Here is a 144179-nt window from a genome sequence, read left to right as displayed (position 1 = left end):
GACACTGGATACCATTGACCAGAGTCGCAGGGCCAGGCTGAATGGCAGAGCTGAGCTGTTCAGGGAGCTGAGGCGTAAAACTGTACGTGCACTGAGGGTGGACAAGGGGCCTATGTGCGAGGAATCTGTGAGGGGGTAGAGCATCACCTGTGGACAGGTGATTCTCGTCCCGCTTACAGGGGAATTCGCGCATTACGTTCATCCAAGCCCATCCCTCGGAGCACTGCAGTTCGAGCAGAGAGTGGTAGGCTCTTGACAGAGGAGTCTGAAGTGAAGGCCCGCTGGGCCGGTTACTTTGAGCGGTTGTACCAGGCTGATCCCCCAGCTGTCGAGTTGGACGTCAAGGGTGTTACAATCCCTGTTGCCGACCCTCGAATCAACTGTGGTCCACCATCGCTTGTGGAAACACGGGCTGCGGTGAACCAGTTGAAACGGGGCAAAGCTCCAGGGATCTGTGGCATCCATGCTGAACTTCTCAAGGCTGGTGGAAATGCTGCACTGGTGTCGTTGCATGCAGTTTTGTGCTCTGCCTGGAACACAGGCATCATCCCAACTGACTGGAAGAGGGGCCTTGTTGTCCCTCTCTGGAAAGGGAAGGGTGATCGTCAAGACTGCAACAACTACCGAGGGGTGACGCTGCTCTCAGTGCCGGGCAAGGTCTTTGCTCGGATAATTCTTGATAGGGTTCGCCACCATCTGCTTGAGCACCAGCGTCCAGAGCAGTCAGGCTTTACACCAAAGAGGTCAACGATTGACCGTATCCTTGCACTTCGTGTCCTCACCGAACGCAGACGAGAGTTTCGGCAGGGGCTGCTTGCAGCCTATGTTGATCTCTGTAAAGCGTTCGATTCAGTGAATCGGGATGTCCTCTGGAGGATTCTTGGTCTTCGTGGGGTGCCACCGAAACTGATCGATCTGATGTCTGAACTCTAGTCTGGTACTGAGAGTGCTGTGAAGTGTGGTGGTACCATCTCTGACTTATTTCCAGTCGTTACTGGAGTTCGTCAGGGATGTGTACTTGCCCCCACACTTTTCAGCACTTGTATGGACTAGATTTTTGGGAGGATGTCGGAGAGATCAAGTTGCGGTGCATTGTTTGGCAATGTCAAGATCTCGGACCTTGATTTTGCAGATGATGCAGTCATCTTTGCGGAGACTTTAGACATCCTCTTGGGGGCCCTCGAGGTGCTGAATGAGGAGTCGGAGCCGTTGGGATTACGGATTTCTTGGGTCAAAACTAAGATCCAGGCTTTCGGTGACATCTTGGATGCTGCTGTCCTGTCTGTGTCTGTTTGTGGTGAGGATGTTGAGGTCGTGGATAGATTCACTTACCTTGGCAGTGATATTCATGTCTCCGCAGGTTGTGAGCCGGAGGTCAATAGACATCTGGGTCGGGCCTGGGGAGTCATGGATTCACTGGATCATGGGGTGTGGCGCTGCCGGTACCTTTGCGGGAGGACGAAAGTCCGAGTCTTCAGGTCCTTGGTACTTCCAGTCTTGCTCTATGGATGCGAGACCTGGACTCTGACCAAGGATCTGAGACGGAGACTTAATTCCTTTGGTACCAGGTCTCTTCGGAGAATCCTTGGCTATCGCTGGTCGGATTTTGTGTCCAACGAGCGGTTGCTGAGAGAGACTCGGATGAGATTTGTTACCTGCATAGTCCGTGAGCGTCAGCTGCGGCTGTATGGACATGTGGCTCGTTTTCCTGACGCTGATCCTGCTCACCAGATTCTCTCAGCGAGGGAGTCTCATGAGTGGAGGAGGCCAGTGGGCCGACCACGTGCCTGATGGTTGCAGCAGGTTGACCATCATCTCAAGGAGATGGGGATGGGCCTGGCATCTGCCTGGGGGATGGCCAGACGGAGGCCCCTGGAGTACCGGCGGAAAGTGGAAGCAGCGATGCGCTGTTCTGGCACATGCTCCCATACCTGACCTGACCTGAGCGCATGTAAGTGGTTACCACCCCTATTTTAGGGCATACCCTGACTTGAGTGGCATTTTTGAAAGTCACAAAGACTACTACTGGTCATGAAATTTGGTTCATTGCACAGACAGTGTTCCATCGGACCTTAAAATATATAGGTTCATGGGTCTATGATGTATATACTAAAACAGAAAAAGTTATAATGAAACAAATCAAGACGTGAGGTAACCAAAATCTACTTTTGAGGCGCCTCCACACAGACTTAAATACAGACAAGGGGCACAGAATAAATCAAAGAAAAACAATCCCTCCTTTATTTTGTCACTTAGCTTTGGGTCCAGGAGTGAGTTTCAGGAGCTGGAAAGTCACCAAACTGCGTCATAACTGCACGGGAAGACGCGCCACAAAATGGCGTCGAGCCGCTCCCCGGGCGGGAAACATACGTGAGGTAATTCATGAGACGGTGTTCAACACCAGGGCTCACCAACCGCCATGCTGCTTCCCTCTTCGATCGTGCTTGCCAATGCCGCAGTTCTCTGCAGAATGGTGCCACTCCCTTCAGTGATATACATGAGGCTTGAAGGTCAGTCTCTCATGACCCAACCAAGAGTCAATGGTCAGCGTCTTGCTCCACCACGCAAGCCAATTCGCCTCAGCACGAATACGAGAATCACGCAGCCATTTCGTCGTGCCGAGAGGAGAGCAAAGCGGATCCTCCATCACAGCCACGTTCTTCTCACAACTACAATCTCCTCCTTGTACCTCACCCTTCTTCCATCCGCTCTCCAACGTCTCACCCATCAATCATCTACCTCCGGGCGTGGCTTGTTGGCACAAAAAAACCGGAAAGGCGGGGCTTCTGCCTGCTTCGACTTTTGGCTCGCTTGTTGTTATATAAACAAAATTCTTTCATTGTTGGTTTGTAATACAAAAACATAGGGAGAGGTCACATGGGGCAATTACATAATGGGGGAAATTGGTGTTCATCCCCATCTAATTAACACAGCACCACCCCCCATGTGGTGACAAGAAACACTGAAGTTTCCCTACTTAGTTTACATCAAGATCTCTCCTACACGTCCACGGACCAAGCAATTCTATACAATCCTTACTTTCCTATGAAATTCCTCCATCTACCCCCACAACCATAATAATACTTATGCAACTGAGAATCTTCTGATTTTCTCTGTTAATCTAGCTTATTCACAGTTTGTCTGCATTTTTTAGCTTTATCACTTTGGAGTGGTTTGTAAAGAAAATATATATATATATATATATATATACATATATGTAGTTTGATTTGAAAGGATCATGAAATAAGCTCAGGTGGCATCAAAATGTGAAAAATTTGGAGGGGGTGAATACTTATGCAGGCCACTGTAGATTGTGCTACATTAGCACAAGTGATTTCGCAATGTCGATACATCACTAGATTGTTGATACTTGGAGGGACGATAATTGATGAGCGAAAAAAAATAATAATAATAATAATAATAATAATAATAATAATCATCAATATCGTTTAGTCCTCCGACCAAGTGTGGTGAATTTCTGCATGACCGTTTAGGCCGAAGTCACATTTGCTCTACGGCGAGGATACGGCGGCCGTACGCCCTCTGAATTGACAGAAACATGCGGCAGCCGCAGAGTTTCTGCGGTGGCCTCAGGGTGGTCCTACGCCGTTTGGCTATATTTTACAGGTTGTAAGGTCGCCGTGGAAATATAACTTTTTCATTTCTACGTTCGCCGTAGCAATTTGACAAGCCGAAACAAAAAAAACTGGTTAAAAAAAAGAAAAACCCACTCGTTACCATCCGTCTGGCCGCACGTTCGTCTTAGGGCCCCCCTGCGGTCGCCTTGCGGTCGCCTTGTGGGCAACTTGCTTCTGCCTTGAAAATTCTATGGCCGCCGCAGGAACGCCCTAAGGTCACCGTGCGACATCAAATCAAAGACCGTACGGCACCCCCACGTTTTCGGTCTCCACAATTTATAAATATGCCGTGCGGCTACCCGAAAAATAAAAACATATGTGACTGCTACATTGTGTGACCGTGGAAATACTGCGACCGCCGTATAATTGCGAGTGGCCATAGATTTTGGAGACCCCACGGCCACCGTGGCAAATGTGACTTAGGCCTAAATACGCCGTGCGGCTCCCCGAAAAATAAAAACATGTGACTGCTACATTGTGTGACTGTGGAAATACTGCGGCCGCCGTATAATTGCTAGTGGCCGTAGCTTTTGAAGACCCCACGGCCACCGTGGCAAATGTGACTTAGGCCTTAAGAGGAGGTCACGTAATGGACAGACAGACAGACACGGAGCCGATTGCAACATCTGTTTTTGTTTTTGTTTTTAAACCATGGGAATAACCAGAAAGCATTTTAAATGATAAGCCCATTTTCATCCACTTTATACTCAACCCAAACTTGAGATCAAACTAAACACTGTTATCGTTGAAGGTGACACAGCAGATTGCTGATGGTTCCCAGTATAGCCAACTCACAATTTTAGCCAAATGGTAGCACTTTAAATTCTGCCTCACCATACAAATGTCTTCTTTTTTTTTTTTCTTCCTAAAAGTGGGACACCATGGTCACCAATACTAAACATGCACTTAACGCCTCCTTCTGGGAACAATAATAAATACAAATAATTAAATACAGTATTTGAAAATTTAAAATTACTTGGAAATTTAATTTTAAAAATAATAATAAATTTGAAAACAATTAAAAATAAAAATATAATCAAATAAATTAAAAAAATATGAAAAATTAACCAATTGGAAATTGAAAATAAATTAAATATAAAATTGGGGGGAAAATAATAAAAATTAAATAATTAAATAAATGAAAAATTCTTCATGAAGCAGGACACCACCGACACCAAGACAAAACGCTTAATGCCTCCCTCAAGGAATCATAACTACAGTGAAGTCCCACCAAAAGCAAAGTTGAAAGAGAGCAGAAAGTTCTACCAAGAATGACCCAAAATAAATCTTGAGTTAAATTCCCCACCCCCCCCTCCTTTTGACCCATGTGACCTGAAGTCCCCAACCCCTGGGGCATGAACCCAGCAGTCAAGTCCAAAAAATTGTTACATATTTCAAGCAACCCCCAATGTTGACTGCAAACACAAAATTTCATTTTAAAAAGTTTTACAATGTGACTGATTGCATTTTTCGGTATTTCACCTTTTGACCCTGCCCCAGGGGGCAGGGGCAAAAGTGACACTGCTCTTGCAACTTCTTGCCATGTGATGATGATCACAACTACCAAGTTTGGTGAATTTCTGCACAACCGTTTAGGAGGAGATAGCGAGACAGACAGACAGACAGACAGACAGACAGACAGACAGACAGACCAGATTGCAATATCCTCCCTGTACGTTTTTCAAAAAGCCTGGGGATAAAAAAAATTGTATTTTGTCCTCTTCTTTTCATTCGCAATTGCTCACTAAATTTGACACCGATACAATTTTTTACTACAGACCCGAGGCATCGAAAAGCTACAGATATCGAACAGCTTCAAATGGAGCACCTCACCACCATTAGAGCATTTCAATTGCATCAGATGTGGCAATAAATGTGAAATGTTGCTCCCAATTTACTGGCTCGATGACAGAAGACGCCATTTGCATTTTTGCCGCCTCCACCCCTACCACGTTTAGCATCCCATGTGGACACGGGCAACTCGCTCGTTTTATTCATTAGTATTCTCGGTCCTCACATAAGAAAGGTTTGCTCAAAATTTGATGACAAAAGCTGAAATGGTAGAAAGTTATGCCCTGAACAGACACACTGAAGTTCAGATGTAATAAATAAACACGGAAGTGATTAAAATAAAAATAAAAAACCCCCGCCGTCTCACACAGTGCAGCAGATGACGGGCTGATAAGGCCTATTTCGACTCATGGTGACTTTGCCATTGACATTTTGACCAATTTTTTTTTTGACTTTGCCCTTGACAGTCTTCTCCATATTCTCATAATAAATGTTTGTTGAAAATTTGGTGACAAAAGATTTTAAAAAAAGGTTTTGTGACAGACAGACGGACAGACAAAAGTGATTACAGACCGCAGTCTCCCACTGTCCAGGGAATGGTCTAAATATTCAAAGGAATAAACTACTACTACGACTTCAGCTGTTGCTCAAACTATTCCCACATTATTGTGAGGTCGGCCAGGAAACATATTTGGCCCAAATCTTTCACAAAATGGCCAGCCAGGCCTAACATTCGACTCAAGGCGACTCAGGAAGAAAATTCTAACTGGTTCAGGGTACAGATGATAGCTTGCAAACTCTTCACGAAAGACACCCACGATCTTCAACATCCATCAATGACCAGCACTGACAGAGGGGAAGGCTTAATGTCCTTCTGATGGACAGCACACACACACATTGTTGCATCACCCTGCACGTGAAAAGCCAGAGTGATGTTTTATATCTGGGTCGACATTTAAAAACCCAGACCAGACGGCTCAAAAGGGAGCGTGCATACCTCTAGGCAATCCTCCCAGCCCAAGAGGGATAGACAACCACAATGTACAAATTACTTGAAGTGAAAGCAACTATGTGAAGGAGAAGAAGCACAGTTTAAGTAAATTGGAAGTGGATAAAACAGACTGCACTGGAACACTTGAATACATTATTGAGGAATGCACTTCTAAAGGAGTGAGACCAATTTCATGCAAAAGAACCAAAGGCAAACGAAAACAAATAAGCAAACAGCCACAGTTTGCTGCCAATAAACCAACACTTTGAGCAACTTCGAAAACAAATGAGCACAAATACTTTCCGACTGGCACTGTAAACCACCACCAAAGTGGCACAACCGCTCTACGAAATTGCAATCGAAATCACACCGCTGTGGCACAAAGCCGAATGCCAGACAAAATTTCAACTGATGTCCATTGGACCATTTGGAAATCCCACAGTTCCTATCTTATTCGGATTTACCCCCAAAATAAGATCTGTTATAACAAGGAGTCGAAGTTCACCGGGACAAACCTGCCACGATAACAGAGTCGTTCCTGAGGGGTGGAAACTTGAGCGTCATCTCATGCTTGTGCCGATGAACTGCCAGGTGATCCGCACTGACGAAACACTGGGGGATGTGCATGGGGAGGACAGGACGGCGAAGGTGATTCCACAGCAGGCAGGTAAACGACAAAACAGAACACGCACACACATTTTCACTGTGACTAAACCTAATGATGATCTGGCTCAAGTGCTGAATTATGGGGGAAAAAAATAAAATAAAATAAATAAAAATAAAATAAAAATCGAGCAATGCTGGGAGGAAAAATGTGGGAAGGAAAGAGGCAGCGAGCGTTATAAACTGCTCCGAACGACTTTGGAATGGACCACATGGAGTTTACACCACAATCACAAACAAACAACAATCAGAAATTAACGGAACAAACAGTTCATTTGCTATTATAACGATCAACGGCCATGAACGCGTCTGCTGCATCCGTCAGGACGTGCATGCACAATGTCGTGAACAGAGGTTCTCTTGCAATTTTGTAAAGACGCTTTGGAAAAATAATCACAAATTGAAAACGTCTGCCGTGTAAACTACGCAAGGGCAACATGGGTTACGTCGTCACGCACACCTTCAATGAGAAACAAGTCCAAGCAAAATGTGCATGAACAGACAGACAGACCACGTTTACAACCAAGAGATCCGATTCATCTGTGCACGTAAAGGGCAAAGATTTGAGTCATTGGAAACACGAGTTCAAAAAAGGCTCCAGAAGGTTCCAAAAGGCTCGATTTATTCACATGTTCAGATTACAAATGTGTTCGGATTGCAGTTTCGAGATATGTCAAACACACAAGCAATACCTGTCCACAACCCGCAGCGCTGCACGTGTACGACTTATCATCGTTCATGATCGGCACGCTGGATGGTCTTGGAATTCAAAGCTCTTCTTCGGCACCGGTGAATCTCCCTGCGTGCATACAAACAAAATTTAGCATTGATGTGTTAGTCAACATGCGGAGAGAAAATCGGAACCGAGTGAACTGGGTCACGCGTCTAGAGAAAGAACAGGAGCGAGCGAACCAGGTGGCACATGTGGAGAAAGAACCGGGACAGAGCGATCCAGGCCACACTGCCCTGCCTTCTTAACTCCATCCAGGACGGATTTAGTCCCATCCATGTAACTTTAGCTCAAGCTTGAGGTTTCGGAGTGAGTAGCCCGAATCAGTGCCCTGCGCAGAGGACACTTCAAACAACTCTACAACCCCAGAACCATCATCTCAAAAGCACTTGCTCACAAGGATCTCGGCCCATGAATCGCATCTGAGTCGCACACAAGCTCAGAGACAAACACGCCACGTTTGAACTGTCCAGACATTCCATTATAAAAAGGCCATGAGCATGAGCACAAGCAATCTCCAACCGAGCAAAAGAGAGTAAGATGGTAAACTCTCCCAGCCTCAACCACCCCAAACAGCAAGTGGAAACTCTCAACATCTCATCACTAACACGCCATCACCACCTACCCATCACGACCTCCCAATCATCAGCTCCATACCAGGCATAAACTCTCCCCACAAGCACCAACTATCCCAAAAAACCACCACTATGGTGCCGATTCTGCCACCCCCCCACCCCCCACCTCAAAAGGGCTTACCCCCACTCTCCCCACCCACTGCCTCACTCCAAAAGCAGCGCCTCCACACACAACCTCCCAAAAAGGGGCCTGTGGTGTGTGTAGAGCCACACTCACTCGACGCACACACCAACTGCCTGAAAAAGTGCCAACTCTCCCCCACCCTCCAACCCCCCAAAAAAATCTGACTGTGCTCACCCCCTCACCGCCACAAACTCCAACTCTCTCCAACCCATCACTCCCATCCTGAATCACCAACCCAACAGCCCCAAGCGCTGACTCTCGCCGAACCACATCCCCGACTCTCCCCACCCAGGATGACTCTCCCAGTGTCACCCAAAGTGGTGACATCTTCCACTCCATCCCCCCATGTGCCAACTCATCCAACCCAGATTCTTCACCAGCCAAAAGCACTAATTTACCACACCACAAACCCCACACCACCTCTCCCCAAAGTACCATCATGCCAGGAAGTCCCAAGCCGTCAAAGACTGACACTCGCAAACACCCCAAGCACTGACTGTCACCACCACACATCCCGCCCCCCCCCCATGCACAAGTGGAGTGCAGCGCAACACGCACACAAACAAACACAAAACACCCCACACCCCCTCTCCCCAAAGTACCATCACTCCAGGCAGCCCCAAACCCTCAAACACCAACACTCCCAAACAACCCCAAGCGCTGACTGTCACCACCACACATCCCCCACCCCACAAGTGGAGTGCAGCGCAATATGCACACAAACACACACCCCACCCTCCACATGCACACACACACTCCAACTCCAACCCCCTCCCCCACACACACACACACACTCCAACCCCCCACACACACACACACACACACACACACACACACACACACACACACACACACACACACACACACACACACACACACACACACACACTCCAACCCTCCAACCCCCCACACACACACACACACACACACACACACACACACACACACACACACACAATCCAACCCCCCCACACACACACACACACACACTCCAACCCCCCCACACACACACACACACACACACACTCCAACCCCCACACACACACACACACTCCAACCCCCCCCACACACACACAAAACACTCCAACCCCCCCCCACACACACACACACACACTCCAACCCCCACACACACACACACACTCCAACCCCCACACACACACACACACACACACTCCAACCCCCCCCCCACACACACACTCCAACCCCCCCCCACACACACACACACTCCAACCCCCATACACACACACACACTCCAACCCCCCCACACACACACACACTCCAACCCCCACACACACACACACACACTCCAACACACACACACACACACACACACACACACACACACACTCCAACCCCCACACACACACACACACACACACACTCCAACCCCCCACACACACACACACACACACACACACACACACACACACTCCAACCCCCCCACACACACACACACACACACTCCAACCCCCCCCCCACACACACACACACACACACACACTCCAACCCCCCCCACACACACACACACACACACACTCCAACCCCCACACACACACACACACACACACACACACACACACACACACACACACACTCCAACCCCCCCCCACACACACACACACACTCAAACCCCTACACACACACACACCAGGTACCCCTACACACACACACACCAGGTACCCCTACACACACACACACACCAGGTACCCCTACACACACACACACCCACACACTCCAACCCCTACACACACTCCAACCCCCTACACACACACTCCAACCCCCCTACACACACACACACTCACTCCAACCCCCCCACACACACACACTCACTCCAACCCCCCCACACACACACTCCAACCCCCACACACACACACACCAACCCCCCCCCACACACACACCAACCCCCCCCACACACACACACCAACCCCCCCCCACACACACACACTCCAACCCCCCTCCCACACACACACACACTCCAACCCCCCCTCACACACACACACACTCCAACCCCCTCACACACACACACACTCCAACCCCCTCACACACACACACACTCCAACCCCCTCACACACACACACTCCAACCCCCCCCACACACACACACACCCCCAACCGCCCCCCCCCCACACACACACGCTTCAACCGCCCCCCCCACACACACGCTTCAACCCCCCCCCCCACACACACACACACACACTCCAACCCCCCCCCCACACACACACACACGCTCCAACCCCCCCACACACACACACGCTCCAACCCCCCCCCCCCACACACACACGCTCCAACCCCCCCACACACACACACGCTCCAACCCCCCCACACACACACACACCAACCCCCCCCCCACACACACACACTCCAACCCCCCCCACACACACACACTCCAACCCCCCCACACACACACACACTCCAACCCCCCCCCACACACACACTCCAACCCCCCCCCACACACACACTCCAACCCCCCCCCCACACACACTCCAACCCCCCACACACCCACACACACACTCCAACCCCCCCCCCCACACACACTCCAACCCCCCACCCCACACACACACTCCAACCCCCCCACCCCACACACACACTCCAACCCCCCACACCCCACACACACACTCCAACCCCCCACCCCACACACACACTCCAACCCCCCCCCCCCACCCCACACACACACTCCAACCCCCACCCCACACACACACTCCAACCCCCACCCCACACACACACTCCAACCCCCCACCCCACACACACACTCCAACCCCCCACCCCACACACACACTCCAACCCCCACCCCACACACACACTCCAACCCCCACCCCACACACACACTCCAACCCCCACCCCACACACACACTCCAACCCCCCACCCCACACACACACTCCAACCCCCACCCCACACACACACTCCAACCCCCCACCCCACACACACACTCCAACCCCCCACCCCACACACACACTCCAACCCCCACCCCACACACACACTCTCCAACCCCCCACCCCACACACACACTCTCCAACCCCCCCCCCACACACACACTCTCCAACCCCCCCCCCCACACACACACACTCTCCAACCCCCACCCCACACACACTCTCTCCAACCCCCCACCCCACACACACACTCTCCAACCCCCACCCCACACACACACTCTCCAACCCCCCACCCCACACACACACTCTCCAACCCCCACCCCACACACACACTCTCCAACCCCCACCCCACACACACACTCTCCAACCCCCACCCCACACACACACTCTCCAACCCCCCCCCCACACACACACTCTCCAACCCCCCCCCACACACACACACTCCAAACCCCCCACACACACACTCTCCAACCCCCCCCACACACACACTCCAACCCCCCCCCACACACACACTCCAACCCCCCCACACACACACACTCCAACCCCCCCACACACACACTCCAACCCCCCCACACACACACACTCCAACCCCCCCCACACACACACACTCCAACCCCCCACACACACACACACTCCAACCCCCCACACACACACACACACTCCAACCCCCCACACACACACACACACTCCAACCCCCCACACACACACACACACTCCAACCCCCCACACACACACACACTTCAAAACCCCCCCCCACACACACACTTCAAAACCCCCCCCACACACACACACTTCAAACCCCCCCACACACACACACACTTCAAACCCCCCCACACACACACACTTCAAACCCCCCCCACACACACACACACTTCAACCCCCCCACACACACACTTCAACCCCCCCCCCACACACACACTTCAACCCCCCCCCACACACACACACTTCAACCCCCCCACACACACACTTCAACCCCCCCCCCCCACACACACACACTTCAACCCCCCCCCCACACACACACTCCAACCCCCCCACACACACACACTCCAACCCCCCCACACACACACACACTCAACCCCCCCACACACACACACACTCCAACCCCCCACACACACACACTCCAACCCCCCCACACACACACACTCCAACCCCACACACACACACACTCCAACCCCCCCACACACACACACTCCAACCCCCCCCACACACACTCCAACCCCCCCCCCCCCCACACACACTCCAACCCCCCCCACACACACTCCAACCCCCCCACACACACTCCAACCCCCCCCCCACACACACACTCCAACCCCCCCCACACACACACCCAACCCCCCCCCACACACACACTCCAACCCCCCCCCACACACACACTCCAACCCCCCCCACACACACACTCCAACCCCCACACACACACTCCAACCCCCCACACACACACACACTCCAACCCCCCCCCAACACACACACACTCCAACCCCCCCCCACACACACACACACCCCCCCCCCCCCACACACACACACACCCCCCCCCCCACACACACACACCCCCACACCCCCACACCCACACACACACACACTCCAACCCCCCCACACACACACACTCCAACCCCCCCACACACACACTCCAACCCCCCCCCCCACACACACACACACACTCCAACCCCCCCACACACACACACACTCCAACCCCCCCCACACACACACACTCCAACCCCCCCACACACACACACACTCCAACCCCCACACACACACACACTCCAACCCCCCCACACACACACACTCCCAACCCCCCCCCCACACACACACTCCAACCCCCACACACACACACACTCCAACCCCCCCCCACACACACACTCCAACCCCCCCCCCCACACACACACTCCAACCCCCCCCCCCCACACACACTCCAACCCCCCCCACACACACACTCCAACCCCCCCCCACACACACACACTCCAACCCCCCCCCCCACACACACACACTCCAACCCCCCCCACACACACACTCCAACCCCCCACACACACACACTCCAACCCCCCCCCCACACACACTCCAACCCCCCCACACACACTCCAACCCCCACCCCACACACACACTCCAACCCCCCCCCACACACACACTCCAACCCCCCCCCACACACACACTCCAACCCCCCCCCACACACACACTCCAACCCCCCCCCCCACACACACACTCCAACCCCCCCCCCACACACACACTCCAACCCCCCCCCCACACACACACTCCAACCCCCCCCCCACACACACACTCCAACCCCCCCCCCCCACACACACACTCCAACCCCCCCCCCACACACACACTCCAACCCCCCACACACACACACTCCAACCCCCCCCCCACACACACACACTCCAACCCCCCCCCACACACACACTCCAACCCCCCCCACACACACTCCAACCCCCCCCCCACACACACACTCCAACCCACCCCCCACACACACTCCAACCCCCCCCCCCACACACACTCCAACCCCCCCACACACACACACTCCAACCCCCCCCCACACACACACTCCAACCCCCCCCCACACACACTCCAACACTCACCACACACACACACTCCAACCCCCCCCACACACACACTCCAACCCCCCCACACACACACACTCCAACCCCCCCCCACACACACTCCAACCCCCCCCCCACACACACTCCAACCCCCCCCCACACACACACACTCCAACCCCCCCCCCACACACACACACTCCAACCCCCCCCCACTCCAACCCCCCCCCACACACACACACACTCCAACCCCCCCCACACACACTCCAACCCCCCCCCCCCCACACACACACTCCAACCCCCCCCCCCACACACACACTCCAACCCCCCCCCCACACACACACTCCAACCCCCCCACACACACTCCCCCCCCCCCACACACACACACTCCAACACTCACCACACACACACACTCCAACCCCCCCACACACACACACACTCCAACCCCCCCACACACACACTCCAACCCCCCCCACACACACACATATACACACACACACACACACACACACACACACACACACACACACAAACACACACACACTCCAACCGCCCCCCCTCTCCCCCACAAACCTGAGTGAATTAGCGGAATGGAGAGAGTACAGTGACAGTACAATAAACTTCTTTCACGGACCCCAAACCCAGGATCCTCGTGGTACGGTGTTGGTTCGGTCCCGGGTCCAGACCCCGGGTCACGTTTGGTCCCCTCGGTTGGTCAGAGGGAATCAGACCCCGCAGGAAACTGAGATTGTCCGTTTCCCCGAGGTGGGGTCGCCGGAACTTGAGGAGACTCACTCGGGCCGCGTGGCGAGCGAGAACACAGCGGTGAGAGAGGGGGGGATGGGAGGGTGGGAGGAGGGGAGGGTGGGGTGTGGAGGAGAAAAGAACTATGAGTGTGTGTGTGGTGATAAAAAGTGAGTGTGTGTGTGGTGATAAAAAGTGAGTGTGGGTTCGGAGTTGAGAAGACAGCACAGCATGAACCCCTCCCCTAACGTACTTATCGCACGCTCAAACCACCTCCTGGAATGTACACGCGCTCAACTATCGCGATAATTTCGCCTCGGGGGGGGGTGGAGGGGGAGGGAGTGGGGAGGGGATGGACGAAGCCACTCGATCGCTGGATGGTCATCCTTTGCTTATCCCTGCGAGCTCTGATTGGTCGCTATGGTGACACGTGACACGTGTTTTTACAGCCATTTTTGATCCAAATCCGAAAAATATTTTGAAGTTTCTGGAATAATTTTTCCACAACAAGGTATTCCGCTGGGAAGAGTGATAGTTGGGCGGTTGTCGCGTCATAAGGGAGCCGGACAAGGTTAAAGTCTTATACAAAGTATAATTGGGAATTAATTAGTCAAAAGAGAGCGAATCAATCGAGAAAATAAGGATTAAAGGAGCCGACAGTAATGGACGTGATGCGTTTGATGTGGGAAAATATCACATTGGAGGTTAATGGAACGGACGGACATGTTCTCGTGAAGAGATGTTTGGGAGGATGAACAATTTATATTAATCATTGGGATTCGTTTATCAACGGCTGTGGAGAATACACAATGGAAGTAGTCGTGGGGAGCGAGAGGGTGGGGGGGAGCATCAGGGAAGGGGTGGGGGTGGGGGGGGCATCAGGGGAGGGGAGGGGGTGGGGGAGCATCAGGGAAGGGGTGGGGGTGGGGGAGCATCAGGGAAGGGGTGGGGGTGGGGGAGCATCAGGGAAGGGGTGGGGGTGGGGGAGCATCAGGGAAGGGGTGGGGGTGGGGGAGCATCAGGGAAGGGGTGGGGGTGGGGGGAGCATCAGGGAAGGGCGAGGGGTGGGGATGTGGGGGAGGATTGGGAGTTGGGGTGGGGGCGAGTCGCGGTCCGTGGGTGGGATGGACGTCGGTTTTGTTTGGAACGAATTGAGAAAACACAAAAGGACAAAATACATCAATGGAATCTTCATTTTGCCGAAAGGATGGTCGAGACGTGCACAGTTGTTTTTAAGGAACGGGAGGGAGTTCGAGATATTGAAGGTTCTCCGGCACGTGTGGAGTTACGGGCAGGTGTGGAGGCGTCGGCTGTGGTTGGACGTTGAAGTAAAGGTGTAAAGGAGTAAAGGTATAAAGGAGTAAAGGTGTCAAGGAGTAAAGGTGTCAAGGAGTAAAGGTATAAAGGAGTAAAGGTGTCAAGGAGTAAAGATGTAAAGTAGTAAAGGTATAAAGGAGTAAAGGTGTAAAAGTCTAAAGGAGTAAAGGTGGAAAGGTGTAAAGTAGTAAAGGTGTAAAGGTGTAAAGGAGTAAAGGTGTAAAGGAGAAAAGGTGGAAAGGTGTAAAGTAGTAAAGGTGTAAAGGTGTAAAGGAGTAAAGGAGTAAAGGAGTAAAGGAGTAAAGGTGTAAAGTAGTAAAGGTGTAAAGGAGTAAAGGTGTAAGAAAACGTTCCTGGAGAGATTTTAAAACATGTCTCGGTTCGTTGGGGACAAACAAAGGTTTCGGTCATGGGTGGCAGTTTTATCTTCCTCAAAGAATGGGAAAAGTAAATATAATTTATGAGGAAAACGAGGTGTCAATAGATATCAACTTCTGGTTGGAAGAATGGTTTGTACAGCGAATTTTTGTTTAGAAAGCAATGTCAATCATGTCGGGGGTAAAGGGATCAGTGTTTTCAGAATGATAGCCAGATGCTGTGTCGGAATGGGAACCAGTGTCGGATTGTGGTCCCCCCCCATTCCCCCCACTAACCTTGTACCCCAAACGGTGTGAGGTTCATGTCCCTCAGTATCCTGAAGTAAGGGACATGATTTGATGAGAGACATTGGAGCAGAAGACGACAAGCCGACAAGATGAGTCTCTCCAGGACCAGATAACACACATATCCGAGGAATGAAGGCAGCAAAGCACACACGTGGGTGTCATCGATATGTTTAACAAGCCGTGGAGTCAGCAGGACACACCGAGAGGGATGCACACTCGCCTCCAAGCTCTCTGGTCTGACCCAGCTACAAACTGCCATCCCGGTGATTCATCAACGTGCGTGCCATCCCTCTGATGGGCGTTAAACGGATATCCTGGTCTACCAGCGTTCCTTGGTGGATCTTAAAGATCCCACGTTGTCCTTCAACAAGAGCAGGTCGGGGCGAGCATCAGGTGGCGGCGACTGGTAGATGAGCAGTGGGTGCGGGCGATCTTAGCGAAGGATTGGCAGTGGGTTAGAGCGGTGGGCGGTGGAGACTGGTACTGAAAGGAATGAAATGAATAGAGCTATCGCTGGCATCCATGAACAAAATACAAAGTCCTGCTTAGATTGACAAAGGGAATTGTTTCCATCAGTGGTACCAGTGTACCACCCCCATCCTCAGCCATTGATGCTACCCTGCATCTTTGTGGAAGAAGAAGAAGAAGAAGAAGAAAAAAGAAGGAAGAAGAAAAAAGAAGGAAGAAGGAAAAAGAAGGAAGACGGAAGAAGAAGGAAGAAGAAGAAGAAGAAGGAGAAGGAGAAGAAGGAGAAGAAGGAGAAGAAGGAGAAGAAGGAGAAGAAGGAGAAGAAGAAGAAGAAGAAGAAGACAGCCACAATTTACCCAAAATATTGATCATCTCCAGGAATAACAAAAATGTGATATTAAATGATGTGCAGCTTTTATAAGTGCATATGTACAACTGGAAAAAGTTTTTTTTGTTAAATCTACTGCACGACACTTTCATTATGACAATTACAATTAGATGAATGTAAGTAATTTAAGCAAGTTTATTTTTAACTGAGACGTGTGGTTGACAAGAGCTCCACGTGGTTGTTGTTGTGGTGGTTCTTGTTTGGTTCGATTTTTGAAATGGGCACCCATTGGTCAGACAGCTGCCACACTCCACCCACATATTTTTTGCTTCACTCCACCCACCGTGGAACCCGCACGAAATATGGCCGCCATCTTGGTTTCCTGGTGGGCCCAAGACGTGAGGCCAATAGGCCTCTGCTGATTATACACTGCCCAGGTTTGTTTCGTCAGATTTCCATTGGCTTTGTTTGGGTCGAGTGTTATTGATGATGTGGGACCCCAAAAAATCTAATCATATTGTTACGAATCTGGCAGCCATTTGCACACAACCAGAGTCCCTGCAGTTCAGTTATTTCAATAAGTATGTGTTTATAGTTAGGGCCCCGTCCCTATGTTTAATGGATGATTAAGTGTATGTGTGCTGCGAGTTATTGTTTAGTTACAATTAATATCCAACAACAACATCATATTTCGCTAGTGCCATCGGCCTTCCTCACGTGCATGTGTGCCAAGCACAGACGTGGGCGGGGCTTCCATCGCCTCAGATCGGAGCCCCGCTCCAAAAAAAGGGCATGGAGTGTTTCCTCTGCCCAATGAGCGAAGGGCGAGCATGCACGCGCGCCCCAGCCAATGGGAAGCCAGAACTCCCAGGGAAAGAAGAATGTCTCGACGAAGCGACAAAGAAGAGAAAAGCGCCAAAACAGCCACAGACACTCCGCCCAGAAGGGGCGTGTTTTTCCCTGCCTACCGTGACCCTCCTCCAATTATGGCTGGCCACCACGAGACCCGAAACACCCCGTCCAATCCGGAGGCGAGTCTCCAGAGAGAGGATTCCCCCCCCCACCCCACACAGGGGAGGGGAGGAGAGAATCGAGTGGTGCGCAAAAAAAAGGTTGTTGGTCAGACACCCCCCGATGTTCTGGCCTGCTGGGCACTCGTTGTCGTGGTCGTCGGTCTTCTCCTCAGCGCTTGGTGTGAAGCTCACCATGCGGGTTCGAGTCCCACCATTGTGGTTTGTGTTGGAGCGTGCGGGCTGGTGGTCAGAGCGTCCGACTTCCCTGCCAAGAATCCCTGGCTCCACAGGGGCAGGTCGACAAGCCACACGACGCCTCCAGGTACACCAGGGAACTCTGTCCCCCCAGCTGAACTATTGTCCTCAGCTGGAGGACCGAATAAAGACCCGGTGGGGTCCATTTCTTTTTGGATGTGTGTGTGTGTCTGTGGGCCCAGTCTTTAAGTAGAACCGGTATAAGTACCTTGCATCATTGTACATTTGATTATATTTGGTGTAACTCTGCTCTTTGTCTCCCTCTCCCCATTATAAATTAATCCCATGTTAAATGTACCAGCTCGTTGCCTGTCGTTTCTATCATTGACCCAGCACGGTGCGGGCTTGAGAACGAGGGAGGCCGTTTGTGCCGTAAATTGTTCATTTGGTCCGGCAGGCTTTGGTAATCCCTGCTCGGTTACGCCGGATCAGAGTCGGTAACAGCAACTCGGTTCGGACAAAGTCGGCCGAGGGTGTGGCTTCCCCGGTAGTTAGACGACGTGGGTACTTAGGTAAATTGGAATTAGACAATTAACCCTACCCCACGCCGTCAAAATATTGGCGTCCACGGTCCACGAAGGGACCCGTGACCTTTGGAGTTATCCGAAGGTTACGACCTTAAATTCTGGTGTTTGGTCGGAGACGGTGTTTCCGGTGTTTGGCCCAACTGCTCCATCCAGAGGTCGTCCTCGCCACCAAACCCGGCACCACAACATGTTGATTTAAAATCTGTAAGGTTTAATCAAGCCCGGAAGCATGTACACCCTAAAAAAAATAACGTTACGTAATTTTTGAACGGCTCCATCGTGGGGTTAAACAATCCGTGACCATGTGACGAATCGGCTCGTTCTGATATAATCGTGGCGGAGGCTGACATGGATGAGAGGTGTAGAGTTAATATTTTAAGCGTGCATTAAGTGTATGTATATCCCAATCGGCCTGTTTCCGGATTTTGTCGCAGGTTGTGACCACAATGTGGTCATTCTTCTTCTTATATGTACAATTATTAATAATAATAATAATATCATGGGCGTAAGCCTGGAACTTCGAACACACTTTTCTCCGAACATATTCTGTTTATACTTCCGAAATCTTCACATTACGTGTTCCATGTATTTATGCAGGTGATAGTGGATTCAAAAAATCGAATATCATAATCATAATATTAATATAATCATGATCATATTATAATGAGCATAAGCCTGGAACTTCGAACACACTTTTCTCCAAACATATTCTGTTCATACTTCCGAAATCTTCACATTATGTGTTCCATGTATTTACGCAGGTGATAGCGGATTCAAAAAATTTAATACAGATAGAATTTTCAAAGAGAGAATCGATGACGTCACAATCAGCAACGTTTGGCGGCAAACCGACAGCCAGGTCCCAGACGATGTGCTTTACTTCACTAAGTCCATGAGATCAGGACATTTGTTCAACTCAGCATTTACGACTTTATTCTGCCATGTTGTTAATCTGTTGATGGAGGTAATATAGAAACGATGAAGATGTCAAATCGTTCGTGTTACTCGTCCGGCACTATGTGTCAAGGCCAACAATCTAAAGCAACCGGTCTCAAACGCTACCATGGGCACAGAGACACGCCACCAATATGAACTGAGCTGTTGAATGTGGCGCAAAACATCCAAAGAAACAAGCGTAACCGTGTATTGTGTTCTGTCCTGTCCCCCATACCCGTCATAGATGGGTATCTGCTAGTCATAGTAATAACCAGAACGACACTCGTGAGAGAGCATATACCTCCGCCAGGCTGAACAGTTTACGTTTTGTATCCCAATGATAGGTCGGATCTGAATCCAGACTTGAACCAAAATCGAATCGGATTGTTCTTGTCACCTGTTAGGTGACAACTCATCCACCTGGTTTTGCAATAACTTGTCCACAACGTTTTGAAATATCATGCCATACATCGTTTGTGGCTCCATCTCTCAATGATGAATAATCAGTTCAATAAAAAAAATTTTCTCCGATCCAGATCATGACGAGAATTGAATCAGTTCATCCTTGTCACACACACACACACACACACACACACACACACACACACACACACACACACACACACACACACACACACACACACACACACCAAACCTGTCCAGAAAGTTTCGTCCGAATCGGTCCACAACTTTTTGAGATGTCCTGCTCATAAACAGACAAGGTAATGACAACATCGACCACCACATGGATCATGCACATCATTTTACGAGTGCAACGGATCATGTTGAGCAAGGGGTGGGGAGTGTTGTGGTGCTGGACTCGTATCGGTTGTAACTGGTTACAGTTGTTCATCAACTTTCGACAAACCCCATAGTATGGGGTCAAGTTTGATGCCACATATATCGTTTGCGCCTCACCACAGAGGAATTGGAAATGCACACATAGCAAACGATGACGTCAAACTCGCTCTTTGCAGAAGTGATTCTCTTCATAGCACAACGTATATACAGATGGAGTTGTAAAGTATCCACCATACAAAGCCACCAGTATTTTGGACTCAGCATCAATCCAGCTGTTTATTACTAACAATCCCACGTGATCCAAACAAGGATGCATAGGGGTGTATGTGTGCGTGTGTGCGATAAATTTGCAACCTTTTTCACCAGTTTCTACTTGCATAGATTTAATGTCATTTTATTTTTCACTGTCAGCCTCCATTGCAGGTTGCATCCAAATATTTTTTCTAAGCATGGGATATCAGTCAGATTGGGATAATCAGTGTCATCAGCAACTGGAGTTCGTAGAACGCCTTATCCCGTGCTGTCGTGAGAAACAAGGACGTGTACAGGGTCTGCGAGTGGCAAATTTGATTGGTCCTGATGATGTAAAATGCCGCAATATTTTGTCCAAGTACTGATAAATGCAACGGTTAAGCAAAAAGGAGATTTGTGTTTTACATTGTTCAAGTCTAGAATTCAATTGAAAAAAAAAATAAAGATTCAAAGGTTGTTTCAATGAATTGATTCTGAACGTTTTCCGTTGATCCATCCATCAGGACCATACTCCTTGCAGAGCGTTGGTGTTATCTAAGCAGTCTCCTTGGCTATTGGATACAATCCTAGACAGGTCGCCACTCCGACACAGGATACCAGTAAGCTGGTACTCATTTTGCCGACCACGGAAGGATGACAGACAGAATTAACCGCACCTGGCATTAATTAAGCAGCCGAATGGGATTTGAACTCAGGATCCTCGGATGCCAAGCCCACCACCCTAATCATTAAGCCAACACCAGGCATACCATTGATGCAGTCTTTTACACCACCTTATCGAACATATTTCATTCGTTCTTCATGCCTGTTGTTTGTGTCCTTTATGACATCCTTAAAAACAGGAAGTTTCCTGTTGAGAATGTTTTTCAATTTTGTTTTGACGGCCCGACAGGCAGATATAGTAAATATATCGTTACGAATTCACCTCCGGTGGGGGTCGTGAGGGGAGTCATTGGACTCACTTTCCGGCCAACGACTGAAGCCAACGAACCGTGGATAATTCCACGGCACGACGGGTTTCTAAGCAACCACAGACGGTTAATTTAGGTAGGGTCCAGCGTCCAAATCCCGCTTTACCTTCCAAGCAAATCAATCACCCCAGATAAGGACTGTGCTTCCAAACACCCCACTGCTATTAATCGAAATGGCCGGTACCATAATTGGAACATTGGCTATGGCTGACCACAACAAAACAGTGGTGCTGAACTCCCTGTCACAACCAAACGAAGAAGACACTCAGGGAGTTTGAGAAACGGTTTATAATGCTAACAAAAGCACGTAGTTACAACCAGTGTCACACAAGAAAGCTTTTACCCCAAGCACAGAAGCCCAGTCATAGTCAATCACTTTGTCGCAGGTTCGACAACACAGGTGCCTCAGTCGTTCCAGGGATATTAAGTAAGGAAGAGGTAGAGAGAAGGGGAGATTAGTTTGAGGCATAGGGTTGGTCTCAACGAAAGAGAGGGGAGGGGGAAAAAGAAGAGGTGGGTAGAAAATGTGGTGTAAAGTGCAAGATGTGCAAATGGTGAATGTTGTGTTTAGAGAAAGCATCAAGTGCACATCTGTGAGACTGTCCTAAAAAGGAAGAGGGCTTTTTGTTGATGCTCTGTGCATTCAAAGGCAACAAATTAGATTTGGATATAGCAAGAGACAGATAGCATAAATCAGTGTGTTGTGGCCAGCACGTCCAGGAAATCTCCGCTGCTCAATCCATTCACAAACTCTCTGCTGTACTGTGATCACCAGCTCAATCATCCAAGCAGGTTCAGTAGGTTCTCAGGAATTTCCCAGATGCGCCAACTCCACGCTGTTGGAGCTTTCTCAGATGTCAGTCTGGGTTTTTACAAGCCCCGTTTCGACTCGGGCAGATACCCCCATGATGCGGTCACTCCTCCATTGGTTCGCTCCGTGATCTGCCTTGGGCCATTGAACGCTTGGGCCTTGGTCAATGGGGAGGCATGGCATCGAGCCTTGCGAGACACCCTCCCCCCGTTGGCCTTTCCTCTCCGATCCGGTGTGGCTGGTGTGAACGGTGTCTCAACAGCGTGATGGGGTTGGTTTTGAGGTGTGGAGAAGCTTCATGTCTGCTCGCACAGTGGCTATCCAGTCCTTCCGCTGCTGACAGGTTTTGTTTTTTTCTCCATGGATCACTGGCTCATAACCTTGGTTTTGTAACACTGAGTGTTGTAAAGCATGTATGGATGTGCTGCAGAGGTGTGGAAGGAGAGAGAGAGAGAAAGACAGAGACAGAGACAGAGACAGAGACAGAGACACACAGAAAATTTAGATGGAAAAAGAGGAGAGTTATGAAGTGGTTCAAATCTTCTACACAGACAATGCATGTTCCCTTTGGAATGATACGAGGTGAGAGGTAATGTAGCGACACAATATACTACAGAGGTAACTACATGAGGGCTCCCTTATATGTTGGTATTTTCCTCCCCGGGGTCTCCTAAAACAGTCACAATATTACCTTACAACTCTGCACATGCGCGATCGGGACAGATTCAATGCCATGCTAAACCGCAGGTTCATTTTTCGATTCATGTTCAAAATATACATTCCATTGAAAACAAATGGTTGCTCGATCATAAACTGACATTTGTAGACACATGGACAGACAGAAGTGAAACAATTGCTTAACCACCACTTTTCGCTTCGTATGTGCAGGGTAACTAGAGATGCAGTTTCTATGCTATAAAACAAGCCATGCGTGCATCCGTCTGTGCGTGTGAGTTCTACCCATTGGTTGGACAGTTCACCTGACTCCACCCACAATTTCTACTACAGCCACCATATTCTATACTCCGTCTCGGTCTGAGGTTCCATAGGCCTCTCTTGTAAGGTTGTGCGTGTGTGTATAACTCCAAAACCATAAAACCTAGCAGCCTGAAACTTTGCATGCATACGGAGGGAACTCCAACGAAGTGCATGAGTGAAAACTGTTGGGTTAATTTTTAAAAAACCCTTGTGAAGATAATTAATGGCCTTATTTAATTATATCCCTTATCAGATGCATCCTTGGCCACCTCGCTCTTGATGGGGTGTGACGGCGCATCCTGCGTTACCTCGCCGGGGTGTTCGCTGCTTTTTGTCCTGTTTAACCATGCCTTGACTTGGAGTTAAGACATTGTTGCGGCCTGTTCCAAAGGTTTTTTTTTTCCACTTTCCTCACTCATATTATTGAATGCCCTGATAATCATACCTACGAATCACTGGATACATCACATTGCTTATAAACACCGAGACGCCAGCGTTCGTGGCTTTATTTCATTTACACACCTGTCATAACCTTTGAATCTCCTAAAGCCAAATTACAAAAATTAAGCTCCAGAATTGAACTTGGTAGCAGTCTGACTGCTAAAAGAAAGAAATGTTTGTTTGTCCAATTCGGACATATTTGACATTTTGGGCATCTCCGGGAGATGTGCATTTAATACGATGGTTCAGGGATTGCTATTCGCTTGCCAAGCCAACCATTCCAATGCTTGCTTGAATGATCAAACCACTTGCCGAGCACCCGAAAGACAATAGTCCAGGCCCCACTGTGTCAAGTACAGTGCCTCACCAAATAAAAATGTGCAAATGTTTTTTAATGCACCTCGTTTCACCTTTTTGTGCCATCTGCTTTCATTCTACCACCTCTCACTTCACCATAGATATAGTAACTGAGTGCAACAAAAATAATTAAGGAGACAAAGGCTACCAGAGCCTGAGCAGTTGGTGTGGCGAATACAGATCCAGTTCTCTTTGAGGACATCCCGAGTTCGGAAGGAAAAAAAAAATTAAAAAAAGAAGAGGATTATAACGAGTCGAGCAACAGGGCAAGTAAACTACAAGTCCAAGACAGAATTGAACCAGTGATATCAAAGCCACTCAATGCTCACCCGTTTATACATTTAGTTTTTAAAAGACGAGTCCAATAATATTTTTTATAAAGCATTGCAGTGAAGTCTGATCCAAATAATTTTAAAGCAATATATGTATTTGTATATTGTAATCAGTAAATAATAGTGTGGTACATAAAAACATTAGAAAGGAAATAACTTGCACCAAAAACTTTAACATTTTCACACTCACGCTGACGCTCACGCCAGGGGTATCGCTGTAGCTCTCTGTTCTTCGAAAAGGCGAGCTAAAAATGTGTGCCTCCAAAGAAAATCAATCCCCACACCACAGCATGATGACAAAGAGTTTGGCACACTCACTCCAAGCTGTGTAGCCTGGATTTGAATTGTTTCACCTTTTTGGGTGATCTGCTTTCATTTAGTAAGTTATGTCATTTCACTAGGAGCTTGGAGCAATGTTATGTTACCTTCTAAATAGCAGCAAAAGCAAACGAGATGTCGTTTGTTTATTTATTTGTGATGCTAATCACCACAAAACTTTATAGGATTACTTTTTTTTTTTAACCATGATACACCTTAACAGGGGTTTTCAAGTCATTTCCCACAATTCACCACTTCTAAACACACAAGCCACCACCTGTTGCGGGGAAAGTGGTGGGAGTCTGGAGGGGGGGTGGGAGCGACCCAGTCTTGCTGGGTAACACCAGGTACCTTTGAAAATAAATAAGTTATGTATATGGACTTTTGTCATGTCTGGAGAAGAATCCTGCAAAGTCATTCCCAAAACACCATATTAACCTCAAGTTTGAAAAACTATTTTGCTCTTGTATAAAATTATCAGGGAGGGGTACTGGTGCTGTTTTGAATAAATCAAACTTTGCCTATTTTTTTTTTTGTAAGGCCTAAAACCACTAAGGAATTGCATCAGGGATCATTTAATATTACCTTTCACAGAGGAACAACGGCTTCAGCACTATAGGGAGATTTAAAAAAAATTAAAGCAAAGAAAATCCAACTTCCTTTCAAAAAGTTTTTAATTTTTTAAGGCCTAAAACAACCAGAATTCACTGATGAACCTCAGAAAGTTTTATGAAGATTTGTTCAGCCATCTCCAAGAAAAAAGGCAACAGAGACAGCCAAACATCTCTCATCGTATAGATTAGCCCAAGACAGTCTCCCTCTTTTGCTTCATCTTCAACAAAGAGTTTACGTCTGAAAACTCAGTGACCTGCCTCCCACGGTAGTTAGTGTACTTCAACCAAATGGTTTTGTCGATTCCATCCACCATGTCCACCACCGCAGATTGACAGCTACTAGCTCTTCACGTGCAAGACTAGTTCTGCACCCTTTAAAAAATTTGGACGAGTTCTCTCAATTGCCACTGAACAGTTATCCTTTCAAAGTTGGATGTTATTTGAACACAATGAACAATCTAAGCTCGGGGAAATAAGAGTCCATGATTTTAAATATCTATATATATATATATATATATATATATATATATATATATATATATATATATATATATATATATATATATATATATATATATATATATATATATATATATATATATATATATCAAAACAGCACAGCAAATGATCAGGAGAAATTAAACATTTATTGGTGACAGATCGAGAAATGAGCAAACATTTCACTGTTCAGGGTGATCAGCTGTACAACAAAAAGGAAGGCATAACGAAGTTGGCAGCGAGTTGAGATTTCACTTCACATGGCAAACAGAATGAGGAATGCCACCATGAGGCAGAACAACCCCATGGCTTCAGAAAGTGCAAAGCCAAGGATGGCATAAGAAAACAATTGTTGTTTTAACGATGGGTTCCTGGAAAGACAGCGATCAAACAAGGTTGCTTTGAAGTGAAAATAACAAACAATCAAAAAAAAAAAAAAAACACCAAAATGACAATTTGTCATAACAGAGAATCTTCAGAGAGAGATGTTGTGACATCACAAAACAGAGAAACTTAACAGGGAAGAAAATTTCTGTTCCTGGTATGCAACAAATGGAAATAGAAACTTATAGTTTTGTGCAAATTAAAATAATAATAATAATAATAATAATAATAAACAATTTCGTTTTTTTAAAGATGCAAATTACGGTCAAATTGCAGAAAGATCACATTTGCAACAAATCAGACAATTCAAAATTGATTAACGAACAAGGGCTTAATGGTGTGCAGGTCAGGGAGATGTTTACAACTTTGAAGATGTGACTATTCCACCGAGTTTCATTCACAGCTTAATGGTTTTTGAAAGCAAAATGAGGAGTAAAATCCAGATCAGATGTAGAGAAATTCCAAGGCTTTAAATCTGACTCGTTTCACTTTTATTTTAATGAAATGAGTGCAATGGCTGAACAAAAGAATATCAACATACATTAGCAAAACAGTAGAGGAATAGAAGGCACTCAGTAGAGCACATATACCTCCTCTGCCAGGCTGAACAGTTTATGTTTTGTTTTTCCACTGATCTGGATCCAGACCTGAAACAAAATCTAATCAATTTGTTCTCGTCACGCACCCAAACTGTCTACGAGGTTTCATCCAAATCATTTCATCATCCAAGCCAAATAAATAAATAAATCCTCCAGCGCATGACATTGCTGGGGCACCTTCAGCGCCAGGCGATGCCGTCGTGCAACACATGGAGATGGGATTGGGAGGGAGTGCAATGATTGTAGATCGAGGTTTTGAAATAATTTTGTGATAGCGACGATTACAACCAAAATATCTCAAATACGTCTTGCCTTCGTGTCATTCCACATCGGACGATGATTACATGTCAAATTTGAGTGCCTCTGGCCTCAGGTTTATATAAAATTTATAACGCCAATCGGGTGGAATCGACAGACAATTTCAGTTTGAACTCTGATGGTCAACTTAAGGGCCATTTGCTAATGTTCAGTCACCGTTTCGACTTTCCAGAGATGGCGAGATGACAGAGCACGAAAACTAATGATAATGACAAGCGTAACGTACCGTGCATAACCGATGATGAGACTCCCAAAAACGGTGCCAATTCCAGCGCCAGAACCAGCAACCCCCACGGTTGCGGCACCAGCACCAATGAACTTTGCAGCAGTGTCGATGTCGCGCGTGCACACACTGGTCTGGATACAGCGGGCGGGCTGAAAATATTGACCGCCAGCTACCGGTAACAAACACGATTCACTCTGCAGTCAGGGCCAAAAGATAAACAAAGAGATCAAGAGGAAGCAACAAAACAGATGTATTAAAATTAACAAACAGCATGATTTAAATAAAGAAATCTGCTTATAATCCCAAATTCAACATCAGAATTATCAGTCATAATGATTCCATCAACGTGAGGACACATTACAGTACAACGAACAACAAGAAATGCTTTTGTTCAGCATCAGTCGTTTTCTTAGGACTAGTGCTTGCTGAATCGAAGGGGACTCCTTATGCATGCAAAGAATGGCAATGACATTGAAATAAATAAATAAATAAATAAAGACATCCGCGACCACAAAGCAATTGCCAAAGGTAAGTCTCCCCCCAACTGAGGGAGACTTACCCTTGGTCCACCATCCAATGACTTTTTTTTTTTTTCCAGTCCACCAAAAGACCTTGACCTTCAACATTCACGGCTAGTGAAAATAAAGAAAATGTGTCCCCATCTCCAATCTCGCCATAAAACTCAACATCGTGAAATTTGGAGGAAAATTATCAAAAAGGTGTTTTTTTTAATAATTAGTTGACAACCCCAAAAAAGTAGGTCAAGTGCACAAATCAAATATCAGGTGCACAACTTCAGTGCTGGTACACCACTGAGATGCAAGAACATCTTCGAAGGCCAAGCAGTCAGATTCTGCAATGGTAAAATTGAGCATTGACAAAAAAGTTTTGTTTTGCTTTTTGAATTAGCTCAAGGTCAAAAAAGTCAACCCTACATAATTTTTATTCCCAGTGATACATTTCATTCCAAAAGTCCCAGCTTGATTTGAGATGCAGCTCTGACGGACAATGGCAGGAAAAAAATTTTAAAGGGTGGAGAAAAACCAAAATGGTTGTGTCGTACTCCGAGAAGTGAAAGACCTTGACATTTAACAAGGAGGGTATGATGTAAATCAAGCTTGAATGCAGCTTGCTCTGATCGGACAGACCGAAGTCAAGTTACGGTGAATCAGCAGAGGCCTTGAAATAAAAAAGTGAAACTGGCCAATTGTCAGCTCCTGAAAAGTTAGGTCAACATTGAAAATTTAGGCTAACCCACATACTTTATATTCACATTCCATCCACCCATTCGGACCATACTCTGTGCAGAGCATTGGTGCTGCCTAAGCAGTCTCCTGGGCTTTTGGGCACAATCCTGAAAGGTTCACCACTCCAACACAGGATACCAGCAAGCTGATACTCATTTTGCCGACCTCAGAAGGATGACAGACAGAGTTAACCCCACCTAGCATTAATTAAGCAGCCGAATAGGATTTGAACTCAGGATTCTATGATCCCAAGCCCACCACCCTAACCATCAGGCCAACACCAGGCATATACTTTATATTCGCACTATCGCTGCAAAATTGCATTCCAAAAGACCCAGCCGGCTCCGAGCTACAGCTCGTCAATTGATAGTTTGGAAATAAATATATATATATATATATATATATATATATATATATATATATATATATATATATATATATATATATATATATAAATAAATAAAGAAACCCACCCACATCTCTCACCTGTGAAAGGAGGGAAGAGCTAATTTCTTTATTTATATATTGACTGCTTTTGACGTTTGCATGTGGTACATGCTTGAGAGCCTCATTGGTACACATTGCTGTCTCCGCTATCGCTGACGATTTGCCAATAAGTGATGAAACCGGTCCAGTAGCTGAGGGGAGTGTATAGCATTTAGATTGTCATGTGTGTGCTATGTGTGAACGTCTTTATAGTTGAGGAACTCTGGGAAGGGTTCAAAACAGCATTTAGCACTTATCTTGCACAAGTCTTCTTGGGTTGCTTTATGCAGCTACTTTGGCGAGACGAGCATGGGAGGGGTCGATCATATATATATAATCAAAAAACAAGGAAAAATTTCTAAATGATAGTTTAGGGGTTTAAGAAACTGGTATCACTAAAAATAGGGGCAGTGCCTCTGGGCGCTCACCTGGAAGAATAATGATACTGAGGAAGAAGTCAATGTGTGATGGAATCAGCAAATTTTTTAATGTTGTGAACAAACTTTGGTACGTACCGGGTGATGAAGGTTGTGGTCAAGTTTCAGAGAAATTGCAAGTATTTGCGGATGGACTGACAGGCCATCCCTAAGCTCACCGCAAAAATGTTCCCAGGTGAGCTAAAAATTGGGGGGCGCCAATTGTGGAAACACTCTACAACAGCAATAAGCATTACCCTGTCCTATAGGGGGAGGCTTAAATAAAACAGTAAAAGTGGATTTGGAAGAATTTTAAATGATTACTGGCATCTGTCTGTTTTCCCACTGATGAACGAATAAGCACCGAGTAGTATTCAAGTCTGAACACATGGACATGGGTAAACTGCACCATTGGAGACAGAGCAGAAAACGATGACAACAAGGTGAGCAGTCATCTTTATACAGTACTTGCTCATCGAGACAAATCTACTTTCTTTGTTGAACGTTTCCCTCAATGAAAATTCATCCATCAATAAAATTATTGCCAAAGTGTGAAACCCCACCAGATCACAAACATGCCAAATAGCAATCAAGAGGGTAAACCCGACATGTACATTTGACAAATGAATATAAACAGCCCTCCACCAATTCAGCCAAAACAGTTGGAATTTTTGAATAGCCTTCGGAGCAACTCACCTGCTTGCTTTCGACCACGCCTTGACCAAAGGTTGTGGTCGAAACGGGTCGCAGGAGTGCTCGGGACGCAGAGCGCACCTAAGCGAAAAAGTAATGTTCGTTTCAAACCAACATACATTTTAATATGAACATCATTGGTGAACCATTTATTTATATTTTAAATAACAGTCCCACGACTGATCCATGGGGTACTCCACTACTTAAAACCTCCCACTCACAGCCACCCTTTCCTTCCATTCACGAATCCAGTTTCCAATCCAGTTAGTACCTGATCAGCCACTCCACAAGCCATCACCTTGGCCAGCAACCTCCTATGCGGTACCTCATCAAATGCCTTCTGAAAGTCGAGATGTTCTCCATCAACCACACAATCAAACTGCTTCAAAGAACTCCAATAATTTGGTAAAACATGTACTGACTGCCTTCAATGAAGTTTAAATTTACTTAAATGGTACCCCATCTGATCCCAGTTGAGCATCTCCAATATCTCTACAACTGAAGTCCAACTGACTAGTCTGTAGTTCAGATTCCTCTCTGGATTATTTCTTGAACAACAGTTACGTTTGCTTATCTGGGCTACAAACTGGATTGCAAAGAAATCCCACAAAAATGTTGAGGAAAGTCAAATTAATTCCATGGAAATTAGGAACTGTAGAAGAACAAGAACTGAGGGTGTGGTCGATCAGAACAGGAAGCAAATTATGGTTCATGGAAGGCTGGTTCTTGCAGATCATCACCACTATCAGGAGTTCCAGATGTTCTCATACTGTGAAACTAAGACAAGCCACAGCACAAACGAAGCCGGCCACTCTGACCAGATTTGCTCAAAGAGCAAGAAAATAAATATTAATTGGTGGTCTGTATTGTGCGAGTTTAGAGCAAGTAGAAATTAAGTGATGTACAGTTGTTGCGGGCCGGGTACCGGCTGCGAGCACGACTGCGAGCTGGAGCAGTAGGGTCGACTCAACCGAACACCCAGAATCTAGATAGTCACCCTCGGATAACTCCGAGGGTACGGGTCCCTTATAGGACCGTGAATCGTCAATAAATCAACCACGTGGCAAACTACCGAGTATTCACACCCTCGACAGACCTCAAACGGGACGAGTCGTCACCGTGCTCGACCCGTGCGTAACCCGAGGTCCAATCGGTCCAAATGCACACAAGTACGGCAAAAACGGCCTTTTTAATTCCCCAACACGCACCGTGTTAAACCAATGAAGAAAACACAGAAACGAGCCAATACATTTAACGGGATTTATTTGCAATAGGTGGGGAAGGGAACACACAAGAGCAGAGTTAAACCGACGATAAAGAAATGAAATCATGGACAGCACTTATAAGCACTTAACAGTTCCTACTTAAAGACGGGCCTACAGACAGATGCACACCCAAAAGAAATGAAATGAAAGGGACCTTCCCGCCTCGTGCGGTCTTCGAAGAGACGAGCGAACCAGACCGGCGTCGAGATGCGACCAGCGTCGAAGAGATGCGACCCGCACTCCAGCAGACTAGAGCAGCGTCGAGAGATGCGTTTCCATGCTCAAGCAGACCAGACGCGCTCGAGCTGACGGAGAACCAGACTCCAGCGACAGGACAAGATGAGAGCAGACGCTGGCGACAGGATGAGATGAATCTCCCCCGTTCGTCGAAAAATCACCAACCTTTCTCTCTTGGAGGGACGGGCCTCTTTTCCTGACCACTCGCCTCTTGATTGGCCAGAACCATCGCGCGATTCCCTGGCCGCCCTCCATTGGACAGACACACGGTAGGCGGGGTAACTACCCCTCCCCTTCGGCGGAGGCCCGAGCGGAGGCGTTTGTGGCTCCGCCCACCTCCTCGCCTCTGGCCGCGTGCTTAATGGCGATAGTGTTGAGTCGGAAACGGGGAGAGCGAGATGCCCGCTCCTTGCCGATTGGCTAAGGAGGGACGCCATGCCTACATTAGACTCCGCCCACGCACGCTTGCTGGTGAGCGCACGAAGAATGCCAGGAGCAGTGTGTTGTTGCTGTGAGAGCGAAGATGGTGTGGATGTAAAAATAAAAGAAAACCCTATCAAAATAACTCTGCAGCGCATGAACATTGAATTCCCATAAGACTAGGGACGGGACCCTAACGAGAAACACACACTTACCGATATAACTGAGCTATAGGGGGTGGCTGTCTGTCTGTGTGCATAAGGATTCCAACTTCGTAACAGTGTCAAATTCAAGGTGACAATGCAGGCAGAAGAGGCCTGGAGTTGGATCACATTTTTGTTGATAAGTTTTAAGGATGGGGTGGTAACCAGAAAGAAGTCCAAAAAAAAAAGTTACTCTGGAGGAGGACAAGAGGGTTTGTCTCGCTCAGCGTTTCTTAAACCCTGGATCACGACCCAAAATTGGGCTACCGAGCTGTTTTGAGTGGGTCACCAGGTGGTTCCGGGGAACGTGTTCAGACTTTGGATCGGAACACATACACTTGCATTACCCTTCTGACGTCAGGTGGCTTTCGTGGAGGAAAGCTACTTCAGTGGTTTGAGGCCTTGCAGACCGAGCTCAAGAAGAAACATGGTTTGGCTGCAAGGTTCTCAGAGACGAAGTGGTTGCCCCAAGTTGCCCACCTTGAAGACATCTTCAATGAAGTCAACCAGTTGAACACTTTCATGCAAGGCCATGACAGAATAGCAATCTCCCCTTACCCTTATCCTTCCACACCCCTCTCTCATTTCAAATCGCACCACAGCTGACTCCGCTCGTGAGAAGGCTAAATGTCTCAATTCTGTGTTTGCTTCAAAATCTTGTGCCCCCAACCCCTCACTCTATGCCTGGTGTTGGCTTCATGGTAAGGATGGCAAGCTTTGGATCCTCGGGTCCTGAATTCAAATCTCGCTCAGCTGTTGAATTAATACCAGGTGGGGTTAACTCGGCCTGTCATCCTTCCGAGGTCGGAAAAATAAGTGCCAGCTTGCTCGTATACTGTGTTGGAGTGGCGACCCGTCCAGGATTGTGCCCAATCGCAAGAGAGACTGCTTCAGCAGCACCAACGCTCTGCACAGAGTATGGTCCCAATCTCCTCCTCCTCCTCCACACTCACTCTCAGGACTAATCCTTCCCCATCATACCTAATTGCTCCTGGACTCTGTCTTTTGTATGCGAGGTGGCACTCTCCTCCTCACCCCCCCCTCCGCCCACGTCCCCCCCTCCTCCTCACCCCCTCCGCCCACGTCCCCCTCCTCCTCCTCCTCACCCCCTCCGCCCACGTCCCCCTCCTCCTCCTCCTCACCCCCTCCGCCCACGTCCCCTCCTCCTCCTCCTCACCCCCTCCGCCCACGTCCCCCTCCTCCTCCTCCTCACCCCTCCGCCCACGTCCCCCTCCTCCTCCTCCTCCTCACCCCCTCCGCCCACGTCCCCCTCCTCCTCCTCCCCTCCTCACCCCCTCCGCCCACGTCCCCCTCCTCCTCCTCCTCCTCACCCCTCCGCCCACGTCCCCCTCCTCCTCCTCCTCCTCACCCCCTCCGCCCACGTCCCCCTCCTCCTCCTCCTCCTCACCCCCTCCGCCCACGTCCCCCTCCTCCTCCTCCTCCTCACCCCTCCGCCCACGTCCCCTCCTCCCTCCTCCTCCTCACCCCCTCCGCCCACGTCCCCCCTCCTCCTCCTCCTCCTCACCCCTCCGCCCACGTCCCCCTCCTCCTCCTCCTCCTCACCCCCTCCGCCCACGTCCCCCTCCTCCTCCTCCTCCCTCACCCCCCTCCGCCCACGTCCCCCTCCTCCTCCTCCTCCTCACCCCCTCCGCCCACGTCCCCCTCCTCCTCCTCCTCCTCCTCACCCCCTCCGCCCACGTCCCCCTCCTCCTCCTCCTCCTCACCCCTCCGCCCACGTCCCCCTCCTCCTCCTCCTCCTCACCCCCTCCGCCCACGTCCCCCTCCTCCTCCTCCTCCTCACCCCCTCCGCCCACGTCCCCCTCCTCCTCCTCCTCCTCACCCCTCCGCCCACGTCCCCCTCCTCCTCCTCCTCCTCACCCCCTCCGCCCACGTCCCCCTCCTCCTCCTCCTCCTCACCCCCTCCGCCCACGTCCCCTCCCTCCTCCTCCTCCTCACCCCCTCCGCCCACGTCCCCTCCTCCTCCTCCTCCTCACCCCCTCCGCCCACGTCCCCTCCTCCTCCTCCTCCTCACCCCTCCGCCCACGTCCCCCTTCCTCCCTCCTCCTCCTCACCCCCTCCGCCCACGTCCCCCTCCTCCTCCTCCTCCTCACCCCCTCCGCCCACGTCCCCTCCTCCTCCTCCTCCTCCTCACCCCTCCGCCCGTCCCCCTCCTCCTCCTCCTCCTCACCCCTCCGCCCACGTCCCCTCCTCCTCCTCCTCCTCCTCACCCCCTCCGCCCACGTCCCCCTCCTCCTCCTCCTCCTCACCCCCTCCGCCCACGTCCCCTCCTCCTCCTCCTCCTCCTCACCCCTCCGCCCACGTCCCCCTCCTCCTCCTCCTCCTCACCCCCTCCGCCCACGTCCCCCCTCCTCCTCCTCCTCCTCACCCTCCGCCCACGTCCCCTCCTCCTCCTCCTCACCCCCTCCGCCCACGTCCCCTCCTCCTCCTCCTCCTCACCCCCTCCGCCCACGTCCCCCTCCTCCTCCTCCTCCTCACCCCCTCCGCCCACGTCCCCCTCCTCCTCCTCCTCCTCACCCCCCTCCGCCCACGTCCCCCTCCTCCTCCTCCTCCTCACCCCCTCCGCCCACGTCCCCCTCCTCCTCCTCCTCCTCACCCCTCCGCCCACGTCCCCCTCCTCCTCCTCCTCCTCCTCACCCCCTCCGCCCACGTCCCCCTCCTCCTCCTCCTCCTCACCCCTCCGCCCACGTCCCCCTCCTCCTCCTCCTCCTCCTCACCCCCTCCGCCCACGTCCCCCTCCTCCTCCTCCTCCTCCTCACCCTCCGCCCACGTCCCCCTCCTCCTCCTCCTCCTCCTCACCCCCTCCGCCCACGTCCCCCTCCTCCTCCTCCTCCTCCTCACCCCCTCCGCCCACGTCCCCCTCCTCCTCCTCCTCCTCACCCCCCTCCGCCCACGTCCCCCTCCTCCTCCTCCTCCTCACCCCCTCCGCCCACGTCCCCTCCTCCTCCTCCTCCTCCTCACCCCTCCGCCCACGTCCCCCTCCTCCTCCTCCTCCTCCTCACCCCCTCCGCCCACGTCCCCCTCCTCCTCCTCCTCCTCCTCACCCCTCCGCCCACGTCCCCCTCCTCCTCCTCCTCCTCACCCCCCTCCGCCCACGTCCCCCTCCTCCTCCTCCTCCTCCTCACCCCTCCGCCCACGTCCCCTCCTCCTCCTCCTCCTCCTCACCCCTCCGCCCACGTCCCCCTCCTCCTCCTCCTCACCCCCTCCGCCCACGTCCCCTCCTCCTCCTCCTCCTCCTCACCCCCTCCGCCCACGTCCCCCTCCTCCTCCTCCTCCTCACCCCCTCCGCCCACGTCCCCCTCCTCCTCCTCCTCCTCCTCACCCCCTCCGCCCACGTCCCCCTCCTCCTCCTCCTCCTCCTCACCCCCTCCGCCCACGTCCCCCTCCTCCTCCTCCTCCTCCTCACCCCCTCCGCCCACGTCCCCCTCCTCCTCCTCCTCACCCCTCCGCCCACGTCCCCCTCCTCCTCCTCCTCACCCCCTCCGCCCACGTCCCCTCCTCCTCCTCCTCCTCCTCACCCCCTCCGCCCACGTCCCCCTCCTCCTCCTCCTCCTCCTCACCCCCTCCGCCCACGTCCCCCTCCTCCTCCTCCTCCTCCTCACCCCCTCCGCCCACGTCCCCCTCCTCCTCCTCCTCCTCCTCACCCCCTCCGCCCACGTCCCCCTCCTCCTCCTCCTCCTCCTCACCCCCTCCGCCCACGTCCCCCTCCTCCTCCTCCTCCTCCTCACCCCCTCCGCCCACGTCCCCCTCCTCCTCCTCCTCCTCCTCACCCCCTCCGCCCACGTCCCCCTCCTCCTCCTCCTCCTCCTCACCCCCTCCGCCCACGTCCCCCTCCTCCTCCTCCTCCTCCTCACCCTCCGCCCACGTCCCCTCCTCCTCCTCCTCCTCCTCACCCCTCCGCCCACGTCCCCCTCCTCCTCCTCCTCCTCCTCACCCCCTCCGCCCACGTCCCCCTCCTCCTCCTCCTCCTCACCCTCCGCCCACGTCCCCCTCCTCCTCCTCCTCCTCCTCACCCCCTCCGCCCACGTCCCCCTCCTCCTCCTCCTCCTCCTCCTCCCCCTCCGCCCACGTCCCCCTCCTCCTCCTCCTCCTCCTCACCCCTCCGCCCACGTCCCCCTCCTCCTCCTCCTCCTCCTCACCCCCTCCGCCCACGTCCCCCTCCTCCTCCTCCTCCTCCTCACCCCCTCCGCCCACGTCCCCCTCCTCCTCCTCCTCCTCCTCACCCCCTCCGCCCACGTCCCCCTCCTCCTCCTCCTCCTCCTCCTCACCCCCTCCGCCCACGTCCCCCTCCTCCTCCTCCTCCTCCTCACCCCCTCCGCCCACGTCCCCCTCCTCCTCCTCCTCCTCACCCCTCCGCCCACGTCCCCCTCCTCCTCCTCCTCCTCACCCCCTCCGCCCACGTCCCCCTCCTCCTCCTCCTCCTCACCCCTCCGCCCACGTCCCCTCCTCCTCCTCCTCCTCCTCCTCACCCCCTCCGCCCACGTCCCCCTCCTCCTCCTCCTCCTCCTCACCCCCTCCGCCCACGTCCCCCTCCTCCTCCTCCTCCTCCTCACCCCCTCCGCCCACGTCCCCTCCTCCTCCTCCTCCTCCTCACCCCCTCCGCCCACGTCCCCCTCCTCCTCCTCCTCCTCCTCACCCCCTCCGCCCACGTCCCCCTCCTCCTCCTCCTCCTCCTCACCCCTCCGCCCACGTCCCCTCCTCCTCCTCCTCCTCCTCACCCCCTCCGCCCACGTCCCCCTCCTCCTCCTCCTCCTCCTCACCCCCTCCGCCCACGTCCCCCTCCTCCTCCTCCTCCTCCTCACCCCTCCGCCCACGTCCCCCTCCTCCTCCTCCTCCTCCTCACCCCCTCCGCCCACGTCCCCCTCCTCCTCCTCCTCCTCCTCACCCCCTCCGCCCACGTCCCCCTCCTCCTCCTCCTCCTCCTCACCCCTCCGCCCACGTCCCCTCCTCCTCCTCCTCCTCCTCACCCCCTCCGCCCACGTCCCCCTCCTCCTCCTCCTCCTCCTCACCCCCTCCGCCCACGTCCCCCTCCTCCTCCTCCTCCTCCTCACCCCTCCGCCCACGTCCCCCTCCTCCTCCTCCTCACCCCCTCCGCCCACGTCCCCCTCCTCCTCCTCCTCCTCACCCCCTCCGCCCACGTCCCCTCCTCCTCCTCCTCCTCCTCACCCCCTCCGCCCACGTCCCCCTCCTCCTCCTCCTCCTCACCCCTCCGCCCACGTCCCCCTCCTCCTCCTCCTCACCCCCTCCGCCCACGTCCCCCTCCTCCTCCTCCTCCTCACCCCCTCCGCCCACGTCCCCCTCCTCCTCCTCCTCCTCCTCACCCCCTCCGCCCACGTCCCCCTCCTCCTCCTCCTCCTCACCCCTCCGCCCACGTCCCCCTCCTCCTCCTCCTCCTCACCCTCCGCCCACGTCCCCCTCCTCCTCCTCCTCACCCCTCCGCCCACGTCCCCTCCTCCTCCTCCTCCTCACCCCCTCCGCCCACGTCCCCTCCTCCTCCTCCTCCTCCTCACCCCCTCCGCCCACGTCCCCCTCCTCCTCCTCCTCCTCACCCCCTCCGCCCACGTCCCCCTCCTCCTCCTCCTCCTCCTCACCCCTCCGCCCACGTCCCCTCCTCCTCCTCCTCCTCCTCACCCCCTCCGCCCACGTCCCCCTCCTCCTCCTCCTCCTCCTCACCCTCCGCCCACGTCCCCCTCCTCCTCCTCCTCCTCCTCACCCCTCCGCCCACGTCCCCCTCCTCCTCCTCCTCCTCCTCACCCCCTCCGCCCACGTCCCCCTCCTCCTCCTCCTCCTCCTCACCCCCTCCGCCCACGTCCCCCTCCTCCTCCTCCTCCTCCTCACCCCTCCGCCCACGTCCCCCTCCTCCTCCTCCTCCTCCTCACCCCCTCCGCCCACGTCCCCTCCTCCTCCTCCTCACCCCCTCCGCCCACGTCCCCCTCCTCCTCCTCCTCACCCCTCCGCCCACGTCCCCCTCCTCCTCCTCCTCCTCCTCACCCCCTCCGCCCACGTCCCCCTCCTCCTCCTCCTCCTCACCCCCTCCGCCCACGTCCCCTCCTCCTCCTCCTCCTCACCCCCCTCCGCCCACGTCCCCCTCCTCCTCCTCCTCCTCACCCCCTCCGCCCACGTCCCCCTCCTCCTCCTCCTCCTCACCCCTCCGCCCACGTCCCCCTCCTCCTCCTCCTCCTCACCCCCTCCGCCCACGTCCCCCTCCTCCTCCTCCTCCTCACCCCCTCCGCCCACGTCCCCCTCCTCCTCCTCCTCACCCCTCCGCCCACGTCCCTCCTCCTCCTCCTCCTCACCCCCTCCGCCCACGTCCCTCCTCCTCCTCCTCCTCACCCCCTCCGCCCACGTCCCCCTCCTCCTCCTCCTCCTCACCCCCTCCGCCCACGTCCCCCTCCTCCTCCTCCTCCTCACCCCTCCGCCCACGTCCCCCTCCTCCTCCTCCTCCTCCTCACCCCCTCCGCCCACGTCCCCCTCCTCCTCCTCCTCCTCACCCCCTCCGCCCACGTCCCCCTCCTCCTCCTCCTCCTCACCCCTCCGCCCACGTCCCCTCCTCCTCCTCCTCCTCTCACCCCTCCGCCCACGTCCCCCTCCTCCTCCTCCTCACCCCCTCCGCCCACGTCCCCCTCCTCCTCCTCCTCCTCCTCACCCCCTCCGCCCACGTCCCCCTCCTCCTCCTCCTCCTCACCCCCTCCGCCCACGTCCCCCTCCTCCTCCTCCTCCTCCTCACCCCCTCCGCCCACGTCCCCCTCCTCCTCCTCCTCACCCCCCTCCGCCCACGTCCCCCTCCTCCTCCTCCTCCTCCTCACCCCCTCCGCCCACGTCCCCCTCCTCCTCCTCCTCCTCACCCCCTCCGCCCACGTCCCCCTCCTCCTCCTCCTCCTCACCCCCTCCGCCCACGTCCCCCTCCTCCTCCTCCTCCTCCTTCCCCTCCGCCCACGTCCCCTCCTCCTCCTCCTCCTCACCCCCCTCCGCCCACGTCCCCCTCCTCCTCCTCCTCCTCCTCACCCTCCGCCCACGTCCCCTCCTCCTCCTCCTCCTCACCCCCTCCGCCCACGTCCCCCTCCTCCTCCTCCTCCTCCTCACCCCCTCCGCCCACGTCCCCTCCTCCTCCTCCTCCTCCTCACCCCCTCCGCCCACGTCCCCCTCCTCCTCCTCCTCCTCACCCCCTCCGCCCACGTCCCCCTCCTCCTCCTCCTCCTCACCCCCTCCGCCCACGTCCCCCTCCTCCTCCTCCTCCTCACCCCCTCCGCCCACGTCCCCCTCCTCCTCCTCCTCCTCACCCCTCCGCCCACGTCCCCTCCTCCTCCTCCTCCTCACCCCTCCGCCCACGTCCCCTCCTCCTCCTCCTCCTCCTCACCCCCTCCGCCCACGTCCCCCTCCTCCTCCTCCTCCTCACCCCCTCCGCCCACGTCCCCCTCCTCCTCCTCCTCCTCACCCCCTCCGCCCACGTCCCCCTCCTCCTCCTCCTCCTCCTCACCCCCTCCGCCCACGTCCCCCTCCTCCTCCTCCTCCTCACCCCCTCCGCCCACGTCCCCCTCCTCCTCCTCCTCCTCACCCCCTCCGCCCACGTCCCCCTCCTCCTCCTCCTCCTCACCCCTCCGCCCACGTCCCCCTCCTCCTCCTCCTCCTCACCCCCTCCGCCCACGTCCCCCTCCTCCTCCTCCTCCTCACCCCTCCGCCCACGTCCCCCTCCTCCTCCTCACCCCCTCCGCCCACGTCCCCCTCCTCCTCCTCCTCACCCCTCCGCCCACGTCCCCCTCCTCCTCCTCCTCACCCCCTCCGCCCACGTCCCCCTCCTCCTCCTCCTCACCCCTCCGCCCACGTCCCCCTCCTCCTCCTCCTCACCCCCTCCGCCCACGTCCCCCTCCTCCTCCTCCTCACCCCCTCCGCCCACGTCCCCCTCCTCCTCCTCCTCACCCCCTCCGCCCACGTCCCCCTCCTCCTCCTCCTCACCCCCTCCGCCCACGTCCCCCTCCTCCTCCTCCTCACCCCCTCCGCCCACGTCCCCCTCCTCCTCCTCCTCCTCACCCCCTCCGCCCACGTCCCCCTCCTCCTCCTCCTCACCCCCTCCGCCCACGTCCCCCTCCTCCTCCTCCTCCTCACCCCTCCGCCCACGTCCCCCTCCTCCTCCTCCTCACCCCCTCCGCCCACGTCCCCCTCCTCCTCCTCCTCCTCACCCCTCCGCCCACGTCCCCTCCTCCTCCTCCTCCTCACCCCTCCGCCCACGTCCCCCTCCTCCTCCTCCTCACCCCCTCCGCCCACGTCCCCCTCCTCCTCCTCCTCACCCCCTCCGCCCACGTCCCCCTCCTCCTCCTCCTCACCCCTCCGCCCACGTCCCCCTCCTCCTCCTCACCCCCTCCGCCCACGTCCCCCTCCTCCTCCTCCTCACCCCTCCTCCGCCCACGTCCCCCTCCTCCTCCTCCTCACCCCCTCCGCCCACGTCCCCCTCCTCCTCCTCCTCACCCCCTCCGCCCACGTCCCCCTCCTCCTCCTCCTCACCCCCTCCGCCCACGTCCCCCTCCTCCTCCTCCTCACCCCCTCCGCCCACGTCCCCCTCCTCCTCCTCCTCACCCCTCCGCCCACGTCCCCCTCCTCCTCCTCCTCACCCCCTCCGCCCACGTCCCCCTCCTCCTCCTCCTCACCCCCTCCGCCCACGTCCCCTCCTCCTCCTCCTCACCCCCTCCGCCCACGTCCCCTCCTCCTCCTCCTCCTCACCCCCTCCGCCCACGTCCCCTCCTCCTCCTCCTCACCCCCTCCGCCCACGTCCCCCTCCTCCTCCTCCTCACCCCTCCGCCCACGTCCCCCTCCTCCTCCTCCTCCTCCTCACCCCCTCCGCCCACGTCCCCCTCCTCCTCCTCCTCACCCCCTCCGCCCACGTCCCCTCCTCCTCCTCCTCACCCCCTCCGCCCACGTCCCCTCCTCCTCCTCCTCCTCACCCCTCCGCCCACGTCCCCTCCTCCTCCTCCTCACCCCCTCCGCCCACGTCCCCTCCTCCTCCTCCTCACCCCCTCCGCCCACGTCCCCCTCCTCCTCCTCCTCACCCCCTCCGCCCACGTCCCCTCCTCCTCCTCCTCACCCTCCGCCCACGTCCCCCTCCTCCTCCTCCTCACCCCCTCCGCCCACGTCCCCTCCTCCTCCTCCTCACCCCTCCGCCCACGTCCCCTCCTCCTCCTCCTCACCCCCTCCGCCCACGTCCCCTCCTCCTCCTCCTCACCCCTCCGCCCACGTCCCCTCCTCCTCCTCCTCACCCCCTCCGCCCACGTCCCCCTCCTCCTCCTCCTCACCCCCTCCGCCCACGTCCCCTCCTCCTCCTCCTCACCCCCTCCGCCCACGTCCCCCTCCTCCTCCTCACCCCCTCCGCCCACGTCCCCCTCCTCCTCCTCCTCACCCCTCCTCCGCCCACGTCCCCTCCTCCTCCTCACCCCTCCGCCCACGTCCCCTCCTCCTCCTCACCCCCTCCGCCCACGTCCCTCCTCCTCCTCCTCACCCCCTCCGCCCACGTCCCCTCCTCCTCCTCCTCACCCCCTCCGCCCACGTCCCCTCCTCCTCCTCCTCACCCCTCCGCCCACGTCCCCTCCTCCTCCTCCTCACCCCTCCGCCCACGTCCCCTCCTCCTCCTCCTCACCCCCTCCGCCCACGTCCCCTCCTCCTCCTCCTCACCCCCTCCGCCCACGTCCCCCTCCTCCTCCTCCTCACCCCCTCCGCCCACGTCCCCTCCTCCTCCTCCTCACCCCCTCCGCCCACGTCCCCCTCCTCCTCCTCCTCCTCCTCACCCCCTCCGCCCACGTCCCTCCTCCTCCTCCTCCTCACCCCTCCGCCCACGTCCCCTCCTCCTCCTCCTCACCCCCTCCGCCCACGTCCCCTCCTCCTCCTCCTCACCCCCTCCGCCCACGTCCCCTCCTCCTCCTCCTCACCCCTCCGCCCACGTCCCCTCCTCCTCCTCCTCACCCCCTCCGCCCACGTCCCCTCCTCCTCCTCACCCCCTCCGCCCACGTCCCCTCCTCCTCCTCCTCACCCCCCTCCGCCCACGTCCCCCTCCTCCTCCTCCTCACCCCCTCCGCCCACGTCCCCCTCCTCCTCCTCCTCACCCCCTCCGCCCACGTCCCCTCCTCCTCCTCCTCACCCCCTCCGCCCACGTCCCCTCCTCCTCCTCCTCACCCCCTCCGCCCACGTCCCCCTCCTCCTCCTCCTCACCCCCTCCGCCCACGTCCCCTCCTCCTCCTCCTCACCCCCTCCGCCCACGTCCCCCTCCTCCTCCTCCTCACCCCTCCGCCCACGTCCCCTCCTCCTCCTCCTCACCCCTCCGCCCACGTCCCCCTCCTCCTCCTCCTCACCCCCTCCGCCCACGTCCCCCTCCTCCTCCTCCTCACCCCTCCGCCCACGTCCCCCTCCTCCTCCTCCTCACCCCTCCGCCCACGTCCCCTCCTCCTCCTCACCCCCCTCCGCCCACGTCCCCTCCTCCTCCTCACCCCCTCCGCCCACGTCCCCTCCTCCTCCTCACCCCCTCCGCCCACGTCCCCTCCTCCTCCTCACCCCCTCCGCCCACGTCCCCTCCTCCTCCTCACCCCCTCCGCCCACGTCCCCTCCTCCTCCTCACCCCCTCCGCCCTCGTCCACTCCTCCTCCCCCCCTCCGCCCACGTCCCCTCCTCCTCCTCACCCCCTCCGCCCACGTCCCCTCCTCCTCCTCACCCCCTCCGCCCACGTCCCCCTCCTCCTCCTCACCCCCTCCGCCCACGTCCCCTCCTCCTCCTCACCCCCTCCGCCCACGTCCCCTCCTCCTCCTCACCCCCTCCGCCCACGTCCCCTCCTCCTCCTCACCCCCTCCGCCCACGTCCCCCTCCTCCTCCTCACCCCTCCGCCCACGTCCCCCTCCTCCTCCTCCTCACCCCTCCGCCCACGTCCCCTCCTCCTCCTCACCCCTCCGCCCACGTCCCCTCCTCCTCCTCACCCCCTCCGCCCACGTCCCCTCCTCCTCACCCCTCCTCCTCACCCCCTCCGCCCACGTCCCCTCCTCCTCCTCACCCCCTCCGCCCACGTCCCCTCCTCCCACCCTCCGCCCGTCCCCTCCTCCCACGCCCGCCCCCTCCTGCTCCTCCTCACCCATACCGCCACCTCCCTCCTTCTCAGCACCCACCCAAGCCGCAACCCTCCTTCTCAGCACCCACCCATGCCGCAACCCTCCTCCTCCTCCTCCTCCTCAGCACCCGCCCACGCCACCACGCTCCTCCTCCTCAGGACCCGCCCACGCCACCACACTCCTCCTCCTCAGCACCCGCCGCCACGCTCATCCTCCTCAGGACCCGCCCATACCGCCACACTCCTCCTCCTCCTCCTCCTCAGCACCCACCCACGCCTCCACGCTCATCCTCCTCAGGACCCGCCCATGCCGCCACACTCCTCAGTACCAGCCTACGCCCCCAACCCTCTTCGAATCCGACACACTTCTCCGTTCCTCTTATCTTCCTCGATCTCTTGTCCTCCCCAGTCCAACTCATAAAACATCGAACAAACGGAACAAAGTGGTTTGAAAAACCACGGCTGGACATATACACCGCGCACGCTCGTGGTTAAACGAGGAAAGGAGTCCTGTCAAATAGAGCAAAGCACCGCACGACGTGACAAGTAAAGTAATCAATAACTCTGTTCACCAGCTACAAATTCAAAGTAGTTTCCACATTACAATCTGCCAAACTACATTTCAAATGAACATGATAAATGTGTCGATGCAGAGTAAAAAAAAAAAAAAACACCGAACGAGTCGTGATGAACCCAAGGGAGAAAAAGACACACGAACCAACACGGGTGTGGAGACGAACTTGGCGCAGGCGAACATGTCGAGATGTGAAATGACACACACAGAGGCCAAAGCTCCGAATTGCTGCAAAGGAACATGGAGGTCATTCAGCGGTCTCGCCTTTCAGAAGGGACACGCGCGTTTTTCCACCAACACAAACAATACATGCACTTTGCGAGCGGAAGAACAGCAAGCAAAATGAAAATGCTGCAGATAAACGTGCTCGAACCGGCGACAAAACCAGATGCAAAAGATTCCACGAAAATGCCGAACTCGGGCCTACACAACTTACCACAGACGCCTAGACTTGAGGATATCTGAGAACGCGCATGCGCACACGTCACCTCCGGCGTGACCAGGAACTTAATAACACGGAAAAAAATAAATTGGCAAACCCGCCCGTCTCTTCAGTCAATAAACTAAAATTCACTCTGAGCGTAAAAATTAAATTAGCTGAAATTTTTTCTTGGAATTGTTATCATTTGTACGTTTTTCACAAAACGAAAAAAGGGAAAAGCGGAAAAAGCCAGCCTCACCGTACAGAATACCTCGATACACCCTTGTTTTCTGAACGGACAATACTTGGACAACAAGTAACAAGGGCAATAACAACAACAAAGAGCAATCAGAGATTGTCGACTCTTGCCGGGACTTGTTTTGTGTGCAAAATAAATGGAAGGATGTACTAAATTAAAGGTCGTTCATTGCGAATGAAACCTCTAAATAGTCTACTTGTAAATGTGTAAAGGTCAAAGGTCTGAAAAGGTCGAAATGGGTCTAAAGGGTCGAAATTATCTCAAGAGTCATAATTGTCTGAAGCGTTCAAGGGTCCGAAGACGTATAAAAAGGGTCTAAAGGTCAAAGGTGTCTACAGGGTATTAAAAGGTCTGAAAGGTGTGAAGGTCTTAACTAAACGGTGTAAAGGAGTCTTAGTGTGTTTGGGGTTCTAAAGTGGCTAAAAGTTGACCTAAAGGCTCCAAGATGTCCAAGGATTCCAACAGGTATAACGGGGTTAATGGAGTCTACAGGGTCTGAGGTTTCTCAAGTGTCTTAGGGATCTAAAGAAGATCTTGAGGTTCTGAAAGGTCTTCGGGGGTCTTAAAAGGGTGTGAGGGTTTTAAAGGGTCTTATAGGGTTCTAAAGGATCTTAGGGGTCTTTGAGGGTCTTTGGGTTATAAAGGGTCTACACGGTCTTTGGGGTCTCAAAGGGTCTTTGGGTTATAAAGGGTCTAAACGGTCTTTGGGGTCTCAAAGGGTCTTTGGGTTCTCAAGGCTCAAATGGGGGTTTTAGGGGTCTTTGAGAGTTTTAGGAGTATAGGGTCTTTGTGGTCTTCATGGGTCTTGGGGTTGTAAAGGGTCAAATGGGTTTTTGGGGTCTAACCAACTCATCCACCTGGTTTTGTCATAACTCATCCACAACTAATTTTGGAGATATCATGCTACATTGACCATTTATCACTCGATGGTAAAGAATGACTTCAAAAATTCTTGGATCCGGATTTGGATCTTCACCAAAATTGAATTGATTCGTCATTGTCATGCACCCAACCTGTCCACCAGGTTTCATCCAACAACCGTCCATAATCTTTTGACATATCATGCAATATTGTTTTTGGCCAAATCTCTCGATGGTGAAGAATCACTTTTTAAAAAAATTCTTAGATCCGGATCTGGATTCAGATCTTCACCAAAATTAAGCATTGCTGTCCTTGGCTGGTCAACTGCCTCTACAAAAAAAATTTCAGAACAATTGCTTGAAAACTGTGGCCAAAAATCATGTGACAATCAGACAGACAGACAGACAAACTTCGCAAAAAAAATTTTTGCGAAGTAATAAACACACAAACACAGATGTACTAGTACTTGTAAGTACTTACAAAAGCTATTTTTGGAAGTTGTAACATTAAACTTTTATAAGTAATTCACTGATTTAAAAGAAATTTGGAATCGGTGTGAAAAGTTGGCATTGCAGAAGTGATGTACTCACCCTTTCATTCTGTGTCCAAGGCCAAGTTAATTCCTCTGGCCGCTCCACATTAACTAGACTACTAGAGAGTTCATAGAACACCCTACCCTATGATGGGTGGGTCTGCGAGCGGCAAGTTTGATTGGTTGAGATGATGTAAAATGTTTCAATATTTTGTCCAAGTACTGATATGAGAAACGGAAGTCTGTTGAAAGTACCCTAAAGGCGATTTGTGTTCTGCAGTGTTCAAATACAGGGTGGCCTGAAAGTCACTTTACCCCATTAGTGGGGCAACTTAGCTAAATATAGCATAACAATTGTGCATTTTGTGAGGAAAGCACCAAATTTGGCGCACTAGTAGCCTATCATATTATGAACAGATTTGGATATTAGGCCATCTCAAAATTTTTGATGGCAGTGGAAAATGGCTGCCACAGCCATCAGCGGCTGAATTTGAGATGGCCCAATATCCAAATCTGTTCATAATATGTTGGGCTACTCGTTTGCCAAATTTGGTGCTTTCCTCATAAAATGCACAATTGTTGTGCTAAGTTTCCCCACTACTTCCCAGTGAAGCATTGTTCTTGAACTCTTTTAATATACAGGTTTTATTGTACAGTACTTACAATAATTAATTTGTTATTGTATCTGTATGTGCTCCATCTTTCTTCTGAGTCAGTGTTACCGCATACCATAGCGGGCGAGGGGCGAGGGCAGAAGGGAAGGGATGGAGGGGAGTGCGAGAAATTTATCAGGGCTAAAGTAACTTTCGGGCTACACTGTATATAATTCAATTGAAATTTAATAAAGCTTTCAAAGGCTGGAGAAAAACAAAATCTAAATTTTACCACCGTTGATGCAGCATCTTTTACATCACCTTATGTAACACGTTACATTAGTTCTTTGTGCCCGTTGTTTGTGTCCTTTATGACATCCTTGAAAACAGTAAGTTTCCTGTTTTGAATGATTTTCAATTTTGTTTGACTGCCGGACAGGCAGAGATAGTGAAAAAAAATCCCACTCCTCCCTGAACATACTGTTGCGGGCCGGCGGGGTCGGGTGAGAAGACCACGAAGTGGGGGAAGGTACGTCGATTCCCACCAGACTCCCCTGAATTGTAGGCCATCACTCATGGATAATTCTGTGACGCGGTGGGTCCCTTAACCGACTGTGGATGCCAATAACTCAACCGTGTGACCTAGGGTCCTCCTGTTAGCCTGGTGTTGGCGCAGTGGTTAGGGCAGTGGCTTGGGACCCAAGAGGTCCTGAGTTCAAGCCCCGTTGGGACACTGAATTAATATATGTATTGTTGTGGTTACCAAATTCGCAAACCACCATTCAGGTCCCGTAGGTGAGATATCTCGGTAAGTATATGTGTAGTTAGGCCCAAACCCGTTGTCTAGAGGGAATAAATGTCATTCATGCGTGCTGCGACTCTTCAGGATAGCCGTTTTTCTTTTACTATCTTTATTTTGGACCAACCGCCATGATTACCACCGCCAACCGCGTCTCAACAGTCATCACAACATCAACCACCCACCACAACGCCGCTTCACCACAACAGCCACGACCTTTTACCGTCACACCTCGCAACCGTCGCATCGCCACCGTTCTTGCGCCGCTTGTGGGTACCGGTATTGGACTCGTGCAGGGCGCGCGCCGAACAGCGTGTACAAAACCACGGACTTTCCGCTCCAAAAACGGATCAAAAACGACTCACGCCCACTTTTGTTCCGTCCAATTGGTGAGCGAGGGGCGATTTGGCCCCGCCTCCAGGGCGTTGGAGGGCGGTCGCTATATGCAAATTCATGGATCAAAAAGCATTCACGCCCACTTTTTCTCGGGCCAATGGGGAGCGAGGTGAAAGGTCGAAGGCAGGGGGTCAAAGGCGAAGCCACGGGGCTTATATAAGCGGCTGCGTTCGTCAGAAAAGAGTCGTCGTGTGCGTTGGAGTTGTGTGTGCGTTGGAAGGAGTTCGCAGGAGGAAGAGTTCGGAGTTGGAGTCGGAGCGAAGAGGACGGAGCTGTGGAGAGGCGGCGGCGGCGAGGGCAGACGAGGGGGTGCTCGCGTCGGTGCCGGGAGCTGCACACCAGGGAGGCCGACGGCGCGACCTGGTCGAGGTGGAGACGCTCGTCGCGGGACCCGAGACAGAGTAAAAATCCTCCTTTCCCCGAGCATCAGCAACCCCCTCCTGTTTCCCCCCGCGCTGAGATAGTGCGACCAAGGGGGCCCCCTTTCCACCCCCTACCAGACACTGTCCGCGAGGCCCGCGGAGTTGGGGCACCATCGCCGCTTCGCGCTTCATCATCAGACGGGTAGGCCCGACCCGGTCTCGGCCTCAGGCCCGCCTCATCCTGGAGGGTGGTTCTCTTTTCTTTTGCTTTGGGAATATGTGTTGTCGGCGCCGTCTGTGAAGTAGAATTGTATAAGTGTTGCCGTGTGCTCAGTAGTCGGATAGCTCTGCATTGTGTCTTCGCTTTCACATTTGCTTTTTGTGTAAAATTGCATTGTGTTTCTTTTCCTTCTATGTGCTTTTGGTGGAATTGTATATGTGCTTTCCGTTCATCGCGAATAAATGTGCTTTATGTTGAACTGTTTCCCGCTTCGCTTCGTCATTTCTCTCATTGAATCCTCATCTTGCTTCACGTAAAGGGTTGGTAGTGGGCTGAATACGCCCGATAATTAATCGAACCGTCGAGGCCGACGATAACACCGCTCGGTTATCCCGATAGTACGGAACGGGTCGCTTAAGTGGCCCGTGTCCGAAGTCGACCTGCGGCGAGGTGCGATCGCCCGGTCTACCCTCCGTGTGGGTACTCAGGTAGGTCGAATTTGGCGAGCAACCCTATCCCACGCGGGGACCGATTGGCTCGATCGCGGTGAGACCGAAAGGTCCACCCGTGACTGGTTCCCGGCGTTAGTCCGAGAGGGTCACGACTGGATTGTCCGTCCGGTGGGTGACGTGCCGCGATTCGAGTTACGTGGCCGTCAGCACGCCGGCGGGCGCGAATCCGTAACACTGGTGTCAGGTCGTGCGATACAAACTCATCGCCCTCCTCGCAGCACTGGTAACGGAGAACGCGAAAACGGGCAGTCCTGTCTCCAATTAAATTCACGGGAATCGGTCCAGGGGTGAGAGAAGCGACCCCCGATTCCCTCCAAATTACGAGCGATTCAAATTAACCCTTCACGAGAAGCAAGATGGCGTCTCAAGGCGAGCGGGAGCCGGGGGTATTAGAAATGGATGTAGAATGTGTAGAATCCATGGCTCAGGATGGAATACCCGTTCAGGAAATGTTAATTGTACAGGAAAACGAACTCGCCCAACTGAACCCAGAGCCCGAAATGGGTGCGGCAGCGGCCGCGGTGTATGACACCTCCCCTCCCCCTCTCCACCAAAACCCTTCCCCAACCCCTGCCGAAACGGCTCACTCAAGCGCACCCGACATGGCCCAGCTATGCGCCATGCTGGCGGCAATGACAAACGAAATGAAAGGAATGAACGAAAAGATGGATGCGAATACACAACAAATGAACGAAAAGATGGATACAAACACAAATGGAATGAAAAACGAAATGAACAAGCAAATAAGCGGAATGGAAGCAAACATGAAGGAAGAAATGAAAGAGCTCCGGGGTGAGACGCAGAACATGGGCCGATGCCTGCAGGCGGGCATGAAGGCCGTGACAAAGGAAATAATAATAGTTGAGACAAGGGAGGTAAAGGGTGAAGAGGTGACCGAGTTGGCAGAGACACGGGAGACAGAAAAAATAGAGGAGAGACTGCACGATGAAGACGGGGTAAGTGACGCACACACACACACACGGAGGTAGTGGAGGATAATGGGGGTGAGCTGGTGGACTGGGTGGGGACCCAGTGCGAGCACCTGGATGGCCTCCTCCAGGAACGAGGGGAGGGAGTCTGCCCCCTTGAGGCGAGTCACGACCAGGTGAGTTCGGTCGTGCTTTGCGAGGTTGAGGGGACGAGTGCTGCGAACGGGTGCACGGAAAGCTTGGGGGTATAGAGGCCCCGGAGACCCTTGTGGGGACACGAATCCCCAGTGTGGTTGTCCCTGTGTGTGTGGTGCAAGGTGTGAGTGCGTCCCCGTGTGTGGAAGCGACCCCGTGTGTGAGTGGTGTGGTGGCGATGGTGCCAGAGTACGTGCTTCCCAGCACGCCGTGTGTGGATGAGGCACCGTGTGTGGAAGAGGCCGTGTGTGTGAGTGAAACGGCCAGTGTGGATGAGGAACCGCGGTTGAGTGCCCCCGCGTGTGTGAGTGAGGCACCGCGGGTGAGTGCCCCCACGTGTGTGAGTGAGGGACGGTGTGTGGATGAGGCACCGCGGGTGAGTGCCCCCGCATGCGTGAGTGAACGGCCGTGTGCAAGGTCGCTGTGTGCAAGGGAGACCGTGTGTGTGAGAGAGCGGTATGTGAGGGAGATGTCGGTTGGCATGCGGGAGCACGCAGCCGCGTCTCCCGGTGTGAATGTGATGGAGTGGAGTGTGTGCGTCGTAACACGCGGGAGTGCGTGTGTTGAATGGCGACGACGACGGCGACAGAGGAAAGAAAGCCGAGTAGCGGCTGTAGCTATTTCGGGGACCGTGCCGGGTTCACCCAGCAGTGAGCACGAGGTCCGTGCTGTGCAACGCACGAGACCACCACGTGCTCGCTTGCGAGAGTGAAGTCCCGGTCCGGAAACGCACGCGGTGGATTTGCCGATCCCGCGGACGGACAAAGTTTAGGCAGGATTTCGGATTTGGACCGGACGGGTTCTCCACGCGATCGTGTGTGTTAAGCTCCAAAGGGCAAAGCACATGTGTTCGCGTGGGGAACCCCTCGAGACGTGGGGCTTGTGTTTTTTTTATGCGCACGGTGACGCCATGGCTGCACGTGGGGTTGGAATCCGGCAGGAGGGGTATCCCTGCCGGATGGTACCGTCCAAGGAGGGACGAGGAACACGTGAAGCTGCATGACGTCACGGGCAGGTGCAAAGTGCGCGAGCTCTGAGTTGCCGCGCAGGTGCTGCACATAGGAAAAAAAAAACAAAAAAACAACAAGCCTCACTTTCGGGTGCACAGGATTCCTGGGCAAGGGGTGGAAGACCCCCTTGATCCCAGGGCACAGGATGGAAACTAGTTAGGGGGAAGGGTCAGCTTAGCTAGACCGACTTCATGGGGCAGGGGTAAGTCCTCATGGAGTCCGTGGAATGGATTAGGTAGAGGGATTTAGTGAGCTTTAGGTTGGGAAATAAAATGATTTATTTGGAGACAGTGACAGACTTGTGGATGTGTAGAGTTGACGTAGCTTAGCGACGTAGGTTAAAAGGAACGTGCTGTAGTTTAAGGGACGACGTGGGAGCACGAGTTAGTTAGGGGTTGTAGTTAGAAGGATGGCAGAGTTCAGCGGTGAGTGTGTTGAAGAGTTGAAGAGTTGTGAGGTGAGTACATGATGAGTGAGTGAGGCCAGCGGGTCTGTGTGAGTGGAGCGAATGGGGAATGCATGGTGCGATGAGTGATTGGGGGGAGGAGTGACTCCCGCCCAAGGGACCCCCGGGGTCAGTGTAGAGTGAGTTTGCTGGGTTAGTCAAATTAACAAAAATGGAGGTTGTTTTGTTGTTGGTGTGAATGTAGGCTCGAAACCCGTTTGGAGGGGTGCAGGAGCCCTGTTGACGGGCTTGGGAGCGTGGCTGCGAAAGGTGAGTATCGCTGAGTGGGTACCCCGGGCACCAGGCTAGTCGGCCGCGGTAGGCCATGGGCCCATGGGGGGCCGGGATAGAGTAGTGGGCACGGGTGCGCCTGCTTGGTGCGGGGGCCCGGGGCGCCATTAGCCGCGTGGGCAGTGTTGTGGGCATGGGTGACCTTCGGAAAGGGGCCCGGGAGGCCGGCCTGCCACGTGTGCGTTTCAGGGGAGGTGCCATGGGGGGCACTCCCCGGTGTTATGGAGCTGGTAGGCTCGGAGGCAGTGTAGTGCCCGGGGGTGCCATAGCGGGAGATTCGGCAGAGGGTCGTGCCTGCCAAAGGGAGCCACGTGTCCCAGCCATGAGACCGTGTGAGGGCACGGAGAGAAAATTGGGGGGCGAGGCCCGAAATTGTGAGGACACCAACACAGGCGACGGGAATCTGGGTTGTTAGAACCAATAGTTTAAGCCAGAGGCGCTTGTTGAAAGCCCCGGGGTAGTTTAACAGTTAAATGGTTAGGGTAGATTAGGAGATGTACCCCTCCGCACCATCCATCCCCTCGCTGTCGTTGTGGGCCGCTGGACCCACTTGGTGTTAAGATCGCCGAACTCTGGGGAGGCCATCCTGAGGCTTCGTTGGGCCTCGACACAGGACGTTAGCTCTCCCTTATTCCCCTCCGGGAAGGGAACGTAGGGGTTGGGAGTAGGCTCGGTGACAGGATAGGTTAGCCGAACAAGGACAGTACAGGGGGTTAGGGGACGATTTATAGTGGGGAAGTAAAAAAAATAAAAAATAAAATAATAATAATAATAATAATAATAAAATAAGTTGGGGCTAAATTGGGGTTTGGACAAATTAAGGGAGTGGGTATGTACAGTGACAGGCAAAGGCGATAGGTGGGAGGGAGACAGGTAGGTAGGTCCGAGCCCGCCTTCCGAGTGGCCAGCACCACCGCACTCCCTCCACCAACCTCCACTGAACGGCAAAGGCTGGCCACTTCAGCCGGCTGGCTGTTTTTCTTCAAGGCCTGTGCCGGCCAACTTCATCGGCAGCTGTTGTTTTGCTGCAAGGCCTGTGCCATCGGCTGGCCGTGTTTTGCTTCAAGGCCTGTGCCGGCCACTTCATCTGCTGGCTGTTTTTCTTCAAGGCCTGTGCCGGCCAGTTCATCTGCCGGCTGTGTTTGCCTGCAGCGGCCTTCTTCTGCGGGCTGTGTTTGCCTGCTGCCTTTGCCATGCCATGCCCACTGCCCCTGTTCACCAGCCCCGTTCAATTTTTGCTTTGCCCCCCCCTGTTCATTTCCATGTGCGCCAGGATCCGCAAGGCAACAGTTTGCAAGCTGCGAGAACTGCCCTGTTGGCAGCTACAACACGGGCCTGCAGTGGCGGCCCGTGCACCGTGTTTGTGTCCATCCATCCATTCGTTGTGTTCATTGCGTGTGCCACTTGAGCTGGCACGGAGACTACGTTTGTGCAGCCCATGCACCGTTGTGGTTCACTGCGTTCAGTTCAACCCATTCATCCATCCATTCGTTGTGCTCATTGCGTGTGCCACTTGAGCTGGCACGGAGACTGCGTTTGTGCAGCCCATGCACCGTTGTGGTTCACTGCGTTCAGTTCAAAAGGGAAGGCCTTGGACTGCGTGTCAGCAGCCAGCCACGTTCCCTGTCACCTGCATTGTTTTGAGCCAGAGACTGCATGCGAGCAGCCTGGCTCCCTGTTAACTGCTTTCTTTTTGCAGAGTTCATTGATCCTGGGCCATGGTTTAGTGTAAAATTTGTAAGTTAAGGTTAAGATGTACTGTAAATATGAGTGCGCCCCCGGCATGTCTGTCCTAGCGCCGGCAATTTTATTTAAGTCGTCTGTGTGAGTGAGTTTGTTTAGGTAGTTACGCAGCCCTCAGGTTATTTATTTTGGGGACACGAATACCATGAATGTCGCACTCAGGGATCCGTAGGTAAAATGTACTAGGGGAAAACTACACATGATGGCACACGAAAATTTGACGACTCGGGACGAGTCTGTAAAAAGGGGAGGGGGTAGTGTTGTGGTTACCAAATTCGCCACCATTCAGGTCCCGTAGGTGAGATATCTCGGTAAGTATATGTGTAGTTAGGCCCAAACCCGTTGTCTAGAGGGAATAAATGTCATTCATGCGTGCTGCGACTCTTCAGGATAGCCGTTTTTCTTTTACTATCTTTATTTTGGACCAACCGCCATGATTACCACCGCCAACCGCGTCTCAACAGTCATCACAACATCAACCACCCACCACAACGCCGCTTCACCACAACAGCCACGACCTTTTACCGTCACACCTCGCAACCGTCGCATCGCCACCGTTCTTGCGCCGCTTGTGGGTACCGGTATTGGACTCGTGCAGGGCGCGCGCCGAACAGCGTGTACAAAACCACGGACTTTCCGCTCCAAAAACGGATCAAAAACGACTCACGCCCACTTTTGTTCCGTCCAATCGGTGAGCGAGGGGCGATTTGGCCCCGCCTCCAGGGCGTTGGAGGGCGGTCGCTATATGCAAATTCATGGATCAAAAAGCATTCACGCCCATTTTTTCTCGGGCCAATGGGGAGCGAGGTGAAAGGTCGAAGGCAGGGGGTCAAAGGCGAAGCCACGGGGCTTATGTAAGCGGCTGCGTTCATCAGAAAAGAGTCGTCGTGTGCGTTGGAGTGTGTGTGCGTTGGAAGGAGTTCGCAGGAGGAAGAGTTCGGAGTTGGAGTCGGAGCGAAGAGGACGGAGCTGTGGAGAGGCAGCGGCGGCGAGGGCAGACGAGGGGGTGCTCGCGTCGGTGCCGGGAGCTGCACACCAGGGAGGCCGACGGCGCGACCTGGTCGAGGTGGAGACGCTCGTCGCGGGACCCGAGACAGAGTAAAAATCCTCCTTTCCCCGAGCATCAGCAACCCCCTCCTGTTTCCCCCCGCGCTGAGATAGTGCGACCAAGGGGGCCCCCTTTCCACCCCCTACCAGACACTGTCCGCGAGGCCCGGGGAGTTGGGGCACCATCGCCGCTTCGCGCCTCATCATCAGACGGGTAGGCCCGACCCGGTCTCGGCCCCAGGCCCGCCTCATCCTGGAGGGTGGTTCTCTTTTCTTTTGCTTTGGGAATATGTGTTGTCGGCGCCGTCTGTGAAGTAGAATTGTATAAGTGTTGCCGTGTGCTCGGTAGTCGGATAGCTCTGCATTGTGTCTTCGCTTTCACATTTGCTTTTTGTGTAAAATTGCATTGTGTTTCTTTTCCTTCTATGTGCTTTTGGTGGAATTGTATATGTGTGCTTTCCGTTCATCGCGAATAAATGTGCTTTATGTTGAACTGTTTCCCGCTTCGCTTCGTCATTTCTCTCATTGAATCCTCATCTTGCTTCACGTAAAGGGTTGGTAGTGGGCTGAATACGCCCGATAATTAATCGAACCGTCGAGGCCGACGATAACACCGCTCGGTTATCCCGATAGTACGGAACGGGTCGCTTAAGTGGCCCGTGTCCGAAGTCGACCTGCGGCGAGGTGCGATCGCCCGGTCTACCCTCCGTGTGGGTACTTAGGTAGGTCGAATTTGGCGAGCAACCCTATCCCACGCGGGGGCCGATTGGCTCGATCGCGGTGAGACCGAAAGGTCCACCCGTGACTGGTTCCCGGCGTTAGTCCGAGAGGGTCACGACTGGATTGTCCGTCCGGTGGGCGACGTGCCGCGATTCGAGTTACGTGGCCGTCAGCACGCCGGCGGGCGCGAATCTGTAACAGTATGTATATGTATGTATATATGTACATATATATATATATATATATATATATATATATATATATATATATATATATATATATATATATATATATATATATATATATATATATGTATATATAAACCAAGTCGAAAACACCAGGGGGTTGACTCAGCCTGCCATCCTTCCGAGGTCGGCGAAATGAGCACCAGTTGTACTGGGCCCGGTGTATGCCCCGGTTAGAATAGGTGTACCATATCCCTGTGTGTCGTAAGAGGCGACCAAGGTTGCGTCAGGAAGGGCATCCGGCGTAAAAACCTATGCCAAATCATTATGCGGACAACAAAACGAATTTCCATACCGGATCGGTCGAGGCCCGGGTTACCAACGACCGCCACCGGTACCGGTCGTCAGCAGGGTACCAGTGGAAATTGTGCTACTGCTGGGCGAAGGAGGAGAAGAAGACGGGGAAGGCGAGTCCAGAGGCAGTGGGAGAGGGGGAAGGGTAGAAGTGTGGAGGTGAGAGTTGGAACTCTGAATGTTGGGACGATGACTGGCAAAGGGCGAGAGTTGGCTGATATGATGGAGAGAAAAAAGGTGGACATACTGTGTGTACAAGAGACCAAGTGGATGGGGAGTAAGGCGAGGAGCATTGGAGGTGGTTTCAAACTGTTCTACCATGGTGTGGACAGGAGGAGAAATGGTGTTGGGGTAATCCTGAAGGAAGATTATGTCAAGAGGGTATTGGAGGTGAGGAGAGTGTCTGACCGAGTGATGAGTGTGAAGTTGGAAATTGAAGGGGTGATGATGAATGTCATCAGTGCATATGCCCCACATATGGGGTGTGAGATGGAATATAAAGAAGATTTCTGGAGTGAGTTAGATGAAGTGGTGGTGAGTGTATCCAAGGATGAAAGAGTGGTGATTGGAGCAGATTTCAATGGACATGTTGGGGAAGGGAATAAAGAGGATGAGGAGGTGATGGGTAGGTACGGTCTCAACAAGAGAAATGTGGAAGGGCAAATGGTGGTAGAGTTTGCAAAAAGAATGGAAATGGCAGTGCTAAATACGTATTTCAAGAAGAAGGAGGAACACAGGGTGACGTACAAGAGTGGAGGAAAGTGCACACAGGTGGATTACATCTTAAGTAGGAGATGCAACCTGAAAGAGATTAGTGACTGTAAGGTTGTGGCAGGGGAGAGTGTCGCTCGACAGCATCGATTGGTGGTCTGTAGGATGACTTTAGAGGTGAGGTTGAGGAAGAGAGTGAGGACTGAACCAAGGACCAGATGGTGGAAGCTGAAGGAGGAAGACTGTTGCGTGAAATTTAGGGAGGAGGTGAGACAGGCGTTGGGTGGTGGTAAAGATGGGTGGGATGATTGGGCAACGACAGCAAAAGTTGTGAGGGAGATAGCTAGGAAGGTACTTGGTGTGACATCTGGACAGAGGAAGGAAGATAAGGAGACTTGGTGGTGGAATGAGGAAGTACAGGAAAGTATAAGGAAGAAGGGGTTGCAAAAAAGAAGTGGGATAGTCAGAGAGATGAAGAAAGTAGGCAGGAGTACAAGGAGTGGCGTCGAAAAGCAAAAAGAGAGGTGGCAAAGGCCAAGGAAAAGGCATATGACGAGCTGTATGAGAAGTTGGATACAAAAGAAGGGGAAAAGGATTTATACCGATTGGCAAGACAGAGGGACCGAGCTGGGAAGGATGTGCTGCAGGTTAGGGTGATAAAGGACGTAAATGGGAATGTGCTGACGAGCGAGGAGAATGTGTTGAGAAGGTGGATGGAGTACTTTGAGGAGCTGATGAATGAAGAAAATGAGAGAGAGAAGGTTGGAAGAGGTGGAGATAGTGAATCTGGAAGTGGGGTGGATCAGTAAGGATGAAGTGAGGACTGCTATGAAGAAGATGAAAAGTGGAAAGGCGGTTGGCCCAGATGGTATACCAGTGGAGGCATGGAAGTGCTTAGGAGAGATGGCAGTGGGGTTGTTAACCAGATTGTTTAATAAAGTCTTGGAAAGTGAGAGGATGCCGGAGGAGTGGAGATTAAGTGCACTGGTTCCGATTTTCAAGAATAAGGGTGATGTGCAGAGCTGTGGAAATTACAGAGGGATAAAGTTGTTAAGCCACACCATGAAGTTGTGGGAAAGAGTAGTGGAAGCTCGGTTGAGAGGAGAGGTGACGATCTGTGAGCAGCAATATGGGTTTATGCCAGGAAAGGGCACCACTGATGCGATGTTTGCTTTGAGAATGTTGATGGAGAATTATAGGGAAGGCCAGAAGGAGTTACATTGTGTGTTTGTGGATTTAGAGAAAGCTTATGATAGGGTGCCAAGAGAGGAGTTGTGGCATTGTATGAGGAAGTCGGGAGTGGTGGAGAAGTATGTGAGGATCGTGCAGGATATGTATGAGGACAGTGTGACAGCAGTGAGGTGTGCGGTAGGAATGACGGACCGGTTTAAGGTTAAAGTGGGATTGCACCAAGGATCGACTCTGAGCCCTTTCCTGTTTGCAATGGTGATGGACAGGTTGACGGACGAGATCAGACTGGAGTCTCCGTGGACTATGATGTTCGCGGATGACATCATGATCTGTAGGGAGAGCAGGGAGCAGGCTGAGGTGAGCCTCGAGAGGTGGAGGTACGCACTGGAGAGAAGGGGAATGTTAGTCAGTCGGAGTAAGACGGAGTACATGTGCGTAAATGAGAGGGAGGGTGGTGGTATGGTGCGGTTGCAAGGAGTTGAGGTGGGGAAGGTGGATTGGTTTAAATACTTGGGATCAACTGTTCAAAGTAACGGAGAGTGTGGGAGAGAAGTGAAAAAGAGAGTGCAGGCAGGATGGAGTGGGTGGAGAAGAGTTGCAGGAGTGATTTGTGACAGAAGGGTAGCTGCAAGAGTGAAGGGGAAAGTATACAAGACGGTAGTGAGACCAGCTATGTTGTATGGTTTGGAGGCGGTGGCGCTAACAAAAAGACAGGAAGCAGAGCTGGAGGTGGCAGAGTTAAAGATGCTGCGATTCTCGTTGGGAGTGACGAGGATGGATAGGATAAGAAATTAGTATATTAGAGGGACAGCGCAGGTAGGACGGTTTGGAGACAAAGTGAGAGAGGCAAGATTGAGATGGTTTGGACATGTACACAGGAGGGAAACGGAGTATATCGGGAGAAGGATGTTGAAGATGGAGCCGCCAGGTAGGAGGAGAAGAGGAAGGCCAAAGAAGAGGTTCATGGATGCGGTGAGGGCGGATATGCGGGTGGTTGGAGTGTCAATGGAAGATGTGGAGGATATATCAAAATGGAGACGGTTGGTCCGCTGTGGCGACCCCTAACGGGAGCAAGCCGAAAGAGGAAGAGAAGTGACCTAGGGTCCTCCCGCCTAGGGAATCAGGTTACCTAATTAACCACGCGGTTTAACCAGCGGGGAACCATGCCCTCGGTACGCCTTGTCCGAACTGGATCACTCAACCGGATCGGATCACCTTTCCGGATCGGATGCAGCCGAGCGCCACTGCCAAGGACATACCAGCTAGAAGGAACAGACTGTTGGGAATAAAGACCCGGCTAAACCTGGATTCAACCCATGCTGGACCAATGAGGGAAAAGACAAAGGTGAGCTGGGAACATTTCTACAACAATTATTTATAAACAAGCAAGTGAGGAAAAGTATGCGGCACAACAAAGGTTTATTGGGTATGTAACACAGAGAAAGAGGAGAGGGGTGTGGGGGGTGCGACAATTATACAAGCAACTAACTAAAGCAGACACAGTGCAGACTTGATGCGAGATTATTCACAGTAACAACAATAAAATATCTTCCACAAGCTTACTTAACAGACAGGCGCCAGCACACTCAGACACACACACAGAAAAAGAAGAAACCCCAATGAAAAAAAGGACTTTTGCAGCCAGGGAGAGAGAGGTTGAGGTTATAGTTTTCGGTACCTCGGTGTTTCGGGGGAGGGATGCTCCGTGGTGCGGCACCCAACAATAGCCGCGTTGTTCTGGCCACAGCTGCATGTGTGGAGATTGTGTTCCAAACAGGAGGAGCTTGAGTGGAGAAGGGAGGAGTCCAGAGGGCGAGGGTGGAGCAGTAGGCGGGACCAGGCAGGAGGCTTGGTCGAGAAGCAGGAAGCGAGGTCGTGTGGGCGAAGACGAGGAACAGAAGGCGGGCCGTCGAGGCGAGACGTGGGCGGAGTCAAGTCGCAGGAACACTCCACATGAAGACACCCACACCAAACACACACAAGCACTACACGGAGGATTTGTCCATGTTTTATGGAGCCCGGAGGTCGGGGGAGGGGCCATGCCAAATCCGACGTCATCGCCCGAGTCGGTGTTCTGACTGGCCCCGACCCCTCACATGGTCCGCCATCCTGGGCCGGGTTTCAGCCAGACGCCGGTATAGCCCGCCCACCTGGGTGCAAAAGCGTACGTGACACGCACCAGTCAAAGCGTACGTGACACGCACTCAAAGCACCAGTCTACTCCATAGTGCACGTTGCGATTTTGCCTCAAAAATGATCGTTGGGGAGGGTACCGTGGGTTGTCATGCTGTGGTAAGCGAGACGAGGGGCAAGCGAGGCAGATTTACCTCAGAAAAGAAAAGGTGGGAATAAAATAAAAGGGAAAAATGATTTAATAATCCTAACAAATAGCCCATCGCAACGCACTCCCTTGTCCTCCCACCACACAAAAGGAAGGGGTCTATCTACACGTATATTAACGGCATAACTGTCTCGGGACACCTATCTGTTGTATGCATGCGTTTCCGAGAACAGCAACAATACTGTTACATTTGTGGGGGTAGATGGAGGAATTCCATAGTAAAGATAGGATTGTATAGTATAGCATGGTCCGTGGATGAGTAGGAGACATCTCGATGTAATTTAAGGAGGGACAAGCTGGGAGGCGACGATGGTTCACGGGCGTTATTGAACAATGCCACGATAGGTACAATTGAGTTGCCATTGGTTGCACATGTTTCTGGATCGAAGAACTTCACCGTGACACCACACAATTTTTGACATGCTTTCAATCTCACACGCCACTTCGCGCGTTTTCTTCAATAAGGCTGTTTTGGACTCCTGATTTTCTGAACTTATTTGTTTTTTGAACAGACATATTGTTGTGTAGAGTGCAGTGTAGATGGTTTGTAAGGCTGGCATAAGTTTCTCTAACGATCAGTGATCTGCAATGATAAAGGAAAACAACGTTCTCCTCATCCAAGCTTTCGGCAAAATTAAATTACGAATTTCTACTAAGTGGCGTTTGAAGCACTAATTACATTGCCACAAAAGTGGAAGTAAGTCCAAATATTCACATTATTAATAAAAAACACGAATTTCTACCGAAGTGGAAGTTAAATGGAAAGTTAGATCCAGCCGCTGAAGTTGATTCCAGTGTTGATGCCTGAAATCAGAACAAAAATTAGGAATTTCCAGCGAAGTGGAAGTAGAATGGAAAGTTGGATCCAGCTTGTGGAAGCCACAAAAGTGAAAGTTAGTTAAACACCTAAACGCTGAAATTGATTCCAGTGTTTAGTAAAGCCCGAAATCCTGAAATTGGGCCTGAAAAGCCTGAAATTAGGAATTTCCACCAAAGTGGAAGTTAATTGAAAGTTAAATCCAGCTTGTGGAAGCTTTAAATTGCCACAAAATTGATAGTTATAGAAACACATAAACACAAAAGTTGGATTCCAGTCGTGAATAAAAAAATTAAATTTCCATCAAAGTGGAAGCATTTGAGGAAGCCCTACCGTAAAAACATATCTCTTCCGTCAAAATTGACCAAATCAAATCGGATTTTTTATATGTTGTACTTATGGACATTACGCACAGCTTCTAGGAAATGAAATTGTGAGAAAAAAATCGAGGGAAAAAAATAAATAAATAAAAAGTTAAAGTGGGCGTGGCTCCGTCCACAAGTGGTGTGCGATGCCCTCATACAAAAAGACACAACAAGACCATGATATCAAGCTTGCGTCCAAGTTTCATAAAGATCGCATCAAACGTCATGGAGCTATGCTCTGGAGAGAGTCACAAACAGACAGACACACAGACACAACGAAAATAGTGGTCACTGCTGGCACCTGCAAACCAAAAACTGTGAGCTTAAGTTGGTTACGTGTCACTACATGGGGGGTGTTGTTGTGTTAACGAGGTAGGGTGTAAGGCTAGTTTCTCCCAGTGTGTGATTGCCCCCTGAGAAATTTTCCGACGTTTTTACAACAATAGCTGGCAGGCTAAATCCCACCTCCCAGGAAAAGTAATTGGCAAGCTACGCCCTGGGAGGCTGATGATTGGTTGGGGTGACATCAGAGAGGAGAAGGTTCTAGAGAGAATGAGGATAGTTGGAAGAGACAGTCACCCCCTCTGGTCTCCTCTCAGCACGATGGAAAAGCTGCCCGATTCTTGTTATCACAGCAGCCTCGGCATTGGCTTTGTGCGATCAAGGAGAAAGGTGGCGCCATTTAGTGTGTGTGAAGGACCAGAAACTGTACGGTGGTTTGTGGTATCCCGGCGTTTAAGACCGTCCGCACAAATTGCATGACGTCCATAGTTGCGGAGAGTGACTTGGCACCATTTTGGTATGTTTCCCCACGCGGTGGCGACGCAGTTCGACGAACACCAGGCTCCAAAAGGACATCTCTGGACCCAAGCTGAGTGCCCACATAAAGGGGAGGATTTTATTTTGCTTTTATCTTTCTTCCCCTTGTCTGTTTTTGTGACTGAGTGGAGACGTCTCAAATTCGGATTTATTTCACCTCAACTTTCATTATCTCCCACTTTGAATTATTTTCATTATCACCCTTTTGATTTGTGTTTATTGAATCATTATTGTCGAATTTATTTGTGTTTCTTTATTCGCTATGGGTTCGAGGATAAACCCGTGCACTTCCTTTCTGGTGAAGCGCCTTCCCCTGCCTCCATCCCGCTCGCGTCGTCACCGCCAAGGATTTCAGCTGTTCGCCTCCGAGTTAAAACCGATTGGCCATCCGTCCAGGATGGTGTTAATTGGCATGAATACGACGACACGCAATCGGGATAAGTTCACAGCCAAAGTCATGTTCAACTGTAGGTTCGTTTTCCAATTCGTGTTCAAAATACAACTTTTTAATTGAAATGAAGTTGTTCCTCGAATATAAATTACGTATGTGGACAGACAGACAGATGGACAGACAGTTAGATGGACAGATGGACAGACAGACAGATGGACAGACAGACAGACAAGGTGAAACAACTGCTCATTGCTGCCCCTGAGTGGGGTAAAAAAATCAAATAAAATCGAGTGTTTCTATATTTTCCTTCCGACCGAGGCGTACACACACACACACACACACACACACACACACACACACACACACACACACACACACACACACACACACACACACACACACACACACACACATACACAAACACACATACACACACAAACACACAGTCACACACACTCATACACACACATACATACACATACATACACACAAACACATAAACACACATACAAACACAAAAAAACACAGAGACATACACATACACACAAACACACACAAACATACATACATACACACACAAACACACACACAAACACACATACATACATACACACACAAACACACAAACACACACAAACACACACATACACACATACACACACAAACATACACACACACAAACACAAACACACATACACACACACAAACACACATACATACATACACACACAAACACACACAAACACACACACACACACACACACACACACACACACACACACACACACACACACACACACACACACACACAAACACACATACACACACACACACAAACACACACATAAACACACACACACACACACACATACACACGCACAGACAACCAAGCACCAGTTTAGTAAACACGGGATTATATTTCGTAATTCTTTAACACGTGAAGCGAGCGAAGAGAGCGTGCTTCCGGGTTCTTTAGTTTAGAACCAGTGGCGCTGTCGTCATGCCAACGGGACGTCATCGCTTGGGAGCTCCATGTCGTGAAGGTAATGTCAGCGTTACCGTCATCCTTATTTGGATACATATTGTAATAGGTTCGTAATAATAGAGAGAATATATATATTTTTAACTTTCACTTTATTTGATGTTTGCTTTGTGTGGATTAAATATTTTTTTAAACCTTATCAGTTAAAAAATTCTTCATTCTTTCTGTCACGCCCGTCTGCGGGAATCTGCGAGGTAATTCTTTCACGTCGTCACGTCAATCTTTCGGTGTTCCACAATACAAACGTTTTCCTTGACGTCGTCATTCCTGATTCCCGTTACTGCGTTATGTTACAGCTTCTTCTTCTTCACCAATGAAAACACGTGAAGCCTCCAGACTCGTGTCCCGCCTTCAATAACTCTCACGCTTCCTCTTCCTCTTCACCACTCAGTCCAGCCAAGCCTCCGTGTCGTCCCGCCTTCTCCAATATTCCCCTTCGCCACTTATTCCTTCCCTCTTCCTCGGTCCTATCTCATTCCCGAACTATCTTTCCGTAATTTTTCGTTCCCCCCTCCCCCTCCCCCCCCCACCAAGCCTTTTTTTTTTCCTCAAAAAGATTCTTTATTATTACTAATCCATCCAATTGCATCCAGTGAACTTCCTCTTAATCCTCGGTCATTCTTACACCCCGATCGCCCACGATTTGACCTCCACCCTCCTCCATTCCACATTTCGCTTCCCAACATCCTCTCGCTCTTCCTCTCCCGTCTCTCGGTCTGTGTCCGGAGCGATGACGGGCGTCGCCGCGGTCTCTTTCTTCTCAAATAGCTGTCGTTTCGGGGGTTGTGGACTTACGTTCCCCTCCCTCGGGGAACTGATCGAGCACATTGAGGATACGCACATCGGTAACGCTGTTTAACATGCACGTCAATCGTGGTCATGCGCTGGAGGGACAACACCATTATCATGATGTGGGGATGCTGTCTGTGGTGGTGGTGGTGGTGGCTGTAGTGGTGGTGATGATGGAGGTGGTGGTGGTGATGGAGGTGGCTGTAGTGGTGATGGTGGAGGAGGAGATGGAGGTGGCTGTAGTGGTAGTGGAGAAAGCTGTGGTGGTAGTGGAGGAGATGGCTGTAGTGGTGATGGTGGTGGTAGTGGTGATGGTGGTGGTAGTGGTGATTGAGGTGGAGATGGCTGTAGTGGTGGTGGTGGTCGTGGAGGTGGAGCAGATGGCTGTCGTGGTGGTGGTGGAGAAAGCTGTGGTGAAAGTGGTGGTGGAGGAGCAGGCTGTGGTGGTGGTGCTGGAGGAGGAGGAGCAGCACGCTGTGGTGGTGGAGAAGGAGGATGCTGTGTCGGTGGAGGAGGCTGCTGTGTCGGTGGAGGAGGCTGCTGTGTCGGTGGAGGATCATGATGCTGTGTCGGTGGAGGATGATTCTGTGTCGATGGAGGAGGATGATGCTGTGTCAGTGGATTAGGATGCTGCTGTGTCGGTGGAGGAGGATGATGCTGTGTTGGTGGAGGAGGATGATGCTGTGTTGGTGGAGGATGATGCTGTGTCAGTAGATTAGGATGCTGCTGTGTCGATGGAGGAGGATGATGCTGTGTCAGTGGATTAGGATGCTGCTGTGTTGGTGGAGGAGGATGATGCTGTGTTGGTGGAGGAGGAGGATGCTGTGTCGGTGGAGAAGGAGGATGCTGTGTCAGTGGAGGAGGAGGATGCTGTGTCGGTGGAGGAGGATGCTGTGTCGGTGGAGGAGGCTGCTGTGTCGGTGGAGGATCATGATGCTGTGTCGGTGGAGGATGATTCTGTGTCAATGGAGGAGGATGATGCTATGTCAGTGGATTAGGATGCTGCTGTGTCGGTGGAGGAGGATGATGCTGTGTCAGTAGATTAGGATGCTGCTGTGTCGATGGAGGAGGATGATGCTGTGTCAGTGGATTAGGATGCTGCTGTGTCGGTGGAGGAGGATGATGCTGTGTTGGTGGAGGAGGATGATGCTGTGTCGGTGGAGGAGGATGATGCTGTGTCGGTGGAGAAGGAGGATGCTGTGTCAGTGGAGGAGGAGGAGGAGGAGGAAGGTGATGTGGTGGTGGTGGTGGTGGTGGTGGAGGAGGATGATGCTGTGTCGGTGGAGGAGGATGATGCTGTGGTGGTGGAAGAGGAGGAGGAGGAAGGTGATGTTATGTGGTGGTGGTGGTGGTGGTGGTGGAGGAGGATGATGCTGTGTCGGTGGAGGAGGATGATGCTGTGGTGGTGGAAGAGGAGGAGGAGGAAGGTGATGTTATGTGGTGGTGGTGGCGGTGGAGGAGGATGATGCTGTGTCGGTGGAGGAGGATGATGCTGTGGTGGTGGAGGAGGAGGAGGAGGAAGGTGATGTGGTGGTGGTGGTGGTGGTTGGTGGTGGTGGAGGAGGATGATGCTGTGGTGGTGGAGGAGGAGGTGGAGGAAGGTGATGTTATGTGGTGGTGGTGGTGGTGGAGGAGCAGGACGTGTTGGTGGATGATTTGTTAGGTTTATGATAACGTGTGATGAAGGGGATGTCGTGGTGAAGATCGATGGTGTCTTGGTGAAGGATTATGACAATGTGATTGATGACGCTGAGCAACCTAAAAGTATAATAATTTGTGCTAAACACAGTTTGCATTTTAAAGTTGTGTGAAGGGACGGAAAACATCACTTTGCTAACTCGTTAATGCACAACAATTTCTCACACACGATGATGCAGTTTCATGGAAAATCCACAATAACTTTTATGTTCTGTCATGAAATCTCTGGCAGCGTCTGTGTTTTTCAAGTTTGCCTTATTCGTCACAATTGATCTGCTGGCTTTTGTACGGCCGATTTGATGTTGCTGGAAGTTCTCGTATGAGGCGCATTAAGAACGACTTTAGAAGGTCTGAGTATGGTTTGCATGACTTGTACGGACCTTTAGAGACTGTGGACGAATCCACACGGTAAGTGATTTGAGCTCTGCATCCCAGCATGAAGAGTCGATGCGCTCAGAATGAGAACCACAAACAGAACAACTTCACTGAAATTCTTGATATGACATTAACTGAGGATTTGTAACCGTTTTCCTGCAAGGTGAGTTTCAGCATGTTTTGGAATATGCTTGTTACCCTCACGAAAGGAGAGGGTCTTTCAGTTGGGTCCATCTGTTTGTCCATGTAGAACGTGACCTATGTATTTATTACATGACCTTTACAACCATAAGTCCCCCTAAAACACCCAAGACTCCTCCTCCTCCTCCTTTGTATGCAGCACAAGGCTGCGGGTAGCATCGTTGGCTGGAGGCACGGCTGTGCTGCTGATGCAGTGCCCCCATTACCAGTGCACTGCTACTCATTTTGCCGACCTCGGAAAGATGACAGGCTGAGTCAACCCCACCTGGTGTTTATTCAACAGGAGACAGGGCTCAAACTCAGGACCCTAACCCCAAGACCCTTTCAAACCTTTTCAAACGTATGACCCTTAAGACCCCAAAAGCTCAAGACCCTTTAGAGCCTTCAGAACCCTAATACCATTGAAGACCCTTTAGATCCTCTTGGCTCCTTTAAAACCCTGAAGACCCTTGGACTCCTTTCTACCCTTTAGACCTTTCAGACCTTTTAATACCCTGTGGACCCCTTTGACCTTTTTAGATGTTTTAAGACCCTTCAGACCCTGACCTTTTAAGACCTTTTCAGACCAATGACCTTTACATATTTACAATTAGACCTTTAATTTGCAATCAATGACCTTTCATCAAGTACATCCTTCCATTTATTTGCCACACAAAACAAATCCTGGTGAGGGTCTGCAATGTCTGATTGCTCTTTCTTGTTTTGTCTTTGCCAACTTCTCCCCCAGACTCGGACCCTCGAGTGCTGGAAATTCAAGAAGTGCAGCAGCCCACCTACATTGCTCTGAGCTACATATGCAGGTATTTTTGACTCCTGCTAATATCACAGGTGCATACAGTGGGAAAAGGAACGGCTGACGGAGTGGATGAATCGTTATAGAGCATTCGCTCCAAGTCTGCGAGGTTGGTGTTTCAAACCCGACCCTGGCCGAGTCATACCACATTTGTTTTTTTTTAAATGTACGTGCTGCTTACTTGCTTGATGCTCAAAAAAGGATAGAGCAAGGACAAACAACCATAGGCTGGCATCCATTGCACAAGCCTGATGGACCTAATAACCTCCTCCTTCATGGAACTTCCTCGAAAGGGAACTCGTATTATTATCATGAATTTCCCCCCCCCCAAAAAAAAAAAAATTATATGGTGGAAGGCTCATGGAGGAGCTGCAACACAAATTGAAGCACACGCATGCAGAGAAATACATGGAACAAGCTTGACTTGAGCTCAGACATACAAGGCCGCTGATGTTGTGTGAAGACTTCATTCCCGGGACACACTGTGTACCAAGGACGCCATCTTTGTGATGTCACTTCTCTCTCTGCACTCAGCCGATTAGGTACGCAGGAATTTCCTTCTCCCCATGGATGCCAAACTATGGGGTTTATCGACGCTTTCCTTTGAAACTGAGCCTCAAGCAAGGAAGCAGCACCATTCTTAAAATCTCTGACATGATTATCCTCGGGTCAGAATCGAACCATGTGTGTGTGCACGCAGTGTTCGTAGTTATCTCCAAATGGGGGTTTCAGAAGGTGGAATGGTGTCCTCCCTGGTCTCAAAGTATCCACCTCGGTTTTGTGAAGTTATCATGATTCATGGACCAAGATGTGTTTTCTTGTTCTCAAAGTTTCGTTCCGAAGGCTCTTTTCAGTATCGTCACCGAGCCTGGACAGGTTGCAACTGCAGTTAATTTGTAGTAATATTCCTAGGAATTTTTTTTAAATTTTTTTTTAGGATCTCCGCAGGGTTCTTCTTCATCATTCCCGTTACTCCGATTTGTCACTGGTACAATTCCGGTGCTCTTCACCTTCCAGGATCTTTTCGCTTCATTTTTGAGATCTTGGTATTTGGTTATTTTTTTGATTTCTGTGTTTAAGCCAAAATCACTGGGAACTGACACCTCAACTAGCAATGTCATTTCTTCTTTTTTGTACCTAAGTACTTTATCTGGTCGTAATGTTTGTTTTCTATGTTCATGGTCTGAGATAATCAGGTCGTATGTGAGTGTTACTTCCTTTTTTTCAACAATTGCTTTTGGTTCAAGTTTCCATGAGTTTTCTGAAACTGGGATATTGAGACTTTTGCAGATGTGCCACTTGATTACTCTACAATGCCTGACAAAAGTATTCAACCCCTATCAATAATGTCATTTTGATGAATTATGAATTTTGTAGAACAAATTTTTTTCCAAATGAACTTTTAAAATTTCAATCATAACTGAACAGATCAAACAAAACACTTACAGTTGAAGGAGACGACATGTCAGGAATACCTCTAAAAAGCTTGTACAAATCAAAATTCACTGGTTGCAAAAGTATTCACCCACTTAGGTGAGTACTTGGTGGAAGCACCTTTTACAGCAATGGCTGCTACGAGTCTTTGTTGGTATATCTCTACCAGCTTTGCACAGTGAGATGGTGAAATATTTTTTTCCCCCTTTCTTCACATTGGTCTAATTCTGCCAAGTTTGATGGGGATCGTCGATGGACTGCAATCTTCAAGTCTCGCCATAAATGTTCAATTGGGTTCAAGTCAGGACTTTGACTGGGCCACTCAAAAACATTTATTTTCTTCTTATTCAGCCACTCCAGTGTGGATTTAGCTTTGTGCTTCGGATCATTGTCCTGATGAAATGTGAATCTTCTACCCAGTTTCAGATTCATGGCTGAGTCAAGGAGGTTTTTATCAAGGATTCGCCTGTACTTTGCACCTTCGATCCCGACAAGCTTGCCAGCCCCTGCTGATGAAAAGCAGCTCCACAACATGATGCTGCCTCCACCATGCTTGACTGTAGGGATGGTGTTCTTTGGGTGATGTGCAGCGTTTGGCTTGGGGCCTTTGAATTTAGACCAAAAAGTTCAATTTTGTCTCGTCTGACCACAATTTGTTTTTTCTCCATGTACCTGCAGTTTCATTAAGATGATTTTCCAACTCCATGTGAGCTTTTAGATGCATCTTTTTCAGTAATTGCTTCTTTCTTGCCACCTGTCCAGAGAGGCCAGCTTTGTGAAGGGAACGGGAAAGTGTTGATAAATGAGCACTGACCCCCATCTCAGACATGGAGCTCTTTCAAAATCATTGTTGGATTTACAGTGACGTCATGAACCAGTTTCCTGCTTGCAAGGGTGCTGTGTTTGGATGAGCGACCTAATCTGGGTCGAGTCTGGGTGGTGTGATACGTTTTCCACTTCTTTATGATGTATTTCACCGTACTGAAAGGGATAATAAGTGACTTTGAAATCTTCTTATAACCCTCTCCTGAACATTGCTTCTCCAACCCTTTATGTCTGACTTCTTTGGAAAGCTCCTTGGTCTTCATGTTTGCCTTATTTGTTGACCGAGTGAGTAGCACCTTAAAACTCCTGAAATCAGTGGGGTAGCTAATTTTCAAGTAAAACAACTGATTACATGCAGGTGAAACCTATTACTCTTATTTTGTAACCTTTCAAACAAATATTTTGCCCCTGAAGTGATTTAGGGTTATTTAGGCAAAGGTTTTGAATACTTATGCAACTGAGAATCATCAGATTTTCCTGTTAATAAAAATTCTTCTTCTTCTTGTGTATAGTAGCTATCATTTCTTGGAAGTGCGACTGTCACTGATGCAGTGCCCCTCGACCAGTACACACTGGTACTCATTTTGGCGACCTCAGATGGATGACAGGCTGAGTCAACCCCCTGGTGTATTAATTCAGCCGCCAACGGGGCTTGAACTCAGGACCCTATGATCCCAAGCTGCCACCCTAACCACTAAGCCAACACCAGGCTTGTTAATCAAACTTATTCACATTGTATTTTCTTTTTAAGACGAAGTTGCCGGAGGCATTGTTTTCATGTTGTTCGTCCAGCTGTCCGTCTGTGCATCCGTTGTTCCCTTTTAAATTTGTTTTCTCTGTAACCGCTTCTCCGATTAACATTAAATTTCCACCATAGGTGTGACTACTCATGTAGAATGTGATATGTATAATAACCATGATGTGATAGGTCATGTGGTGTGGCAGCCATGTTTTTTATTTTTTGTATACAATATCGAGGCTTGTATAAGAGCTAACACTGAGAACGTATTACATTTATTATAAAGGGGTGGGATAAGAAGCACAAAACAGTGGGGAACAGAGACATTAAGAGATCTGTGGAAGGGAGAGGGATGGGGCAGGGTATATGGGGTAAACAAGATGGACACTACAGGGACTTTCAGGAAGGAAAGCAAGGAATTTGAAGGAGAGGGATTTGGAGTGGATTAACAGGGGTAGAAAAGATCATGGTTTTGGATGGGGGAAGATAAGAGATGGTGGTGAACAGCTGTTTTGAAGACCTGGAGGGAAAAATGGGATTAAAGAGAGTGTGGGAGTTTGTTCCAGAGTTGGGAAGAAAAGAGGAATGAAGGAGTGAAGGTGAGTAGTAATCCTTGACTTTGGTAGTTTCACCAGAAAGGGGTTACTGGCAGACCTTGAGCGCTCTGCAGCAATATGGGTGTGTGTGGGGGGGGGGGGGGAGGTTGGATTGGAGGCGGTAGAAGACAGAAAGACCACCGACCTGCCTGTGGTGAGAGAGTGAAAGACCCAAAGACTCAGCCACATCACGGGAGATGCCAATGATCCTAAAAGCCTTGGTTTTCACAGCGTGAAGCCGAGAAAGGTGTGGGGCAGGAGCACAAGCTTAGAGTGGAGAGCAGTACTCCATCAGGCTGTGGATAAAAGCTTTGTATATGGTCAGGAGCTCAGGTGTGCCAAGGAAGGACTTTGCACAATGGAGGATGCCCAGTCGGCGACTGGCTTTGGAGGCCAGGTTGGAAATGTGGCTTTACCAGGAGAGATCATGGCAGATAGTGAGACCCAAAAGCTTGAATGAAAGGACTTCTTCAAGAGTATTGCTGAGAAAGTAGTTGGTGGTGGGCTAAGCGCATGTAAGTGGTTACCACTCTGTTTCAAAAAGTCAAAAAATGAAGTTTGTTCTATTGCCTTCTCACTACATTTTCCTGAAAGTGTAAGTCTAACTGAGTTCAGAACAAAAACCCAAATAGCTTAATTATATATATACACATACCGAAATATGATACTTTGAAGAAGGGGTACCTATTCTCATGGTTTTGTCAGTTTTCAATGAAATTACCTAATTTTTCTTTTTTTTGCAAAATAATTGAAGGTCATAGTATGTAACTTATTCTAGCAACTAATCTAATAATCAAAATACCAATTTCTGGGATTATTAAGAAATAATACAAACCTATTTTTTATTACTGCTCTATTCAATGACTGTCAGATGCTGAAAAGCACTAAAAGAGAGATTTATCGAACAAATTCTTGGACGTAAATTTTCAATTCAATCAATTCTGGGAGTAACAAAAAGCTCTCTAAATTCTCCAAAACTGTTTTAACTGCCTTCTAGATTAATAAAATATTTTTTAAATACCTGCAAAAATATTTTAAAATATTTTAAAGAAAATTAATTTTTTAATCAAATTCAAAAAAGTGACGTGCAATCGAACAAAAATGCAAAATTACTCTAAAACCAAAGCCATTCATGTTTTCAATATTTTTTATACTATTATATCTGTATCACTGTGCCCCATTTGTGAATAAATTTTAGTGAAAATAGTCTGATGCACAGAAGAATAAAAGCATTTTTTTTTAAACATGACGTGCAGTCGGACATTTGGGTTGTAAAGTTCGGTCAAGCCGCTGTAATTAAGTATCCACCCGGATCATCTCAATTTTTTTTTACATTGATTATTGGTAATAAGTTAAATAATTTAAGACATGCAAATATGAGTTATTGATAAACTAGTCATTTTGTTAGGGGATTTCATAGTCCCAGGCTCGAAAAGGGCAATAAAACAAGAAAAACTAAAAATATGCCAGAATGTGCATATATCATGTCAATCCACCACTGACCGACACAGATGCTGATTTTCTCAAATGGGGGTGACAACCTTTTGATGAGATGAGAAATTTCATATAGTATGTTTTATATGTTCTATTTTTGCATGGTCTAATATATGTCATATTTCAAGGTGAAACAAGAAAAAAGGCCAATACTGGGCATGTATATTCAATAAAAATCCTGTAGATTCAGTAATATACATCATAGAACCGTGAACCTATATATTTTCAAGGTCCTATGGAACACTGTCTGTGCAATGAACCAAATTTCATGACCAGTAGTAGTCTTTGTGACTTTCAAAAATGCCACTCAAGTCAGGGTATGCCCTAAAATAGGGGTGGTAACCACTTACATGCGCTTAGCCGGTCGGGATTGGGGGGGTGTTCTCCATACGATCCTTTCGGAGAGACATATTGAGTGTGAGATTTGTCAGGATTGTAAGACACGTTCCAATTGTTGGATCAGCTTGTGATTTTTTCTAGATCTGCAGAGAGTGAAGAGGCTGCAGCTTGCTGATCTGAAGGATGACAGATGGCAGAGGGTGGAGTCATCAGCAAAAAGATAGTTTTTTTTCCAGAGATTTGGAGAAATCATTGATGAAAACCAGAAAAAATAACGTTGGAAGAAAGGAAAAAATTTGGACCTCTGTATCTCCGAAACAGGTCCATGGAAAAAAAGTGAGACTTGCCGCATGTCAAGTACTCCCGATGGGGAATAAGTGTTCTTGACCATGACGTCATCGGTGAAATGGTATCCCAGCCAAAATTTGACATGGAGAACGCTTTAGCCGATCAGTATGAAAATTTTTGGAGGCTCATCTATTGTGGAGAGTACTTGTTGGGATTATATATTGATTGACAGAAAAAAAGTTTACGTCATTGGTCACGTGGTTCAGCAGCCATATATATCATATATATATATATATCATATATATATATATATATATATATATATATATATATATATATATATATATATTTGAAACCTTAAAAAACATCATCTCCGAAAATAATCAGAATTATAAGCAATGTAAAACCCTCTTCTGCACATGCTGACTACCTCAGAAGGTGCATTTGACACAAGAAACATTGTATATAAAGAAATTCATTAAATTACATTATGAACACTGGATATATTGACGTCCTAATGAACCCTCACTTTAGAAACTTCGCGCGGAGCGTGGGTTTGGCTAGTTTACCTTTATACACTGTTCTTTGAAAGAGGAATTCAAGTGGGAAATTCATGAAATTAATTTCAAAAATACATCAAATCACAGAGAATGCAAAATGCCAGTCTCTGCTTTTCACAGCTCAAACCAACATGGCAGAACAACAAACACGAGGTCCATTGACGTGATATATATTTTTAATATGTATCAATGTCAAAATGACAGGTGGATAATGAAAGCAGATTCTACAAAAATGTTAAACAAAGTGATGTCCTCTGAAAATAAAATTTCACATTTTTGAGGGTGAGGCACCGCAAGGCACTGTGGGGCCAAACATAGGCGGCATGGGGCCTGGAACATACGTCCAATTGATGTGTTCACAATGAAATCATTGGTACTTTTGCCATGTATCGCCATCTTCTCTATAATAGAAAAGGAATTCGATCTCAGTGTGCCTAAATCAATCATGCATCCCACTGGTAACAATTGCCCTCAAGAGGAGGGGATACCACTTATCTAGTAATAATGGTACCCCCCTACACCAGCTCTGATCTCAATCTTTTTTACCAATCTGCAAACAGTATGATATAGTTGTGTAAGGTGAAGATAGATGGGCCAGTTTCAATTTTCATGAAAGCAACAAAAACTCTTCCTCCGTCATCTTCTTCACCAATAATAAGGTGTCTCATTCAATCCCTTTTCTCATATCAGATTCAGAAAACGCTGATTTTATATATATATATATATATATATATATATATATATATACACACCACCATTGAAATCATCACAAAGCAGGTCTCTCCACTTGCAACGCAGGTGAGAAAAAAGATACAAAAAAGCAGCTGCTATTTCAATAATTTATTCAAAAAAATTTTTTTTAATGGTGAAAGTTAATTTTTATTCCGCTTTTTTTTTTTTCTCAGCAATTACGTAAAGGTTGGTATTCCTGTCAGCGAAACGACAGGTCTTACATACTCCAGTAGTTGAGTGGTTTTTAAACGATCAACCAAGCAGCTTGTTAAGCACTTGCCAAGTGGCTTAAGCACTCAGGCAAGCACTCCAACAAAATGGTTGATAAGGAACGGCTGGCTTGGAAAGCGATTAGCGATCACCGATCAGTCATATTAAACACCTCCTGGAGACACACAAGCAATGTCCGAATTGGACAAATGAAAACTTTTATTTTTGGCAGTCGGAACTACTGCTGAAATCGATTAAGAAGTTTAAAATTTGAAATTTTGCTCAGATTAAGAGACTCTTGCGGTTATGGTCAGGTCATGTCAGGTATGGTATGCATGTCAGGTCAGGTCATGTCAGGTATGCATACAGCCCCTGCCGAAACTCTCATCTGCGTTCGGTGAGGACCCGAAGAGCATGGATACGGTCAATCGTTGACCTCTGGTGTAAAGCCTGTTTGCTCTGGATGCTGCTACTCATGCAGATGGTGGCGAACCCTGTCAAGAATTATCCTAGCAAAGACCTTGCCCTGCACAGAAAGCAGAGTCACCCCTCGGAAGTTGTTGCAGTCCTGGCGATCACCCTTCTCTTTCCAGAGAGAGATAACAAGGCCCCTCTTCCAGTCAGTTAGAATGATGCCTGTGTTCCAGGCAGAGCACAGAACTGCGTGCAATGACATGAGTACAGCATTTCCACCAGCCTTGAGAAGTTCATCATGGATGCCACAGATCCCAGGAGCTTTTCCTCATTTTAACCGGTTCACCGCAGCCTGTGTTTCCACAAACGAAGGTGGATCACAGTTGATCAGAGGGTCAGCAACAGGGATAGTAACACCCCTGACATCAAACTCGACAGATGGTGCATCAGCCTGGTACAGCTGCTCAAAGTGACCGGCCCAGCGGGCCTTCACTTCTGACTCTTCTGTCAAGAGCCCAACACCCTCCGCTCCAACTGCAGTACACCGAGGGATGGGCTTGGAGAAATGCAATGCATGAATTCCCCTGTAAACAGGACAACAATCACTTGACCACAGGTGATGACCTACCGCCTCCCAGATTTCTCGCACATCAGCCTCCTTGTCTACCCTTGGCACACATCCAGTTTTACGCCTCAGGGCCCAAACAGCTCAGCTCTGCCATTAATCCTGGCCTCGTGACTCTGGTCAATGGTATCCAGTATCCCTTGAGAGACAAAATTCTTCTTCGCCCTCCTGTGAATTCCACGACATCCACTGGCAACATCAAGGATGGTGGTTTTGAAGGCACTCCACAACTCTTCAGGATCCCCCAAAGCACCCAGACCCCCCCCCCAAATTCCACTCAGCATGTTTGCAAACTCCTCAGCTACCCACTCCTCCTTTGGCTTGCCAACATCCAGCCTCAGCTGAGATGGTACCATTCTCCTGGATTTAAGCTGCTACTTCAGAGTTTCTTTAAAAAGCCGGTGGTCAGTATTGAGGAACTGAGCACTCTGGTCGTCCCTGCAGTTTTGAATCATCCTCCAGCGACCATCAACGAGGACATGGTCAGTCTCCCTTGTCACACTACCAGCGTTGGAATACCAAGCCCATCGATGAGCTTGTGAGCGCTGAAACTATTAACCAGCCACCCTAAGTCCATGACTTCTTGCAAAGTCGAGGAAGTTAGTGCTACTCTTGTTCACAGTTCCAGTCCCATGGGGACCAATACATGCCTTTATAACAATTCCTATCGTTTCTAGTCGATGGATTGAAATCCCCCAAAACGGCATAGAATGAGCGCGGCATAGAATGCGTCCTTGATGGTGAGATCACTCGCTTCAGTCGGAGCACACACAGAGACCAGGGAAATGACACCCAAGGAGTGACGAATCCTTACTCTCATAATAATACGCTCGTTGACTGGTGTTACCTCAATTATCATTGGAGTCAGCTTATTGGACACAGCTATAACAACTCCTTGGGCATGGTAACTATCAGAGCAACCAGACCAATAGTTGGTGTCACCACCCGCCATGATCGCGCCACTGTCCGATCTCCGAACCTCAGAGAGTGCTGCAATACCGATGTTCAAATGCTTGAACTCAGATGATAACAGACAGTTGATCATCCTCTGTTAGAGGTAGGACATCCCAGGCACCCACCTGAAGGGACCACCTCAAGTTAACCCAAGGAGACCACTGTCTTGTGTATGATATCTCAGCACCACTCTGCCACACACTACTGCAATCTGACCCAGGACGTTTACCCCGTGGTTTTCCTCCTATCATGAAGGAATGGGGGTCCCGAAGGCTTTGCCCCAATCCCGTCATCCGGTAAGCTGCCTTGCGGAGGGTAGCAGCACAGGAGGTACTGTTACGGATTGGAAGCTTACTGCACTGAACATTCAGGTCCCCATAGCTCAGTTATTTCGATAAGTAAATGTGGATAGATAGCTCCCTTTCTCCTATGTCTCATTGGAATGAAGTGTGTATGCGCTGTGAAGTTATTTTATAGATAGGATTTTTACACTTATAAAAACAACAACACCTTCGCCATGACACCATAACGCTCGCGGTGGGCGGAGTTCAAGAAGGACTTGGCATCTCTCTCGCCCAATCAGAGAGATGCGAGCGAGTTTGCCATCGGTCGGCCAATGAGAAGCCAATGCAGGACTATGTTACTCTTCCTGTTTGAGGGGCGGTCCGCTGTGACGCCCACCACGCCACCCCCCCTCCCCCCCGGTCCAATCAGCGGACTTGGCACCCCTTTTGGCCAATCACAGGGGCGACGAGCGCATTTTGCACGCAAAAAACCGTCCAGTGAGGGAGAGTGGGTCGGAGGAGGCGGCTCCTCCCCTCTGGAGAAGGAGTGAATAATTGTTCGGGCGATCCATCTGGGAGCAGTTGGAGTTGGTTTTGGTCTGCCAAATCGCCCCGGATCGCCTGGCCTTGCCTGCTGGCGCTCGCTGCCTCGTCCGCGCTGGTTGGCGTCCGCCCTTCTTACTCCGTCCCGGGTACTTGGAGTGGCCTTGTGGTTGCGGGTCCGAGTCCCGCCGGTCCAGGACGTCGAAGTCCAATCGAGGTGGACAGGTCCAAGATAGCTCTGGTTTCCAGCTCATCTTCCCTCGAGATGGGAACCTTCGATAAAGCCCATTGAGGTCCATCTTCTTTTGGGTATTTGTGTGTGCGTGTGTGTATCCTTGGGCCCCGTCTATATGTAGGAATTGTTAAGTGCTTGTGCTTGTACATTATTTGCATTTCTTATAGACGTGATAACTCTTCTCTTGTGTGCTTCCCCCTCCCTACCTATTGTAAATAAATACCCCTATTGTTAATTGTATTAGCTCATTTCTGTGTTTCTGTCATTGGTTTGCCACACTGCGAACGGGAACTAGGAGGCCTCATTGCTGCTAAAATCGTGCAATCGGCCTGGCAGGATTCTGGTACTCTCCGCTCGGGACTTTTATTGCTCCATACAAGAGGGTATGCTTTCATACAAACTCCTAGGTCAAACGTAGTGATGACATAGCGCTGTCCAACCTCTTTTGAAGCTTCTTCTGAGTATCGTAGGCATTCCTGCACTGCTGTGATATCCGTGATGGGATGAGGTATGATCGAGTAATACTCAACTGTCATCAGACGTGATGGCACTTCACCGGTCAATGAGACATAGCCTCCTTAGCCAGGCACTCCCTATGTTCTGGTGGCACTGTGTAGACGAATCAGGATCCAGAGGGGATCTTTCATCATCTAGTTGGTGTGTGCTTCATCACCCCCGCTGATCAGCTTGGTGACAATTTCATATTGTGGACATTTACGTTTTCCCATGTAACAATCTGGGAGTTCTGGTTCGGGTATCAATTTCAATGATCTCTCCCCTATCCTCGATGTACTGTCTATCGCTGGCTGTGTTCCTCCGATATCTTCACCTTGAACTGGTGTGACATCCTGCAGCATGACCCCGTGGGATCGATGGACACTCCCAGCCCCACACAGTTCGTTGACAAAAGCGTCAAAGTTGCCTAAGTCTGAATGAAACACAAAGGGGCAGGATGGATTTTGTACGATATTGAGAGGCAGTAAGCTCCAAGTACTGCCCACTGTGACTGCTAGTGCTGTCTCAAGTTCTAGGAGAAATGAGTAGTTCTCACAATGTCCTAGACGGTTTAGGATTATTATCAGTTCGGCAATGCAGAACACGTGTCTTCGGGCCATTCCAAGAACAACATGTTGAGGCAACTTCCATTTGCCATCGGTAGCAGCACGGCATATGTCCTGACCGACAGAGTTGACTAAGTGGCCTGTCCTCCTACACGGTGTTTTTTCTCCAGAAAGAACATTGGTCAGGAACTTCTCCAACAACTGAGGGAGAACAGAAGGAGTATAATTAAGATCATTTACAGTTCGTGACCATGACATTTCGTCGACATCCTTAAATCTGCTTATGATTTCATTCCTCAGGACATTGGCAACCTCTTTGATCTTTTCGTTCTGTCCAAGTTGGTAACTTGACTTTATTGCTTCCCTAATGTCCATTTTCAAGTTGAACACAAAGTAAGAACTGAATCGACAATCTGCTCCAAAAGGACAAAACCCCAGAAGTCCCCGGTAATTAATCCTTCTGCTTTTCAAGTTTTGACTTCAGCTTTTCACCCCGATAGTTTGGATTTGGAAAGGTTGTCTCATTGAGGTGTGGAATGTAAATTTCACGCAACTCGCTCAGTCGAACAACTCTCCGGGCAAGTACAACGTTTTCGTTGATCACTGAACACACATTTGCAAAAGCGTTTCGGTGCGCTTTCTCCATGGCTACTTGTTGCAGGACATTTTTGTTGTCTTGCAATCTCCCCTTGTCTGGACAATTGACATAGTTTCTGCGGCATGAGGGATGATATTTTGCCTCGCAGGCAAAGAGATCGAAGCCAGAAATTTTCCCGAGAAGGTCACAGTCTCCCTTTTGCTCAGCCAATTTAACGACAGTTTCACCAACCCCACATTCGAAGACCTTCGTGTCTTCAGTTGTCCACAATCCTTTAACTTTAACTTTCTTCCTTCCTTGTTTATTACAAAACAAACAGTCCGGATTGAAAAGAGTTTTGTCTTTGTCGATGGATGACCTCCTGGGCTCCCTCGAATGGCTGGTTGGTTGATAGTTGCTCATCTGCAGAAACCTCCTTGAGACGCTGAAGATTCGCTATAAATCGTGTGTAGCATGCATGATGATACCCATGGTTATCTTCACATACCTCTGGTATCTGTGCGGAAATGTCATTCATCCGATTATGAAGATTCGAAAAGCTGCAACAGTCTCTGCTCCTTCACCGATATAGGATCTTTTGGAAGCGTTCTGTTGGATCCTTTGTATTCCTTATGAATGTGAACTCATCAGATTTTGGATGTTTTGCATGGATAATGCAGACTCCAGTCTCCTCGCCTGAACAATCATCCACCTTGCTCCTTTTTCTACGCTCCATGGAACATTTCTAGCCAATACCTGAAAAGAAAAACACAACAAAGGGTAGGAATCATCAATACCAATATTTGATACCAATATTTGATACCAAATTTGTCAAAATTGGATCGTTTGAAGTGATGAAATTAGACTTTGACTGGGTTTGTGCAATTTTGCATGCTTTTGGTGGAAAAACGGCCATATGTTTAAAAAAATGGGTCCAAAACCCTTGTATACCATGGCTTAAGAAAGAATAGCATCCACATTTTCAATCTTGTAATAAACTTGGGTACCTATTGGCTTCCATTTGAACCAATTTTGGTTGAGAAATTCCCTTTGGAATGGGATGGGTGATTAATTTTCTGAGAAGGGGCATGATTTTAGGCAGGGGTCAAATTTTGTGACCTTTTGACCTCTGTTGACCCATTAACTGAATGCATTTGCATAAGCTATGCATCAAATTGTAGGCCCAGCCAGGGCCACCATGCTAAGGGGTCATTTGCTATTCTACAATGATTGGTTGCAAAATTACAGCCATTTCAATTTCCCTGACCCATAATTCACTACCCGTGGTTAGAAAAATGGGTGTGAACAAAAAGTCCATGGGGGTTAACTTGAGACCCAAGTTTTTTCTTGTTAACATCATTTTTCCAAGTCAATAGACCCAGGGTTAGTATAAATAGCAAAGAAACCTAATAGTGAGGGGGTGCATGTGGACCCCCTCCAGCCCATGTAGTCTGTCAGCTAGACAAAAATTCAGTATCAAATTTGGGGCAAAGGGAGACCTTACTTTTTTGGTGAGAAATAACCTATATTTCACGAAAATGTTTGCTGGCCCATCATCCATGTTCGTTTTTAGGCGTTATCCGCAAGGGGGCGCTCTTTGAGGGTCAAACTAACCGATTTTTTTTCTTTGCAGGTTTGCGAAGTAAAATGTATATATTATCTCACTGTCAAGATCAATTTGTGTTTTGATGACAATAATATGGTGTAATTACGTTATATATGTAATTTAATGATAATGAACTACTTTTTCAATCTTCAAACGCGTTTTTCTCCAATATCTTTAAAATCAACGAGACCGACTTTGCAGAAGTTCGACTGGAGCCCATACTCGTCGGCATTTTCTCGATTTGCAAACTGAAATGGGAAGAGGCAAGTCTGTGCCAAATAAAAGTGCCGTTGATAGCAGTCAGCATAGAAAATGTCACGCCTACATCACAATATGTTAAAGCATACTGCCGCTGTCCAATATTATTATTATTATTTATTGACCACCATCACATACAGAGGGTAAAGCATGAAAGTATACACATCTTAGATATATAGTAGTAGTCCATTAATATAAACTGAATTTAGTAGTGTTCATGGGGCGGTATGCGATAAGTCAAGATGGAAAATTTTACTTTGTTAAGAATCAATAGTTGTAAATCTGTTCAAGAACTTTGTGGCAAAATTTTGTAACGGAAGACGGATCGCTGTTCATTATAGTTGTAACGGAAGAGCTATCATGGACTGCATGATTAGTCGGGAGATTTTCGTCTCGAATAACTTCAAATGATTTTATTAACGAGATGCTTTCTGTAGAGCACAAGGTCCAGTCTAATTGCGAGATCCATATCTTACGTTGTCGAAATGTCATCCCGCCATCACAGCGAAGATTGTTATTATTAAAGTGGTTTATTGGCTGAACGTTCAGCTCTTTGCACAAATCGAAAATAATTTGACCGTGTTGGTTTGATCTGGTGTCTGGGTTTCTTGTGTAATAACCGTTTTGCGAGTTAAAACGTTCAAGGTTTGGTATTCGTGCATTAAGGTCGCCCATAATAAATACCTTTTCTTCGTTAATGCATTTTTCATGTATGGTAGCAAAAACATTGAGTTGAAAGTATGGGGAATCCGACGGGAGGATGTAACAGGCCCCAAATATATGATTCGGAATGCACGACAGACTAAACCAGACTTGATCTTTCTCTTTTTTGACACTGTAGACTTATGGCCATAAGTAATTAGCCACAAGTACCCCGAAAATACAATGTTCACGACTACGTTTCATTGGTAATTACATACAACATAGTGGGAGGCAATGATAACAGCTGTCTGATTCTGAACTTTGCACTTATTCTTCCCCACTGTCAGATTCTTCCTCTGAAGTATAGCCATCGGGAAGGTTGTCCTCTATGTCGTCTGTCATATTGGTACAGTCTTTCAGCCTACACTCGTCTGTGCACTTCAAGCCATTGACCATACATTCGCAGGTTGGGAGTTCACAAACACGGCGGCATTTACATGACATGAACTCTAGTACTACTTGTGGTGCAGGTGGACCACTCATCCACAGAACATCCAGATTGCCGTCATCTACAACGACCCAGCCATACCCAGGCTCAGGAGCTGGCACATCAGGATTGGCCTCCAAGCTCCGTCGCCAGACTGCACACTGATAGTTTGCTTGATGTGCATGTTGTTCCAGGCAGTCCTTGCATGGAGGTAGTTGTCCAGACTGGACTCCCCCCATTCTTCGCTCGCCACATGCTGAACCTCAGGGCATTCACGCCCGTCTCGGGAGTCCTGGCTGCATATAGGCGACAGGTGAATGACTCCAGTGCCGACAACATGTCAATTGTGAGGGACCAGGTTTCGCCTAGAGCTGCGAAAGTATCGCGGAACACCTTTTCCTTGCACATCAGCTTGAAGCCTTTGATTTTGCCTTCACCAGAAAAGGCACTGACCGTATCGCATCCAGTATATGCATGTAGACCAGGCAAGGCCAGACAAACTTCATCCCCCATCATTTCTTCCATTTTGTCAAAGCTAAGTATCCTGTTCCTGCCCTTTGCAGCGACGCGCATGTATAGCCTGCACGGTATCCTCCTGCAGAATGTCAGACACAAGATCAAGACATCAGTGTCTTCTGACACTATGACGACTGACTTGAGTTTGGATTTCCCGGCATGAGCTGCATGCAACAATCGCCGCGTATCAGCTTCTTCCTGGTTTGAAGCAAGTTGCTGAACATCCAATGTGACTCCATCCTCTGTAATCCTGAAGCACTTGCTACCATATGTCACGAGCAGCTCCTTCCCACCAAGTTTGTTCTGTTTATTCTGCCAGTCCTGAGTGAAGAAGTGGGTAAGGTTTTCCTTGCGAGCAGAACATCCCAACAAACGCCTCCAGTTCTTTATTCTATGTGTTGGGATGATAACCGAAAACAGGACTCCTTCAGATGAACCAAGCTTTACTCGTTCTGCATTCTTGATGGAGAAATCCCGATAGACATCGAAGACTACGTCTATGCATTTGCTGCCTGGGTAGATCTGCAAGACAGTTTGGAACAGCTCCTCGGAAACTTCTGCAAATGTTCGGTTGTCACCACTCATCTTATGGACCATGGCCTTCTTATGGCCTAAAAGTGATAAAGCGAAAAAATTCAGATAAAATGGTAATAAGTTCATTTTAACAGAGAAAATCTGATAATTTTTATTTGCAGAAGTATTCAACCCCTTTGCCTCATTAACCCTAAATCACTACAGGGGCAAATTATTTGTTTGAATGGTTACAAAATAAGTACAATAAGTTTCACCTGTATGTAATCGGTGGTTTAACTTAAAAATTAATCTCCCACACTTATCAAAGGAATTATAAGGTGTAACTCACTTGGTCAACCAACAAGGTAAACATGAAGACCGAGGAGCTTTCCAAAGAGGTCAGACATAAAGTGGTGGAGAAGCATCGTTCAGGAGAGGGTTATAAGAACATTTCAGTCAGTCATTATCCCTTTGAGTATAGTGAAATCCATTATTAAGAAGTGTAAGATGTATCATACCACCCAGGCTGTCTCCCCAAGCCCCTGTTCTTCTCAGGTGTGTGGCATCTTTAGTTGGTGGATCATTTTAGTGGACATCGAAAACAATTGTAGCATCACTATTTCGATTACTAGAAGGGCACTCAGTGGAGCGTATACCTCTGCCGTGTGATGGCTCATCCTCGAGAACATATCGGGCCTGATAAATTATTTAAATATCAAGCTATATATCGTTCTTAGCTCCACGTCTCAATGACTCGTATCCGGATTTAAAATTTAATGACTCTCGTATCGAGATCCGGATTCAGATCTTCAACAAAATCGAATCAATTTGTCCTTGTCACACACCCAACATGTCCACCAAGTTTTGTCCGAATCCGTCCACAATTTTTTGAGATGTCTTGCTATATATCGTTTTTGGCCCGATCTCTCAATGGTGAAGAATCGCTTTAAAAATTCTAGTAGTCGGATCCGGATCCGAATCTTCACCAAAATCGAATCAATTTGTCGTGGTCACACACCGAAACCTGTCCACCAAGTTTCATCTGAATCCGTCCACAATTTTTTGAGATATCCTGAACACAACAAACAAACAGACAGGGGTGAAAACATAACCTCCTTCCACCTTCGGTGGTGGAGGTAATAAAGCTGACTCACACTGTCATACGTGGAACTTCTTTGCCATGGTAGGTGATGGAGCAGATAACCACCATCAACGATATAATGGACATTTCCACTGGGTTGTCGTTACTCCCCTGTCACGGCCATCCAGAGAGAATCAGCAAGGGCCACCTTTATTGCCTGGCAGGGGAAAGATATTAATATGAAGCCAGAAGGGTAGGGATGGCACATGGTACATGGAAGATGTCTGCCCATACAGATAGACCAGGCCGCAGCACCATTATAATGAGATTGTCATCTGCTGCAGTTGTAAAGAAGACTGCAATACATAGAGGCGCACTTGCCAACATATGTCCTGCTTTGCACTGCTGGGTGTGGAGAATGCCATGGTACAAGCTGTGTTAAGTATTTGAGTTCTCACAGTTTTGCCAACATGTCATTGAAAAGGTCCAGAAGACGGTCTGAAAGTTGCACGCTCATTTGTTCAATAGACACTGCTCATCACTGTAATACTGTTGCGAATTTGGAAACCTAGCGCACACAACATACAGGTCCTATAGATCAGTTATATCGGTAAGTATGTGTTTTATAGATAGCTTCCTTTCCCTTGTCTAATGGATAAATAAACGTTTGTGCGCTGTGAGTTACTTTTGATAGTTGTGCTTTCCAATAAAAGGAAATCCTAACATGCAACGACAGCAACGGGTTACTACAGTTCTGCAGAAAACAACGACAACCCTCTGCCCCGGGATTCTCTGCGCGCCGAGTAGGGGAGGGGTCGAGCCGCGCTGGAGTGCATAAAAGGGGAGTCAGTCAAACGGGACAGCAGTCTGTCTAGCTGGTCTCGGTCCTCCTCGCGATAGAGAGCCTGAGGAGCCGCAGGAGCTGGTCTGGAGCCTGGGCAGAAGCTGGTCTTCGTCGTCGTCGTCTTTGTCCTCCTCATCACGATCGAGAGCTTGAGCGGCGCCAGTCCCCACAAGAACCGCAAGGGCCGCTTGCCGGTGTCCGGGTTCGGCTTTCCTCTCGCCGGACCGAGTCAGCTTGAAGACCACATGAGGTGGGCAGGTCCACGACAGACCCTGGTCTTCAGTCCGATTGTCCTCTGGGCTGGAGGTCCGAATAAAGACCATTTGGTCCGATTCTTTGGGTGTGTGTGCGTGTGTGTGTCCGTGGGCCCGTCTGCTAAGTAGTGAACGGTATAAGTGCTCTTGCTGTACATGCCTGCATTGCTTTCTTAATTATTTGGTTTAACTCTGCCCTAAAGTGCTCCCCTCATCCCCCCATTGTAAATAAATACCCCGATTGTTCAATGTTTCAGCTCGTTCGTGTCTATTCCTTCATTGACTTAGCGTGCTGTGTGTTGGAAAATTAGCCAGGCCGTTGCCGTTGTAACGGGATATTTGGGACCGACGAATCTCGGTGATCAAACTGCTCGGATCGCATATGGAACGAGTACGCTAAGCGGCTCGTTCCGTACGGGAACGGTCGAGGGTGAATTTCCCTGGTAGGTTGGACCACGTGGGTATTTAGGTAAATTGAAATGGCAATCGACCCTACCCCACGTGGTCTGTCTATTGGCGAACTTCGGTCCAAAAAGGGACCCGTACTTTTCCGAAGTTTTCCGAAGAAGTACGATCTAAATTCCAGGCGATCGGTCGAGCCGACTCTACTGCTCCATCTAGTGCCCGTGCTCGCAGCCGATGCCCGGCCCCACAACAATACGTCCAACATGCTGAAACCTTTGAAAACCAAACACCAGAATACATATCAGTGACGGTTGAGAATGCGGAGTCAAATAAACCAAAGTCTGCAACAGCAACAAGTTCACTTTCATAATAATTGATGACTGAAAGCACTTTCTGTGAAACATACAAGTATGGTGCTGATTCCCCAAGACCATATTACATTCACCAGATGCTGATAGATATGATCATTGGAGACATGCTGCCTGTATCTGTTGTTGAATACTCCTGCTTCAAAGACTTTGTAAAGGCTTTGGACTGTAAATAAAGACCTCCCAAGTCGTCACACAATCATGTGAACGATGCTGCTTCGTGTATATCAATAAACCAGGGCAAAGCTTGTCAGGATGATTGATTCTGCGACTTCCATTATCCTCGCAACAGACATCTGGACATATTGTCAAACTCAGGCATATATCACTGTCACGGCCCACTTCCTTGACAGTGATTGGAATTTGTCATTTAGATACAGTTGTGAGGGGGGAGGTGGGGAGGTGGGGTGAGATGAGGGAATGGAAGTGGTGGGAGGAAGGACCCGATGTTGCTCGGCAACGCCGGGTACCTTCGCTACTTACTGAGTATACCGTTGCATTTTAATCTACTCCTTTTAAATCTCCACACTTAGGTAGCTGCTGGTTGAGTGAAATGGTGATTAAACATGAGCCCTATAAAAGTCCCTTTTCCACATGGTATCCACAAGATGGCAGTCTATCTCCAAACCAGTTGTTTCCATTTATTGGGTGTGGAGAAGCAACAATGTTCTCGTAGCTTGATCTTGTGCTATTTTTAGTCTTTAATGCCTTCCAATATTTGGAAAGGTCTTTTTAATTGTTTATTTAAAATGCTAATTGTGTAGAAATAACCATCTCTTCGCTGTTGAGCTTGCATCTCTCTGTCACAAAGACACTGCTGTTGATCGACTTTGAATGTGAGCACATAAAGTCGGGTAATCAACATCACGACCGGCCACTACCAGCTCCCGGGCACCATGCCTCAATATTTAGCAGTTGTCTGATGCACCAGAGGTTCTCAATGGAACTGGTTCCAGTAATGGTTTCGTGTGGATGATTTTCAAGCTGTTTCCACAGGGCTTTGTTTGTGTAAAGCTGACATTACGGAGGTCTTGTTTGCCACCGGCCACTCGAGTTGTCCTCTCCACACCTGAACACTCAAGTTTATTAGAAACCTTAGCTTCTGCCTGGCGGATCTCTCATCCGGATGCGTATGTTCCAGGTTCATGACTGAAGCGGCACGGCGTGAGCACGAGCTGACGAGGAAACGCAACCAGGCGAAGCTTGCACTCACGATTCCAAGTGTGCGTCAGTCCTGTAACGCTGCACAGCAACGACAAAACAGTGTCAGCCTAACGCCTCCGGTCACCCCTCCAATTACACCGGCCTCCTCGTTCCGCAGCAACACTCCAACTGGTGAGTGCGCTGAATGACGGTGACGGCCTTGCTCTCGCTGTTCTTCCATTTCTTCCTTGCTTGTTTGCCTGAAATTTCAACCTTATTGAAGAATCTGCAGTGAACTTTAGGAAGTGACTTCTTTTTTTTTTAATTATTATTATTATTATTATTTTTTACTTTAATTTATTTTTATTTTTGAATAATTTGACCACTTCATCATGTTTCATTGTGAGTAGAGGTTTTATTTATGACAGTCATTTGTGGGTTTGTTCGAGCCCCTACTCATTTCATATTCTTGGTTGGTCATTGTGGGGTCAAAAGGTCAAAGATAGCTTTGGTAACTACTCGTACACAGCTTGGAATTTCAATCAAAATTGATGATTAACTTCATGTATCGATCACATTGAATATGTATGAAGCCTATTCTCCAAAACTTCCACAATTCAAGTGGGTCTTTTAGTGGCCAAAGAGATTGCATTCCCCTTTTAAGATATCCAGGCCCGAGGTGAGGTGTGGTGCCATAAGGGGAGTGCTTCACAACTAGTGTGCCATGCCAAAGTCCCGAATGGGCCGCATTAGAGGAAAATATGGAACATTAATGTCAAACTGTTGTTGTATTCTCACTTATCGAGAACAACAACTGGACGTGTGTAAAGAGATCAGGAAGTTTGTGTCACTCTTTCCAGCATATAGAGCCAATTATGCACCTCATGCACCAATTATGTTCCTCAAGACAGGCGCAAGTTTCTCACTCTTGCCAAATAAAAATTCGGAAATTCAATTCCTCACTTGATTGCTTCTGGGAACCGTTTTAAATGAATGATTTGACTGCCCTGTGATCGTTAATGACATATTTGAGAGAAGTGTTTTGAAAAATATTCAGTTTATAATCTCCTTTATCAGCTGAATGATAGAGTATTTTCTTTCATAATATAACTTCAAATTAATTAATATTATTGTTTGAAATTGAATGTATTTAGATCCATTCCTTTAGTGGTGATCTGTGGATCTAGGTGGACAAAAAGGTGTTTTGCTTTGTTTTGTTTTCGCTCTCCCTTCCAATGGCTGCTGTGTAATGAAAATACTGTATATAAATACACATCGACATGGGAAAATTTGATTCAGAATGCCAAGAGAATTGAGCAAACTTGAAAATGTGCTGCAAAACAAGAATCTATAATATAAAAGGAGCTCGGTCTTGGCATGCCTGTGTGCGTCCGTCCAACAATGCACATTCTGCAGCGCAGCATGCACGTACATGCTCACCATTGCACATGTGTGTATATATATATATATATATATATATATATATATATATATATATATATATATATATATATATATATATATATGTGTATATATAACACGCATCTTCAATCGCGATCCCAACGTAATATACACATGTGTGTATATATATATATATATATATATATATATATATATATATATATATATTTATATATATATATATATATATTTATATATTGTTGCGGATCCGGGGTGGCGGGATTCTGACCTGGTCCCTGGAGCCACCCTCACCACCACCGTCTCCGGGAGTCGATAAGGCCAAAAAAAAAAATGTTGCATTGGCGTAACCCGCCCGACCCTAAAAATTCCGCCGACCCTACATTTTTTTTTTTTGTTTTTTTGCTATCGAAAAATTTTGCCGACCCTATTTTATTGCTATTTTTGTTGTTTTGCTATCGTTTTCAAGTATCTTGTTGATTGCGATCGCGATCGCAAAAACCCGGAAGTGTTTCGGACAGAACCCGCCAACAAAAAGGGTGGTACTCGAGCCGGGGGAGATTTTGTGAGGGATTTATTAGGAAAAAAAAAAAAAAAAAAAAAAGATCCCGACCGACCTACCCTATTTTTCAGTGACCCGTTACGCCAATGCAACATTTTTTTTTTTTTTTGGCCTAATGCCGGCCGGCTCGGCACAGGCCTTGGGTCACGCATCTTCAATCGCGATCCCAACGTAATCCTGAACCTTACCAGTTGGGGAGATAGAACCCCTGGTTACAGACTGGCTTTGTCAGAGACCGAGCGGAGTCTACCAGTCTGGAACCATTTTGGTTTTATATGCCAATCGAACGGATCGTTCCTCGACGCAACACAAATTAATCCATAGCGACAACTGCATTCGAATTAACCAGATTTATTTGGGGAACATCAGGGATCACAACACAAGCAGTAAACACTACAATGGTTATACTAACTATCAACCCGTTCTTAACTAGGGGACCACGGTCTAAAGGTTTCGAGGGGATCACTACGAAATATTCCTTATACAACACGTGCAAACAAGACAGACAGGCAGACAACATGCATGTAGACAGAGTACTTGGTGATGGCTCATGGAGGAGAGGAAAGCGTCAAGAAGCACGAATAGCGCTTGTAGCAAACAAGCGGTGGTGTCCACGGGTTCGAACTCCCGCTTGAACGTGCCTTGCGGCAAGATGGCAGGGCAGTGCCTTTCCTGCTCCTTTAGTCACCACGTGCACGGTCTCGGCGCGCTCTGACCTCACGTAGGGTCGAAGATGGGCCTCAGCTGATCTCTCTCTAGGGTTCAGCACACAAATCCCGGCCTGGCCTGTTATCCAGACAAGGCCCAAATCAAGGTCCGAGTTCCACAGGTGGATCGACACACGTGTCGCGCCGTTGGTGTCAGCAGGGACCGTCCAAAGGTCTGGCGTCTCCTCTCCGGCCTTCCAGCCTCGAAGCCCGACTCCCGCTTCGTCCTCTCAGTTCCCCTCTCGGTCAAATCACCGACGTGCAGGTCGGTTCAGCGTCTCTCCCGGCAGATCCAACATGGTGCCTCCTTCGTTCGCTCGCTTTGAAGCGACTCCGAGCACGCCTCGAGAACCCGGCTGTTCTTCACACGCAGCACTCTTTTTGTTCCCTTTTCTTTTCTCTGCAACTGCCGTTCCCCAAACTCAGAGCTCACTCGATGCTTCCTTTTTTTCCTTTCGTTCGCTTCGACACACGCCTGTCTCGTGTACAGCTGACCGGCGCCACTACTGCGCTCCCAGTTCCACCACTGTTTCTTTTCTTTTCTCGTCGACCGCCTCACCAAAGGCTCCGCCCTCCTCGCGTCACTTCCTTTCCAGGCCACACCTCTCGCTCTCAGCCACTCCTCTCTCATTCGTACAGGAGAGGAAGAAGATTCATCTCTCATTTCACCACCGTATGAACATAGAGTCTTTTTCACCTCTCGACACACACATATCGTCCTTATACCAAACAACCTATCTAAACAGGCATTTAATGGGGGATCTGAGCTAATCCTACACTTCGTAATCCCATTCAGGGCCATTTCCGTAAATACATATAATATATATATATATATATATATATATATATATATATATATATATATATATATATATATATATTGTTGAGGAAATTTGCAAACCACCATTCAGGTCCCGTAGGTGAGATATCTCTGTAAGTACATGTGTAGTTAGCCCCAAACCCGTTGTTTAGAGTGAATAAATGTGATTCATTCGGGCTGCGACCCTTTGAGATAGTCGTTTTTCTGTTCTATCTTTATTTTGAACCAACCACGTCTCAACCACCATCACACAACAACCACCAATTGCAACGCCGCTTTACAACAACAACAACGCCAACAGCCACGACCTTTACCTTCACAACTCGCTCCCGCAAACATCGCATCACCGCCATTCCAAACATCGCCATGGCCATAAACCACCACAATAAACCCTCCACCACCTTCACCTCTCCTTTTGCGGCCATTCCCGCACCACTTGTGAACGCTGAGCATCAGGCTGTCCTGGCCTCGTACGGGACGCGCGCCGAACCGCGAGTGCAAAGTGCGGCCTTTCCGAGGAGAATTCGGATCAGGAATGATACACACCCACTTCTGATCCGTCCAATCAGCAAGCACGGGGCGGTTTGGCCCTGCCTCCAGGCGCGTCGGTGTAGAATCGATATATGCAAATTCGAGGATCAGGGGAGACTCACGCCCCTTTTTCTCCGTCCAATGGGCGAGCGTGGCTCCACCCTCGAGCTCGTTCTGATCCAGAAATTTGCATATGGGTTCTCCTGCCGGACTATAAAGCACCGAGCGCGGGTCGAGTCAGAGTTTGAAAGGGTAAGTTTTTGGAGAGCGGAGTGTGGCGGCGGCAGTCGGTTTGCGAAGAGTCAAGTCGGGTCTGGAGAGGAGAAGTCTGTCGGGGCTCGCAGTCTGTCGGGGAGCTGCAGAGAGAGGAAGCCTGGAGCGCGATCGAGGTGATTTGCTGCAGTCGGCTGAGGAGAATTGGGGAGGAGACCGAAGCGTTCGGGTCCGAGGCAAGGAAGACGGCTGTCGGCGACGAGCTCACAGTGGAGTCGCTCGTAGCGGGACCCAAGCAAGCCAGCTATCCTCTTTCCCCAGAGCATCAACAATTCTCCCCTTTTTCCCCCCGCGCTGAGATAGTGCGAAAAGGGGGCCCCGTTCCCACCCCACTCCAAGCAGTGCCAACGAAACCCGCGAAGGAGCACGGAGTCGGGGCGCCGCCGCGCCGCCACATTTGCGGCTCATCACAAAGACACGGGTAGGATCCACCCGGTCTCACGGCCCACAGGCCCCGTCTGCCCCCTTGTCTTTGAGGGTGGCCCTTTTCTTTTGGTTTTGAGTAAATGTGTTGTCGGCGCCGTCTGTAAAGTAAAACTGTGTAAGTGTTGCCGTGTGCACGCGTAGTCGGTAGTAGATCTGCATTGTTGTGTTTCTTTTGTTACATCTGCTTTTGGTGCATAATTGTTGTAATTTTATATGTGTGCTCTCCGTGTGCCGCGGAATAAATGTGCATTATGTTGAACTGTTTTTTCCCGTTTCGCTTCGTCTTTTCTTTAATTGAATCTCCATCTTGCTTCACGTACAGGGTTGGTTGTGGGCTTAATATGCCCGATAATTAATCGGAACCGTCGAGGCCGACGATAACACCGCTCGGTTATCCCGATAGTACGGAACGGGTCGCTTAAGTGGCCCGTGTCTGGAGTCGACCTGCGGCGAGGTGCGATCGCCCGTTCTACCCTCCGCGTGGGTACTTAGGTAGGTCGAATCTGGCGAACAACCCTATCCCACGCGGGGGGCCGATTGGCACGATCGTGGTGAGGCCGGAAGGCCCACCCGTGACTAGCTCCCGGCGTTAGTCCGAGAGGGTCACGACAGAATTGTCCGTCCGGTGGGCGACGTGCCGCGATTCGAGTTACGTGGCCGTTCGCACGCTGGCGAGCGCGAATTTGCAACAATATATATATATATATATATATATATATATATATATATATATATATATATATATATATATATATATATATATATATATATATATATATATATACATACACACGTATACGTACATCCAGCATATAGCGTGCTGCACAAACATGCATGCAGCGTTACCATCCATCCATTGGGACCACACTCTGTGCAGATCGTCGGTGCTACCGAAGCAGTCTCTTTGGCTATTGAGCACAATACTGGATGGGTCGCCACTCCGACACAGGATACCAACAATCTGGCACTCATTTTGTCGACCTCGGAATGATGACAGGCAGAATCAACCCCACCTGGTATAAATTCAACAGCCGAGTTGGGATTTGAACTCAGGATCCTAGAATCCCAAGCCCCCCACCCGAACCATGAAGCCAACACCAGGCATACGCAGCATTACACTGCACGATTAATTTACATCAAAACAAAATCTCTTCCTCCTTCATCTTCTTCTTAACTTATAACAATGGTGTCTCACCTTCAATCCCATTTCTCCTGGTATCCAGGCCGGAATCCATACACCACCTAATTTTATTTTTCCCCATTAACAACTGTTTTTTCTTTTTTTGTTCTTTGTTTTTTTAGGCAAAGATTGGTATTCTCGCAGTGAAGTGACATGCCTTACATTTCAGTAATAATTTTTATAAAATAACGTTGAGAAGCATTGCCACAAGGCATAGTTTTATGAATACGTGCTTCGCTTGCATTGCTTCCCCAATATGCTGACAATGGAGTTCTTGCTCGTAACTTTTCTGTTGCCTCGGCACTGCTTATTTAACGGCATGCTTGAACCCAGCAACCATTAAGCATACACATGTAATTACTAAAACAAATGCAGAATGCGTAAGGTGTCCCAGATGTTTTCACCTGCATTCGCAAATTGACCTGGGTGGCAGAATGGGCTAAGAGGAAAGAGAGTTTATGGCTTCTTAGTGATTCAGACCTTCCTTTTAAATTCCAATGTTCCATTCGAATGCCGAACTATTCAGCTTCTCTTGTGTACAACTTCCTAATTGGACTTTCTCCTAATTAGGCAGTTCGCAATGTTGTCCATGCGCAACATCTGTCTTGCTGTTTTTTTTTTTTGGTTTTTTTTTTTCCCGATGCTTTGTACAAGAGCAAGCTTTGGCCCACTTGAGATGTTTTGTACCCTGATTCCAATTTAAAACGTATTTTCTAATCACCAACATGTTCTCACATTTCTTGTTTTCGATCGTTGTTAATGAAAACGCATGCAGTAACGCGGCTTATTAGCAACGCTTTTCTTATGACCAGACAGCTTTTAATTTTCTTAAGTGGATCATCTAATGAGGGGACTTTGCATCATTATATATATTTTTTTATATATATATTTTTTTACACTCACGGGTGGGGGGGGGGGGTTAAAATACCAAATCTGCCAAAATGAAGATTATGCACACAAAACAAAATACATTTTGATCACATTGGTGGGTAACATGACTGTGAGAATAACCTGAGAAACCAGTCTTGTTCATGAAGACTAGCGTCAGTCTGCATCCACAGACAGGTCGAACGTTTTTAGGGTTCCCTCCGACGAAGGATCTACTTCTGAAACATCTGCTTCTCCTTGCTTCCCATGCCGGTTGGCGTCCCTCGATCAATGTTTTGTTGATTTCGTCCATTGTTGGAGTAACAGTAGTGGGACCGTGTTGGTGCTAATATGGTGGAGAAGCTATGTGGAAAGGTGTGTGTGTGTTTGTGGGGTTTACTGTAATGCTTTGCGGTGCAGTAGTGTAACTACAGTGTGCGTCGGTGAGCTTCATCAACCGTGGTGATAGGAGCGTGATGCGTGGCGATGGGAAGGTGAAGTCGCGATGTGTTTGGGCCTCAAAGGTATTGGTCATGAAACGAATGCGCCAAATTAAGGGGGTCATTTGGCCATGCAGGGTGTTTGTATTTCTCCACTCGTTTGCCTGTTAAGACTGTTAAAGACACTTATGCTTTGCATTTCTGCTTTCATGGGGCCACTAAAGGGAGCAAGCACTAAAGTATTTTGAATTTGCAGGGACACTGCACCAACATTTGTAAACAACTTCACCAAACTTTTAATGATATTAAATCTCCAGCTGACAAAGTTTCAGAACCTACTCAAGTTTGCAAAGTCTGTCCACTTTTTTCATTTCTTTCATCATTACAGGGATTCTTTTCACTGTTGTTTTTGAGTTTTGAATGAGATTGAATCCCATGAAAAGTTGATTACATTATTTTAAATCCATACCAATATATTTGTCTCTGGTGTTTTTATTGACCATGTTGCTCGCATATTCATTAATAACTGCAGCCTTTAATTGACTCTTAGGTACATAATAAGGATGTGAATGGTGGAATTTGAGGGGGTTTTTTTTTGGGGGGGGGGGTTTTACGTTGAGAAGAAAGATATTTGAATAGGCATTTCAATAAAAGAGAAATTATCAAAGCTTTTTGACTTGCTTTCAGGATAAAGCCACAAGGAGATTAAGAAGAAGCACCAAACTCTCCTTTTATTAAGTCACAATGCAACGCCCTCAATGTTGATTGGTTGAGAAAAAGAAAGGACGAAATTACCTGATTGGTGGAACCACAGAGCAGCATGAATAATGAGTAGGCAGAAACGAAACGGAAATGAACCATCATGAATAATGAATAGGCAGAGATGAATCACCGATAACCGGCAGAAACATAATGTTAACTGAGGCCTAGTAGGTGGGGGAGGGTGGATGGTTTTCATGATGACTCAACGTTGACTGTGGCACAGTTGTCACACAGTCAAGCCATTATAGTCAAAATAGATATAAAGTTTAGACAAATTATTTCTGTCTCCAAAGAATAGGGTTGGTTGACCTGATGAATGTGGTCTCCATTGCACGAAGGTGAGCTAAATTGCATCCTCTGCTCAGGTTTTTAAATGAAAGATTGGCAATTTCAAAATGGTTAACCTTAATTGTTCTGTTCCTAAATGCAAATCAGACTCATGGAAACGTAGGAATATGAGAGTCGGGTTCCTGACATTTATTTTATTGTCATTTCAAAAGTCTCGTATTATTGGAAAGTTTCAAATTCGAATAAGGATTTTTAGTATTACGTCATAGGATAATGATTATTTGAAACCATTTGGATTACTGTCATTAGGATTTTTTTCATCCTAGGATAAGGATTATTAATAACCATTATTACTATCATTAGGAATGTTAGCACTTATAACCGTTAAGATTGTCATTATAGTGATTTTTTTTTATGGTTTATTTGTGCATCTCGGTTGTTGTGCCTTTGCTAAGCAGGAAGTGAGTTTGACGATGAGGAAGTTGATTGCGAGGAGTCAGATAGCGATGAGTCGTGGACCATGGAGAGCGCCATTAGTTCAGAGACCATTTTGAGTGGGATGTGCATGAATGGTGATGATGAGAAGCCATTTGCCTGCCCAGTGCCTGGCTGCAAAAAGCGCTACAAGGTAAGAGATTATTCTCATGATCAATGCTATTTTATTAAAGTGATGAACAAACACAGAAATGTACTTCCAATAAGAGGAGACGTGAGAATTGAAGGTTTTGGTGGAGACAAAATTATTGAACCTGCATGGAAAAGGTACTTTAAGAGATGAAAAAGTGATTGCTTGTATTATGCAATAGTTCACAACAGTGTTGAACATAAACAAGGAGATGGTGAGATAAAAACCTGAAGTCTGTAATTGGAATCACAAATGTTATAATTCCCACTCCAACGATGTTAGCCAAGCTGGTTCATGAATAATCAATACCTTTCCTCTACCCTTTTGCTAACCGCCTTTGAACTCCTTTTTTGAAGCAAAGTAAAAATACCATAAACCCATCAATATTGCAGGAGTTACGCTCCTGGAAAATTCCGTGCTATATAATAAAAACCGCGATAGTGAAAACCAAAGGCCTATGAGGAAAAGGGGGTTAGGTTCCTGGGCTTTGAGAACGTATAGAGGAAGATGGGGGTGGGCAGCCAAAAATAAACACATCACAATTGAAACTAAAATGACACTCAGTAGAGCGCATATCTCCACCAAGCTGAGCAGTTTACGTGTTGTATTCCACTGATAGGCCGGATCTGCATCTGGACCTTAACTAAAATCTAATTGGCTTGTTCTTATCACCTACCCAACTCATCCACCTAGTTTTGTCATAACCCATCCACAACTTTTTGAAATAACGTGATGTATATCGTTTTTGGCCCCATCTCTCAATAATGAAGAATCACTTAAAAAAAATTTCGTATCTGGATTCATATCTTCATCAAAATCTAATAAATTCGTCCTTGTCACACACCCAACCTGTCCACCAAATTTCATCCAAATCTGTCCACAATTTTAGGGATGTCTTGCTCATAGACTAACAGATAGACATGGATGAAAACGTAACCTCTGTCCACCTTTGGTGGTGGAAGTAATAAACATGTAAAATGAAGATAAATCTCCTTTACGATGAAGTCTGAAGTCTATGAAGTCATTCTGCTGCGTTGAAGTAGATCAAATCTTCAGAAGTAGATCAAATCTTCAGAAGTAGATCAAATCTTCAGAAGCAGATTAAACGTGCCCCTCCCTTCTGTAATATAATCTGGATTCCCAACCATTCTTCCCATTAATGTCTTTAAGAGTTTCCCTTTGTAATCTGTCGATGTGTTTCTTTTTAAAATCACTCTTCAGCTTTGCAAACCAATGAACCTCCTCCCGCCTCCCACCCCCCCTCCTCCTCCTCATCAGGAAGGCAATTATTTTTCGCACAAGATCACCAAATTTCTATGCTTTTTTGCACTCGATTCACTTTTTCACTTTTTTTTGTTTGTGCACCATTATTAACAGTGCGCATACAAAAGGTTTGTGGTGCGAGATAACCATCTGTGGATGCAAATGATGACTCACAAAGCAGCTCCAAAAACTGTGATTGGTCAAAATTAAGCCCCATGATAGCTAAATTGGTACACAGAGGTTGCCCGCGATATTCAAACCTGCAATATTTAAGGATTTACTGTACTGTATACAAAAAAACACAAGGGTAGCCAAATGCACCATTTACAGCAATCGCTGGTCGACTACAGATTTGGACAGGAAGGTCTACATTCCTCACAGACCTGGTCGAAGGGATCTAGTTTTGTCTAGTTGGACAGAGTAGAACATAGTGATGACAAAAAGGGGATTAGAGCTGGATAGTTGGAGGAGGAGGAGGAGGAGGGGAAGGAGGAGGGAGAGTTTGGGGCAGGAGGAGGAGGTGGGAGAGTTTGGGGCAGGAGGAGGTGGGAGAGTTTGGGGCAGGAGGAGGAGGTGGAAGGAGAGTTTGGGGCAGGAGGAGGAGGTGGAAGGAGAGTTTGGGGCAGGAGGAGGAAGGAGAGTTTGGGGTAGGAGGAGGAGGAGGAGGAAGGAGAGTTTGGGGCAGGAGGAGGAGGAGGAAGGAGAGTTTGGGGCAGGAGGAGGAGGAGGAAGGAGAGTTTGGGGGAGGAGGAGGAGGAGGAAGGAGAGTTTGGGGCAGGAGGAGGAGGAGGAAGGAGAGTTTGGGGCAGGAGGAGGAAGGAGAGTTTGGGGCAGGAGGAGGAGGAGGAGGAAGGAGAGTTTGGGGCAGGAGGAGGAGGAAGGAGGATGGAGAGTTTGGGGCAGGAGGAGGAGGATGGAGAGTTTGAGGCAGGAGGAGGAGGAGGATGGAGAGTTTGAGGAGGGAGAGTTTGGGGCATGAGGAGGAGGAGGAGGAGGAGGAGGAGGTAGAGTTTAGGGCAGGAGTAGGAGGGAGAGTTTGGAGCAGGAGGGAGAGGAGGAGGGAGAGTTGGGGCAGGAGGAGGAGGGAGAGTTGGGGCAGGAGGAGGAGGGAGAGTTGGGGCAGGAGGAAGAAGAGGTAGAGTTTGGGGCAGGAGGGAGAGGAGGAGGGAGAGTTTGGGGCAGGAGGGAGAGGAGGAGGGAGAGTTTGGGGCAGGAGGAGGAGGAGGAGGAGGAGGGAGAGTTTGGGGCATGAGGAGGAGGAGGAGGAGGAGGGAGAGTTTGGGCCATGAGGAGGAGGAGGAGGTAGAGTTTGGGGCAAGAGCAGGAGGGAGAGTTTGGAGCAGGAGGGAGAGTTTGGGACAGGAGGAGGAGGAGGGTGCATTGGGGCAGGAGGAGTCTGTGGGAGCGGGAGGAGGATGAGGGGGAGTTTAGGATGAAGAGGGAGATTTGGAGGAAGATGAAGTGTTGGGGAAAAATTCTCCCATTTGCACTCATGAGTGTAATGATGTTTCCCTTTTGTTTTGTTTTTGTTTCAGAATTTGTTTTTATAATTTTCACTTTGAAGGCTTTAATTGAATCTACAAAACGAATGAGAACAAGATAGGGTTGTTTTTAAACAATGTTTTGTGTGGGTGACTTGAACAATTGTATTGATATGTTGTCACGTCACAATAGTTATCGTGTCACAAAAATAATTGGTTAAAGAAAGGTTCAGCTTGTACACATGGCTCAGTTCATGTCTGGAATGTGTCAATGGTACATTCCATGAGCACATCCATAAAAAATCAGACATCTTAAAATGAAATTATTGTGACTTTCCAATTGCTTGATCAAATTTTCAAATTTGCTTTTAATCATCGTTTCCATAATTATTGTTTTTTTTTAGAACGTGAATGGGATCAAATATCATGCAAAGAATGGACACCGTACGCAGGTGCGTATCCGAAAACCCTACAAATGCCGCTGTGGAAAGAGCTACAAGACATCTCAGGGACTGAGACAACACACGGTTAACTTCCACCCTCCCGTGTCTGCCGAACTCATCAAGAAAATGCAGCAGTAGCACCACTGAAGGATTCGGTTTGTGTGGTGCATACACCCACGGTTGTGCTGTCCACCTGGATCAAATTGTCAATCCTCATGCGAAAACATGCTCGTGCTTTTCCCTCAAACTATAGAATATCATGATCGCGTCATTTTATTTTTGTTTGAAAAGTGGACAGATGTTTTTGTGGACAGATTGAGGTTCCCTTTTTTAATTATTATTATTATTATTATTATTTTTTGTTATTTTATCCTTCGCCGACTATATAAGGTACACGTGATATTTCAAACTGGGGGTGGGGGGGAGATAGGTTTAATCCCCTACGAGGATAGTCAACACGTTACTTGGCTTACTCATTTCATTGTTAACGAGTAGTCTTTCTCATTGATTCGTTGCTTGTTTTTGCGAGGTGAAAATAGTCCAACAACCATGAGTGGATAAGTCCACATGTGGTTTTGTTCCACTACATCATCCTGTGCCGATGACTTTAAGCTGCAGGTAAAAATCTCCTTTGCGCAGCGCTCTTCCTTCGCCACGTGGCACTGGTACAACTGCTTCCACTTAGACTCCTGTTGGAGGTTCTCTGACCTGCTGCCAGCACTCGACACTCTTTACCCTCTGGTTTCCTAATACCGCTCCTTGGCTTTCTGGTGCATTCTCACCTCGGATTCAGGTCTTTGGCTAAGAAACGGTGCAGGAAGTCCTGGATGCATTGAGGCACCGATGGAGGCGAATGCGTCAAGGTTTGCAGAAGAGACTGTGACGTCGTGATTCCAGTGAAAGGACGTTCTGTTTGTGAACTTTTCTGATATTCTTAACGCTTGAAACTTTCATATTACGATAAAAAAAAATAGTACTTTTGCACTTTCTTTTGTTTTGTACATTCTTCCAGTTTTGCATTTATAGGAATTCATTCAGAATGATGGAGAAATACATTATTTTTGTATATCCTTTTCCTTTCTTTTCTTTTTGTCTATCTTAAGAACAGATTGTGTGTGTTTGTAAGAGCAGTGAACTGCAAGGGAAAAGTAACACTGACAGCTTTAATGAAGTCTTTGTTTGAAGTTGAGATGATTCTTTAATGTGACAAAGCCAACATGGGCCAGGGGGTGGGGGGAGAGACACTTTAATAGAACCGGTACAAGATTTGAACATGGAAGTGAAAAATTGGGATTAGATTAAAGTTTTTATTTTTGGTGCATTGTCTTTATTAACTTGTTGCTGCGATGGGGGATCAAAACCAAAACGGCATTTCATAAACCTGTGTATAAAAGTCTTAACGTCCATGTTTAACACGTATTAATAAGGATGCTGGTTACTCCTTGTTTTTTGAGTCCATTGCCTATTTCTCAAGTTCATTGTTGAATCAAACTTGTCTCAAATGTTTTTATAGTATCATTAGAACAGCATCTCATGATGGTCTAAGTGATATGGTGATTAGATTAAAGATGTTTTTATTTTTTGGTTCATACCATAATGTTACAGGCATGTGCCCTTTCGATGGACCCCTTATGTTTATTTCTTTGTTATTCATGTCCTGATCATTTATATGTCAACAGGGATCATTCTTAAATGTAAAGCCTCCACCGCACACAAGCTGACATTCGCTGACGCAATGCATCAAGACCGTCAGCGACAAATCTCGTTTTGTTATAGACTGCCACACACTACGCAAATGTCGATGACACTATTGTCGAAAAACGAAATGGCGATGAAGAAGAAATGCAGTGAGAGGATGAAAAGGGGCAAAGCTCTGAGCGCTGCTGCTTTGGCGCTAGTGCTGAGACGTTGTGCCAGGAAAAAGAAGCGTCTGTGGGTAAAGTCCTGGGTGGAGAGAAGGCCGGCTCGGGGAGTATTCAACAAGTTGCTGTAGAAGATAAGTGCTCTTGTGCTAACTTCCAGAGGATGCATATAACACTCTTTAATGAGCTCATGGAGTATGTCAGTTCGTAGATAGTGAGAAGAAACATGATATTTGATTTACTGCTACAGTCATACAGGCATGCAAAAAAAGTGTTCCATATTGACCCCACGGCCAGAAGTCACTGAAAGCTAAAGATTCATTGGTCGATATATTGTGCCTCCATCGTCGTAGACCGCCGCACATTACACGTCGATGCACGATTGTTGCTGCCAACTCGTAAAAGTTGAACATATTCAAATTTTATGACAATCGCCGATGTTTCTGAAAACCTTGTTGACGACTGTTGCTAACCACTGCACATTACATAATCATCAAAGACTTCCATAGACTAAACTGTCACAAACGGTGCGTTGCGTCGGCGATTGTGTGGCGGGCTTAATAGATGGACAAGTAAGATGGAGATAAACATTTATATACTCCCTTGAGGTCCATATCAACCTCACTTGCCTGTTCGAGTGATAGAATATTGTGTAACTGCCTGTGCATTCATGATTAATACTCAAGACGTTTTTCTGAGAATTGTTTGTCGGACACGTGTCCATAAGTTGTGATTTGGAGAGTCGGTTTCCTTCAGTAACCTTTTGTCTAAATGTCTTTGCTAATCAGTAGTGAAGTCCAAGCATTGACCTGGATCAGTATTGCACGTGTGCTATGAGGCCACATATGGGGCTGTCTTCCTTGTTTTCTTTGTTGATAGAGCTCCAATTCTCTTCACATTTGCACAAAATTTAATATGTCGCACCTTACCATGTATTTGGCAGCTGATAGCATTCATACTTTGTTGGAGGGAAGGGGGGAGGATAATTCCTGAGACTTGTACATAAAATGAACTCCAATCACAGTTGTTTGTGATTTTCAGGTGAGTGTGCTTAGGTGGTCGTGGACCCCAGGTTTCAGCCTGTACTATAGGCTGGGCTTGTTGTGCATATTGACTTGTGTACCTTTGACCATTTTGCTGCAGTGCTACGTACGTTCAAGTTCTTTCACACTCTGCCTAACCCAGTAGTCCATACACAGTTAATCATTATCAGTGCTGTGCTTGTGAGCCACATTCCCCCACCCCCAACCCCCATTGTCATGCCTCTGATCCTATGCAGATCCTGTGGATTGGGTATTTATTTATTTATTTTTTAAACTCGACCACCATTATGAGCCATCACTGACCAGGCAGCTTCTCCAAAGTCAAACAATCACATTGTGCTGTTAAACAGGACTGTTTGTGGTTTTTTTCGTTTGGTTTTTTTTTTTTCAGACCAATATTTTTGCACAGACCTTGCTTGATAGGCTTCTATCACACAGTTATAAGTCGAGGTCTTTTTTTTTACTTCATATTTGCACAGTGTTGAAAAAAGGGTACGAATGAGTGTTATTTCAGAAATTTCTAGCTCGAAAGGTTGACCATCTTGCATGACGTAGTCCTTCATCTTGCAAAACGTGTATGCGATTAACCATGAGTGGACTGTCCATTTGCATTGTGGTAGGGATTTTGATTTGTTTACATGTATTTGCACGTTTTTTATTTCATTTTCTTTTCTCTTCTTTTGTTGTCCGCATCATTGAAATTGTTAAAGCTTTTTCAGACCTCTGCAATGGGACTCACTGCCAAATGACACCGACACAGTCGTATGGTCATGGGATTTCAAAAAGTTTGGGTGGGGATTAGGTTGCCGCATGGTGGGAGTTCAAAGACGAAATTAATTTCAGGTATTTCTAAATTCTGCCAACCAACTGATTATACTAAATGGAAGTATAATATAATTCAAAAATGAAATCATGAATATCCTAAACTTGTAATATGTGATCAATCCAAAATGGGCAAGCCAGCCTTTTAAGCTATTATGAGTCGATACAATTCAAGTCCTAAGCAATAGGTATAATAGGTTATAAGGAGAAATGAGAACACAAAACTCCCCCTTTTTGTAACATAAGTATCATTTTTATTTTTTTAACGACACTACGATGGCATTATTAATAGGTTCCACTACCAGAGGCCATGAGAGTAGCTTGTCAATAGAGGCTGAATCAGTAATGCATGATGTAACCCCACCTTCAAATGAGAAAATCCAGGATTGGAAAAAAGATAAGAGAACCCATGGATATCCATTGTGCATTCCTCGTGATCTTTGTCAATCTGTCGCAAGAAAAATGCTTTCTTCAAGGTTGCTATGCCATGGCCCTGTACAGTAAAGGAGTGGCGCTCTATATACCTGGTAGTGTGAAGTAGACATTCCTATGCAGTTCACTTGTTCCACCCTAACTTGAAAACTTTAGATTGGAAAATATTAGTGGAGCAGCTGTGCACCCCCCACCTTCCCTCCTCGCCTCATGCCCAAGCCACTGCCTGTAAATGTATTCTAATTGTGTGTGTATGTGTGTGTCAGTGTGTCTCCATAACTCCAAAACCATGAAACCTTGCAGCCTAAAAATTTGCATGCATCCGAAGAAAACTCCAAGGAAGTGCATGACAAAGAAAATTGGGTGTTTGGTTTAATTAAAACACCCCCTTTTGAAGATAATTAACGGCCTTATTTAATTATATCTTTTATCAGGCGCATCCTCAGCCACCTCGCTCTTTGGGGTGTTAAGTGAGTAGCCGAGGTAGCCTCAGTGGGGTCTGAAGCCGCCATGTTTTTTGGCCTGCTCAACCATGCCCTAATTTGGATCAGGCCAGAACGATTTCTCAACAATGAATTTTTTTTTTCCACTTCCCTCACTCATATTATCGAATGCTTTGTTCATCATACCTATGAATCGCTGTATACATCACTTTTGTAAGTGCTATAGTTTTCAAATTAGGAGCTTGGGCCAATTTAATGCATTATGTGATATGATTTTCCATGATCTACTCTCACGGACAAATTCAAGTACATAATCAAAATATTATTTCGGTTTTGAGGGTCGGATATCATCTAGACAAAATATGTCGAAATCTGGAGTGAAATCTGATAATTTAAAGAAATAACGAGTCTTATAAGTTAGTCTACATACCTATTTACTTTCAGCAAGCACAAGGCTAAGGTCTCTCCTTCTCCATACATACACAAGAAAATGTGATATCTCCAAAGCATTAAACTTATATATTTCCACTGTTTGGATAATTATATTGAGTGAACAAAAGATTGAGGAATTAGCCAAAATGAATCGGCTTCATTGAGCTGTATGATTTAATGCATTTACTGCTTGACATCACACCCAGTCCCCCAGAGGGACTGCCTATCCATAGCATCTGCCAGATCTGTGTCTTTATTTTCGGAGGTTTCACGAGGTGCTCAACAAGGAATCAAGACAAATCTGGTGAAAAACGGACGTTATAACCTTTGTGCGACTGCGAGCCGATGTACCACGTGACACATGCACAGATGAGCAGGCAACTTGGCGGATTATCTGCAATGTTTATTTCATGGGTGATTTAATCTTTGTAATGTCTCCAGGGTTGTTCAACATTAAGCAGCAACTCTTTCATGGATAAAGTCATTATTTGAATGATTTCATTTAATTTCTTTAACTGCTGCAGGTACGATGAAGACTGGCTTTAAAGTTAAAGGGATCCTTCATGGTAAGCAGCCACATCCTGGCCAGCTGTTCCTTATCAACCATTTAATTGGAATGCTTGCTTGAGTGCTTAAGCCACTTGCCGAGCACCCTGCAGTCAATAGCAGTTCAGTTTGTGTCCTGATTGTATGTACAGTGATATGACAGAAGTAAATAGACGCCTTAAATTTATTAATTTCATCTGTATAACGCAAATTTTACTCGGTGATTTGAACTAATATTCGACTATTTCTTTGCAGAAACAAGTTCCTGGGTCTTGTATGACAATTAACTATGCCTTAAGCCCAGGGAGCACACACACTTTCCGATTTTCAAAGAGGACGAATTGTTGGACATTTGGAAGGTGGAGTCAGCCAGCATCAGATAGCCCAGAACCTTGGCAATCTGCTTTCTACGGTCAATCGGGTGATTGTGCAAATCACTAGTGAAGGCATGGAATCCATAGCTTCCCATTCTGGTCGATCTGGGCCCTCAGAAAGGTGTCTTTGAGCTGTCAAGCGGTCCATTGAGAAAACTCCCCGTTGCAAGGTCACAGATGTTTCAGAGGAGGTCTAAGATAGCTCAATAACTGCTGTGCGGTACCTTCATCAACTGGGTTACTATGGGAGAGCAGCTCGGAGAAAACCTCTTCTTAGACCTGTCAACATTCAAAAGAGAAAGAAGTGGGCTGACGAGATGGCCAACAGACCCTTGGAGTTTTGGCAAACTGTCATTTTTTCAGATGAGTCCCAATTTGCTCAATTTTCTGACAGTGGACACGTATGGAGCTGGAGACTTCCCAGTCAAGAGTTTTCTTTGAACTGATTGCAGCCAACTGTCAAACACGGTGGTTTTACAGTGATGGTGTGGGGAGCAATCTGGAGTGCTGGTCGGTCAGAGCTTGTGGAGTGTGTTGGCAACATCAACTCTATGACACATTTCTATCTTTGAGAATGGGCTTCTCCCTGTCTTCTCCACTAGTCAGATGATCAAAAACAACACTCTGCTCATGGAAGATGGAGCTCCATGCCACACTGCAAAAAAGACCAAAGAATGACATGACAGAAATGGGATCAAGCGACAGAAATGGGATGTGGGCCACATTGGATCGAGCTGTGCGGAAAAAGTCCAGGAAACCAACATCATGGGCAGAATTGCTAACCCGTTTGCATGAAACTTGGGCAGAAATCCCACAAGAGAAAATTTTGGAACTCGTTGGTTGTATGTCTGAAAGAGTAAAAGCATTAAAATCTGCAAATGGAAAAGTCTACCAAATACTAGTGTATGCATTAAAATTGATCAAATGTTCAAGAAATAAATTCTTTAAAAATCATGGTGTCTATTTACTTCTGTCATGTCTCTGTACAGTCGGCAGTTGCTACAATTTGGAGGTACATGATTTACAAACGTTATTTGGTTTCTCTTTGTGAGTTTCAAAGTAAAATCTATTTGACAACATCCAATTTCTGAGCCGTTTGCCATATTGACGTGTTTTCTAAATAAGAGAGCCAAATTTTTTTCCCCCTGTCACATGACGATTGGCAGCTGTTTATAAACATTAATGTTTATGCACATCTCCCTGAGACATACATCTATAATGCATTGTTGTTTTGATAATTTAATTGAAAGTAACCAAAACCAAGGGTGAAAGCAACTCAAGGTTTTGGGTTTTATACAGTATGTACTGTAGTCGGTAATCACATTGACTCCAATCTGCCAATTCCTAAAGAATTGCTGGTATCGGCCAAGCTGTGTGTGTGTGTGTGTGTGTGTGTGTGTGTGTGTGTGTGTGTGTGTGTGTGTGTGTGTGTGTGTGTGTGTGTGTGTGTGTGTTTTGTTCATAAAGCATAACATTTTCCCCCTGCTAACTCCCCTCCCCCCCACCCGCCTCTCCCTCTCTCGCTCTCTCCCCTCCCCCCACCCGCCTCTCCTCTCTTTCTTTCTCTCTCTCTCTCTCTCTCTCTCTCTCTCTCTCTCTCTCTCTCTCTCTCTCTCTCTCTCTCTCTCTCTCTCTCTCTCTCTCTCTCTCTCTCTCTCTCTCTCTCTCTCTCCCCCACCCCCTCTCTCCGGACGTGTCCGGGCGGTGATTATGTCTGGCTGGTGTTTGTCTCCTCCTCAAGGTTTTGTCCAGGCAGTTTTTGTTTCCGAACGTGTCTGGAAGGATTTTGTCTCTGGACGTGTCCGGCGGTGTTTGTTTCTCGGTGGTCTGTTACCTCCACCACCGAAGGTGGAAGGAGGTTATGTTTTCACCCCTCTCTGTCTGTGTGCAGGATATCTCAAAAGGTTGTGGACAAATTAAGTTGAAACTTGGAAGACAGGTTGTATGTCTGACAAGGACAAATCGATTTCATTTTGGTGAAAATCCGAATCCGAATCTGGATACGAGAGTTATTTAATTTTGAAAGTGATTCTTAACCATTGAGAGATTGGGCCAAAAACGATATTACGTATGGCATGTTATTTCAAAAATGTATTGGGCCCAATATGTTCTCATGGATCAGGAATTGGGTGGTGGAGGTATGCCCTGTAACGAGAGTGCTCTTCTCATTTCCGGACGTCGTTTATCTCCGGGTATGTCCTGGCAGTGTTTGTCTCCAGAAGAGATTTTGGCTCCAGGCGGTATTTATAGTATGACTGGTAGAAAATGGATTTTAGATATTATTTTGTTTCCATCTTCACTGTTATTCTATGCAGAAGCATTTCCATGAGACAGTATAAATCATAATTAACGCTCTACTGCACGTCTGCCTTCCCTTCTTCTCATCTCTTGCTGCCTTCCCTTCCCCCTCCCTCCTCGCTACCGCACAGCTCCTCGCTCCTCCACACCTCCTCGCTCCCCCACCCCTCCTCGCTCCCCACCCCTCCTCGCTCCCCCACCCCTCCTCGCTCCCCCACCCCTCCTCGCTCCCCCACCCCTCCTCGCTCCCCCACCCCTCCTCGCTCTCCCACCCCTCCTCGCTCTCCCACCCCTCCTTGCTATCTTTCTTCCCCACCCACCTCTTTTGCTCTACATTCTTTCTCCCCCTCCCCCCCCCCCGCCCCCAGTCTTCCCATCAGCAAAGCGACGGGTGGTATTTGCCAGTACATATATGCATATGCAGTGAAGTGCAAAAGTATGGGACCACTTAAATCAACACAAGCTTTCTCAAATCAGGATTTCATACACAAAATTGTCATAATGTTGAAGATATATACAGTATCCATATTGTTTAATTTATTTTAGTTGGTATTGACTGACACTTTGTGAGAAAGATATAATTTATGTGAGCAGTCTGACGATGCTCAGGAGCACAATGCAACATGGTTGGGAAAAAGGCTCACTCAAACGTAATCCATCAAGTAATTAAATCAATCCCACATGGAGTTGAGGCAGTTCTCAATGCAAAAGGGGGTCACACTGATTATATCGATTATACATCAACACAAATTTGATTTTTCCTTTTATAATAAGTGTTGTTATATCCTTAAGAATTCAGAGAAATCGCTGGAAAGTGTTTTTGGTTTCATATTATAATGATTGATTTTTTTTTATCATGTCTCGATTAATTATCATGTCTGGACTCGTACTTTTACACCCCACTTGTACGTGATCATGTAAATGATTCAAACAGAGTTTTAAGGATGTTGTCCATAAACGGGTGGTGAGGGATTGAGGGGTTCTACTGCATGTTGAAGAATGGTTAGAAAAAAACGATCAAGCGTGATTTGACTCTTAAATTAGGCAATAACAGTATGTGAACCCATGCGACTTGTTTTCCTTATCTTTGTACGAAGTTGGTTTCACTTCCCGTCACAATTTGGCCGATTGGCGTTTATTTATTTATTTACTTATTTTAATACTTGTGTCGACACTTGGCCTATAATATTGTGAAATTGGCAAGTTTTTCATTTTTTGCCAACAAAATCATTTTTTTTTTTTTGCCAACATTTTGTTCCCTTTTCTTCCTCTGTAATCGAATCTATGATTTATTGACATTTTTGTTTTTCTGATTTTCTTTTCATTTCCTCTGCATTTGGCACCACTTGATTCACATGATTGAGACGTTATAGTTTGGGTTAGGAGCTTCATTTTTTTTTTTTTAATTTTTTGAAAACAAAAACTTTTATTACCTTCGAGTGAAAATCAAATAGAAATTTCCCCAACTAAGTTAGCCTGGATCTGTCGGTTTGTAAGAAGCACTTGTGGCCCAATTTGTTGTGTGTTACCTTTTACTTGTCATTGTGACCGCTTACATGGTTTTCATGTTGGTCGGTTTTCTTCCTGTACAAGTAAATTTCTTTATGGCATGTGAAACATTTTTCAAACTGCAAAGGTTGCTGTTTTTCTCCGACGTCCATTTGTCGTTTGTATGTTGTGCGAGTTCCCCCCCCCCCCACTAGGAATTCGACAGATTCTTCGTTCTCATCGATTTAAGTAGCACAATAATGCACTTTTTAATTTTTATTTCGTTCATCCAATCTGGTGCTTGCACGAGCCAGAGGGGAAACCAAACTAGCTTCGGAATATTGGAAAACGCGTTTGTCTCTCCCACGTTCCCTCTTGGTGAAAACCTTTTCATCCGTGTAAAAAGATCTGATTATCGTGCTTATCCACTAGATCATATTGCATGCTTCCTCTAGGGTCATGGTGTCTCAAATGAGGGACCCTGTCGGCAGTTTTGCAAAAATATCTATTATTTCGACAGGTATTCACAATGGTGTACGTTTGCACATTTTAATACAAAATGTGTTATTCGATTTGAGAGTGTCCCTCGTTTGTGGGTACCGATGGTGACGGGTCTCGGCCTGCCTGGCATCAAGTTTCCATTTACCTTCGACGTTCAGTATAGTTGGTGCCAGAATGTGTAGGGGTGTTTACGTTCTGATTTTATTTTCCTTTACCAGTATTGGTTTGAAAATGGTTATTCGGCGGTGTATTGTGAATTTATGATGCCGTATGAATTATATGGTAACAAAATGGGATTTTTAATATTTGTATTTGTTTATAATCTTGCTGCGAAACAAATTTTATTGTTTTTTGTTTTTCCCTGCTTTTGTTATCGTTTTGTTACAGGCTAATTTTGTTTACATAATGTTATCATTGGATATTTTTTGATAATTGTATTGCATTGTGATAGTTCATTGTGATGGCTTGCATGTTGTTTTCCTCAGTCCTCTTCCATTAGCAGCATTGAGTTGAGTATTAATACAGCATGGAAATTCCAACTTGGGGTTCTCCATCCTCATCCTATCATATACCAGTTATGTTTCGAACCAGGCTGTGGACCACCGGTCCATATTTTGAAGAGAATGCCACAGCCAATATGTTGAGCCCCCATAGCTGCATAGAGTCAGAATTTGGCCCCAAGGTGGTGGCACACAGTGGCCTAATCTTTGCAAAAGATGCCATGGTAACTTTAACATCCACCAGTAACCAATGCTGACAGATACATCCCCAGTTTAGCAGTTTTCCCATCTGCGGACAGCATGGTCACTCCTGCGACGTCCCGCTTGTGAAACATCAGGGTGACAGTTTGTTCCGCTCAAAGGCGAGTGCACTACCTCCGAGTTGTTCTGCCCACCACGATCATGTGGTTAAGTTTGTGATACGTATATATGAGGGACTGAATATTTCCATCTTGTTTGTCTTGGAGTTTGTAATACTGCAATGCATTGGTCCAAGAGTTGTAATCCTGTATTAGCAAGTTATTATTTGAGTATTTGTATTAGCCGTGTCCGACATTAACTATCGACAGGCATTGATGTGCCAAGCGGGTGTTTCTGTACATGCAGTGCTTACACAATTCCAGTTATCCTTCCTCAAAGGACCACCGATATCAGGTAGGATCTTGCACAACCCAGTGTTTTTTTTATTCCTGGTTGTAGCATAATTGTTTGAATTTGTTCTTTCAAATGAAAGACCATCATTTTTATGAACTTATCTTTGAACCACCAGGTTTTTCAGTGTTCTGAAAAAGCACTTATGTTGTCCATTTATCAACATGACTGCTGCTTCATCCCGTGCTCTTTTGTTAGCAGGCATTGTGAGCTTTCTCTTCTGCATATTTGTAATGCCTGTGTTTTGAAAAGTGGCTTTTGGAGAAAATAAACTGTACACATTATAAAACCTTGTCACTCTCTACACCTGCAACTTTACCAGTATGTCAATACACAAAATAAATAATTTACAAGTTTGTAGTGTGTATTGACGAAAGGACAAGGGCTTTGATTGGCTTTAGGGGGAAGGGCTTAATAGTTAGTGTGGCAGGCTTGGGATCTTAGGGTCCTGAGTTCAAATCCTGCTCAGCTGTTGAATTAATACCAGGTGTGGTTGACTCAGCCTGTCATCTTTCCAAGGTTGGCAAAATGAGTACCAGCTTGCTGGGATGATTGAGCCATTCAAGTATCCTGCGTCAGAGTGGCGACCCTTCCAGGATTGTGCCCAATAGCCCAGGAGACTGCTTCGGCAGCACTGATGCTCAATACAGAGTACGGTCTCAATGGATGGATGGATGGAGTGGGGAAGAAAGGCTATCAAAGGGGAACCATATATAACAGCATATAAAGTGAGTGGTTGGAACAGGCAGAAAATATAAAATGGCAGGAAGTGAGGACTTAAAAGTACTGAATGGCAATGTCAGGAGTTTAAATGATAATTTGGAAGAGCTTGATAGTATAGTTGCAGGTTATGGTTTGGGTTACAGATGAAGTTGAGATTGCCAGTTCTCGGGAATGCCGATGGTTGGATTTCTTAGGACTTTCGATAGCAGAATCTCTCACAAGATCAATGTTCCCATGGTCCGTGGCCACTGTCGCCTTATTTTGATTTTTCATCCTTCCATGTGCATGGAAGTGCTCCACAAACCGCTGAATGCTCCCATTGGAAGGTCCATTATGGGTATGAACATGTAATATTGACAGTATCGTCACATGCACCGAGGATTGATTTTATCTTGATCCACAGAATCACGATTTTCACTTTTTGTTCCACTGTAAACACCATAGTTGATGTAGAGTCCTACTGACTACTTGTTAGAAATGACATACCACCACCACCATAACCTGCGAGAGAGAAGGTATAGCATCAGAAGCGACAGAATATCAGGCTGTATCTGCTCACAGATGGGATTAAACATAGTTACAATCTTATAAACAGTGTATATTCTGTGATGATATTCTCATTACTCACCTCAAAAATATATAAAGTTATAATATATATATATATATATATATATATATATATATATATATATATATATATATTTCTTTCAAATTTCAGTTATTTCAAAATTACTTTACAAGACTGAAAAGAGAAATGAATATAAAGTATGAGGGTAATAATACACCATTCCTAACAATGGAAGAGATTGATAAATTTAGGTTGATGTTCCACAGATTAATGATATATATTATTCACAACTGTCCTTTTAAGGAAAACATCAGCACAAGATATTATATAAATAAAATCATGGATTATTTTGAAATCAAACCCGAACTTCGGATAAACTATGGAGTTTCAAATAAAACTTGTAAAAAATTTGATATTTTCCAAATATATTATTACAGGCCAGGGGTCGGCCGCCAACCGACCGCTCTGAACGGAGCCGCAAGTCGAGTCGGCCCGACCGATCGCCCGGAAAATAGATCGCCGCCCGGATAATTCCGAGCGACGGGTCCTTGTACAAGAACCGAAATACGCCAATCGGCAGATCATGTGGGGTAGGGTCGATTGCCAATCTTAATGTACCTAAATACCCACGTGATCCAACTACCGGGGTATCCCACCCTCGACGGAACTCGTACGGAACAAACCGCCGAGGCGAGCCTGTCCATGCGCGATTCCGAGCGGCGTAATCGCCGAGAACCGTCGGTCCAAATGTCCCCCTATTACGGCAAACCAACGGCTTTCTAACTCCCAACACACGAAATGTTCAGTCAATGAGGGAATGGACGCAACGAGCAGGTTTATATTCACACAATGACATTTATTATAATGAAACACGTATGCAATTAAATAAGGCAAAACACGAATGCAATTATACAAGCAACAAAAGCACGACAAAAGAACTACAACCATCGAAAAGCAATTATTAATGTACAGTCACTTACACAGTTTTACTTACGGGCCTCGGCGCCACAACATTCATTCGAAAGAAAAGCAGGAAAAAGACCCCATCAAAGGCAATGGGGTCAGACTGGACCTCTTGGGTCTTTATGGCGTGGGACTTGGCAGACCGAACGAGTCCCACAAGACCGTCGCAGGTTACCTGCACCCTCGTGGTGTCTGGCTTGGGCGACCCGCGACGTCCCGTCCCCACAGCAGCTAGCGTAGCCGCGGTCGAGCTCGGGCTTTCCGTGTGGCAGGCGAGCTCTCTCCGGCTCTCTCCACACGAACGCGCTTGGGCGACCCGCGATGCTCCTTCCCCACGGCAGCTAGCGTAGCCGTGATCGAGCTCGGGCCTTCCGTGTGGCAGGCAAGCTCTCTCCGGCTCTCTCCACACGAACGCGCGGTTTGCGCGACACAGCAGGCAAGGCTGCACCTCCAGCTCGCGTCTCCTTCGTGACGCCCAGACTTCCACGCAGCTCCTTGGCTTCTCGCTTCCTCCCGACTTACCCAACTGCCGAAGCAAAAAGCTTACTCCTCCCACGGGACTCAGCAGACGAACTCTGCCACGGGACTCCCACGAACTCAGCCCACGAGCTCAGCCCTACCACGGGACTCCCACGGGACTCTTTACGAACTCTTTTACGAACTCTTTTTGAACAAAGAAAAGATGTCCTCTTTATCCTTTGCACCCCTCCCCCGCACCCGACGTGACTCATTCCCTCGTGATCCACCCCCCGCTCAACCATGGGTGGGAGGGAGTTGTTGACGTCACGGGATGGCAGGGTTCTTCTTCCTCTTTGCAGAAGAGGGGGAGGGACGTCTCCATTGTTCGCTCCCTAACTATTAAATCGATCCGCAGCGCGTCTAATCGATCTCTGAACATTTAAACAATGGAAGGTGAGCTATCTAGGGAACATGCACTTATCGACATAGCTGACTAAGGGAACCTGTATGTTGTGTGCAATTGAATTCCAAATTCGTAACAATATAAATGAATGATTTTTTTTTTACCTGTCTAGGAAAGCAACATAAAATTTAACAACCGTAAAAATATACCAAATTCATTAAGATGTCTAATAATTGGTTCAAGCGGATCTGGAAAAACTTGTTTACTCTTAAAGATGCTCCTTACTCCAACCTTTTTGGATTATGAGAATTTAATAATTTTCACAATGCAAGTTTTCAACCCGAGTATCAATTGCTCTCGCAAGGTTTTAATGCGGGTCTTCAAAAAGAAGATATTATCGGTTTATTGAAACTTCAAAACAAGCAAAATGAATATAACATTGAAGATATAATACAATTATTTTGTAATACTCAAAAATGGAAAAAGAAAACCACTCCTTCAGTATCTTGTAAACTTTAGGATAATACGGATGATATACCTTCACCCCAAGATTTGGATAAATCGAAAAAGAACCTGATAATGTTTGATTGCAGAAATGAGAACAACAAAATGGTTCTGGATAGCTTCCACACCAGAGGGAGACATTCTTCTTGTAATTGCATTTATCTTAGCCAACCATACTCTCAACTCCTTTGTCACTCGAAATGAAATAATGCGAATACTTTAATTTTATGAAGGCTAAATTCAATAGATACAAATAATTTTTGGAAACACAATTGTTCAACATTATGTAGTAAAACGGAATTTGATTGAGGATTATATGAAACACACAACTGGAAGTATATGTATCTGTATGTATGTACATATATATATATATATATATATATATATATATATATATATATATATATATATATATATATATATATATATATATATATATATATATATATATATATATATATACAGGGTAGCCTGAAAGTTACTTTACCCCTGATAAATTTCTTGCAATTCCCTCCGTCCCTTCCCCTCTGCCCTCGCCCCCTTGCCTGCTATGGTATGCGGAAACACTGACTCAGAATGATGGAGCACATACAGATACAATGACAAATTAATTATTGTAAGTACTGTACAATAAAACCTGTATATTAAAAGAGTTCAAAAACAATACTTCACTGGAAAGGGGTAAAGTCTTTCATGCCACCCTGTATGTATATACGTATATGTATATGTGTGTGTGTGTGTGTGTGTGTGTGTGTGTGTGTGTGTGTGTGTGTGTGTGTGTGTGTGTGTGTGTATATATATATATATATATATATATATATATATATATATATATATATATATATATATATATATATATATATATATATATATATATATATATATATATATATATATATATATATATATATATATATATATACCAGGCGTAGTGGCGTGCGCCTGTAATCCGGCTACTCGGAGGCTTGGGTTGGAGGATCGCTTGAGGACGGGAGCTCTGCACTGGGCAGCCTGGAATCATGGGGAAACCCAATCCTTATCCCTGTGTCATGAGGCGACCAGGGTTGCGTCAGGAAGGGCATCCGGCGTAAAACCTATGCCAAATCAGTATGCGGATCATAACGGATGATCCGCTGTGGCGACCCCTAACGGGAGCAGCCGAAAGACGAACAACAACATATATATATATATATATATATATATATATATATATATATATATATATATATATATATATATATATATATATATATATATATATATATTTGTGGTCCGTCTAAAAAGTAACGGGATTGACTTAACAGAAATTTTATTCCAAAAAATATATTGAAATCACAACTTGTCCCCTTCAAAGTAGTTTCGCTCCTGTCTCACAGACATGTCCATCCTCTTCTTCCACGTTTCGATGCACCCCTGGAAGTCTTCTTCAGGAATCCTCTGGAGCTCTGTCGTCACAGCCCTTTTGATGGCCTCCACATCAGGAAATCCGGTCCCCTTGATCACCCCCTTGAGCTTGGTGAATAGGAAAAAATCACATGGGGTCAAGTCTGGCGAATATGGAGGTTGCTCCAGAGTCGACACGTTCCTCTCCACCAAAAACTGTCGGATGCTCAGGGCATTGTGAGCTGTGCTGGTGTCATGGTGCAGCACCCAGGCGTTGTTCTCCCACAGATCCCTCCTCTTGTCCCGGACTGATCTCATGAGGCGCCGGAGGATCTCCTTGAACACGTATTGATTCACTGTTTGACCCTGTGGTAGAAACTCGAAGTGGACGATGCCCTTGATGTCAAAAAACGCGATGAGCATCACCTTGACCTTCGACTTCGAGATCCTTGCTTTCTTTGGTCTTGGTGATGCTGGACTTTTTCACTGACGACTCTGCCATTTGGTCTCGGATCGTATTCGAATATCCATGATTCATCACCAGTAATGACTCTCCTGAGCAGGTCTGGATCGTCCTCGAGGCGCTCAATATCTTGACAGACAGTGACTCTTTGCTGTTTCTGGTCCTCGGACAACAGCTTTGGGACCATCTTTGTGCACACCTTGTGCATTTTGAGATTTTCACTGATGATGCTCCAGACAGTGTCCTTGTTGATGGAAAGTTCCTCAGCAATCATCCGCACCATGAGTCGACGATCTGCGGGCACAATCTGCTTCATACGCTCGACGTTGTCTGCCGTTCTGCTTGTTGAAGGTCTTCCAGACCGTGGATCATCTTCAACCTCCTCCCATCCCTCTTTGAACCTCTTGTGCCATTCAATTGCATGTGTACGTGACATTGTTTCTTCCCCGTAGACTTGCTGCAACATTGTGAAGGATTCGGAACGTGTTTTGCCAAGCTTGGCAAGAAACTTCAGATTGGCTCTCTGCTCATGACTCATAGCGTGACGACTCAGACGAGACAATGTGTAAAGCCCGACCTGTAAAAAATCACACAATGAGCGGTCAACCATCACCAGTCATACATATTGCTCGAATGTTGTGAAAGACTGTGACGCAACCCGTTCATTCAAGTTGTGTAAGTGGAGCACACAGGAGGCTCAGTCCCGTTACTTTTTAGACGGACCTCGTATAGTGCTCAAACATGATGAGATACTAAAGGATATTTTTCAATAAATAAATACAGAAAATGGAAGCAAATGAAAGAGCTCGAGGGTTCAAGGAACATCAGAAGTTGGTTTCAAAAGTTGTAAAGCTACAGGAAGACATAAGGAAGAAAGTGAGACAAAAACTAATCGGCGAAGAAGCGTATGAATGAAAACGGAAAAAAATTTAAACAGCTTTTATAAACTCCTCAACAAAAGATGATAAAAACTCCTGTTTCTACAAAAATATAATATACTCCTAATAAACTTCAAATGCTAAAAGATTTTAGCCAAATACCAGACAGAGCAATAACTAGAATATATATATATATATATATATATATATATATATATATATATATATATATATATATATATATATATATATATATATATATATATATGAATCAGAATATGATGATGATGGATTATTCAAAGAGCTGAGAGAGGGAAATCGACCTCCTGATTATGTTGTGAAGGCAATTCAGGACGATGAATATTGTTGTGGTTGACGAAATTCACAAACCACCATTCAGGTCCCTTAGGTGAGATATCTCTGTAAGTATATGTGTAGTTAGGCCCAAACCCGTTGTTTCGAGGGAATAAATGTCATTCAGTCGGGCTGCGACTCTTCAGGATAGCCGTTTTTCTTTTACTATCTTTATTTTGGACCAGCCGCCATTACTACCACCACCAACCACGTCTCAACAGCCATCACAACAACAACCACCAACCACAACGCCGCTTCACAACAACAACCACCAACCACAACGCCGCCATCACACAACAACCACCAACCACAACGCCGCTTCACAACAACAACCACCAACCACAACGCCGCTTCACAACAACAGCCACAACCTTTACCGTCACAACTCGCCACCATCGCATCACCGTCATTCCCACGCCACTTGTGGGCGCCGATGCTGGACTCGTGCGGGGCGCGCACCGAGCGAGCAGCGTATTCAGAGACATCACAGACTTTCCGAAGAAAAACGGATCAAAAACTACTCACGCCCACTTCTGTTCCGTCCTATCGGCGAGCTGGGGCGATTTGGCCCCGCCTCCAGGGCGTTGGAGTGAGGACGCTATATGCAAATTCATGGATCAAAAAGCATTCACGCCCACTTTTCCTCGGTCCAATGGGGAACCAGTTAGAGAGGTGAAGGGTCGGAGGCAGAGGGTCAAAGGTGAAGGAGCGAAGCCACGGGGCTTATAGAAACGGCTGCGTTCGTCAGTAAAAGTAGTTGAGAGTGGTGCGTTGGAACGAGTTGTCGGTGGAGCTGGGAAGAAGAGTCAGAGTTGGGAGGGGAGAAGTCAAGAGTGAAGAGTTGGGACGAGCCAAGAGAGGAGACGGAGAGGGCGATTAGACGGAGCTGTGGAGAGGTGGCGGCGGCGAAGGCGGACGAGGGGGTGCTCGCGTCGGTGCCGGGAGCTGCAGAGGGAGAGGCCAGCAACGCGACCGAGGTAGAGGAGGAGACGCTCGTCGCGGGACCCGAGACAGGGTGATATCCGCCATCCCCCGAGCATCAACAACCCCCCTCCTGTTTCCCCCCCCGCGCTGAGATAGTGCGACAAGGGGGCCCCTTTCCCACCCCCTACCAGACACTGTCCGCGAGGCCCGCGGAGTTGAGGCGCCACCGCCACTTTGCGTCTCATCATCAGACGGTAGGCCCGACACGGTCTCGGCCCCTACCCCCCTCATCCTGGAGGGTGGTTCTTTTTCTTTTGCTTTGGGTATACGTGTTGTCGGCGCCGTCTGTGAAGTAAAATTGTATAAGTGTTGCCGTGTGCTTGGTAGTCGGATAGCTCTGCATTGTGTTTCTCTTTTATATTTGCTTTTTGTGTAATATTGTGTTTCTTCTCCTTTTACATGTGCTTTTGGTGTAATTGTATATGTGTGCTTCCCGTTCATCGCGAAATAAATGTGAGTTATGTTGAACTGTTTTCCCGCTTCGCTTCGTCTTTTCTTTCATTGAATCTCCATCTTGCTTCACGTAAAGGGTTGGTCGTGGGCTAAAACGCCCGATAATTAATCGAACCGTCGAGGCCGACGAATAACACCGCTCGGTTATCCCGATAGTACGGAACGGGTCGCTTAAAGTGGCCCGTGTCCGAAGTCGACCTGCGGCGAGGTGCGATCGCCCGGTCTACCCTCCGTGTGGGTACTTAGGTAGGTCGAATTTGGCGAGCAACCCTATCCCACGCGGGGGCCGATTGGCACGATCGTGGTGAGACCGAAAGGTCCACCCATGACTAGTTCCCGGCGTTAGTCCGAGAGGGTCACGACTGGATTGTCCGTCCGGTGGGCGACGTGCCGCGATTCGAGTTGCGTGGCCGTCCGCACGCCGGCGGGCGCGAATCCGCAACAATATTCAACAGATTCAAAAACAATAGTTGTTTCATACCAACAGAGGAATCGGCACAGTGCTATTTAGTTAATGTAAAGGTATTGATGATATTTAATGAAGAATTGATATTCTTGAGTTCTGGTCGACTAAACATTAAACTAACTCATTTCTGAGTCTAATAATTCCATCTATCCTCTTCTTCAATCCGAATCTCCATCTAATAATTATATCCCATCTTTTCCCTCAATTCCTGACACAGATCAGGGGTGGCACCGTACACACCGCCGCTTTTGGTTAGATGACCGCATGCTCGGTGGTGGTGGACTCACTTGCAGTCATGGGATAATTTATTAGCGTACACAGAGCGGGGCACGAATAACCCACATCTTGTTCGGGTTTGCATGGGTTTACCATAGCATCTTACCATCAGTCTTCGCTGATCACCGCGGCCGCGGGTGTTTCCCACGGATGGCTAGCGTCCTCTTGCCTCTCCGCCTGGTGGGGCTGCGGCCAGGCAGTGGCGCGCTGTGCGGCTCGGGCTGCATGGCTTACAGACAGGCAGCGCATTGAACGGCGCTGACCGCCGGTCGCCGTGGACGGCCCGAGAGTTCGGTGCAGGGCAATTCGTGTTGTGGTGCTGGGAGCGAGACGATTCCGCAGCTTGGAACCATGTGGCCGGAATTGAAGTGGAGCCGCTTCCGGCCATCATGGCTGGGCCGTGAGCTGGCCGGAGCCCAACCAGAGCGCCCGATTCGGGTAAAGACACCACTTCGGGTCATCACCCCTGCCCGCACCACAGGATCTATAAAAGGATGGGTCGCGGGGTGGTCTGTCTGTCGTCTTTTCCTGCTCAGCATGCCTCGTCTGCTGGCCCTGCCTTCCTTCGCCTTCTGACTCCACCTTCTGGCTCCGCATTCCTCACCACCTTTCCGCTGACTCCACCCACCCACCTGATCCTGTCTGCCAATCCACCCACTGCTCCGGATTCCGCTTTCTCCGCCCACTGCTCCGGACTCCACCTTCCTCCACCCACTGGCTCCTGACTCCACCCAAAGTCCTTCCTTCACGCCTGTCAGCCATGCCCATTCTCTGGATCGATGCTTCGCTGCTCGAAGTGCCACTAAGTGGGAGACGACACGCGAGCTGTCAGGGAGGTATCACCCAGCGGAGCATTCCCCCAAAACGTACTGGTGGTGCAGTCGGGCAATCGTGCAAGGTATTGAGAGACCGTTAGCCTCATCTCCTCTCCTTTTTTCTCTTCATTAACTCCTCTTCGTGTGTGTGTGTGTGTGTGTGTGTGTGTGTGTGTGTGTGTGTGTGTGTGTGTGTGTGTGTGTGTGTGTGTGTGTGTGTGTGTGTGTGTGTGTGTGTGTCATGGTGCCTGTCCTCGCTTAAGTTAAGAGTGTCCAATAATTATATCGGGATAACTCTGCTATGTGTCTGCTTTTGTAAGTTGCTTGTTTATTGCCGCACCTTTCATACTTCTTCCTATCCCTGCTCACATACAACAATGAAATCTATTCACTGTGCCACATATCTTTCCTCGCCTGCCTGTTAATAAATCCTTTTGTCGAAATGTTCCCAGCTCGTTTTTGTCTTTTCTTTCATTGATCCAGCATGGTCCATATCCTAACCTAGCCAGGACTTTATTCCCAACGATCCGTTCCTTTTAGCCGGTACGTCCTTGGCAGTGTCGCTCGGCTGCATCCGATCCGGTTCAGACAAGGCGTACCGAGGGCGTGTCCCCCGGTAATTGGGTCACGTGGTTATTTTTCTTGGTAACCAGATAAACGAGACGGAGGACTCGAGGTCACATGGTTGAGTTATTGGCATTCATGTTTGGTTAGCGACCCACTGCGTCACAGAATTATCCATGTACGACGTCCTGCAATTCCGCGGAATCTGGTGGGAACCCGAGATAGCTTCCTCCCTGGTGATCTTCTCACCCGACCCCCAACCCGCAAGTTTGGTGTCAGGAGTGGGATGAACGCTGAAAATTTATGGGGTTTGAACCCCCAACAGTTTGGTGTCAGGAGTGGTACAAAGCCTGAAAAATTGGTATCTGGAACGGGATTTGAACTGGGGTGTGCTTCGTGACTCCCCCCCCTCCCAAAATTAAGAGTGGGTTACGATTTAAATTTTATTTAAGTATTGGTATGGACCATGGCAGACCAAGACGAGTTGGTTCAGATGGGTTTTGAGACAACAGTGTTAGAGGAATCCTTGGGCAAGGATGACAGCTTTGAGGGAGATCTTTCCCTGCAGCCATACCCAGAGGTAACGTTGGGGACAACTGCGACAGCGACAATGCTTGGGCACCCCCACCATCAAATTTCCCTCGTAGAGGACTTGGTGATCCCTGTGGGATCCACACCCGATCATAGCAGATCGGCTTCGCCAAAGCCATTTGACATGAATCAGATGATGGATAAAATGGAAGGGAAAATGGATGGAATATGCAAGCAGGATGAAACCAACTGAGGGAGGAAATGAGAAGTGATCGTATGATTTAATAATAATATGCTTTGTTAAAATTTTATTATTGTTTTTGTTCATTTTGTAATGAGAATTCTATGCTGTGGTAGAAGGACGTAATATGCTGCTCGATGCACCGAAATATGGTGTGCATTTAAAACATGGGACTTCTGGATCTTTTTGTCATTAATTAGTGTAATCAACTGAGGAGGTCATGATGATCATTTTGATGCATCACATTCCTCATCAGAATGCTCCAGTAGAACTCCACAAAAAACATGCCTCACACACACACACACACACACACCTCATCCATTTATACTGGAGTCTTAAAGGGTCTACAGTGTCATAGGTGACTTTTGAGTCCTTTGGGTCTTCTGGGTCGTTTTTCTTTTTTTGTATACATTGCGAGGCTCGTATGAGAGCTAACACACAACGCACAGCAAAGGGGAGGGGGGGCATGAGACGAGGGGCGGGAGAGGGGAGAACAAAACAGTGGGGAACAGAGACATTACGAGATCTGTGGAAAGGAGAGGGATGGGGTGGGGTTCATGGGGTATAAAAGATGGACATCACAGGGTCTTTCAGGAAGGAAAGCAGGGAATTTGAAGGAGGTGGGTTTGGGGTGGATTAACGGGGGTAGAAAAGATCGAGGTTTTGGATGAGGGACGATAAGAGGTGGTGGTGAGCAGCTGTTTTGGAGGCCTGGAGGGAAGAATGGGATTGAAGAGAGTGTGGGAGTTTATTCCAAGGGCGAGAAAAAAGAGGAATGAATGAGTGAAGGTGAGCAGTGATTCGTGATTTTGGTAGTTTTACCAGAAGGGGGTTGTTGGCGGACCTTGAGCGCCCTGCTGAAATATGGGGGGGGGGACATATCACAGACAAAGCAGGGGGGTGAGACCAGAGAGGAGACAGGAAGACCACTGACCTGCCTGCGATGAGGGAGTGAAAGGCCCAAAGACTCAGCCTCATCGCAGGAGATACCAATGATCCTAAATGCCTTCGTTTCCACAGCGTGAAGCCGAGAAAGGTGAGAGGCAGGAGCACCATCCCAGAGGGGAGAGCAGTACGCCATCAGGCTGCGGACAAAAGCTTTGTAAGTGGTCAGGAGCTCAGGTGGGCCAGGCTGCGGATGAAAGCTTTGTAAGTGGTCAGGAGCTCAGGTGGGCCAAGGAAGGACTTTGCACGACGGAGGATTCTCAGTTGGCGACTGGCTTTGGAGGCTCGGTTGGAAATGTGGCTTTCCCAGGAAAGATCATGGCAGATAGTGAGATCCAGAAACTTGAATGAAAGGACTTCTTCAAGAGGATTGTTGAGAAAGTAGATGGGGTGGTTTTCTAAACAGTCTTTTCGGAGAGACGTCGTGAGAGTGTGAGATTTGTCCAGATTGAAAGACATATTCCATGTGTTGGACCAGTTTTCCATGTGTTGAATGTGTTTTGGGGGTATTTTGAGACTTTTGGGACTTTTGCGTCCTCAGGAATTTTTTTGAACTTTTGGGTCCTCGGGAACTTTTGGAGGCTTTTGGATCCTCAGGGACTTTTATGACTTTTGGGATTTTTAGGTCCTAGCATTTGGGTCCTCGGGAAGTTTTGGAACTTTTGGGTCCTCAGGCACTTTTTGGAGTTTTGGGTCCTCGGGCACTTTTGGGACTTTTGGGTCTTTAGCGTCCTGTGTACCTGGGCAGGTCTTTTGGGTCCTCGGGGTCTTCAGGGTTTTGGGGGTCTTTCAGTATCTTCCAAGTTCAAAGGTGTCTGAGCAATCAAAAGGGTCAAAAGGTACATTCTAATCGTGTGTAATTAATGGACAAAAAGTATCTCTCTCACACACACACACACACACACACACACACACACACACACACACACACACACACACACACACACACACACACACACACACACACACACACACACACACACACACACACACACACACACACACACACACACACACACACACACACACACACACGCCTCATTCATTTATCGTAGAAGAGAAGCAGGAAAGAGCTAACAAAGCCCTCGAGTTCTCCTTTCATTTGTTGCAAAATTGGTGTTGTACTTGGTTTGTCCTTTGGTATAACTTTGGGAAGAATAAAAGTTCTATCGACCTGTGAACACACAAACACGTTTCGTTTTGTTTGAGTCTGTACATTTAACGGAACAATAAACATTGGGATTTACAACCGTCTTCGGCTATTATTTTGAGTTACTCGTGCCTCACGTGTATAAAGTTGTGATCACCTTTGCCGCCCCAAAGCACTATCTTATACTGGTGCTGATCGAAGTCCTCAAGGAGACGTCCCTCCTCGGCAAGTCCTCGTGACCAATTCACAACGATATTGCTCCTGTCAGCTGGACCTTCCTGTACTGGTGGAAAACCCTCAAAATGGATGGCAAGAACCATGAACTATCTCCAACAGTGAGTACATGGTGATTTACTTTGTATTTGGTTCAATCTTTGAAACACTAACAGTGGAAAATATCTATATTATGTTCGTCAGTGTCATTGCACAAACGCGCTCTGCCGTCGAGCCCCTAGTTCAGCCGAGCGTCCCTTGTTCGAATTGAGTCGATTTGCCCGAGTGCTAATGGTGGACGTGTCATTGCCTGCATCAGATGCAAAGGCCTCTTCAAGCTTGAGCGATGTCACTTCCTGGACTATTCATCTCCACTTCATCCAAAGTATAGAATCCTGTTGATTTCTTCTGTCTGCCGTGATGCTAAGTCGTACAAATCGTCTCAACCTCAAAGGCAAGCACCTAGCTTAACATCCCACGCACGTGAACACACAATTGATGGCGTGTAAAGTCATTTGTATCAAAATACAATTTGTCCCACAGACAAAATAATGTCGAGGCCGGGAGAGGTAATTGTCCTCATTTCGGGTGATGTTGCACACCCTTACCCCCAACATCGGTGAATTGCACACAGCACCACTGGGTGACCATTGTATGACGGGGTTTATTTTTATATCGACGACAAATGATGTTTTTAAAATTTTACTTGTTTCTAATAATCATACTGCTGTATTAATATAAATCGGTTTGTGCGTGTCTGTGTTTAACTTGTATGCACTCCTGAACCGCTGGATGGAGTGCGTTGAAATAAAAAAAAAAAAATTCAGTTCTGGGGGTTCTGAAGGTGAGGGAATGGCACAACTACTCAATGTAAATATTATATGTATTATAATATTATTATCTCTATGTATTATAATAATACTAGCAAAAGTAGCCATCTCCAATGATGGGAAGAATCAAACAAAAGTCCCCATCGCCAGAGTTTTCGTTAATCGAGAAATTTAAATTATTTAATGGACTTTAAAAAGGTTACTTGTGTTGCACTCTCAGTTTCATTCAGAGCCAAAGCGCCCACCGCGAAATGGTGGTGCAACATCGGGCAGAGGAGGTTGGATTTGTCTTAAAAAGAGGGCAAATATAGCAATTTTAAAATGTATGTCACTGCAGGAAGATCTGTATGAAATACACTTTAATAAAGATGTTCATGCTGATTTTAAAGATTACTGAAAGGAACAATAAAGTGACTAACTATATTGCATCAAGAAAAATGAAATGAAAATGCAAAAGAATCAATTGGCACCTTTTCAAATGCAGCACGTGAAGCGGCCGCCGGAAACAGGAGACAGACGAACATACGGACAGACACCATGTTTCGAGATATAAATATATATATATATATATATATATATATATATTTAAAATATATATTCTCCATATGAAAATCTTATGGAATTGAAAGTATTTTGAGCTCAACTTCTGGCCGAAATCAGTTGAATGGTGATTATTAGTAGATGTATGCTGGGTGTGCTTGGGAACATTTTACAAAATTAGGATGGCCACCTACAACTTTTAATTTTATTTTTAAGTGAAAGTGAGGAATTATGAGAAGAAGTGCGTGGATATCAAACCCGCGAATGAACTCATGCATTAACATTATTCGGGACAGAATAATGTTATTGCTAAAAAAAATAGGTCAAACTCCCAGAAGTTGTACAAATCATTCCTAAAATATGCCATTTCTCTGTTATTGTGCGGTATGATGAAAACTACAGTCATCATAGATGTGGAGGAATGTGTTAAAACTTACATTGGCCTGCAAAAGAATTCAACACCCCCCCCCTCCCAAACTTTTCACATTTTGATACTACCTGAGCTTATTTCATGATGATTTCAAATCAAACAATATTTCGAGTCTTCACAAACTACTCCAAAGTGATAAAGTTTAAAAATACAGATAAAATGTGAAAAAGTTTGATTTACAGAGAACATTTCACTATTTGCATCAACAGATGATATTTCAAACGCATTTGAAGGAAACAAACTTACGTGGTTATTGTTTCTTATGTAGCTTGTTGCTGCGAGTTGCATCATTTTCTGGAAGTGCAGCTGTGCCACGAATGCATTGCCCCTGTTTCCAGTAAGCTGGTCCTCATTCTGCCGACCTCGGAAGGTATGACATGACAGCTGAGTCATCCCACTTGATGTTTTTTCAACAGCACGGCAGGGGCTCGAACTCAAAGCCCGAAGATCTTAAAGCAGCCACCTTAATCGTTAAGCCAACATCAGCCTTGTTTACATTGTGAAATGCTTGCTTATGTACACGGAGTGGAGAAAGATATTGAAACAACAATTTCACAAATCATAAAAACTATCGTAACCTCAAACCTGTTCCTTCTCTCGTCGTGGGGCTTATTTGATTCCCGGGGTCGAATTCTTGCCCGCAGCTTGTACTCGAACATGACTCCATTGGCTCTTGCCTACAGGCCATGGTCTTCACATCAGATTGCGGTCACGGTAACCCTGGAACGTGGGCTCAGGTCGAGTCGCGTTCTCAGCATCACAAAGTGAGGGTTTACGTCATCGAGTCATGCTCATGGTGTCCCGTAGTGAGGGGTTACATTGAGTCGTGTTTGTGGTGCCCCGTTGCGAGGGTTTGTGGATTAGCCAGGGTTTGTGGAGTTCAGGTTCGTGGAGCCAGGGTTCATGGAGCTGTGGTTTGTGGAGCTAGATTTTATAGAGCCATGTTTTGCAGACCCAGGGTTTGTGGAGTCAGGTTTCATAGAAAGAGAGTTCACAGAGCTGGGGTTTGTGGAGCCAGGGTCCACGGAGCTGTGGTTTGTGGAGCCAGTGTTCAGGGATCCATGAGGGTTCGCAGAGTGATGGTTCATGGAGAGGGTTCGCAGAGCCAGGGTTCGGATATCAGTGAGGATCTGCGCACCAGCCAGGATTTGTGGAGCCAGGATTCGTGCCAATACAAATAAATAGAGTGCAGGTGACTAAGGATGCCGCAGAATGGATTTGCAATCCATGATCTGGATCCCATGGCCCCAGACTCTGCTCTTCACCCCCTGAATTTGTCCGCATGCTAGCTGGAAGTGAGTCGCAAGGGGCCATCTGCATAAGGCCTCAGGTAATGGGCTGTGGTGGGTGAGCCATCCTGGCCCGCTGTGCCAATTTGGCGGTGCTAGGTGGCCTGGGAAGTGCAGCCAATCTGACTCCCTCAGGTGCGCCTCCGCTGCTCTTAATGAAACGCTGGGGGAAATCACAATGCGCTTCGGCTGTTCACTGAGTGACGCTTAATTTGCCAACGTTCTTGTCCTGCGGTCGTTGCAATTTTTGTTTTTCTCACTGCAATTTTGGGACAAGTTGTCGTGTTCTTTAAAAAAAATTGAGTTGAGGATGTCTTAAAGTCCCTAAAAAAAAATCTCAGCCGCTTGCGAAACGACCTGGATGGTGGCTTCTGACGCGGTCCATGACATCAACCCGCTTGTGAAAGCCCTACCATAGCCTTCCATGACCGGACTTTGATTGAGAACAAGTAGTCCAACACTAAGGCTCTGTTCTCTGTCGTCGATAAACTTTTAAACTAGGTCAAAACTCTTTTCCCACTCGGCACTAACCCCCTCTATCATGAGAGAAGCAATTTTCTGTTGCCTCTCAGGGATAAGACTTCATGTGATCATGTCCTAGACTGAAAAGAACAGGCTTTGGCTGCTGCAGTTGATTCCTCAGCATCTAATACTTCCTCCTGTTTGGATTTCTTTTTAACCTGTCATCACAATCCTGCACACATGATCCCACCTGCTGCCAGTATCGATGAAGAGGTCCCAGGAATCGATTCCACAAACTCGATCTCATCTAACCTTCAGTCATCAAGATGTTGTCGTGTCAGTAAAGAGTAACTCAAGTTAAACTTGTATAGAGGGGGAGCACTCGGTAGAGTGCAAAACCTCTGCCGCCAATACTGCGACGTCACTCAAGTGAACCTGATATGCTATTCATTCAATTTGACGTCAACAGTGCTCACAGAGTTATAGTTTGCAACTTTCCCTTTTACTTTTAACTTTTACATACTCAATTAATTCATCATAACTAGATTCCTTGAGACAGAAATCGATTTTACGTGGGTATATCCACCTGAAGTTCCAAAATCAGCCGCAATTATAATTTTGGCATGTTTTTTTTTTTGTTGGAAATCACTTATAATATGTAGAAATGCAAAAAAAAACAAAAAACAATTTTGTTGAAAAAAAAGTTGCAAAATTTTCTGTTTTTTTTTTCTTTTTTATTCTCTAACAATTGTTTATTTTTTTTTGGTTGGAAATCACTTAAAACATGTTGAAATGCAAAAAACAAAAATTCAAATATTTTTTCAAAATGGCCGCCATAGCAGCCATATTGGACTTTGTACCAAGTCCAAAATCTAATGGCATGATCCTTGGACCATGGTAATCCCCCCTCCCCCCCACCAAGTTTCGTCGAAATCCGTCCAGGTGTTTTTCCGTAATACTGTTCACAAACAAACGAACAAAAAAAAAAAAAAACCATCTTGCCAAAAGGTGACCACGTGTGACTTCTTTAAGGTCACACTGAGGTGAACAGAGCTGCTATCCACCAGGAGCGACTCCTTGAGGAATATCTGCCTACGAGAGATTCCGATGAGAATCGTTCTACAGAGTAACCATGAAAAATATGCGTTGGCCTCATAACGTCACCAAATGACGTCATAATGTCTCAAGCTTGACATTGCTAGAAAGCACTCATCGAGGTGTTCAATTTGAGGTACTACACGATATGGTACCGAAGATTTCAAAATTTGACCTTGGGGTCAAAAACTTTCGACCTCCAGCGCTAACCATGAAGGTCAAGGCCGATCGCCACCCAAAATTAATCAGCTGAGCGCCAGACCATGAACTATATTCCCATGAAATTTGAAGACGATCCGATCAAAATTACTCATAAAATAAGGGTTTCGTCGACTCCCCTGATTTGCGACAGTGACCTTGACCTTTGACCTTGACCTTGAAAATTTTATGCGCTGAAAGGGACCTCTATAGGCCTCTGATATGCGAAGTTACAAAAATTTCCAATAATAACTGTGCTCTGCAGAGTGATCGATACGTGATTACAGACAAACAAAAAATAAATAAATAAATAAAAAACATACAAGCTCACTAACATATCTTGCAAAAACTTCGTTTTGGCAAGATAACAAACAGACAGGGGTGAAAACAGTAACCTCCGTCCATCTTCGATGGTGGAGGTTAACTCGAACGGCACTTGATTGAGCACATACCTCTGCCATGATGAACAGTTTACGTTTTGTATCCCACTGAGGCTGGATCTGCATCGGGACCTGAAGCAAAATCTAACTGACTTGTTATTGTCACCTATCCAACTCATCGACCAAGTTTTCTTACAATCCGTCCACAACTTTTTGAAATATCACGCCATATATCGTTTTGGCGCCATCTCTAAAGTATGAAGAAACACTTGAATGATTAAAAAAAATTTTTTAATCATATCCAGATCCAGATCTTCAACAAAATCGAATGAGTTCGTCCTTGTCACATGGCCAACTTGTCCACCAAGTTTCGTCCCAATCCGTCCCTAACAGTTTGAGATATCGTGTTATACTCCATATCATTTTTGGCCCTATCTCTCAGTGGTGAAGAATCGCTTAAGATATTCAGGTATCTGGTTCTGGATCCAGATATTCATCAAAATGGAATCAATTCGTCCTTGTCACATGTCCAACCTGCCCACCAAGTTTCGTCCCAATACGTCCATAACATTTTGAGATCTCCTGCTCACAGACAAACAACCAAAACAAGAAAGATGTCGTACACAGTGTGACACTTGCAAAATCCAAATAAACAATATGCTTCCAGGTTTTTCATTGGTGAACCAATTCAGTGATCAATCATGCAAATTCTGTTCCACCTTGTTGATTACCCAGCCTCCGGGTGGATGGAGATTGCGCATTAATTGCTGAAAAACGTATCGACTGTATATTGCAAGAAGACTCCAGAGATGTTTGTGTGGTACGGATCGAAGGTGTCTAAGGGGTGTGTAAAGGTCTAAAGGGTATTTCCCAATAGTAGTTAGGGTGTCAAGGGGTCTAAATGTCTTCAGCAGTCTCAAGGGTCTGAAGGGTGAAGGAATCTATGTGGTCTGAAGGGTCTAAGGGGTCCATATTGTTTCATCTCGAAAGGGTATGTTCCAACAGTAGTTACAGATGAATAGGGTTTGAGGGTCTTCGGGGTCTAAGAGTTCCAAAGGGTCTAACGTGGTCTTAAGGGTCTAACGAGGCTTTCAGGGTCTAAGGGTTCTTATAAGGCCGACAAGGTCTTCAGGATCTTTGGGTTCTAAAGGGTTTGTGGGTCCTAATTGGGTCTATCTATATGGTCTTTGGGGTCTAACTACTGCTGGGGAAGCAATGGCAATCCTTTCCAAGAAACTCATTCGACAACACTGACGCTTTTTTTGTTTTCGATGTTCATGCTCGATGTGTTCATTAGGTCGTACGTGAGTGTCGGTACTTCCATGTTTTCAGTGATTACTTTTGGTTCACGTTCTCACAAATTTTCTGGAACTGGGACATCAAAGTTTTTGCAGATGTGTTAGCGGATTACATTATAAACTCAGTTGTGTCATTGTGTGTACAGCTGTTCTGACATGAGTTTGTTTTAGTGTGTGTGTTCGGTTATTAAGCATAACTTATCATTCTCTTTACTAACCATACCTCCACCCCTCAACTTTCTCTCTTCTTTTTTTTCATACACCTCTCGCTCTCGCTCTCGCTCTCGCTCTCGCTCTCGCTCTCGCTCTCGCTCTCGCTCTCGCTCTCGCTCTCGCTCTCGCTCTCGCTCTCGCTCTCGCTCTCGCTCTCGCTCTCGCTCTCTCCCTTCTCTTTCTCCCCCTCTCTCTCACCCCCTCTCCCACAGTATAGCAATGTTTGGTGAGGCATAACTCTCCCCACCTCTGCCCCCCCTTTTTCTTTGCTATTCTCCCCTTCTTCACTTCCCCTCCCTCCTGCCTCCTCTCTCTCCCCTCCCTCTCACTTTCCCTCTCTCTCTCCTACCCCTCCCTCCTCTCAACCACCCCTTAATACCCCCTTCAGCGAAGCGATATGTTGTATTTGCTCATAGTTTAATAAAATTATTTACATTTTTGTTTCTCAACTGACTCCATCGTTTGGTCTGTGCACTTTTGTGGTGTTGGTTGTTCTCGCTATCCTAATAAAGCAATTCACATGAAACATACATGAACTACTTTGTCAATTTGTTTCTGTGCAGAAGCTGCTACAGAGTCAACAATTACACTCTTAAAACAGCAAGCAGTGTAACCTGGTGTCAAGGAACTTCCAAGAAGACCAGACCACTTCCTATACCTGCAGTCCAGGTGAGTATTTGTAATTTGTTCAGGGTGCAGGCGATGGGTCGCCAACTATTCATGAAGGACACCGTGGGATCTTTTAACGTCCACCAAGTAATGTAGGCGGATGGGATACCCAGTTTCATTTCCCTCCGAGGGACGGCACACACAATGATGCCTCACCTTGCATGCATGGGGGAACTGCGCATATCTGGGTCGAGATTCGAACCAACGCGACACAGCTGAGAGGTGAGAACAGTGTACGTCCAGAGTACATGGTACATCGTCTCACCAGGTCATTTAACAAGGTCGACCACAGGGGACAGATCATCTCAGCCGTTATTCTGATCCGTATCACAGCGAATGGGATATTTCTGATCATCGGGGTTGTTGTGTCCGCATCCAAAATAGTCGATTGGACCTCTGGGCTCGCGACTGACCCTCCACAATCACTGCTGGAATGTAACTCCATTCTCCCTCTCCTCCTCGATGCTGATGGACAATTGAAAATTGATATGACCAATGCATGAAATTGCCCTTTGGAAAGTCCTTGACAGTGACACTTCTCCTTTTATTCCCACCTTTGCTTCTCTTTTTCTCACCACTTCCTATACCTGCAGTATTCCCACCACTTCCTATACCTGCAGTCCAGGTGAGTATTTGTAATTTGTTCAGGGTGCAGGCGATGGGTCACCAACTATTCATGAAGGACACCGTGGGATCTTTTAACGTCCACCAAGTAATGTAGGCGGATGGGATACCCAGTTTCATTTCCCTCCGAGGGACGGCACACACAATGACGCCTCACCTTGCATGCATGGGGGAACTGTGCATATCTGGGTCGAGATTCGAACCAACGCGACACAGCTGAGAGGTGAGAACAGTGTACGTCCAGGGTACAGGGTCCATCGTCTCACCAGGTCATTTAACAAGGTCGACCACAGGGGACAGATCATCTCAGCCGTTATTCTGATCCGTATCACAGCGAATGGGATATTTCTGATCATCGGGGTTGTTGTGTCCGCATCCAAAATAGTCGATTGGACCTCTGGGCTCGCGATTGACCCTCCACAATCACTGCTGGAATGTAACTCCATTCTCCCTCTCCTCCTCGATGCTGATGGACAATTGAAAATCGATATGACCAATGCATGAAATTGCCCTTTGGGAAGTCCTTGACAGTGACACTAATCCTTTTATTCCCACCTTTGCTTCTCTTTGTCTTAGCCAGAAAATATTTATTTTGCAGCATCCATTCATGATATCCATGCCCATTTGCTTCAAGTTGGTGGCATTTTTCACAACTTTTTATCTCAACCACTTTGTCCTGCCTGTGAAGCCGTTAAAAGACAGAAAGTGTCGTTCAGGACAGGTGTTTTTTTTTTTTTTTTTTTTTTTTTTTTTTGTATACCTTGGTCGAGGCTCGTATGAGAGCTAACACACAACTCACAGCAAGGAGGCATGAGACAAGAGGGGCGGGAGTGGAAGGGACAAAACATTGGGGAACAGAGACAGGTGAACTGTTGAAGGGAGAGGGATGGGGATGGGACGGGGAACATGGCGAGGGGAAGATGGACATTAAAGGGACTTTCAGGAAGGAAAGCAGGAGAATTGAAGGAAGTGGGCTTGGGTGGATTATCGGGGTAGAAAAGATCGAGGATTTGGATGGGGGAAGATAAGAGGTGGTGGTGAACAGCTGTTTTGAAAGCCTGGAGGGAAGAATGGGAAAGAATAGAGTGAGGAAGTTTATTCCAAAGGCGGGAAAAAAGAGGAATGAAAGAGTGAAGATGAGCAGTGATTCGTGATTTTGGTAGTTTTACCAGAAGGGGGTTGTTGGCGGACCTTGAGCGCCCTGTGGAAATGTGGTTGGGACAAATCACAGAGAGAGCAGGGGGGCAAGGCTGGAGAGGAGTCGGTAGAAGACAGAAAGACCACCGACCAACCTGCGGTGATTGAGTGAGAGGCCCAAAGACTCAGCTTCATTGCGGGAGATGCCAATGATCTTAAAAGCCCTGGTTTCGACAGCGTGAAGTCGAGAAAGGGGGGAGGCAGGAGCACCAGCCCAGAGGGGAGAGCAGTACTCCATCAGGCTACGGACAAAAGCTTTGTAAGTGGTCAGGAGCTCAAGAGGGCCGAGGAAGGACTTTGCACGACGGAGGATCCCCAGTCGGCGACTGGCTTTTGAGGCAAGGTTGGAAATGTGACTTTCCCAGGAAAGGTCATGGCAGATAGTGAGACCCATAAGCTTGAAAGAAAAGACTTCTTCCAGAGGATTGTTGAGAAAGTGGATGGGGGGTTTTGTAAACGGTCCTTTCTGAAGAGACATAGTGAGAGTGTGAGATTTGTCTGATTGAAAGACATGTTCCACGTGTTGGACCAGTTTGTGATTTTATCCAGATCTGCAGTGAGCGAAGAAGCTGCTGCTTGCCGGTCTGAGGGATGACAGATGGTACGGCAGAGGGTGGAGTCATCGGCAAAGAGAAATAGAGGATTTTCCAGAGAGTCCGAGAGATCATTGATGAAAACCAGAAAAAGAACAGGGCCCAGAACGCTACCTTGAGGAACTCCAGCCTGCACAGGAAGAGGGGATGAAAGAACTCCATTTAGGGCCACACGTTGACTGCGACAGGAGAGGAAGTCTGCGAGCCATGAGTGGAGATGGCCTTGAATACCATGGGAAGAGAGTTTGGTGAGTAGGGCAGGGTGCCAGACTGTGTCAAAAGCACGTGATATGTCCAGGGATACGGCTCGGATTTCCTGTCTGGCATTGAGGACCTCCATCCATTGATGGGAGAGCAGTAGCAGCATATCTAGGGTAGAGTGACCTGGTCTGAAACCAAATTGATGATTGGAAATCAAGCCATTGGAGAAGAGGAAGGATTTCATGTCTGAAGCGATGATGGATTCCATAACCTTGCTGATGATTGGGAGAAGGCTGATTGGTCTATAGTTACAGGGATCTGTTTTTGCACCTTTTTTATGCAGGGCAGTGATGTTAGCAGATTTCCAAGCAGATGGCAGATGACCTTGGGAAAATGAGAGGGTGAATAGAACAGAGAGAGGGTGAGCAAGAGCAGAAGAGCAGGCTTTGAGGACACGTGGGCTGATGCCGTCTGGACCGGTTGCAGAATATGACTCGAGGTTTGAAAGCAAGCTCTCCACCTTGTCAGGAGAAAAGGATACAGAGTCCAGGGACAGTTGGGTGCGACTGGGTAAAGTGGGTAGAGATAGTGATGGGTTTGGGACACAAGATTTAGCTGCAAACACCGAGTTTAGACATTCAGCTTTATCACGTGTGGAATCAGCAGTGCGGCCATTTGAGGTAAGGGAGGGGATGGAGGGGGAACATACACCAGAAACAGATTTGATTAAACGCCACCAGGATTTTGAGGAGGGAGAGAGGTTTGAGAGTTCAGACTTGAGATGAGAAAGATGTTGTTTTCTGGCTCTCCTGAGGGTAGCTACACACTTGTTCCGAGCTTTGTGGAAAGAACTGAGATTGTCCTCAGTTGGGGTTGCTTTCCATGAGGCAAAGGCAAGTTGTTTCAGGGCAACTGCCTCGCCACAAGCTTCAGTAAACCAAGGGCGGGAGGAAGGGTAAGACAACTGAACACGAGAGGGGATAAATCTGTGCATGAGGGAGAGCAAGTTTCTTTGAAAGAATTCCCAGGATGAGTTGATGTTTGAGAAAATAGTGATAGGAGACCAGTCTGTAAGTTTGATGGCTGCTCGGAGACCCTGCCAGTCGGCTTGAGTGAAATGCCAGACTCGACGGCGGTGAGGTGGTTCTCTGATAACAGCCAGAGAGATGTCCACTTTAACAAGGACGTGGTCAGAAGAACCAATTGGAGCGAAGGAAGAGCAGCAGATATTGTCAGGGAAATTTGTCAAAATCAGATCCAGAAGAGATGGAGTACCATTGGTTGAGATCCGGGTCGGGAAGTTGACTGATTGAGTCAGTCCCAATGAGTCACAGAAAGCTTTTGCTGATGTCCCATGGCAGGTGAGAGAGGTACCCACACCTAGCCAACTGGCGTGATGACAATTGAAGTCGCCACATAAGAGGAAGAGAGAGTTTGGATGAGAAGATAGAAGATGGTCCATGTTTTCGGAGAGTGAGGTGTAGATGGAGTCATCACTGTTCGGTGGACGGTACAGTACACATATAAATATGAGGTGGGAGTGGAGGGGAAGCCGAAGCCAGAGGTATTCCTGGGGGTGTGGGGGAGTGAGAGCAGTGCAGGGAGAGTGAGGAATAGAGTCTTTGATGAAGAGAGCAACACCTCCACCAGGACGAGGCTCAGGTCTGTCATACCGTAAGAGGGAGTAACCAGGGAGAGATACTTGGGAGTCAGACACGTCTGACTCCCATGTGTTCAGGTAAGCTTGTGAAAATCCACGCGATTATCACACAACTGGCTCTTTCGACCTGTCGACATTTGAGATGCCCCATTGGGCTTTCTTATTTTTATGAATTCATTTTGTTTTGAACTTACTTTCTCTTATATCATAAAATTCTCTGCAGTTTTCAAACACAACAGCCTCAGACCGTTCGCACCACCATTTGTGTGTTGCAGATTCATCCCCAAAGTAACGTCCCCAGTCGATTAGTGTTCCAGAGAAATGCACACATTAAAGTCCTGTGCTGTGAAAGTTTTATAATGACCCAGGTATACACCATGTGATTGTCACCGCGTAAACCTCAGGGAAACTCTCGATGTAGAAAACAACGCCGGGTCAAAAAATTATACACGGATGACCCGATACAGACACGACATAAAAGTATATCGAGGCAGATATATATATATATATATATATATATATATATATATATATATATATATATATATATATATATATATATATATATATATATATATATATATATATATATATATATATATATATATATATATATATATGAAAAGACCCACCCACATCTCTCAACTGTGAATGGAGGGAATAGCCAATCAGCTATCACCGAATCGACTACATCCAGGTGGCAAGGATTATAAATATATATATATATATATGATTGACCCCTCCCACACTCCTCGAGCTCAAGTATTTGCATAAAGCAACCCAAGAATACATACACAAGGTAAGTGATACGCTGTTTCGAACCATTCCCAGAGTTCCTCAACAACTATAGAGACGTTCACACATCGTACACACTTGAGAATCCCAATGCTATAATCCACCTCAGCTACCGGACCAGTTTCATTATTTGTTGGCGGATCATCAGTGATAGTGTAGACAGCAATGCATACCAATGAGGCTCCCAAGCATGTACCACATGCAAATGTCAATAGCAGTGATGTTGACACTTGAGATGCCCCATTTGCTTTTCTCCTGCTCCTGCTCAGCCTGCTCCCAATCATCAGCAAGGTTATGGAATCCATCATTGCTTCTGGCATTAAATCCTTCGTCTTCTCCAATGGCTTGATTTCCGACAATCAATTTGGTTTCAGACCAGGTTACTCTTCCTTGGACTTGCTGCTCCTGCTTTCCCAACAATAGATGGAGGTGCTCGATGCCTGACATGAGATCAAAGCTCTCTCCCGAAACATATGACATGCCTTTGATACGGTCTGGCACGCTGCCCTGCTCACCAAACTCTCTTCCTATGGTATCCAAGGCAATCTCCACTCATGGCTCGCAGACTTCCTCTCCTGTCGCAGCCATCGTGTGGCCCTAAATGGAATTCTCTCATCCCCTTTTCCTGTCCAGGCTGGAGTTCCTCAAGGCAGCATTCTGGACCCTGTTCTTTTTCTGGTTTTCATCAATTATTCCTCAGATCTGCAAGCAGCAGCTTCTTCTCTCTCTGATCTGGATAAAATCACAAACTGCTCCAACACCTGGAACATGTCTTTCAATCCTGACAAATCTCACACTCTCACTATGTCTCCCCGAAAGGACTATCTGGAACCCCCCCCCCCCGTCTACTTTCTCAACAATCCTCTTGAAGAAGTCCTTTCATAAAAGCATTTGGGCCTCACTATCTGCCATGATCTTTCCTTGGAAAGCCACATTTCCCAGCTGGCCTCCAAAGTCATTCGCCGACTGGGCATCCTCCATTGTGCAAAGTTCTTCCTTGGCACACCTGAGATCCTGACCATGCACAAAGCTTTTGTCCGCAGCCTGATGGAGTACTGCTCTTCCCTCTGGGCTGGTGCTCCCACCTCTCATCTTTCTCGGCTTCACGCTGTGGGAACCAAGGCATTTAGGATCATTGGTATCCCCACCATGAGGCTGTGTTTGGGTCTCTTACTCTCTCACTGCAGGCAGGTCGGTGGTCCTCCTGTCTTCTACTGTCTCCTCTCTGGCCTGCCCCCCCCCACTCTGTCTACAATTTGTCAAGGTCCACCAGCAACCCCCTTCTGGTAAAACTACCAAAATCAAGAATCACTCCTCACCTTCATGCTTTCATTCCTTTTTTTACCCCACCTTTGGAACAAACTCCCACACTCTCTTCAATCCAACTCTTCCCTCCAGGTCTTCTAAACAGCTGTTCACCACCATCTCTCATCTTCCCCCATCCAAAACCATGATCTTTTCGACCCCCGCTAAATCCACCCCAAGCCCACCTCCTTAAAATTCCCTGTTTTCCTTCCTGAAAGTCCCTGTGGTGTCCATCTTGTTAACCACATGTTCCCCACTCCATCTCTCTCCCTTATACAGATATCCTGTCTCTGTTCCCCACTATTTTGTGCTTCCCTCTCCCTCCCCTCTTGTCTCCTTCTCCCCTTGTTATACTTTCTTTGTGTTCGCTCTCATATGAGCCTCGAAATTGTATATAAAAATATTAAATGAGCTCAGGTGCAATCAATCACCTTCAAAATCCCACACCATGATAAGTGGCCTCCACCTGTGTTACCTTGTAGTGATTCTGATTATTTCAATATAAAACTAGAGGGGGAGCACTCGGGAGAGTGCAAAACCTCCGCCGCCAATACTGCTGGGTCACTCAAGTGAACCTTATATCTTATTCATTAAATATGATGTCAACAGTGCTGACAGTTATAGTTCTTTTCTCCAACATTTTTTTTTGGGGGGGAGGGGTTGGAAATCACTTAAAACATGTTGAAATGCAAAAAAAAGAAATCGAAATTTTGTTGAAAAAAAAGTTGCAAAAATTTTTTTTCTCTAAATTCTTTTGGGGGGGAAGCTTGGAAATCACTTAAAATATGTAGAAAGGCAAAAAACAATTTTTTCTCCTAATTTTTTTTTTGGAGGGGGGGGGTTGGAAATCACTTAAAACATGTAGAAATGCAAAAAAAAAAATTTTCTCTAACAATTTTTTTTTGGGGGGGGGGGTTGGAAATCACTTAAAACATGTAGAAATGCAAAAAAAAAATTCTCTAACAATTTTTTTTTGGGGAGGGGGGGGACCAAGTCCAAAATTTAATGGCATGATCCTCGGACCATACCTAACCCCCCCCCCCACCAAGTTTCGTCGAAATCCGTCGAGGAGTTTTCCGTAATACTGTTCACAAACAAACAAACAACAGAAAGGGGTGAAAACAGTAACCTCCATCCATCTTCAAAGATGGCAGAGGTTAATAATCTGTTCCTGTAGGTTTCCTCTGCTGGGTAGTGCATTTCACAGCAAAGACTCAACCATGGGTGCCAAGGAGCTTTCAAAAGTCTTCCAGGATAAAGTTGTGGTAAGGCACAGATCAGGGGATGGGTATAAAATATTTCGAAGACCTTGAATATCCCTTGGAGCACAATCAAGACAATCATTATGAAGTGGAAGGCGAATGGTACCACCATGATCTTGCCTAGATTAGGCCGTCCCTCCAAACTGGATGACCAAGCAAGGAGGAGAGTGATCAGAGAGGCCACCAAGAGGCCAATGGCGAATTTGAAAGAGCTGCAGGCCTTTATGGCAAAGACTGGTCACTGTGTGCATGTGACAACAATATCCCAAGCACTCCACAAGTCTGGCCTGTACGGTAGGGTGGCAAGAAGGAAGCCATTACTCAAAAAGCCCACCTTGAGTCCCATTTGAGGTATGCAAAAAAACACTCTGGAGATTCTGAAACCATGTGGCAAAAAGTTTTGTGGTCTGACGACACCAAGATGGAACTTTTTTCGCCGAAATACAATATGTTTCGTTTGGCACAAACTCAACACAGCACATCACCCAAAGAACACCATCCCAAATGTGAAGCATGGTGGTAGCAGCATCATGTGATGGGGATGTTTCTTATCAGCAGGGACTGGGATACTTGTCAGGATAGAAAGGAAAATGGATGGAAAAAATACAAAAAATTCCTTGAGGAAAACTTGCTGCCCTCTTCAAGAAAGCTGAAATTGGGACGGAAGTTCACCTTTCAGCATGACAACGACTCGAAGCACACAGCCAAAGGTACACTGGAGTGGCTTAGGAACAAAAAGATAAATGTCCTTGAGTGGCCCAGTTCGAGCCCCGACCTAAATCCAATCGAAAGTATGTGTCATGACTTGAAGATTGCTGTCCGTCAACGCTCCCCATGCAACTTGACTGAGCTTGAACAGTTTTGTACAAAAGAATGGGAAAATATTGCCCAATCAAGGTGTGCAAAGTTGGTGGAGACCTATCCCAACAGACTCACAACTGTAATTGCTTTCAAAGGTTCTTCCACCAAGTATTAACTCAACGGGTGTAAACTTATCCAACCAAGATATTTAATTCTAGTTTTGTATTTTTTATTTATTTTCTGAAATTTGTATGATTTGTTTTTCACTTGAAAGCTGTGGGTTACGACGTGTACATAAAGTTGGGGGAAGAAAATCTGATTTAATGCAATTTAATTCGAGGTGATATGGTAATGAAAGTTGAAAATTTTGAAATGGGGTCCATGTCGACTTTCTTTAGGCACTATGTAGAAATATATATATATATATATATATATATATATACATATATTTATGTTGTAAGAAGACTCCTTAAAGAGCAAAAAAAGCAGAAACATGGCGGCACACTTGGAGACAATCTGCGCCGACACTAATTATGCGTGTTGTGCATTTAAATTCTCACTTGAAGCCCATTTGGTGGTGCCGCTTGAAGGCTTTTCATCCAAGTTGTGCATTACCCGCTCGGCCCAGGCAGAGCGAACCAGAACTGGGTCGTTAACTCGACCGGCTCTGACTCCCGACGCAGCATCGACGCGTGTCTCAAGAGGGCGGCCAGGAAACAATAGCTCGGTCGAGCGGGCATCCATCAACGGCCCATAATTGGCAATAAACACAAGTCGTTATTGTCTCCAAAAGCGACGTACCATTGCCAGCTGTAGTGTTCTTGGCGAGTTTCGCTCGGCCAGATAATTGGTCCTAAAGCCTCGCGGTAGCACAAGAGGGAGCGCATGCAGGTCGCGTGCCTCTTTTCCTCTCGTTTCATTCTCCAGCCATGTATACTATATTACCAAATGTAATGGGACAGCACACACCAACCTAAAATGAACCCTCCCAACGGGCCTGTGCACATTTCTCACCGACAATGCAAAGCAGCATGTGTTTTATAAAGATCTTTTTTGTGACTTTTTTTTGGATGTGGCTGAATTTCCACCTTTGAGGCAACACTAAGGTGAGAACTTTTTACTTCTTACCATCATGAAAATGGCCCTCGCCATTCTGGTGTGTTTGTTAGGAACTGGTTTAATGAAAGCAAAGTTAAAAACATGTGGCTTCTCATCCTGGAGAACTCGAATGAAACTCCATCAAACTACTCTGGGCCATCTCACTGGGACACCCGAGCACCACAGGTCACAGAGCACAACCCACCCCACTGAACCTGCATTTAATGTGAATGAAGAATGGTGCAATATTCCACCAGATATATCCCAAGATTCCACCAGATATATCCCAATATTCCACCAGATATATCCCAATATTCCACCAGATATATCCCAATATTCCACCAGATATATCCCAATATTCCACCTGATTTGTGATCTACACCCATATTTCACCACATTATTTACTAATGTTCCTTACAAAGTGTTGTGACAGTTGTATTTCTCTCCCCTCTCTCCTTTGTATGATTTGTTTTTCACTTGAAAGTTGTGGGTTACGACGTGTACATAAAGGTGGAAAAAGTCTGATTTAATGCAATTTAATTCGAGGTGATATGGTAATGAAAGTTGAAAATTTTGAAATGGGGTCCATGTCGACTTTCTATGGGCACTGTATGTATGTATGTATGTATATATATATATATATATATATATATATATATATATATATATATATATATATATATATATATATATATATATATATATATATATATATATATATATATATATATATATTGTTTTTTGCATTACCCGCTCGGAATGGGACAGCACACGGGCCTGTGCACATTTCTCTCTTCTCTCTCTTCCCTCTCCTTCCTCTCCCTCCTCTCCCTCCTCTCTCTTCTCCTCTTCTCCTCTTCTCCTCTCTCCATCTGTTCAGTGTGCACGATATCTCCTCGCTTCCCTCCTGTGCTCTCCACTCGACCTCCCTTCTCGGATCAACTCTGCGGGATGCTACCCACAGGCAACCAGAGTCCACGAACTTGAAGACACGGATTGAGAACAGAGCCCATTAAAGACAGCACCGTCCCAGCGCCCCACGTGTATCGGGCTCCTCTGCGGGCCCGTGAAATATGAGCGCAGGAACGTTAATAGCGATCTGAGATACTGGAGGACGACAAACAGTGCAATGCGAGCGAGCACCGCGCTGTGAAAGGCAGATAAATGCCTCAAATGGAAAGGCTCCATTGTCCATCAGTGCGAGACACAGAGCCTTTGAAATGTTTCCAATGCTACATCCGTTGCACCTGATACATCTTGGTAATCAAGGTCCAATTTGCGAAAGCAAACAAGGTCTAAACTCGGCATGATCTTTTTATTTTTTGGGCTTAGGCCTCAGATGTAACTGGATGGTGATCTTACTCGACGGGGGCGCAACTCTGATTTTTCTCCACAAATTTTTCTGGACCTCATGATCACAACGAGTGAGCCACATGCTCACACTTCCAATGAGCAATGATCCATCAGTCATGATATTAACCAGGGGAGACTATATATATATGTCACTAATTTTGGGTGAGGTTTTCTCTCTTTTGGGTGAGGTTTTCTCTTGTCTGATTTCATCCTTGTACGTACTTAATTCGGTACACAGGGGGCTCGAAAACATCTTCATTTTGGCCTTCTTCCTGTTTATCCTTCTTTATTACCCCGTTAATTGTTCAGTCCTTCACTGTTTTCTAACTTCTTCCTATTTATACTTTTATTTTCCACCTTACTCCTTTCCTTCTTTGTTACTGATCGGCTTTTGTGTTTTCAGCACCCTGCGTTCCATGATGTCCTTTGTCATGAAGTTGGGGACACCTTCACAAATTTCATATTCGCAGAGTTCTTCTATTGTTGATGTTGAGAAGGCAAAAAAGCACTTTCCATTGTGATGTTAATAATATCACAGACCTTTCTTTCCAAGGAACTTGAATACACATCAAAACCATACCAGCACTGTGGTTGTGTGTTCTGTTCTTTTAAATGGTGAATGTCAAGCAAGGCAGCAACACATACCATTTTTAGTCTTTGGTGTGGCTCAGATCAGGATTCGAACCACCAACATCACAGACTTAAAGCGGATGTTCTAACCGTTACATAACCATGTTGACAGGTTAACATGTTATTGTGAACTTGTGAATATCAATGTATTCATCACACACTGATATTTCAGGGTGTTCATTGCCTTGCAAAAGTAATCACCCCCTCCCAATAATGCCACGTTTAGATGAATTATGTCGAAACAATTTTTC

The 144179-nt window shown here is 47.9% G+C and overlaps 3 protein-coding genes across 12 annotated transcripts in view; 1 reads left to right on the top strand and 2 right to left on the bottom strand.

The window, feature by feature from the left end:
• LOC147014905 (cyclic AMP-dependent transcription factor ATF-7-like) overlaps window positions 1-15524 on the bottom strand; it is a 176518-nt gene extending 160994 nt beyond the window's left edge. For 3 of the 9 annotated variants that reach the window (XM_085853348.1, XM_085853349.1, XM_085853350.1), the window contains exons 1-3: window positions 14541-15524; window positions 7776-7882; window positions 6936-7032 (exon numbers count right to left, since the gene is read on the bottom strand). In XM_085853348.1, coding sequence (XP_085709474.1) covers window positions 6936-7032; window positions 7776-7823 — 145 coding nt within the window. In that variant the 5' untranslated portion in view covers window positions 7824-7882; window positions 14541-15524. Of the gene's footprint in view, window positions 1-6935; window positions 7033-7775; window positions 7883-14540 lie in introns of those variants that run through there. The other 6 variants (XM_085853345.1, XM_085853346.1, XM_085853347.1 and 3 more) reach the window with 3 other exon arrangements.
• Window positions 15525-26723: 11199 nt separating this feature from the next.
• Window positions 26724-45293, bottom strand: LOC147014904 (ATP synthase F(0) complex subunit C2, mitochondrial-like). The gene is made up of 5 exons (XM_085853343.1): window positions 45193-45293; window positions 44901-44984; window positions 30966-31043; window positions 28121-28314; window positions 26724-26964 (listed from the first exon to the last, which is right to left on the bottom strand). Exons 2-5 carry the CDS (start codon window positions 44937-44939, stop codon window positions 26850-26852), a joined length of 426 nt encoding a protein of 141 aa, XP_085709469.1. The 5' UTR covers window positions 44940-44984; window positions 45193-45293; the 3' UTR covers window positions 26724-26849.
• A 19264-nt stretch (window positions 45294-64557) lies between these two features.
• On the top strand, window positions 64558-112454 carry JAZF1 (JAZF zinc finger 1). 2 transcript variants are annotated; one of them, XM_085853341.1, is made up of 5 exons: window positions 64558-65152; window positions 68098-68170; window positions 88189-88382; window positions 96921-97093; window positions 100239-112454. In XM_085853341.1, the coding sequence occupies exons 1-5, from the start codon at window positions 65038-65040 to the stop codon at window positions 100413-100415; spliced, it is 732 nt and encodes a 243-aa protein (XP_085709467.1). In that variant the 5' UTR covers window positions 64558-65037; the 3' UTR covers window positions 100416-112454. The 2 variants fall into 2 exon arrangements, with proteins under 2 accessions (XP_085709467.1, XP_085709468.1); XM_085853342.1 differs by having other exon boundaries at window positions 64569-65152; window positions 96924-97093.
• Window positions 112455-144179: the final 31725 nt, after the last annotated feature.

Source organism: Eptatretus burgeri, chromosome 13 (genome assembly GCF_056783735.1).
Source record: "Eptatretus burgeri isolate ZD-2024b chromosome 13, Ebu_testis_v1, whole genome shotgun sequence".
NCBI classification, from domain to species: Eukaryota; Metazoa; Chordata; class Myxini; order Myxiniformes; family Myxinidae; genus Eptatretus; species Eptatretus burgeri.
This window is presented reverse-complemented; position numbering and strand designations above follow the sequence as displayed.

Excerpts from the sequence above, each read along its gene's own strand:
- LOC147014904 (XM_085853343.1), bottom strand. The coding sequence starts at position 44,939 with ATGTTCGCCTGCGCCAAGTTCGTCTCCACACCCGTGTTG. Across the intron at positions 31,044-44,900 it reads TCGTCTCCACACCCGTGTTG|GTGCGCTCTGCGTCCCGAGC; the intron begins GTTCGTGTGTCT and ends TTTTTCGCTTAG. Across the intron at positions 28,315-30,965 it reads GCGTGGTCGAAAGCAAGCAG|AGTGAATCGTGTTTGTTACC; the intron begins GTGAGTTGCTCC and ends CCCTGACTGCAG.
- JAZF1 (XM_085853341.1), top strand. The coding sequence starts at position 65,038 with ATGACGGGCGTCGCCGCGGTCTCTTTCTTCTCAAATAGCTGTCGTTTC. Across the intron at positions 65,153-68,097 it reads CATTGAGGATACGCACATCG|ACTCGGACCCTCGAGTGCTG; the intron begins GTAACGCTGTTT and ends CTTCTCCCCCAG. Across the intron at positions 88,383-96,920 it reads CCGCAGCAACACTCCAACTG|CAGGAAGTGAGTTTGACGAT; the intron begins GTGAGTGCGCTG and ends GCCTTTGCTAAG.